The following is a 129,333-nucleotide window of genomic DNA, read 5'->3' as shown; positions in this document are numbered from 1 at the left end:
CGCGGGGGGGGGTGGGCTAGAGGGCTGGCCGGGGCGGCAGCGTACTGACGGTGGGGAGTTATTTCAGGGCGGCGAGGTGCCGGCGAACCGGCGGTGGGGAGTTATTTCGGAGCGGCGAGGCGGCGGTGGGTAGTTATTTTGGGGCGGCGAGGCGGCGTGCGGTTCGGCCGCTGGTGGCTGACGGCTCAGGGGATGGAGGTTGAAGACGAACTGCAGGCCCTCCCTAAACTATCCCATGTGAACTGCCTCTCTTCTACCATTGCGTTCAGTTTCGACAGTAACATTCAGATTTTTCCACAGTAAATTTCAGTTTCGACAGTTAAGTTCAGAGTCCACAGTAAATTTTACATCTATCAGTTTTTGGTAATGCATTTTACATCATCTATTGGAGATGCTATTAGAATCCCACTTGAGATTAATGATGTCTGTCTTGTGCTGCTTCAGTCTTGATGTCTTACGGCTCACTGGAGCTGCTCCAAGGATGGAACGATCCATCACAACAGAGCAGTGCCCTGGACGCCGTCTACAGATTCCTCAGATCTTCCTCCACACCTCCGATAGCCACCTCTGCCTCAACTTCTTAAGAGACCACCCCAATGATGCTAAGGTCGACACGGCTACGGCAAAGAGGTTGTACACTTGTCGCATCACTTATTACTCTACGTTCATGTCGATCCATTAGGCCTATTGTGGTTCAACGGAAAAATATAGCAATAGGAAATTTTCCTATGGCACTATACTATTCAATTATTCATGCATTTTGTTGAAAGGAATGGAGCAAAACATCCACCTGGACCTACTTTTCAAAATCATATGGATGAAAACAAGACCAAGTGCATTAGTGGCAGAATAACATTCTAACTGTACATGCTTTCATATGGTTTCACTTTATTTTGGCCATGTTTCTTTGCATTCCTCTACTCCTCCTTTTCCTGTGAACCAAACAACCAAGTTGACAAAAATACCGTGTTCACAAATGCTCTATTTCCCATGTGCATTCCTATCCTATTTCGATGTTTTTCCTCCTATCCATGTGTTTTTAGAATCATGCAAGCCAAATGAGCCCTTATAGAATTACTTCAGTTACAGGTAGGTGCCGAAGAAAACTTTGTGTGGTTTGTCCTGCTCCTGCTGCGACGTCGTCCACCTCACCTGAGCTGCTCCATCGGCAGAAGCATCCACCAAACCAGACATCATGACTCCTGACCGTCTTTCGCTGCCTCAGATCTCCTTCCCTGCCGCCGGCACCCACCGCAATGACATCACCATCATCGACTCAGCAGATGAACCTGAGGATTACACGAGTCCACAAGAGAGGTCGCACTCTTTTGTTTCTGCTTACGTTATGCATTGCTTAATATTACCTGCTACTTTATTGTCCTGTTCACCTCTTAGACTCCAAGTCTGGTCCAAATTGATGTTCAAACTTGAGTTCTAAATTAGTTGTGGGGTACATATCGAGGCAGCAATGAATAGTATCTCTTTCTAATATCTGGTTCACCTAGGGTATACCTATGTTGTTCATCTTGGGTGGGAAACAAATAGTAAAGCTATCATCATCATCTGTTTTTTACTAAATTAAAGTAATCATTAGCCTTCTATCATTATTTTTGGATCCATCCACTGGTTGTCACCATTACTCTAGATTTCTGCATGCTCTCCTTACATAATCTCACTATATTTTTTGTATGCATGTCAGATATTGTACAGAGTCATGCTGAACATGTAGAGAAAAAGAGAAGAGTTTTGCGCGGCAATACAACACTACTAAGGAAAACCTTATACGCAGAACTTTAGTAGTAGCACTTGCTAAAAAAGGGTGCTACTGCTAAATAGTAGTAACGCGTGCTAGATAAACGCGCTATAGACACAAATGTAGCAGTAGCGCGTCTCCTTTTAAAAGCTCTACTACTAAAATTCTCACTACTAAGCCGACAGGCTACATATAGTAGTAGCGGTCTTCTAGAAAGAGCACTACCGCTATGTTTATTTTAGCAGCGCGTTTACTATGAAATGCGCTATTGTTAATGAAAAGAAAATTAAATGAAAAACAAATAGAAAAGTAAATGAAAATGAAAGAAATAAAAAAAGAGAAAGGGAAAAAATGTAAAGAAAAATAAATGAAAAAATGAAAAAGGAGAAAGGAATAGCAGTAGCGTCTGTTCATCAGAGGCGCTATAGATAACTTAGCAGTAGAGCTTGTTTAGACCCCCGTTGTAGAAAGAGAAAAGGAAATAAGGAAAGGAAAATACATAGCTATAGCTATAGAGCGTTTACTGAAAAGCGCTATAGGTAACTTAGCTATAGCGCTTTTACAGAAACGCGCTACCGCTACCTTTGACTTAACCCAAAAGCGGTTTCCTCCCCGGCCACCACTTCTCCCCCAAATCTCTCGCCCCACTTCGTTGCCGTCTCCCCAATTCACTGTCGCCCTACTTCGCCGCCGTCTCCTGCCGACGTCAACGCCCCCGGAGCCACCAGAGCCGCGCGCCGTCGATGCCACCGGAGCCGCGCGGCCTCATCAACGCCACCGGAGCCGCCCTCAGCGCCAGCGGAGCCACAATCGACGCCCTGCCTCCCTCGCCATAACTGCCTCTCTCACCGTCACCGGAGACGCCCCTGCCTCCCTCGCCACCACTGCCTCCCTGACCACGACCGGAGCCATCCTCTGTAAGCCCCCACCCCTCCTCTCTCTCTCATGCATAGCACAAACATTGGACAGCTAGCTAGGTTAACGAGTTTAATTATGTTAATTATCTAGGTTAGTGCAAAAATTTAGTTAGGTCTTTGACAGAGAACTGGTTAGGTTAACTAGTTTAATTAGGTTAATTATCTAGGTAAACTAGGTTAACTAACTAGGTTAAATAGCTAGGCTAATTAGGTTCGTTAGGTTAACAAGCTAGGTTAACTAGGTTCGCTAGGTTAGAGGAAAAATTTATTTTAGAGCATTAGGTGGGAAGGGTTAGAGAAATGGAGTTCCTTTGCAACTTAATTGGGTTCTGTCCTAGGCAGAGAAGCGTTAGACAAAATAATGTGTGTGTGAGAGAGAGAGAGAGGAATAGCTAGAACAGAATTTGGGTTCTCTCCTAGGTAGAGAAGTGTTTAGTGAGGTCATTTTGCAAAGGTTTTTGATTTTTGAAAAGTCCACTATTTTCTAGGAAAAGAACTTAGGCAAGTTTTATTTTAAACATGATCCTTCCTAGACTTTTATTGTTGTTTCCAGGGAAGTGTGGTTCGATTGTGGCCCGGTTAGTCATGTTATATCTTTTCATTGAAGTGTGGTTCGATTGTGCCCATGTGGCCTTTTGTTGTTTCCAGGGAATGAAGCGCGGGTGGCCTATGTTTTGCCGGAATGTTGATTCATTTTTGTTCCGGCAAATTTTAGGTGCTCGATTTGTCCACTTTTTAGCAAGGTCATGCCAAAATTTTCCGTGAATTTTGGCATGACTTGTGCTACAAACTAGGACATATCGAGTGCCCGCGATTTGCTGCCCCGGGAAGGAGTCAAAATTCCTGCAAAGCATAGGCCTTTTTTATGTCATTATTCATTTTATTGGTCTAGAATTAATTAACAAGATTTAATCGTAGGAAACATGACTAGCAACGATGAAGGACAAGGTTCTGGTGACCGCGACAACGTGTACCTGGCGGCAGAGGAATTTTTGAGGGAAGGCGACGATCAACAGTTGATGTTGCTGGGTCCACCTGTCACATCGAAGACTGAGACCGACATCGAGACCGGCACTGAAACTGAGACCGGCATCGAGACCGGCGCTGAGACTGAGATCGGCATCGAGACCGGCGCTGAGACTGAGACCGGCGCCGAGACGAGAAGAGCTGATAAAGAAACGAAAGCAAAGAGGCGACTGCTTCCTAACAAGCTCATGACTACTAGACTGGTGGTCACGGAGGTGGACGACGAAAATTTTGAGCCAAACAGGCCCGAGGAAGTGCTCGCGTGCTACGACTATCAAATAGGCCGCATCATACGGACAACCGCCACCATCAACGATGAGAAACTAAACGAGATAGATAATATGAGGCCCTCCCTCCTAAAGAAGATGCACCAGATATTCTTGTTCCCGGGCCGGAATGAAAAGGATTATAAAGATCCAGATAAGGACCCGGCAATGAAGGAGATAAACAAACACGCCATGAGCAAGTTTACCGACACGTTGGCCGCTTGGAAAGCAAGGGTGAAATATCGGGTCGTCAACGAAAAGGAACCCTACTCTGAGATTGTAAAGGATAATCCGACAATCACAGCAGAGCACTTTGAAAAATTCAAGGCGGCTTGTGAGGCCGAAGCTACCAAAAAAAGTTGAAGTGCATGAAGGGGCTTCAATAGAAGAACATTGGGTGCCACCACCTCGGAAGCCGTGGTTACGGACAGAAGAGGTCCATATGGGCCAAGGAGGACACGGAAGCCGCGAGTCTGGGCATCCCAGACCCCTTGGCGGAGTTCACCGTCTCGCAGGAGCGTGACGTCCTCAGGGCCCGGCACCTATCGGACCCAGTGAAGAAGGTTTTCGAGAAGAACGCGGTCACGACGGTCATGAGACTACTGGTAATTTTAGTTTCTGATCAATTCGACTGCATGTTAGTCATATTTGTAAACGATCCTTGTGCCTTTTGCAGACAGAGCAACACAGGATTGCAGACGAAAGCGACTTGTTGTCTGAGGCATTGGCGAGGCCCAAGTGGGACACTCCATTCAACCGGGCGTTGAACATATTGAAAAGACTCCCGGTGGAGACTCGACCGTCGTATGGACGCGTGCACGGTGTTGGAGATGGCACCACGTGGAAGAAGTACTACTGTGAGACCACGGAGGAGAGAAAGGATAGACGGAGGTTAACTGAATAAAACATAGACAAGAAGGTTGAGATTGCGGTTGAAAAGAAATCATCTGAGACAGTCACAACAACGATTGCTGCCGCAAAACAGGTGCTTGTAGATATGTCTAATACCTTTGTTCCGGCCGTTTTCAATTGGCGCAGGCAAAATCTAGAAAAAAATGCAGCGGCCTTTCCCCTTGTTGACTTCCTCAGGAGCAGCTCGACTAGCATTGCACCAGCACCTGCAGCTGCACGTGCTCCCGCACCGGCTCCTGCACCGGCTCCTGCACCTGCTCCTGCACTAGCTCCGACACTAGAATTGCTCGGCGGTGCTTCGTGTTTGGCTGAGCTCGACGCCCTCACGGCATCTGTCACACCGCCCCCTTTAATAAATGTATAATCTCCCGTTTTCGTTGCCTTTCGGATGTCTCACGTCGCAGACTTTTCTTTGCAGGCTGACGAAACCCCGTGCACCATATTGTACACTATCGGCGACCAGAAGGTGGACGTGGGGAAGGCGACGGTAATGGAGCCAAAGGAACCATTGTTCCATAGCCGGCCGATCCCCCCGGAAGTCTTCAAGGTTTCCGTGGCCAGTGTCAAACCGGGCCACGAGAATTTGACTCCTCTGGTACCAGTGGGGGATGATGACGAGACCCCGCGGCGGCTTGGTGATTGTTGCAATGGGTGGGTCCTGTTGTGGCCAAAGAGTCTGCTTCGTCTGGAGGCGGCCGGGAGCACAGCCACGAGCATGCAGTTAGGTATGAACATCAACACCTCGCCTACTCCATTAGTCGCTGGTGACGTCGCCATAGATGAGGATGAGGATGAGGATGACACTCAACAATATGTCAATAGTGGCGCCTACTTTAGGGTTTGAGCGTCATGAGTCGGTGCCTGAATTGCCGCCTACGGAGTCTGAACGTATTATGGACAACCTTCCAGTAGTAAAGAAGTCTAGGAAGAGACCAAGGAAAGGCAAAAAAGCTGCTTCTATGATCCAACTGCCTCAGCAGCCCCGGGTTCAAGACCGTATAGATATCCTCAGTGCGGCAAAATGGCATATCCCCAGTCAACCAATCCCACCTGAAGCAGCGCTAGGGGCTAGGTTCGGCGATTTAAGGAGACTTCATGATGATGTGCTGCGGATAGAGAAAGGCCTCATCGCCTGAAAAAATCCAGGATACCCACTCTACGTGGTTAACGTGCCGCGGGGATTGTCGTACGTTGACACATTCCCCGCGGAGAAGTTCTTCCTTCATTCGATTACATCTTCGACATGTTTCACTAGAAGAAGCTGGATTTTGCATTTGTCCGCCTTTATGCTTTGCACGTGAACTACCTCATCGGGGTTGAGCAGATACCTCATATCCGTGTCGCTGGCCCGTACTTCATGCACGAGGCCTTCTTGGGAATCTACGCAAAGCACCGTGAATACGCGAGGGAATACATCATCAATTTCATGCTCGCCAATAAGGACAAGGAGGCGATTCTCATGCCTTATCATCCCATGTAAGTCATCCACACGGATATCCTTCCTTTGATTTCAATCATTCATTTGCACGGTGGAGGCTAATTAATTTGAGGTTTACTTATTTTGCGCAGTGGCGGGCGCGCCGTCCTCATCATCCTCTACCCCCGATACTCCCACGCTCTTTACTTGAACTCGTTGAAGAACATTAACAAAAAGGATTACACCCACATCAAGTCTGTTCTCGACAGTGCTATGTTTTACTACGGCGCACGGGGCGGTGAGGTCAAGGAGAAGAAGAAAAGGGACGTCAGGCCCGCCTTCGGCCGTAAGACCGACTTCTGCTGCATCTAGCAACCGAGTGATTCTCTTAATGATGGATTCTATGTCCTACACCACATGCTGGAGTACAGACGGGATCACCAGAACCTTCGCATGTCACCTACATCCGACGATGCCCATATTCTACAATGGGCAAAGAACTTAGGAGATATCGAGGATCATCGACTTCGAGATGAGTTCTATCACATCCAGCGTGAACTTACCCAAATCATCATGAAGGAGGTCGTCGGAAAAACAGGGACGTTCTACGAAGAAGGACAAATGTCGCGGGAAGACGTCCGAACACGCGTAGCCGCTCAACATCTCAACCTGAAGCCTTTCACTAAGCTCGGGGACTCTCTCCCTGACTTGGATGGATGGCACGACATGGAGTGATTGTCGATATATGACAATGTGTCCGTTTAGTCCATACTATCTGTATGAAGAAACTTTGAATTATGCACAAAGAAACTTTATTTGTGATGTAATTAAACCGTCCTTCTCGACTAGCGAAGATCACTCTCGTTAGGTTATTTTGGGTACGAAGAACTTTGTTATTTATGCTTATGATATGTTGCTTCTATTTTTTCCAAGTCTGTCTCTTTCTGTTGCTCAACTATATATGTTGCATATCATCGACTCATGTGACGATGCAGGTGTATAGATCATCAATGGCGAAGAAGTGCTATGCTAGGAGTATACGACGAGTGGCCGGAATGTCAGGCCTAGGTGTACCGGTTTCCGGTTTCCAAGCGACAGCCAGTAGTTAGTTTAGGTTCACACAAAGTGATAGCTCTTCTTGCGTATATCATTGTTTAGATGGATGATGATGTAGTTGCAAGTAATCGAGACTTGTATCGCTATTTTCGAGATGATGATGAGAGACCACTTTTGTGTTGGATGATGATTATGATGATGACATGATTTGATGAGACTATTTGTATGTATATGCTATGATTACATTTGTATGTGTATGATTTGCTAAAGATTATTGTATAACGCCTATTCAAATACAAAAAAAATATGCAGAAAAAACAGAAACTAATAAAACTAGCAGTAGCGAGCGGAAGAAAGTTAGCAGTAGCACTTCCTTACCAGTAGCGCTTCCCGCTAAAAAGCGCTGCAGATATTAGCAGCAGCGCTCTGCACTAAAGCGTGCTACTGCTAGCCATGTAGCAGTAGCGTGGGACGACAGGTGCTACTGCTACATGTTAGCTGTAGCGCCTTATCAGTAACGCGTCCACCCGCGCTACTGATAGGGAAAATACCCGTGCTACTGCTAGGGTTTTCCCTAGTAGTGCAATGTCATGCAGACATCGCTCCATGGTGGGTTCAATGGCAAACCCTCCCCCTCTCTAGATTGTAATCCAGAGGAAGATATCTATTCTGAGGCAGATTCAGACGCAGTTGACCACTCCTATCTACCCCGCAAGGTGTTTGCTCTAAGTTGGCACGATGATGTTATTCATATCATGCATATGTTGCCTTGCAGTGCCTACTTTCGACATCATATATGTCATCTGCTTAGTTTAGACATGTTTTGTAATGCCACCTGTTTAGTATCAATATCATATATGGGAATTATGCAGTCTCATGTCTTTTAGCCAGCCATAATATATGTGAAATGTGCAATGCCATCCTGTTTAACCAGGCATCATATATTTGAATGATATCTAGACCACCTTTTCTTCATTAAATTTCCATTTGTTGACAATGTTTGTACATTAAACTACTCTTCCTATGAATCAACCATTTGAGTGGGTGATGGAAAAATCTGGAGTGAAAACAAGGCCTTCAAAGCAGACAGTGCTACCTGTCGAAGCAGATCTCTTGCTGGGTCCCGATAGCTCCTCAGAGATGGATTCGGAGATAGATGACCAGTCCTATTCCCCCACCGAAGTGTATGCTCTAAATTGGCATGGTTCTACTACTCATATCATGCATATGGTGTCTTGCATTGCATAGCTTAGACATCATATACACAATATTCAACACCATGTTCTTAGTTCAGACATCATATATGCGAATGCCCTCCGCTTAGCATATAAATCACATATGTGAATTGTATCATGCGATCTTGGTTACTTAGATAACATGTATGTGAATTACGTCATGCGATCCTATTTAGTTAGTCATCATATCTTTGAATTATGTTATGCTATGCTATCCAGTTTAGATAGACATCATATATGTGAAATTATGTCATGCTATCCGTTTTAGTTAAACAATTTACATGTCAATTATTTAATGCCCTATTTTTTCCACACTATCTATTGCATCTGTCTCTCATACAATGTCTGTACATTCAATTATGTTTCCTGTTAATCAACCATTTGAATTGGAGCGGGTGATGTCAGTATCTAGCGGAGTAAAAACACGGTCTTCAAATAAAACACCCCCGTTGTACATGCACGAGAACCAGTCATACCACACATAACCCAGACTCTCGCAGATTTTACCCCTACTGCGATGGACAGAGAACCAACTTCACCCAATCTAACCCCAACCCAAGCAGATAGTAACCCAGTTCCTGTTGACACATCACCATCTCCACCACAGATATCCCAAACAAGAGCAGTTAGTATGGAAGCTCCAGTGCCCAAAGCACCAGTACTACCACGACGAACCCCAACTCCACTAGATAGTACACCTATTCCTATGGAGGAAGCACAACCAGCCATTCATAGTTTAGCATCTATTGCATTTGATGTTGTTAAATCCTATGTGCGTATCTTCCCATCATGGAAATATTATACTGAAGATGAAGGAAAATGCCAGTTGCAGTTGTTTGTCCAGGAGTTATGTGTAAGTAATGTTATTCATGGCAATTACTTTGCTTTGTCTCATCCATTCTACCTCCATGCTGGTTATAATACAGCAAATTTTCCCATTTTTCTCTATAGAGAAGGACCGATTTGGAAACTCAGGATGAGGTAACCTGGGCCAATACCTCTGCTCTATTCAAGAATGCTTGGTGGTAGTATCGGAATTACCTCAAGAAAACGTACTTCACTAGCAAAGAAACTCATCAAATTCCCTTATGTTCTCCTGAGACACATTTACTGGACGATGACTGGGAACGCCTTGTTCTTTACTGGTCCCAAACCAAGAATGTGGTAAGGTCTATGAGCTCATTTTATTTGAAGTACTATATGCTTGCGTCTTACTGTACTCTGTTCATGTAGAACAAGTGCTTAAACCTGAAGAACAATTGTTCTCATTTAAGATTCCATTGCTATCGTGCATACTGCTTTGCTCTTGTATCACTGTATTTACTCATACAAACTCATTTTTAAATTGAACTATCCAATGGAAACTCCAATGGCACAACAGGTATGTTTACGCATGTTTCTTTAACAGGTTTGCACTTATAAATAGCTCTATTGATTTCAATTTCAATTGTGTATACAATTGACTTATCATATCATGCGCATTACTAGCATCATAACAGGGCCAATAGTTTTGTTGTACATGTAGACCCGTGGTACCCATTTGAAATCTTGTTGTGCCATTTAGTTTCCCACGCTTTGTATTATTTTAGTGTTGCTTTCTCTTGAACTGATATCACTACTGAAAACAGGGAATTTGCCATCAGCCAGCTCTTTGCCATCTGCCAGCTGATGGCAAAGAACGTCTTTGCCATCTGCTTATAAAAAACAGATGGCAAAGAACTGACAGACGGCAAAGAACATGGTTGCCATCAGCCAATTCTTTGCCATCTACTAGTGGATGGCAAATAATCTTTGCCTTCTGCCAGCAGATGGCAAAAAGGTTGGCAAATCCTATGGCCGTCAAGCGTGTAACGGGGTACCAGCCCCACCTCTTTGCCATCTGCCAGCAGACGACAAAGATTCTTTGCCATCTGCTGGCAGATGGCAAAGAGATGGGGTTATTTTTTTCTAGGTAAAAAAAACTATGGGGTTACCCCCTCCCTCTCTCCCCACCCATCCAGGTAAAAAAAATGACGTTCGCATCTCATCCACACACCACCACCTACCTCCTCCCTCTCCGCCTCCTTCCCCTTCCTCCCACCCCATCCCCATCCCCCTTCACTTTCCCCAACCACCCCGACCTCCTCGACCTCTACCTCCCCGCCGACCCCTTCTTCGCCCCGCCCCCCATCCCCTCCCCGCACGCCTTCCTCCTGCACGACCTCACCGACCGCGTCGCCGCGCTCGAGCTCGCGGCCCGCGCGGCCACCCCGCAGCCGGCGCGCCGCAAGTACACCTACGCGGCCACGGAGCCCGGCGGCCGGAAGGTCAAGTGGACAGCAAAGGAGAAGCCGCGCGGTGGGGGCCAGGTGCTCAAGTGGGAGGCGGAGCTTGCCTCCCCCAACGACGACGGATTCGACCACAAGTAGAGGTGGGAGGCCAAGTCCAAGGGCGGCGCCGGAGGCAAGACCAAGACCAAGTGGGGCACCGAGATCAAGGGCAAAGGCTCGCTCGAGCCATGGTCGCATGCCTACACCTGGGAGGAGGACTTCACCGCCTCCGACGACGATGAGGATGAGCTGGAGGTCGAGGAGCGCAAGCCAGAGAAGCCCAAGAAGATCAAGGCCGCCGCCAAGGACAAGGAGGATGACAAGAAGAAGAAGAAACCGGCGAGGACGTGCGTCCAGATCAAGGAGATCCCCGAGGACAACACCTCCGGCTGCGACGCCATCCGCAAGGTACGGTACTCAGCACAAAAGATGAGATTTTTGCGGGGGTTTGGGTTCTGTGGCCCGATCCGAACGAAATGTGTGATTTCCAGTAGAATTTCCAATAGATCCAAGTTACCTCTCGCGGGATTTGAGAGAAAATTTGGAATTTTAGAGGATGCTAGTGTCGACACTCTAGATCTGTGCTTAGTACTGGCTACGGATTGACTGAACTCTGCTCTGAATGATATCAGCTTGAGGATTCTGCTCCATGCAATGCACTATTGTCATATGTGTAGTGACCGCCTGACATTTGTCTCTCTTTCTGATGATGCAGGCCTATGCCATGGGGAACGGCAAGGGGAAGGCCAAGGAGCTGTCGCCGCAGGATGCCGCGCTGCTCATCCAGATGAACTACAGGGCGCACCTCGCCCACCACTCCCAGGTGTTCAGCTGCCTGCGCGATCTCGCCGTCGCCATGGCCAAGCTCAAGGAGCTCCGGTCCCTCTTCTACAACCTCTCCTACAGGCGCCGCCTCCCGCACGACCACGAGGAGCGCCAGAGGTTCTCCAAGAAGATCATTGTCCTGCTCCTCACTGTCGACGCGCTCGAGGTGAGCTCCGTCACGGCCTATTTACGATTGCCGATTGCTGATTGCTGATTGCCATTGCTGTGTTGTGGATTTGAAATTCAGTTACTGCATACACTGGTTAACACTATTACTAGTGAGACAAAAAATAAATAATTGAAAGCACACAAGGATGATTACCATGCTATTTAGCTCAGCATCTGTCCAACATATGTATGCACTTGAGATGAGTATAGTGAAGGAGAATGTAGTCTGTTTCTTGTGATAACTGAATAATTTTCTGTCATTGCCTTTGCCCCTGTAGGATTACGCGTCTATTCATCAGTTACTGTGTTTATAGCTCTCATTGTTTTATGAACTCGAATAGCATGGGTTGCTTCCTGTTCTTGTGCTACCTTTCACTCTTTTATGAACTAACTAGCAAAGTGGCCCGCTCGATGCGCGGGCTAGACTTTATACAGTTTAATTAATAGAACATACTAAGTCAACTAATTTGCGACGGATGTAATATTATTTTATTAGTCTAAAGAAAAATTATGACCAAGTGTGATGACTTTTAAAAATTTAATTCTTTTGCGAACATAGTTGTGCGAGCAACACCTAAAGTACTTATTTACTTATATTAAAATTGCATTGTTAATCCAATAATAGATATATTTGACAATCATTGTAAATTTTGTACCTACTAAATTCTACTATTGAAATATGGAAAATTGATGAAGTTTTTAGTACAACATATTGGTTAAATAAGTAGCAATACACTGTGTTCATTTAGTAATAGTTGTTCATTTGGTAGTAGGTTCGGCCTGTATTCCATTTTATTGAGAAGAAAATATAAACATGTATGAATATAGCACAACAATCTTTTAGCTTATCAATTTTTTTATGTTCATTTGAAGTTGAAAAATAAAGCTCAAACTAAGACATGTTCCTATTTGTTTTACTTAAAGCCTAAACGTGTTATGTATCACATGTATATGTCAGGTGTCATGATGCTTAAGTAAAAATCTTAGATCAGACTGATTGTATTTTTTTAATTGAAAGTATGAAATTATGCATGCAAGTACGCATATACATGTCACTAGTTCAGTACATCTGGAATGTCTGCACATTATGGTCTACAAAGGCTATACCTATTTTGTACTTCTGTTCGGTGTTTGACAAATCATTTTGAGAAGCTACTATTTTATTGTAGTACGCGTGTTGGTCATCTGTGCCTAAAGAGATACCTGTAATCTTGAAAGACTTATGATGCCAATGTTTCGTGAAAAAGAGAAATTCATAATTTTAAGAAGTTTGAAATATAATCTTGTGGATCGTGCTAACTGAAGATAGGGCTACTGAACAGGTCATGTGGATTACTCTGTTGGTGTGTCCTATAGTCATGTGGTGCAGCCATTTTGATGAAAAAGTGATTATATATGAGTGTTACAAAATTCTCAAAACACGTTCACGAAATCATGATGGAGTATCAGTGGGATAAATCATTTATTCAGTTAATGTAGACATAAGCTGTAACCATGTTATTGCTCAGCAGACATATTTCTGATGGGTATGCTTATGGCATCTTGATTAATCACTCACGATGCTCCTCAATTCAATAGCACAATCATGTTCTTGTGGACCTCGTCCTTTTTTTCTAATCAAAACCTAAAGTCACAGAAACAATGTATCAGCTAGTTTGTACATGAACCACAACATCACTCATAAATTTATAATATCGATATACTATTTCGAGCGAGTACAAAATTCCATGTACATACATATATCCATCGGTACAGTAATCTAGCGAGCAATCCATGGTTTCATTTGTGATGCATATTCTCCTCTTATGTACCATGTGAAATAAAGGAAAAACGGTGATGCCATACTTTAGGGAATTAATTGCAGTTCCTAAACTTGTCTTCATGTATAAATGCTCTGAATAAGAGTTCCAAGTGATCAAACTCAGTTCCTAAACTTATCTAAAAACATCTCAAGCAAAAAAATCTTGTTAATAATGTCTCCTCAATGTACAAGTATGGATGTGTGTGAACGATACTGTTAAGGTTTTCAGACAATTTATCTCATGATGCTTACATTGAGGGTAGTGTCGAATTAAGGCCATCAGATGCTAATTTTGCTCACAGTATGTACCTTGAATTATCTAATTAATGTAGAATTTTCTAGACTAATTATCTTGCTTCTAATTAACCCATCAATTACTTTTTATATATAAATAGATATGACTGACTCGTCAAAACCAAATGTGCAGTCCATGTGCGAGAAGAACGGCCAGACCCCTCCGCCGATGCCAGTCATTGCTCCGGCGGGCATGGTGAGTTTTATTTGAACGGTCATTAGTTACTAGTCTTCACATTTGAGTTGCATCATGCTAACGATACATTGGAAATAATCTTTGGTGCAGCGTAACTCCCGACAAGCATCGACCGATCCTTCTCCGTCTGCCACTGGCGCGACCGGTCCTACACCTACACCTACACCTCCGTGATGACGGTAAGTTTCCCAAGTGTTTTGCTTAATAGAGTTTTGTTGTGATGCCATGTTGTATCTACACATATCGTTCATAATGTGTGTATGTTTGAAATGCATTGTATGTGTGGGATTGGACACCTAGTCGTGTGCCTTTGGTAGCCTTCCATACAAGGAAATGCCTCCTACTGCTTCCACTGAGCCATGGTAGTTCACTACTGCTCCGGAACACATGGATTGACCGGCATGTGTCCTTCTTTGCTTCTGTGTCTGTTCCTACGGGGAAATGTCACGCGGTGTATCACCGAAGTCCTTGTAGCTTGCTACGACTTGGTTGCACTCGCTGATGACCGACACGTGCATTGCTGGGTCATGTATGCCTGTCCCTGTACGTTTGTGCCACCTTGGTTCTATGACTAGTCATGTCGGCCCGGGTTCTCTGCCATATGGATACTAGCGACATAATCATATACTTAGCATTTTTTCCTCCAAAATGACTCAATATGTTTAGCTAGCTCAAAAATGACATAATAAGCTTAATTAGCTCCAAAATGACATATTTAACCTAGGATAGCTCTAAAATGACCTATACTTAGCGTTTTTCCTCCAAAATGACTTAATATGCTTAGCTAGCTTAAAAATGACATATTTAACCTAGGATAGCTCTAAAATGACCTATACTTAGCATCTTTTCCTCCAAAATGACTTAATATGCTTAGCTAGCTCTAAAATGATATAATATGCTTAAGAAATGACATATTTTAGGTCCTAAATGACTTCATATGCTTAGCTAGCTCCAAAATGACATAATAACCTTACTTAGCTCCAAAATGACCTATTTAACCTAGGCTAGCTTTAAAATGACCTATACTTAGCATTTTTTCCTCCAAAATGACTCAATATGCTTAGCTAGCTAAAAAATTACATAATAAGCTTAATTACCTCCAAAATGACCTATTTAACCTAGGATAGCTCTAAAATGACCTATACTTAGCATTTTTTTCTCCAAAATGACTTAATATGCTTAGCTAGCTTCAAAATGACCTATTTAACCTAGGATAGCTCTAAAATGACCTATACTTAGCATCTTTTCCTCCAAAATGACTTAATATGCTTAGCTAACTCTAAAATGACATAATATGCTTAAGAAATGACATATTTTAGCTCCTAAATGACTTCACATGCTTAGCTAGCTCCAAAATGACATAATAACCTTACTTAGCTCTAGAATGACCTTAGCATGGTTTACACCAAAATGACTTAGTATGCTTAGCTAGCTCAAAAATGACATAATAACCATACTTAGCTCCAAAATGACCTATTTTACAGATATAAGTTGCATCATAATAATCTTCACATTTTAGTTGCATCATAATAATCTTCTTCTTCTAACTTTTTTCTTTCCCATTTTACAGATTTGCTTAAGATCACGGAAGCTTGGGTTGATGAAGTGCTTGTATTTAGTTTTTGTTTTGACCTTGTGAAACTTGCTACCTATGGATGAAACTATGTATATGTATGGATGAAACTTGCTACTATTGGTGACATGTATTGGATATATGTGTTCATGACTATTGGTAATATGTGTTGAATATGCTATATTGGTCATATAAATATATTTGTGTTTGATTTTCTATGAAAATGAATTGATATAAGAAAAAACAAAATTAAATGGGGCAATATAGTCACTTTGCCATCAGCTGGCAAATGGCAAAGAGGCCACGTGTCATCTACATGTAAAATTTGGGCTGGCCTATTTGGGCTCTTTGCCATCTCCCAGCAGATGGCAATGCTCTTTGCCATGTGCTGGCAGACGGCAAAGCATGTAGCCTTTGCCATCTGCTGGCACACGGCAAAGAGCCTGCATACTTTGCCATCTGCTGGCAGACGGCATAGAGCCTGCAGCCTTTGCCATCTGCTGGCTGACGGCAAAGTATGCCGTTAGCCTTCTAACGGGGCTAACCCCGTTAAGAGGCTTTGCCATCAGCCAGCTGATGGCAAAGCCACAGGCTCTTTGCCATCAGCCAGCAGACGGCAAAGAAGCCTATGCCGGCAGGGTTTCAGACAAACTGTTTGCCATCTGCTGGCAGATGGCAAAGCCTTTGCCATCCGCCGACCATGCCTTTTCCATCTACCATGGCAGATGGCAAAGTGCCAGATTCCAGTAGTGTATGATTTGAACCGTGTCTCTATTTTGATTTGGCAAGACAATGCAGTGACCATAGGATATACATATATGCTTGCTTGATGCTTTTATTATGTACTAGTACTTGGCAATAGAAGACTTGGTAGTTTAATCATGTCCACCTTACTAATGAATTGGTTCACCGAAATGAGTTTCATATACTAGTACATGTGAAACCTGTTATGTGTCTGCTTGTTTCTTCTTTTAGAATGCTGACAGAATATTGGGGAAGAGTGCCTAATTAAGCAATGGAAAAGGAAGTAATGCAGATAAGGTTCGGGATAGTGAGATATGCTTGTTGGTCTCGAACAAAGCTAATAAAATAGCTAAGGAAGACTATCTTGAAGACAGTGAGACAACCCCAAAGTCCTGTCTTGGTTTAGTGTTCGAGTTACTGGCCACGACCGCTTGCACAAGCTATTCAAACTCACTGTCTGAATCAGTTCGGTTTCTTGAGTCTCAACTACAAGCTGAAAGACATCGATTAGTTGTGCTGCGATAAGAAGCGGAAGGACTGCGGAAGTCCCTGGAGCATTCAGATGCATACTTTCTGGTGCAACAGCAAGCATTGGAGGATTTTAGCGCCAAATAGGACAAAGCCTATAAGCTTGCTAAGCTTATTGCCAGCATGGTGGATACTCAGGATAACGTTTCTTGAGCTCTTATGAAGTTGTTTCAGTTATGCTCTTGTTTTGCTGCCGCGTTTTTTGCACTAGTGGCCAATTTGGATGGCCAGTGTATGTAATATGCTGCTTTGTTCCCTATATTTGCACTGGTGGCGAACTTTGATGCCCAGTGGATGTAATATGTGTAATAGCTGTAATATGCCAACGTTAGTTGCTTGCTTATTTATTTCCTTATTGTCTTGTTTAGTTGTTTGCTTGTAGTCACTGCAGTTCTTTTTCCGCGTTTTTTTAGTGGCCACAATAACCTAGTTTTGGTAACTAGGCCACAATAATCAAGGCAACACATAGACTGTTGTAACCATGGGCCTCTTGTGGGCCGTAGGATCCATGGACTTTCTACGGGCCGTATGATCCATGGGCCTTATATGGGCCGTATGATCCATTGGTCTTCTACGGGCCGTAGGTTCCATGGGCCTTCTACGGGGCGTGTAATCATTTCGCCAGACATGGGCCGTACTATTTGTGGACCATAACGGGCCATTAGTAGGCCGTATTTGATAACGCTATGAAAACAGCCCAATGGGTTAACGAGGCACAAATGGGCCAAATGTAACCATGGGCTGTATTTGGCCACAAGCGGAACAGGCCAGTAATAGACCGTATCTAATCGAATTCTAGAAATGAGCCCAAGAATAAATGGGCCCTGAGAAGCCAGAAAGATAACACGAGTTGGAAACGGCCCAATGGAATAATGGGCCGTTAATGGGTATAAAGGGGTACACTATTCATTGCGGGCCAGATTCACCACGGACCATTAAAGGGCCAAGAGTTACAAATGGTCTCGTATTGGCCGAAAGACATCATGGGCCATACATGGGCTGGAAGTTACAACGGGCTCGAATCATATTGGAAGGCCCAGATGAAGCTACTTGGCTTAATTCGGATAGGCCGTAACGGGCTGTGAGTTAGTGGGCCGTAAATGGGCTATATACGAACATGCTGTTAACACGCTTTCCGTGGGCTAGCCCGTTACCACTTGACCAAGTCAAACGGGCCGGCCTTTTCACCAGATTTGCCTCTATTGGGCCATGCCACATGTCGACATATCATAGGTGCCTCTTGTCCAATGAATGGATGACAACTGTCCCAATGGTGAGCCAACACGTGTTTCCTCCGGCCAATGAGAATTTTACACGTGGGAAATCCTCATTGGTCCGGGCTTTTAGCGGGTTATCAGATCCAAAAGCGGACCCGATAGCTTAACGGCGTTCCATTACGGTGGATGCCACATGTCGGTCACCCTTGACGAAAGCACTTCCATGACGCACGATTTACCGTCATGGAAGTGGACACTTCTGTGATGATATTTTTGGTAATGTCATGGAACACTTCTAAGACAGCACAGGTATGATTATCTTGATTCTGTCATAAATTTGTCATGGATGTACATGCATGACAGAAAATGTGACCTACTGTGACAAACACGTATCATCATGGAAGTGTCTTTTTTTGTAGTGTCAGTCATGACATAAGGAGGAGGATCTTCGTTGCATCGAAACCGAAGAATTAATGCTTTACATTGTCTATCACCCATACCGCTAACACCCTCACGTTTTCACCAGCGGATGCATTATTCCTGGATCATAAAGTAGATAACTGTTCATCCTCACTCCACTTATGCACTCAAAAAATTATAGGTCATTCCGACTGGTGCAAGATGGCTCGTCGGTGCGATCAACTTACCTTGAAAGTTGTGTTCACGGTTTCTCCCGGGATGCTGTATCCATAAAATGGCCATAATTTTGCCATAAAAACCCCATTGGAGCTCCATGACCCGCCAACACAATCACAACCAAAACTTGTATGCGCCCTTAACCCACTCACGGGCTTCGACAACTTTTCGGAGGCAAGATCCGACTTGTAAAATTGAATTCCGGACTATTTTATGCTTAAAGTCTACTCTACCCCCCTTCCATGAGCTCACCTATGGACTGGTATATGGACAATAACATATAGAACAATGCACCATCCTTCATTACAAACTAGAAAGACTACAGGTTCAGTCATGACTCAAGCAGGAGCCTCCTTGTTGCATCAAAACCCAAGAATTCATGCTTTACGTGGTCTATCACCCATCCCGCTACCACCCTCACGTTTTCACCAGCGTTTGCATTATTCTTGGACCATAAAGTACATAACAGTTCATCCTCACTCTGTTTATGGACTCGAAAAATCATTGGTCATCCAAATGGTGTAAGATGGCTTGTCGGTGCGATCAACTTACCTTGAAAGTAGTATTCATGGTTTGTCCTGCGATGTTGTATCCATAAAAGGGCCACAATATTGCCTTAAAATCTCCATTGGGGCTTCGATAACATTTCAGAGGCAAGATCCGGCTTGTAAAATTGAGTTCCGGACGCTTTATGCTTAAAGTATACTTTACCACCCTTCCGTGAGATCACCTACGGACTGATATATGGACAATAACATATAGAACAATGCACCATCCCTCCATTACAAACTAGAAATACTACAAGTTCAGTCACGACACAAGGCGGAGGCTCTTCGCTGAATCGAAACCCAAGAATTCATGCTTTACATGGTCTATCACCCATCCCGCTACCACCCTCATGTTTTTACCAGGGGATGCATTATTCTTGGATCATAAATTACATAACAGTTCATTCTCACTCCATTTATGCACTCGAAAAATTATAGGTCATTCCAAATGGTGCAAGATGACTCGCCGGTGCGATCAACTTACCTTTAAGTTGTATTGACGGTCTGTCCCGCGATGTTGTATCCACAAAACGGCCACAATTTTGCCATAAAACTCCATTGGATCTCCATGAACCACCAACACAATCACAACCAAAAGTTGTAGGCACCCTTAACTCACTCGCGGGCTTCGACAACATTTCAGAGGCAAGATCCGGCTTGTAAAATTGAGTTCCAAACGATTTTATGCTTAAAGTACACACTACCACCCTTCCGTGAGCTCACCTACGGACCTATATATGGACAATAACATATAGAACAATGGACCATCCTTCATTACAAACTAGAAAGATTACAGGTTCGGTCATGACACAAGGAGGAGGCTCTTCATTGCATTGAAACCCAAGAATTCATGCTTTACATGGTCTATCACCTATCCCGCTACCACCCTCACGTTTTCACGAGCGGATGCATTATTCTTGGATCATACATAACCGTTCATCCTCACTCCGTTTATTCACCCGAAAAATTATAGGTCATTCTGAATAGCGCAAGATGGCTTGTCGGTGCAATCAACTTACCTTGAAAGTTGTATTCATGGTCTGTCCCACGATGTTGTATCCATAAAACAGCCACAATTTTGCCATAAAAACTCCATTGGAGCTCCATGACCCACCAAAACAATCACAACCAAAAGTTGTATGCGCGTGTAACCCACTCGCGGGCTTCGACAACATTTCGGAGGCAAGATACGACTTGTAAAATTGAGTTTCGGACGATTTTATGCTTAAAGTATACTCTACCACCCTTTCGTGAGCTCAACTATGGACTAATATATGGACAATAACATATAGATCAATGCACCATCCTTCCAGTACAAACTAGAAAGACTACAGGTTCAGTCACGACACAAGGGGGGCTCTTCATTGCATCGAAACCCAAGAATTCATGCTTTACGTGGTCTATCACCCATCCCGCTACCGCCCTCTCATTTTCACCAGCGCATGCATTATTCTTGGATCATAAAGCACATAACAGTTCATCATCACTCCGTTTATGCACTCAAGAAAATTATAGGTCATTCCGAATGGTGCAAGATGGCCCGTTAGTGCTATCAACTTACCTTGAAAGTTGTATTCACTGCCTGTCCCATGATTTTGTATCCATAAAATGGCCACAATTTTGCCATAAATACGCCATCGGAGCTCCATGACCCGCGAACACAATCAAAACAAAAAGTTGTCTGCTCCCTTAACTTACTCGCGGGCTTCGACAACATTTTGGAGTAAATATCCGGCTTGTAAAATTGAGTTCCGCATGATTGTATGCTTAAAGTTAATCTACCACCCTTCCGTGAGCTCACCTACAGACTGATATATGGACAATATCATATAGAACAATGCACCATCCTTCCATTACAACCTAAAAAGACTACATGTTCAGTCACCACACAAGGAGGAGGCTCTTCGTTGCATCGAAACCCGGGAGCTAATACTTTACATGATATATCACCCATCCCGCTACCACCCTCGTGTTTTCACCAACGGATGCATTATTCTTGGATCATCAATTACATAATAGTTCATCCTCACTCCATCTATGCACTCGAAAAATTATTGGTCATTCCGAATGGTGCAAGATGGCTTGTTGGTGCGATCAACTTACCTTGAAAGTTCTATTCGCGGTCTGTCCCGCGATGTTGTATCGATAAAAGGGCCACAATTTTGCCATAAAAACTCCATTGGAACTCCATGACCTGCCACAACAATTACAACCAAAAGTTGTAAGCGCCCGTAACCCACTCGCGGGCTTCAATAACATTTCAGAGGCAAGATCCAGCTTGTAAAATTGAGTTCCGGACGATTTTATGCTTAAAGTATACTCTACCACCCATCCGTGAGCTCACCTACGGACTGATATATGGACAATAACATATATAACAATGCACCATCCATCCATTACAAACTAGAAAGACTACAGGTTCAGTCACGACACAAGGAGGAGGCTCTTCGTTGCATCGAAACCCAGGAGCTAATGCTTTACATGGTATATCAGCCATCCCACTACCACCCTCACATTTTCACCAGTGGATGCATTATTCTTGGATCATAAATTACATAATAGTTCATCCTCACTCCATTTATGCACTCGAAAACTTATTGGTCATTCCGAATGGTGCAAGATGGCTTGTTGGTGTGATCAACTTACCTTGAAAGTTGTATTCACGGTCTGTCCCGCGATGTTGTATCCATAAAAGGGCCACAATTTTGCCATAAAAACTCCGTTGGAGCTCCATGACCCGCCAAAACAATCACAACGAAAAGTTGTAAGCGCCCGTAACCCACTCGCGGGCTACGACACCATTTCGGAGGCAAGATCCGGCTTGTAAAATTGAGTTCCGGACGATTTTATGCTTAAAGTATACTCTACCACCCTTCCGTGAGCTCACCTACGGACTGATATACGAAGAATAACATATAGAATAATGCACCATCCTTCCATTACAAACTAGAAAGACTACAAGTTCAGTTATGACACAAGGAGGAGGCTCTTCTTTGCATCAAAACCCAAGAATTCGTGCTTTACATGGTCTATCACCCATACCGCTACCACCCTCAAATTTTCACCAGCGGATGCATTATTCTTGGATCATAAATTACATAACAGTTCATCCTCACTCCATTTATTCAGTTGGAAAATTATTGGCCATTCTGAATGGTGCAAGATGGCTCGTCGGTGCAATCAATTACCTTGAAAGTTGTATTCACGGTTTGTCCCGCGATGCTGTATCCATAAAATGGCCACAATTTTGCCATAAAAACTCCATTGGAGCTCCATGACCCGCCAACACAATCACAACCAGAAGTTGTATCCACCCTTAACCCACTCGCGGGCTTCCACAAATTTTCAGAGGAAAGATTCAACTTGTAAAATTGAGTTCCGAACGATTTTATGCTTAAAGTATACTCTACCACCTTCCATGAGCTCACCTACGGACTGATAGATGGACAATAACATATAGAACAATGAACCATCCTTCCATTACAAACTAGAAGGACTGCAAGTTCAGTCATGACACAAGGGGGATGCTCTACATGGTGTATCACCCATCCCGCTACCACGCTCATGTTTTCACCACCGGATGCATTATTATTGGATCATAAAGTACATAACAGTTCATCCTCGATCCATTTATGAACTCGAAAAATTATAGGTCATTCCGAATGGTGCAAGATGGCTAGTCGGTGCGATCAACTTACCTTGAAAGTTGTATTCACGGTCTGTACCGCGATGTTGTATCCATAAAACGGCCACAATTTTGCCATAAAAACTCCATTGGAGATCCATCACCCGCCAACACAATCACAACCAAAAGTTGTATGCACCCTTAACTCACTCATGGGATTCGTCAACATTTCGGAGGCATGATCCGGCTTGTAAAATTGAGTTCCAGACGATTTTATGCTTAAAGTATACTCTACCACCCTTCCGTGAGCTCACCTACGGACTGATATATGGATAATAAAATATAGAACAATGCACCATCCTTCCATCACAATCTAGAAAGACTACAAGTTTAATCACGACACAAGGAGGCGGCTCTTTATTGCATCAAACCCGAAGAATTCATGCTTTACATGGTCTATCACCCATCCCGCTACCACCCTCATGTTTTCACCAGCGGATGCATTATTCTTGGATGATAGAGTACATAACAGTTCATCCTCACTCCTTTTATGCACTTGAAAGATTATAGGTCATTCTGAATGGTGCAAGATGGCTCGTCGGTGCGATCAACTTACCTTCAAAGCTATATTCACGGTCCGTCCCACGATGTTGTATCCATAAAACGACCACAATTTGGCCATAAAAACTCCATTGGAGCTCCACGGCCCGCCAACACAATCGCAACCAAAAGCTGTATGCACCCTTAACACACTCGCGGGCTTCGACAACATTTCGGAGGCATGATCCGGCTTGTAGAATTGAGTTCCGGGCGATTTCATGCTTAATGTATACTCTACCACCATTCCGTGAGCTCACCTACAGACTGATATATGGAAAATAACATATCGAACAATGCACCATCCTTCCAGTACAAACTAGAAAGACTACATGTTCAGTCATGACACAAGGGGGATGTTCTTCGTTGCATCAAAACCCTAGAATTCATGCTTTACGTGTTCTGTCACCCATCCCGCTAATACCCTCACATTTTCAATAGCCGATGCATTATTGTTGGATCATGAAGTACATAAAAGTTCATCCTCACTCCGTTTATGCACTCAAAAAATTACAGGTCATTCTGAAAGGTGCAAGATGGCTCATCGGTGCGATCAGCTTACCTTGAAAGTTGTATTCACGGTCTCTCCCGCGATGTTGTATCCATAAAACGGCCACAATTTTCTCATAAAATGTCCATTGGAGCTCTACCACCCTCCAACACAATCACAACCAAAAGTTTTATGCGCCCTTAACTCACTCGCGGGCTTCGACAACATTTCGGAGGCAAGATTCGGCTTGTAAAATTGAGTTCCGGACGATTTTATGCTTAAACTATACTCTACCACCCTTTCGTGAGCTGACCTACGGACTGATATATGGAGAATAAAATATAGAACAATGCACCATCCTTCCATCACAAACTAGAAAGACTATAGGTTCAGTCACGACCGAATGGTGCAAGATGGCTCGTCGGTGCGATCAACTTACCTTGAAAAGTTGTATTACGGTCTTTACCGCGCGATGTTGTATCCATAAAACGGACCACAATTTTGCCATAAAACTCCATTGGAGCTCCATGACCCGCCATACAATCACAACCAAAAGTTTTATGCGCCCTTAACTCACTCGCAGGCTTCGACAACATTTCGGAGGCAAGATCCGGCTTGTAAAATTGAGTTCCGGATGATTTTATGCTTAAAGTATACTCTACCTCACCTTCCGTGAGCTCACCTACGGACTGATATATGGACAATAAATTATCAGAACAATGCACCATCCTTCCATCACAAACTAGAAAGACTACAGGTGGAGTCACGACACAAGGAGGAGGCAAGATCCGACTTGTAAAATTGTGTTTCGGACAATTTTATGCTTAAAGTATACTCTAGCACTCTTCCGTTAGCTCACCTCCGGACTGATATATGGACAATAACATATAGTAAAAATGCACCATCCTTCATTAAAAACTTGATAGACTACATGTTCATTCATGAACACATGGAGGAGGCTCTTCGTTGCATCGAACCCAAAGAATTCATGCTATACAAGGTCTATCACCCATCCCGCTACCACCCTCATGTTTTCACATGCGGATGCATTATTCTTGGATCATATAATACATAACAGTTCATCCTCACTCCATTTATGCACTCGAAAAATTATAGGTCATTCCAAATGGTGCAAGATGGCTCGTCGGTGATCAATTACCTTGAAAGTTGTATTCACGGTTTGTCCCGCGATGCTATATCCATAAAATGGCCACAATTTTGCCATAAAACTCCATTGGAGCTCCATGACCCGCCAACACAATCACAACCAAAAGTTGTATGCGCCCTTAACCCATCGCGGGCTTCGACAACATTTCGGAGGCAAGATCCGACTTGTAAAATTGAGTTCCGGACGATTTTGCTTAAAGCATACTCTACCACCCTTTTGTGAGCTCACATACGGACTGATATATGGACAATAACATATAGAACAATGCACCATCCTTCCAGTACAAACTAGAAAGACTACAGGTTGAGTCACGACACAAGGGGGATGCTCTTCGTTGCATCGAAACCCAAGAATTCATGCTTTAAATGTTTCATCACCCATCCCGCTACCACCCTCATGTTTTCACCAGAGGATTCATTATTCTTGGATCATAAAGTACATAACAGTTCATCCTCACTCCGTTTGTGCGCTCGAAAAATTATAGGTCATTCCGAATGGTGCAAGATGGCTCGTCAGTGCGATCAACTTACCATGAAAGTTGTATTCACGGTGTTTCTCACGATGTTATATCCATAAAACGGCCACAATTTAGCCATAAAAACTCCATTGGAGCTCCATCACCCGCCAACACAATCACAACAAAAATTTGTATGCGCCCTTAACTCACTCGCGGGCTTTGACAACATTTCGGAGGCAAGATCCGGCTTGTAAAATTGAGTTCCGGACGATTTTATGCTTAAAGTAAACTCAACCACCCTTCCATGAGCTCACCTACGGATTGAGATATGGACAATAAAATATATAACAATGCACCAACCTTCCATCACAAAATAGAAATACTACAGGTTTAGTCACGACACAAGGAGGAGGCTCTTCGTTGCATTAAAACCCAAGAATTCATGCTTTACGTGGTCTATATCCCGTCCCGCTACCACTCTCACATTGTCACCCGCGGATACATTATTCTTGGATCATAAAGTGCATAACATTCATCCTTACTCCATTTACGCACTTGAAAAATTATACATCATTCCGAATGGTGCAAGATGGCTCGTCGGTGCGATGAACTTACCTTGAAAGTTGTATTCGTGGTTTGTCCTGTGATGTTGTATCCATAAAATGGCCACAGTTTAGCCATAAAAACTCCATTGGAGCTCCATGACCCGCGAACACAATCACAACTAAAAGTTTTTTGCACCCTTAACCCACTCGGGGGCTTTGACAACTTTTCGGAGGCAAGATCCGACTTGTAAAATTGAGTTCCGGATGATTTTATGCTTAAAGTATACTCTACCACCCTTCTGTGAGCTTACATACGGACTGATATATGGACAATAACATATAGAACAATGCACCATCCTTCATTACAAACTAGAAATACTACAGGTTCAGTCACTACTGCAGGATGCTGCTAATGCGACACTATGATCGGAGACCCTTCGAGAAACTGTGTGTGATGTAATAATCGCAAACGGTGCTTTATGAAAACCGTCAAAAATGTGTAAAACGTTTGCGATGACGGATGCATCAAACAAGGTTCAAGTTTTAGTTGCGTGTGCGATGAAGGGCATACGGTTCTGTTCAATTAACTGTTTGCGATGAGGAGGAACAAAAGAAACGGGCAGCTAGATGAAGGCATGTGCGATACACAGCATACGGTTCACTCGGATGAACTGTTTGTGATTAGGCAACACAAAAGAAACGGGTAGCCAGATGAAGGTGTGTGCGATATACGGCATGCGGTTTCGTCGGATGAACTGTTTGCGTTCAGAGATGAGAACAGAAATGGTTCAACTTAACAAGATGTGTGTGTTACGTGGCAAACAGGTCTGTAATCAGAAATGTGTGTGAAGACCGATAATAACACAGCCGGTTGCTTCTAATAAGACATGTGTGGTGTGCGATGGGATTGCATACAGAACAACAAGATATATGTATGTATGTATGTATGTGTCTATATATATATATAAGGACATGCTTGCATAACCAAATTAAACATCCACTTACATAGGTGGCTACTACAACCATGGCATTTGCACACACCAAATTAAACTATTACATGCATAATTACATAGGTGGCTATTACACACATGACATATCCACACACACCAATAAAGTAAACTATATATTACATGCATGATTAACTAGCATAAACGATCATCTGATCATCATCTACTTCTTGTGACGCTTGCTCTGCTTGTGGCCCGATCAAGACTCGTCGATTTGGGTAACGAGGCACTTCCTCATGTCAACAATCTGCCTGTGCATCTCGTAGCATGTGTACACACTCTTGGCCGCGAACCTGAGGTGAGGTTCATCCAGTTGCCGCATCCAGCCCTAGTGCCAGGATACGGGACTTGTTCTCTAGGCATCTTGCTTCATCTTTTAGTAGTAGTGCTCGATGATGGCCGAGGCGAGTTCGACCAGGGAGTCCTGCTTCGTGCTGCCCCAGATCCTGTAGTGGTCACTGATTTCGACAAGGTTCTTGCAGGCCAAGCCCGTAACACTAGTGCTTTTACCTTGTCTTTGGTATCCATCGTGGCAAACTTGTAGTCGGTGCTGTTGACAAACCCGTTGAAACGGTCGCAAGGCTCTGTGGCCATGCAGTAGTGGTAGATGAGTACATGATGGCACACGCACAACTGGCCGATGGCAATCTTCTGATCTATGCCGGGACGACCGACGGTGTACTGGAGGTCGATGCAGACCACCTTGTACTTGTCTCCAGCAAGCAACTGCTCAACGCTGTTGATGTAGTCATCCACCACGGCCGGATCGATGGTGTACACCACTGAGATATCCGTCTCCCTCACGTGGGTCTCCACTCTATGCTCGCCGAACTCCATTGGAGCGCCGCCAGACATCCCCTCTCTATATGTCGTCGTGGGTGTGCTTGTTGTGTTGCGGGGCGCGATCGAAAGGTTGAAGAGACTAAGGTTATAATGGCGGCGGGAATTAAAGGGGAAGCCAGACGGCAAGGAATATCGGCAGGCCCTGATGGCAGTTCTAATTTGCAGCACGTAACTCCATTGTGTCGCACGTAATTGCATCGCGTGGCAACGCACGCAGCACAACCGCATGCATATGGGGCCCCCGACGTGATCGTGCGCACGCCCAAACGCTGGCAGAGCGCGCGCGGAGGGACGAGAGCAGAGCGCTCCACGGTCGCCTCAAGGAAAAGTTTTCCACAAGTCGAGCGCGTCGACGGACACGAGCAGAGCGCACCAACGGACGCAACAAAACATGGCGCGGCGCCTAACGGCAAGCACAGTGCACTGCGGCGCCTAACGGCGAGAAGAGCTTGCCGAGGGACACGAGCAGAGGACGACACAGTGATACGTGGCAAATAAGACGAAATGTGTGAGCGATGTCAGAGACATCAAGCACGAATCAGATTAGAGTTGCATGTGCGATACGTAGCAGACAGTTGATCCATCAGAGCTGTTTGTGATGGAATAAGCCATGTGTGTTGCTGGCAAACGCTTGCTGGTGTATAACCTTAAATTTAACCAAAAAAGTGTTAATGCATGTTACAAAAATTGTATAGCTAGAAACTATGTTCAAATACGACTCCAACGATCTAATCTATGGCGACATGCATTCGTATTTTATTAGTTAAATCCTACTTATAAACCAGGACGGGGGTATAGTAGGTAATTAAATCGCAAACGTTTTTTTATTAACTGTATGTGTATGTGTCATCTCGTCCTCCTCTCGCACGTCTTGTCACCCCGCTGCCGCAGACGGCTTACAGCGCATGCTTGCGCAGCGCGCGGGGGAGTTCTTTTGGCCAAACGGCATCGCCATTGAATCGTCGGTGAGCCCATTCCCACGCAACCTCGCAGGTTCCCGCGCAAGCTTCCAGCATGACTTAGTGAAATCCCCCAAAATCCCAATGCTTGCCGCCCTGCTATAAAAACCCTCACAGCCGGTGAGTCCTCCGTCGCATTTTCCCTTCCCTCCCTGTAGCTTATCTCGTCTGCTTCTCCCACAATCGCCAATGGCACCGGTCCATCGTCGTCGCTCAGCCACTCCCTCGTCATCAGAGGATAGCTCCAGCTAGGAGGCTACACTACGGCGGCGGCGTAGTGTAGTGTGCGTGGCGCCCCTGTTGGGCGTGCACGGAACACCCACCACACGCTCCGCCGCCGCTGCCCATTGGCAGCTATTGCCGGCCACTGTTGCCGGCACACCACCATCGAAATCCAGGGCCATCTCCCACTCTGTCGCTGCGGCCCGAAGGCGGGAGGTGGCCGTTGTGGCCGCCACCCCACTGCCGGCCACATTGGCCATCACCCGCTCTGCCACCGTGGCCTGAAGGCGGGAGGTGGTGGTCGTGGCCGCCACCCCATTGTCGACCACCGTGGCCGCTAGCCCACCGTCGACCGCCGGGATCATCACCCGCTCCGCCATCGCTGCCCGAAGGAGGGAGGCCGAGGTAGAGGCCCGCACGTGCGCCAGCGACCTTGCGCGCTACATCGAGTTCCTGCAGGAGGAGGAGGAGCGCCTCGTCAAGCACGCAAAGAACCTTACCGCACCCGTGGCCGCAGCACACACCGACGCAGAGGCGAGGAATCAGGAGATCTACGAGCAGTCCGGCCGCTTCGAGAGAGATCGTCTGGAGTGGCAGTGTGCGTTCGAGTTGGCGAGCGTCATTGAACATGCAGCAGCGGCAGACACCGTATTACATTTGTCCAGCTCGCCAGTAGGCTCCTCCTCCTCCTCTGCCTCTGACTGAGCGCGCTCGGCAAAGGAGAGGCTGCCGGAAGTAGCACAAAGCCCCTCCATTGTAGTAGTAGTATTTAGGGGCTATTTTGTTCAGTTCATTTGACTGTAGATGTGTGGTCGAACTTTACAACGTACTTGAAATTAGCTAGTATATATAGTTGAACTAGCTATTTCAGTACATGGTTGGCAACAATTGGGGAGAAGTTTGGTCAGTTCAGCTGTCGAGTTGAACTATTTGTATAAATTAAGAACGACTGCTTAATATATGATTGGAATCTATGCTTAATTACTGATTTGAGTTGCAAAAATTACATAGTGCTAATGATTTCTAGCTGCATATTTTGGCAAATCGCAGTGTTACAAGGATTGGCAAATGGCAACGTTACTAGATTAACAAATGTAAATCTTTCTAGTTTGATAAATGGCAACATACCCAATATGGCAGATGCAAATCATACTAAATTGTTTGTACGTGGTTGGACACGGGTCATCCAAAACAACCGTTTGCGTTGAAGGGATGAACAAATCCTGCGCTGCTCTCACTTTGCATACGAGTGTTCTATCTAAATCGTTTGCGATCAAGAGCTTCAGAAATCCTACCCGGCACATTTTCTCTTGGCTTCCTGGGGAAGCTGTGGGTTTGCATACAGGTGTTCTACCTAAAACGTTTGCGATGAGTGTTTTATATTTAAAAAGAGAATTAAACTACGGCTTGGGCGCCATTAATGGAGACGATGCGAGCAAGGTGGGCAGCCATGGAAGTCAAAGGGCTCGCTTCCCAATGAGCCTGCACAGCGTATAGCTCGCATGCTTCCCGGTGATCCCGCGCACTCGAGGACAGCTTGCACGCCTCTTGGCGAGGCTGCGCACAGGACGGTGCTCGCACGGCTCCCATTCAGTCAAGGTCAAGCAGTTGTCCGCATGGCACCTCCTACAGCCATTAAAACAAGACACGTGGCATCATGTGAATGGTTAACAGAATTTTGGATTTACTAGAATTTAAAAACGAGGCATCTCAATGTTTTGCCGGCAATCAACGGTGCCCTGGTGTTTGAAATTCATTCCCATTTCTTGCTTGGGACCTAGTCATGCACCCAAGGACACAGATTTGATTTTTCAGCCAATTTATATGCACTGGAGCATGTGCATGTAGTTCAAATTTGAATTATGCACATAAATGCATTGAAAACGCAGTTAATGCATAAAAATGTCCAAACGAACCATGAAAAATCATTGAAATTCACACAACACTCATGTTGTTCTATGTTGACACGACAAAAAAATTGAAAGCAATAGGAGGCATTGGATATCGTTTCGTCCCCAAAGGTGGGACGTTCCTTACTGAAAACCATCATGCTTGTTGTGAGCAGCTCCGGTTTGTGAGAACCATATACCCAAACCTGCCCAAATGGGACAAATTTTGTACCACGGCATATTGATGCCGCTCCATGATAGCATGCCAAGTTTCATGAATTTTACACGAGTTTTGGATTTACTAGAGTTTAAAAACCAGGGATGTCAATGTTTTGCCGGCAATCAACGGTGCCATGGTGTTTGAAATTGATTCCCATTTCTTGCATGGGACCTACGCATGCACCCAAGGACAAAGATTTGTTTTTTCAAAGAATTTATATGCGCTGGAGCATGTGCATGTAGTTCAAATTTGAATTATGCACATAAATGCATTAAAAACTTACTTAATGCATAAAAATGTCCAAACGAACCCTGAATAATTCCAATTCTTTTATGATCACTGCAGATAAAAGGTATAGCAATTTAAACACCGTCCATGGCCGCTATGACCCCATTATGTAATTCAAATCAAGATGAAAAATCAAGTAGATCCCACACAGTTTATTATAAGCGACCATGTGAGATGCAGCACAAAATATCTTCGGACCATGTCTGAATAAGGAACCGTGTCTGATGACACCTTGCGCGCCAGTTTTTTGGCTGAAGCGATTCCAAATTTTCGGCTTCCGCAGAAATATCTACGTCCCTGCCCCCTCCACCTTACCAAAAGCCACATTTCCCCTCTTTCCACCTTCCATTCCAAGTTGAAACCTTCACTCCTTGCTTGCAGCGCCGCCTCCTCCTCGCCGGCTGTAACACCCACGACGCGGCTATATCTCCCACGTGTCAGGGCACGACTTAGAGGCATAACCGCATGGTAGGCATGTCGCAAGAAGGGTAATCTTTACACATCCCATGTACTGAATAAGAAAGGGATAAGGAGTTGGCTTACAATCTCCACTTCACAAAAATACAAGTTAAACATACATCATCCAGAATACAATTAAGGTCCGGCTACGGAACCAAAATAAAAGAAGACAACCCCAAATGCTAGATCCCCAATCGTCCCAACTGGACTCCACTACTGAACAACATGAAACAAACAACACAACAAACACGATCTTCATCGAGCTCCCACTTGAGCTCGGTTGCGTCATCTACACTGGTATCATCGGCACCTACAACTGTTTGGAAGTATCTGTGAGCCACGAGGACTCAACAATCTCACACCCTCCCGATCAAAACTATTTAAGATTATAGGTAGGAAAGGGTAGTGAGGTGGAGCTGCAGCAAGCACTAGCATATATGGTGGCTAACTTACGTAGAAGAGAGCGAGAAGAGAAGCAAAGCACGGTTGAGAAGCTAAAAGTGATCAAGAAGTGATCCTGAAACTACTTATGTTCAAACATAACACAAGACCGTGTTCACTTCCCGGACTTTGCCGGAAAGATACCATCATGGCTACACACTCGGTTGATGCATTTTAATTAAGTTAAGTGTCAAGTTCTCTACAACCGGACATTAACAAATTCCCATCTGCCCATAACTGTGGGCACTGTCGTGGTTCTAAGTCTGACAGTAGAATGTGGGGTAGGGATGTAGAGGCAAGATCCTAGCTATGGAGGAGTTGTACATGCAAGTTTTACGAGTTCAGGCCCTTCTCGGAGGAAGTAATAACCCTACGTCTCGGAGCCATGAGGCGGTTGACTGGATTATATGCGTGTGTGTTACAAAGAGTGTGAACCCTTGTCTCAGAGGAGGGGTGGCTTATATAGAGTGCGCCAGGACCCCAGCTCCCCTCTGTTACACTGAGTTCAATACTCATAAAGAGAGAGCATTATAGGTAACGCCTGTAATAAAGTGCTACAAATGATCATTAAATATACGAGTAAATGCCCGACCGTTGCTGCGTAGAGCGACTTTAGGTCTTCTTGTGTGTAGAGTGGTCTTTTACATGGTCGAATGGTTGAGTAGTCGAGTGACTTAAAGAAGAAGACGTCTCCGAGTGAATGGTAGGTCGAGTGGATTGCACTCAACACCTTTATTGGGTCCTCCCTGCTCACTCTTGAACTTCTTTGCTTCTAAGACAAGGATCTTAGGTAGGACGTATAGGTCATGCCTATTACCCTACCCCGGGTCTATGTCCTCATCATTAGCCCCCGAATGGATTGAGGTCCGAGTGAAAAGAAGGTTGAAGTTGATCTTGCCTTGACTCTTGCCTTTCTCAAGAATTCATCTCTGAATGGAGGCCAGTGATGGAACTTTCGGCCTTGTTTCGGTCGCCTTGATCGATTCAGATATTACCGATTGGTTTTTATAGCGTCACCTGTCGAGTGTCATTGTTGATGTGAAATCTTTGGCATGATCAGTTGCAGAGGATCCCGGATTTCACGGGATTCGAAATTTCGGTAGAAGCGCTCCAGACGGAGCGCGCCGTGGTAAGCGGAGTGGACAGACATGACGTTTCGATTTCCACGCCACCTTTTTCGCCACGTATCCCATGTGTGACTGTTGAGGGATTTGACAGGATTGCCCGGACCCACGCGTCAGCCACTCGGAAGTGGGCCTTTAAAAGCAGCGAGGCTGAGGCGTCCGCACTGTGCGTGCCCATTCTCCTTCTTCTTCCTCTTGCTCCTTCACCCCATCCGGCTTCTCCACTCTCGACGCCACCGCTCCGCCGCCATGGGGAAGGAGAAAACGGTGGTGCTGGAACGCGCGAAGAAGGCGACGGGGGCGGCAAAAAGCAAGAAGATGAATCGGGGGTCTTGATCGCACTCGGGGCTGCCGTCGGATTGGATCCAGGGAGATTGGATCCGATCTTCGCTTCGACAGGAAGACTTGGACGATATGGCCGAGCTAGGGCTGATCGTCCATGAGTCTGTGCGGCTGCCGGAGGGGGAAACGGAACCATAGCCGCGACCGGGTGAGTGCGTTCTGCTTGCCACTCATGTCGACCGCGGCTTCTCGCTTCCTCCGCATCCCTTCTTTCGAGGTTTCCTGAATTTCCTTGGGGCCCAACTCCATCATTTTACTCCCAACACTATCACGTATCTTGCTGCGTTCGTATCCATGTGCGAGAATTTCCTGGGGTGTCGATCGCACTTGGGTCTTTTCAAGCACATCTTTACCATCCGCTCCCAAACAGTGAAGAAAGCGAACTCGAACGACGAGAAAACCCATGTTATCCAGATGTGTGGGGGTCTGGGTATTCAGAAGAGGAAGAGAAGTTCTTTTCCTTCGATGACTCTTCCGGAGTCGGTCAGGGGCTGGCAGTCGACCTGGTTCTACTGCCCGGATATCGTGACGCCATGCCAGCCGACTGGACTTCCCCCTTTCTCTTTTGATCATGTTCGAACTCCAACTTCGTTGAAAGTGACTTCCACGGAGAAGGCGGAGACAGGCAGGCTAGTCGAGAGAGTAGTTCAATTCATCAACCAAGGTGTCACTGGCATGGATCTGCTAGACGTGTTCCTCAGTCGGCGCATCCAACCACTCCAAGCTCGTGATCACTCCATGTGGATGTACTCGGGGCCTGGTGACACTGCTCGGGTTCATCCAGAGGAGGTGGCAGCCAAAACAGTGGCCCAGTGGCTGAGGGTATCACCGGGAACAAGGACAACCCTAGGGGAGCCAGGAGAGTCGACCCTTTCAGCGACAGCAATCAGCCAGACAAGGCTTGGCCATAACGACTCAGTTTTTGGACGTGTTTTCTGACTGTTTGTTGATCCGACTGACTTGTGTTCGGCTCCTTGTTTTGTAGATTTACACGGAGATGTACTCAATGCCCAATGGTGAACAAGCTCTGGAGCAAGACCAAGAAGGCGAGGACAGTGCGGAGGAGAGCGGCGAGTGGGAGTCACCAGCCAACGATGACGAAGATGAGAGCGATGAGTCGGGCGATGAGGAGGTAGCCGACTCACTGCCTCGTTCTGAACGTCGATCCAAGTAGCACCATGATCCCACGGGCAGGCGCGGCCAAACTGTGGCGCCGAGTGCTCCATCTCCAAAACGCGCTCGGTCTTCGACTCCAGAATTGGCTGAGAAGGTCACCAAGCAGCCCAAGATCAATCCTTCGAAGGCTCGGAAGACCTTGCCTAGAATCAAGATTGACGTTCCAGTTGCTTCTGGGTAAATGTTCTTCCCGTATTTTCTTGTTCCGACCGACTTTCTTGTTCTGACCGAGTGGTTGATGAACCTTTATAGCCTGGCCTCAGCTGCGACTGACATGGACATTGACAAGAACCTGGACGATGAGGAAACCGGCGACACAGCTACCTCAAAAACCAGTAAGTCTGCCCGATTCGAATTAATTTGGACGACTGGATTGTTTGTCAGCTATCCGTATGACTTTTTCTGTTTATTGCAGCTCCACGGGACGTTGTTGTGCTCCCGGACGATGAAGAAGAAGTACCGCTGAGGGGGAGGAAGAGGAAAGACGAGGAACTGGGCGGGAAAGCGCCTAAGGTCCAGGTTCCTCAGTCGACCATGACACCTGGGACGGCAGTCGAGCGATCGACAGATCTGGCTCGAACCAACGTCACCTTCGCTGTCCCGTTGTTGACTGATTGCCCATCTAGACCAGCTGCTCTGACTTCTGCTGCACCAATTCAACTCGACGCTTCAGATCTGACGGCTGCTTCAATTGCTCTGCCAGCCTCGCTTTTCACTGCGTATCAAACTCTGGATGACCCACCGACTGCTGCCAAGGAAGCTCTTCTTCAGCTGAATCTTGTGATGGGGCAAATGAAAGTGGTGCATGAGGCCAGTCAGGTGGCTTTCAACGCTGGAGCTGCTTTGCAAACCAATGTCCAGGTTAGTCGATTTCTGACTGATCATATTTCTCGTCCGATCACCCACTAGGGTGTGGCTGTTTTGAAATTGTTTGTCACTTTGTGTCAATTCGAGCTGAATCTTTAAACTAGTTGGGGCACTCGCGCTCGGCAGACCATGCCGAGTGGAACCAAAACCAGTGGGGGCACGCTAAGTGCACCCACTAGGTGTAGTCCCCGAGACCGTAGTTGGCTGCGGGTAGTCGACTGTGGTCTGAGAATCTGAAACCCTCTTTTTTTGAACCAGTGGGGGCACGCTAAGTGCACCCATTGGGTGTAGTCCCCGAGACTGTCGTTGAATGTTTGATTCGGTGGTAGTCTTAGAGTAACTGTTGCAGTGATGTCCTTCATTTCAGTCGACTGACAAGTCTTATGTGTTGGCCACAGAAATCTTGTGATCTCAGTGCTCAACTCTCTACACTGAACAAGCAACAAATCAGCCTCAACCTTGATCTGGAACTAGCCAGAAAGAATCTGAAGACTACTCGTGATGAACTAGCTGCCATGGGAGGTAACCAAACATCAACTGTTTATCTTACTGCCGTTGGCACTTTTCCTTTCCGTTTTTTACCGAGTGACTCCACTCGAGCAGATGTATGTAGTGAAAACTGTCAACTCCAAGCCCGTCTGAAGAATGTTATTTCTTTAGAGAAAATGAAGTAGGCTTTGCAGAAGAAGGATCTGGATCTTGCTGCTGCGCATAAGGAAGCGCGAGAGAAAACCGCGCTTGCCGACAAGAAGCTTGCTCCGGTCGGCAAGCTAGAAGAAGAAAATTCCAAACTGAAGACTGATGTTTCTGACGCCAATCGGGAGGTCGAGCGACTAAAGAAGGACAATGGCAAACTGACTGATGAGCTTGGCAGCCTCAAAGTTAAGAAGGGCGAGTTGGAGTCTTATCGGGCCAGCTTGCTGCAAAGCTGGTCTTAAACCTTGAAGGTACTGATGATTGACTGACTTATTTTTGTCGTGTGTCAAGTCTAATTATATCGTCGACTCACCATTTACTCGATTGTGCAGAGTTTTGCCAAGACTTTGAAGCGGAAACTGGGCGGGTCGAGACGGGTCTTGATCCCATCCACTGTCCAGTCAAGGATGATGTTGCGATGAATGTGCTGCGTTTGGAATCTCGCATGGACAGCGCAATTGCTTATCTTGCCCGCCTGAAAGCGGCGATGACTCGGGTTGACCCTGAACTCTGGCCTCAGGCGGAACTGTCTCAAGATCTCGAGTCCCTGATGGCTCGACTGAATCAAATCCCCGACCAAGTGCAAGAATGGAAGAAGTCATCCGCTCGCTGTGGCGCTGATGTCGCGTTGTCCCTGGTCCGAGTGCACTGCAAAGACATCAAAGAAGACAAGCTGGTGGAACTCAAGGTTGCTAACAGAAAGAAACACACTATCCCGTCCTTCATGGACACCTTCCTTGATGCTGCCACTCGTATTGCAGACATCATAGACCTTGACAGTTTCTGCGACCCAGCTAGTCCTTCTCCTGATGCGTGACCGAAAAACATTATGCTCCACCTTTATTTGCCTCGGAATGCCGAGTGATTGTGTAACCGTTAAACTTCTTCGGGCTTGATGCTCGAATACTTTTGATCAGTCATCCAGAACTTTAGGATCTATCTGAACTTGGTTTATTCCAGAATATGCTTGCATTTTCCTTCGAGTGGAATTTGCTCTTTACTCTGAATAATCTTCCGACCTGCATCTTGTTGTCCTTGCGGACATGGATGGAGCGTACATTGTATTTGTGGTGCAGCTCCGAAGGAGAAGGTTGCAGTCGACCTACACCTCATCGTCCTTTGGGATGGGGATGGAGCGCACGTTGTATTTGTGGCGCAGCTCCGAAGGAGAAGGTTGCAGTCAACCTACACCTCATCGTCCTTGCGGATGGGGATGGAGCACTCATTGTATTTGTGTCGCAGCTCCGAAGGAGAGGTTGCGGTTGACCCACACCTCGTCGTCCTTGCGGATAGGGATGGAGCGCACATTGTATTTGTGGCACAGCTCCGAAGGAGAAGGTTGCCGTCGACCTGCACCTCGTCATCCTTGCAGATGGGGATGGAGCGCATGTTGTATTTGTGGCGCAGCTCCGAAGGAGAAGGTTGCAGCTGACCTGCACCTCATCATCCTTGCAGATAAGGATTGTACTTTAAACCTTAGGCAAGTACTGGACTACAGCTAAGCCCCCGAGTGGTAGGGTTGCTCACCGCTCGGTAGGATTTTTTAACTTAGGCGAGTACTGGACTGCAGCTAAGCCGCCGAGTGGGAGGGTTGCTCATCACTCGGTAGGATTTTTTAAACTTAGGCGAGTACTGGACTGCATCTAAGCCCCTGAGTGGGAGGGTTGCTTACTACTCTGTAGGATTTTTTTAAACTTAGGCGAGTACTGGACTGCAGCTAAGCCCTCGAGTGGGAGGGTTGCTCACCACTCGGTAGGATTTTTAAACTTAGGCGAGTACTAGACTGCAGCTAAGCCCCCGAGTGGGAGCGTTGCTCACCACTCGGTAGGATTTTTTAAACTTAGGCGAGTACTGGACTGCAGCTAAGCCCCCGAGTGGGAGGGTTGCTCACCACTCGGTAGGATTTTTTAAACTTAGGCGAGTACTGGACTGCAGCTAAGCCGCCGAGTGGAAGGGTTGCTCACCACTCGGTAGGATTTTTTGAACTTAGGCAAGTACTGGACTGTAGCTAAGCTCCCGAGTGGGAGCGTTGCACACCACTCGGTAGGATTTTTTAAACTTAGGCAAGTACTGGACTGCAACTAAGCCCCGAGTGAGAGGCTAGCTCATCACACGGTAGCATTTTTTAAACTTAGGCGAGTACTCGACTGCAGCTAAGCCCCCGAGTGAGAGGCTTGCTCATCACTTGGTAGGATTTTTTAAACTTAGGCGAGTAGTGGACTGCAGCTAAGCCCCCGAGTGGGAGGGTTGCTCACCACTCGGTAGGATTTTTAAACTTAGGCAAGTACTGGACTGCAGCTAAGCCCCCGAGTGGGAGGGTTGCTCACCACTCGGTAGGATTTTTTAAACTTAGGTGAGTACTGGACTGCAGCTAAGCCCCCGAGTGAGAGGCTTGCTCATCACACGGTAGGACTTTTTAAACTTAGGCGAGTACTGGACTGCAGCTAAGCCCCCGAGTGAGAGGCTTGCTCATCACTCGGTAGGACTTTTTAAACTTAGGTGAGTACTGGACTGCAGCTAAGCCCCCGAGTGAGAGGCTTGCTCATCACTCGGTAGGATTTTTTAAACTTAGGCGAGTACTGGACTGCAGCTAAGCCCCCGAGTGAGAGGCTTGCTCATCACTTGGTAGGATTTTTTAAACTTAGGCGAAACGGATTCATGGCTAAGCCCCCGAGTGGGAGGCTTGCTCACCACTCGGTAGGATTTTTCGAACTTAGGCGAAACGGATTCGCAGCAAAGTCACCCACTGGGGGATTTCAGACACATACAAAAGCGACAACAATTGTTTAAGAAAATCTCTCGTCTTTGATAAACAAACTACAAAGGTATTTCTTATTACATCTCACCCGAATGAGTACTTAAGTATAAAAGGGGCGCAGAAGCTCCGCATTCCAAGCCCGTGGCTCGTCTTTCTTATGCTCGATATTGTAAAGATGATATGCTCCGTTATGGAGAACTCTGGTGACGATGAAGGGACCTTCCCAAGTAGGGGCGAGCCTGTGTGGTTTCTGTTGATCCACTCGAAGAACCAAGTCTCACTCTCGAAAGGCTCGACCCCTCACGTTTCTAGCATGGAATCGACGCGAGTCTTGCTGATAAATGGTCGATCGGATCAAGGACATCTCCCTTTCTTCTTCTAGGAGGTCGACTGCATCCTGTCGAGCTTGTTCTGCTTCATATTCAGAGAAGAGCTCAACTCGTGGTGCATTGTGAAGCAGGTCACTCGGTAGAACAACTTCAGCTCCATAGACCAAGAAGAAGGGAGTTCGGCCAGTCGACCGATTGGGAGTTGTCCTAAATCCCCAAAGAACTGATGGAAGTTCATCAACCCAGGCGCCCGCTGCGTGCTTGAGGTCTTGCATCAGTCGGGGTTTCAGTCCTTTGAGAATCAGGCCATTTGCTCTTTCTGCTTGTCCATTTGACTGGGGATGGGCGACTGAAGCATAGTCGACTCATGTGCCTTGGGAGGCGCAGAAGGTTCTGAACTCATCAGAATCGAAGTTCGATCCATTGTTAGTGATGATGCTATGCAGAACCCCATATCTGAATGTCAACTCTCTATGAAGTTGACGGCAGTACTGGCTTCAAGATTCTTAATAGGCTTGGCTTCAATCCATTTGGTAAACTTGTCGACTGCTACAAGCACATGAGTGAAGCCGCTCCTACCAGTCCTCAGTGGTCCAACCATGTCCAATCCCCAAACAGCAAAGGGCCAGACGAGTGGAATGGTCTTCAGGGCTAACGCAGGCTTGTGTGACATATTGGAGTAAAACTGGCAGCCCTCACATCTGTCGACTATATCTTTCGCCATTTCATTTGCTCGTGCCCAATAAAATCCAGCTCGGTATGCTTTAGCCACAATGGTCCGAGAGGACGCATGGTGACCATAGGTCCTCGAGTGGATGTCGTTGAGGATCACTCGACCTTCTTCTGGTGTTACGCATTATTGGCTGACTCCAGTCGCGCTTTCCCTGAACAGTTGTCCTCTTATCACAGTAAAGGCCTTGGATCGACGGACGATATGTCGAGCCTCCTATTCATCCTCTGGGAGTTCCTTCCTAAGGATATATGCAATGTATGGCACTGTCCAGTCGTGAGTGATGACCAAAACTTCCATGATCAGGTCGACCACTGCTGGGACCTCTACTTCAGTCGGATCTATGGCACTCTTAGGCTGCAGGAGCTCTTCAGTGAAAGGATCTTCTTGAACTATCGGTGTGTGAATGTGCTCCAAAAGCAAATTGCTGGGAATGGCTTCTCTCTTGGAACCTATCTTTGCTAAATCATCGGCTGCTTGATTTTTCAGTCAGGGTATATGATGGAGCTCTAACCCCTCAAACTTCTTTTCCAACTTCCTCACTGCGTTGCAGTAGCCAGTCATGGCTGGGCTTTTGTCGTCCCACTCCTTCATCACTTGATTGACTACCAAATGTGAGTCACCATTGAGGCGACGGACACCGTGTGAGATGGCCATACGCAACCCATACAAGAGTGCTTCATATTCTGCTTCGTTATTGGAGGAATCAAAGTGAATCTGGAGGACATATCTGAGCTTGTCTCCTCGGGGGGATACTAGTACCACCCCAGCACCGGAACCGTTCAGCATCTTGGAACCATCAAAGAACACGGTCCAATGCTCTGAGTTAACTTGAGTTGGCAGTTGCTGTTCGATCCTCTCGGCGAGAAAATCTGCTATTGCTAGACTTGATAGCTTTCTTTGCCTCGAACTTGATATCTAAGGGAAGGAGTTCAATCGCCCACTATGCCACTCGACCAGTTGCATCTCTGTTGTTCAGAATCTCTGATAATGCAGCATTGCTGACGACTGTAATGGAGTGGTCGGAGAAGTAGTGTGCAACCTTCTTCGTGGTCATTTAAATCCCGTAAACAAGCTTCTGATAATGTGGATATCTTTGCTTTGATGGAGTCAAAACTTCAGAGACATAATATACTGGGCGCTGAACTTTGTAAGCTTTTCCTTCTTCTTCCTGCTCGACCGTAAGTACTGTACTGACGACTTGTCTAGTGGCTGCAATGTAAAGCAGTAAAGGCTCTTTGCTGATTGGGGTAGCAAGCACCGGCTGGGTGGAAAGCAGGGCTTTAAGCTCTGCAAATGCTGCATCAGCTTCAGGAGTCCACTCAAACTTGTCTGACTTCTTCATCAGTCGGCAAAGAGGCAGTGCCTTTTAACCGAGGCGAGAAATGAATCGACTTAGAGCAACCAAACAACCAGTACGCTTCTGGACATCATGCACATGCACAGGGCGTTTCATCCGGAGTATGGCACCCACTTTCTCTGGGTTAGCGCCGATCCCTTGTTCGGAAACGAGAAAAACGAGTAATTTTCCACCTGGAACTCCGAACGTGCACTTTGATGGATTAAGCTTGATATCATACCTTCTGAGGTTGGCAAAAGTTTCAGCAAGGTCAGCTAGTAGGTCGGAACCTTTACGTGACTTGACCACAATGTCATCCATGTATGCTTCCACATTCCGACTGATCTGAGTGAGTAAACATTTCTGAATCATCCGCATGAATGTGGCTTCAGCGTTCTTCAAGTCGAATGGCATAGTGACATAACAGAAGCAACCAAATGGAGTGATGAAATATGTTTTTATCTCATCGGGTCCATATAGACGGATCTGATGATACCCGGAATAAGCGTCCAAAAAGGACAAAAGCTCACACCCCGCAGTCGAGTCGACTATTTGGTCGATGCGAGGGAGAGGGAACTGATCTTTCGGGCAGGCCCGATTGATATGTTTGAAGTCAATGCACATGTGAAGTGAGTCGTCCTTCTTTGGGACCATGACAACATTAGCTAACCACTCGGAGTGGTAAATCTCTTGGATAAAGTTAGCTGCTAGAAGCCGAGCCACTTCTTCATCGATTGCCTTTCTCTTCTGTACGGCGGACTGTCGAAGATGTTCTTTGACTGGTTTCACTTTTGGGTCGACTCGCAAACGATGCTCAGCCAGTCCCCTGGGAACACCTGTCATGTCATAAGTTTTCCATGCAAAGATGTCCCAGTTCTCACAGAAGAACTGGATGAGCACTTCTTCCTATTTGGAGTCAAGTGTTGTTTAAATGCGAGTCGGAGCAGCATTGGGATCCGTCGGGTGAATGAATCGGCTTTGTTTCACCAGACGACTGAAATGTTGAATCTGTGGCAGGCTTTTTAGCTCGCAATAAATCACTCAGATCTGCATTTTTTTGATACTCCTGAAATTCCACTGCTGCCATCTAGGTATCGGCGATCTTTGAGCCCTTCTGGAAGCACTCTTCTGCCTTCTTTCGATTGCCAGTGATAGTGATCACTCCCTTAGGACCAGGCATCTTCAATTTGAGGTACACGTAACATGGTCGAGCCATAAAACATGCATAAGCTAGCCTGCCCAGAATAGCATGATAAGCACTCTCGAAATCCACAACTTCAAATATCAACTTTTCTTTGCGGTAATTCTTGGAATCACCAAAAACTACATCAAGGGCGATCTGACCAAGTGACTCAGCCTTCTTGCCAGGAATAACTCCATGGAAACTCATATTGCTTTCACTGAGTCTGGACATCGGAATGCCCATTCCTTTCAACGTCTCTGCATACAGTATATTCAGGCCACTGCCACCATCCATCAGAACTTTAGTCAAACGAGTGCCTTCGACGACTGGGTCGACCACCAACACTTGCCTCCCAGGGATGGCTATGTGTGTCGGGTGATCAGACTGCTCGAATGTAATGGCAGTCTGAGACCATTTCAAATAACTGGGCATCGCCGGAGCGACCATGTTTACCTCTCTGTTGTTGACTTTCAGTCGACTTTTGCTCTCAACATCAGCAAAAATCATCAGAGTGGAATTGACGTGGGGGTAACCATCATCACTTTCCTTTTCCTCAACTCTGTCTGACTCTTTTTCCTTTTCTTTGGGTTGTTTCTCTCGGAACTGCTGGATCAGGAGTCGACACTGTCGAGTGGTATGCTTCGGGTAAATGAGATTACCCTCTTCACCAACACATCATTTCCATCTTGATCTTTTATTTTCTTGGGATTCCACGGTCCTTTGGGCTTCCCCTTGAATTTTCCCTGAGTCATGGCTAAGGTTTCTCCAGGAGCAGCTGGCTTGGCTTTGCGCTTCTGCTTCCGACTGGAGTTTCCTCCTCCGGTTTCGTGGGCGACTGTTTTGTGTTTGCCACTCCGGAGCCGATCCTCCTCTTCACCATTGGCATACTTAGTGGAAATCTCCATCATTCGGCTCAGAGACATATCTCCGGTCCGACCGAACTTCAGATTCAACTCTCAATATCTGACACCTTCTTTGAAGGCACAAACTGCTTGGTGATTGGACACATTCTCCACCGTGTGGTGTAACGTGATCCACCTCTGGATATAATCCCTCAAAGTTTCATTTGGCTTTTGCACACAAGATTGCAGCTCTGTTAAGCCTGCTGGCCATTTGCATGTTCCTTTGAATGTTCTGACAAACACTCGGGCAAGTTCTCTCCAGCTATAAATACTGCCGGGTGCTAACTGATTCAACCATGCTCTGGCCAATCCGTCCAACATCAGAGGAAGGTGCTTCATGGCCACTTCATCATTGCCGGCGCCAATATGAACAGCCACTCGGTAGTCCTCAAGCCAGGTGTCAGGTTTTGACTCACCAGTGAACATACTGACTCCAGTCGCCAACCTGAAGTTGGGAGGAATCACCGCAGCCCTGATGGGTCTGCTAAAGCACTCTAGACCCCAGACACGCACTCTGCTGCTGGTTGGAAAATCTCTGTCATGGCCCTCTTTGTGAGCTTTGCTTCTATCGGCCAGACCCTGAACGAGAATAGATCTCGCATCAAAGCCCGGTTTCCTGGGGTCGACTGGAATCCTTTGCCCACCACTCTGAGGGCGTCTGTCATCATGCTACCGAGGCATGTTTGAACCACTCCTTGGGGGAGGCGTGGGCAATCGACGCTGATCATCGTGATCGAGTCGGTGATCATACTGCTCACGATTTCTGTACTGATCTCGCCGGTCTCCACGTCCCTCACGCCTCGGGGGCGATCTTGGGCTGTGAGCCGACTGGACTGTATCCGCCACAACGGATCTGCTATGGATCCTATTCCGTGACTGTGACACGGCTGTATTCTATTCTCCTGCTGCCTGGAGTAAAGCCCTGATCTGCATCAAACCTCTGCCAGCTTCTGATTGGGAAGGCTGGATTGATTCTGCTATTCGGGCTGCAGCTGTAAGATTCTGGATCGGAGTTCGATATACCTGAGTTGGAGGCGGAAAAAGTTGTCGTCGACTGGATTCTGGAACTCGCTGTCGAGCACGCTCGTCGAGTGCGTGCTGGAGGTTCTCCAGTCGAGTGCGCTCAGCCAAGTTGGCCAGGCGCGCGTCCTCTAAGGCTCGGGCCTCAGGTGTCTCTCCAACGATAGGAGTGTGAAGTGCATCCATGTTCCGGCGGCAAAGTTCTTCCCTCTGCCGTGAAGAGAGAGGCTCGGGGAGGTACTCCTCGTGGACACGCGACGGATCGCCTCTGCCATCGCCACCGTCGCCGCGGGGGAAACCAGGTGGACTGCGAGGTCCATTAACCATCAGGACTTCTGCCGCGGGGTCACTGCTGTCGCACTCAGATGCAGTCTCTACGGAGCCAGTCGACAGGTCGAACAGGCCGTAGAGAGTTTCATCGGGCTCGATTGCCGCAACTTGAGGGGTGGCCGACTGGCGAGCCACCACGTGCCTCACCCACTGCTGAAGCCTCGATCGACCGGAACGCTTGCGCCGGCGGGCCGCAGCGAGGGAGGACAGCACAGAAGCCGACCGATACTGAGTCGACGGCTGCCGTAGGAGGACGCGACGGACGCACGCACGAAAGTGCGTTACCCCGCGGACTGGGAGCGCCTTGACGTCGAGTGGAGCTTCTTGGAGCCAAACGGAGTCGTCGGCGACGAACACAAGCGCGCCGAAACGGATCTCGCGGCCCTCGGCCAAACCTCCGCTTGAAACCATGTTGACGGGGATTGGAAAAATCACAACTTACCCAACAAGTCGCTAAGACACCTGCCCCAAGGTGGGCGCTAACTGTCGTGCTTCTATGTCTGACAGTAGAATGAGGGGTAGGGATGTAGAGGCAAGATCCTAGCTATGGAGGAGTTGTACACGCGAGTTTTACGAGTTCGGACCCTTCTCGAAGGAAGTAATAGCCCTACGTCTCGGAGCCCTGAGGCGATCGACTAGATTATATGCGTGTGTGTTACAAAGAGTGCGAACCCTTATCTCAGAGGAGGGGGTGGCTTATATAGAGTGCTCCAGGACCCCATCTCCCATCCCTTACACTCAGTTCAATACTCATAAAGAGAGAGCGTTACATGTAACACCTGTAATAAAGTGCTGCAAATGATCATTAAATATACGAGTAAATGCCCGACCGTTGCTGCACAGAGTGGCTTTAGGTCTTCTTGTACGTCGAGTGGTCTTTTACATGGTCGAATGGTTGAGTAGTCGAGTGACTTAAAGAAGAAGACGTCTCCGAGTGAATGGTAGGTCGGGTGGATTGCACTCGACACCTTTATTGGGTCCTCCCTGTTCACTCTTGAACTTCTTTGCTTCTAAGACAAGGACCTTATGTAGGACGTATAGGTCAGGCCTATTACCCTACCCTAGGTCTATGTCCTCGTTAGGCACGGCTTTCGAAAGTTCAAACCCTGCAGGGGTGTCCCAACTTAGCCCATCACAAGCTCTAATAGTCAACGAAGGATATTCCTTCTCCCAGGAAGACCCGATCAGACTCGGAATCCCGGTTACAAGACATTTCGACAATGGTAAAACAAGACCAGCAAAGCCACCCGAATGTGCCGACAAATCCCTATAGGAGCTGCACATATCTCGTTCTCAGGGAACACCAGATTGTCCAAACTTCCGTTAGGCCAGCCCAGAGTTGTCCCTGGTAGCCACCGACGGCTGACAAGTTGGACCAATACTCAGAGAGCACTGGCCCCGGGGTTTAAAATAAAGATGACACTCGGGCTCCAGAAACCCGAGGGAAAAAGGCTTATGTGGCAAATGGTAAAACCAAGGTTGGGCCTTGCTGGAGGAGTTTTATTCAAAGCGAACTGTCAAGGGGTTCCCACAACACCCAACCGCATAAGGAACACAAAATCAAGGAACATAACACAGGTATGACGGAAACTAGGGCGGCAAGAGTGGAACAAAACACCAGGCATAAGGCCGAGCCTTCCACCCTTTACCAAGTATATAGATGCATTAAATAAATAAGAGATATTGTGATATCCCAACATATCCATGTTCCAACATGGAACAAACTTCATCTTCACCTGCAACTAGCAATGCTATAAGAGGGGCTGAGAAAAAGCGGTAACATAGCCAAACAACGGTTTGCTAGGAAAGGAGGGTTAGAGGCTTGACATGGCAATATGGGAGGCATGATATAGCAAGTGGTAGGTATCGCGGCATAGCAATAGAGAGAACAACTAGCAAGCAAATATAGAAGTGATTGCGAGGGTATGGTCATCTTGCCTGAGATCCCGCAAGGAAGAAGAACGAGTCCAGGAAGAAGAAAAACGGACGTAGTCGAACGGATCCTCACAAACGCGACATTACCCGAACTAACAAGAAGAAGCAACATCGGAAAGGAGAAAACAACATAGTAAACAACCATCAGATAAACATGGCATGATGCACAACCAAATATGATGCATGTCCGATTTAATGAGGCATGGCATGGCAAAATGCACAAACAATCCTACAAATTAAGTGGAGCTCAATATGCAACTCCGTTGCATATTGATGATACACCACGTGACTTATTTAGTTCTCTCTCGTTTAGGTACCCATCAATATTAAATGTTGGTTAGCATGGCAAGAGGTGAAGCATACATAGACTAACTATCTAGTCAAGTTTGAATGAGGCCGGAAACAACAAACAACGATTTCGGTAAATCCCCATATGCATTTAGCAATTTGGTGCAACAACAATTTTAAACATTTAAATGTTATTATCAGGATGCGAATGACATGTGCAAGTTTATGCAATTTTACGAAAATGTTGATAAGAGCATTATGAAGCATTTGTCATCATGGAGGAAACGAAAGGGGTGCCACGGCAATGATAACGAAACGGTGCCACAGCAACGTTCCGGCTCCGACAACTCATTGAGACGTCGGTGCAAAAGAAAGTGACGGGAGCGTGTCATGCAAGGATGGTGGGGTGCTCCTAGTAACCGGGTTCCCATGGGTCGACGACGGTGCCAAGTGAGGGAAACAACTAACGTTCACGGGAGGATACAACATCCAAGCATACATCTCATACAACACGAGCATTCATTCTCGGCCGGTCGTCTCGGGGTTATACCTTCGAAGCGTGCGTTTTTCGGAGCGTATCGAGTTCGTGGAGGGAAGTAGTCGTTCACGGCTGTCATGGAAGTAGCGGTTCACTCGACGGTAGTTGAACTTGACACTTGCGTTACACGGGTCTTCGGCGATGGTCGTCGTACATGGTTCGGAGTGGTACTTGCATCTTCGAACTCGTCGGTCTTGATTCTTGCGACGGTAGTGGTATACGTTTCGTTTTCGGAGAGGTACTTAACGAATCCAACGTCCTCGGGGCAATGGTAGTTGTACACGGTACATGAGTCATTGATCGTTCGGGGTCCGACTTGCGGGTCTTGCCGACATGAGGGGTACTTGGCGTTTTTGTGTAGATGAACTTGCGCATCCGAAGGGTCACCGAGTACTAGTCTTTGGTGAAGTCCGGGTCTTTGGTGTCATGGTACTTGGCGTCCATGTAGTCGATCTTGCCGGTCTTTATGGTCCGAAATGAAGCAACACAAGGACCTCCGTGGGCAGCAGCAAGGAGGCAATGTCAGAGCAGCGGGTCTTGGTGGCCAGCGTCATCGGATCTCGCGGAAGGGAGGCTGATGCCTTGGGAGCTCACAGGATCGAAGGTAATCGATGCTGGAGTTGTTGCTGCTGTTCGAGGCGAAGCAGGGCACAGACGCGGACGAGGGCTTGAGGCGGCTGGCTCTGGGATGCAGGGTGCGGTGATAGAGGCTAAGGTGTCCCGATGTTTCGATGAGATGGTGGCTATCGTTTTCTGTGGGAGTCGACCTTGACGATCCGACTACGAACGTGCAAGACGTCGCGCCTTAGAAATCGCTAAACCAACTTCCGAGGATTATTGACCACGCCGGAGCACGATCAACCTGACCACGAGGGTCTGTTTCCTGCGAGCAAACGAAGAACAAGCAAGAAACTGAGATTGCAATCGGGATATTGCGAATATAAGATGAAAGCTTTTATTGATCAAGGTGGGGTTCTGTGACGTCTTGGTCTGGTCGTTGGACACAAACGAAGTACGCGAAGTTGCAGCTATGGCGAACTTTTAATCTAAATAAAACCCAAAGTCTAAACGACGCCCTAAGGGCTGTATATATGGAGGAAGAGGGGGGAATTTCGTGGCCCTTGAGGGTGGGGTCCGAAACCAACCCTAACTCTTGTTTCCCCACACATACGGACTCTAAAAATAGCCTATACTTAAGTATTTCAAAATTACATGGGCCTGGCCCATTAATAAGGTGACGCAGCACCTAGAATAGCCTATGGACGAATATTATGAAGTGGCATCTTGTATATTTCGTCCAAGGCTTCATGCACTCCTTATGGCGGCTTCAAAGTCCTGAAATCATCACTTGTAACTCCGTTCTTGATCCCTTTGCGCATGCCATCAACTCCATGCGTGTTCTTGCTCCAATGTTCATCCTTCTCCAAGCTAGGCCCTTCATTTGTAAGCAAAACAAATGTATCCAATTTAGGCAGCATCATAATCTCATGAACATTAGAATCATTACCAAGAAACGAAAGTACCTGGTAATTTAATTGGCGTGCGCGAGCTCTAGTAATTGGTCCAGTATATGTAACAGTAGGGGCTGTGGGTGTAACAATGGTATTGATGTCCTCATCACCCGCGCCTCTTTCGATTTGTATCCCAGCTTGTGCTAGCCTTCTTAAGGCAAACTTGTTTAACTTATGCCTGTATTCAGATATTGTTACTTCCGCTGACTCGTCTATGATTGAGCTCTTGTATTCGAGCCCTCGAGGCCCCTGACTTGTAATATGATGTTTGTATGACTTATTTTTATTTGTAGAATTGTGTTGTGATATCTTCCCGTGAGTACCTGACCTTGATCGTACACGTTTACGTGTATGATTAGTGTATGATTGAATCGGGGGCGTCACATCGGCTCACCTATTCTTTTTTCAACAACGAAATACAAGTATTAAGCAATAACTTAGTATACCCCCACTAACAAATATTAGACATGTCTATATATTAGCTAGCTATATATTACAGAATATTAATGAAGCAACTAATACTACCGGAGCAACTACAAATTTTTACACAACTAGTTAGTTAACATCTAAATATATTTACGTATACTACCGGAGCAACTAACAATAATCACACACCTAATTTATTTCACATCGAAACATATTAACAAATACTACCGGAGCACCTACGAAAAATAAAAATGTTGGTTGAAATATACCCTTGAAGCGTGCATGCGAACGACGAACAGCGGCCTTCAATCACCGGAATCGGAGCGGGAAACTCCACCAAACTGCCGGAGCTTCACCTCCACCGCCTTCACCACACTGCCCCAACTTCTCCACCACCACCTCCACCTCCACCGCCGCAACAAGCTCCACCAATGAGCTGGAAAAAAAACTCCACCTAAATGCTCACCACGACCGCCACGAGCTACCCCATCAGTAGATCGAGGTCTCTTTTGGTTGCCCTAACTGTTAGAATAAATGCGAGGCATACCTTCGATCATCCGAGGACCAAGCAATCACACGAGCACGACACCGAGATTTGTTAACGAGGTTCACCGATATGGCTACATCCCCGGGGCTTGACTACGGGCGCTCCTCCCCGTGACACCGTCACAATACCGCACACCGGCCACCCGGGCGCCGGCACACGCCGCCGGCTCCCCCTTGCGCACCTATGCTATTATGTTGGCATAGGTTACATCGTGTGTCTACCCCCACTATATAAGAGGCCTAGGGTACAAGTGTCCTATTAGGACACGACTCCACATCCTATGTAAACACAATACAACTCATAGTCCAACTGTAACCTACCTTGTACACAATATTCGACACAATTCTAACAAACTCCACCTTGGCGAATATTCTCCACCACCCTGAATTTGTCCATGCATCAAACTTCCATGTACATTGGACTTGAGCTTATCCCGTGAGCACCGCTGCTACTCCAAAGACTCCATGTGACTCCACCTGCAACTTGTAGTCCCTTCTTTTCTTGACCACAATCAACACTCTAGCAAAATTAAGTTCCTCTTTACTCTAGTGTATGCTCCCAACTTCCAGAGCTTCGTTCAACGCATCACACACTGATCACTGACCTGCGTGAAAATGAACATCTCACATATTGGGTGTCACACATAAGAGTTACCTGAACTCAACATCACCGCTCCTTTCTTGACCGCCTGTCTGAAACTTGAAGGAATTTCACCATTGCTTGTAATCATCCCGAGTCAAATTCGTAGTTGTCTCACCACATGTATGACCACCAGAGCCCTGGCCCGTCTCCATGTCCCGTGCGCGCCGCACGTCTCGCCGCTATTACCGCGTCGAGCCTCTGCTGTCCCGATCGAGTCTCAAGGGTCGTGAACCCACACCACTCAACCCCCACTGCAGAGTATCATCGATCATCACCGACCGATGACGAGTTTCACGCTTCCATCAGACCACTGGGCTCCAGTCCGAACTACATGTTCCTCGCTTTTTCCCGCCTGCTGAATAGGCTTCGACCTCGTCGACTTACGCCGTAGCCCCTCAATCCAGCTCCACCTTCAACATGACTCCATGGTAGATGATCAATCCACCCCTGCGCCTCATCGACTTCAAGCTCCATGTATACACCACCTTGAATCAATCCCGTGCCATAGTCTTGTCGAAGCCACACAAGCCCTCAGACCTGCGTCACGTGTTTCCACGCTCCAGAAGTCGGTCACCATCAGCATCACGCTCCTATGTCGCTGTCGCCGATCCCACCACCGTCTTCTGTATCAACCGACCTGCGTCGATCCGTCAGACTGTCTAGTCCGACTCAGCCCCACGGGCCTCCGCAACCTATCCACGTGTTTGAAACCATCTCAACAAACCGACCCAGAAAAAAAACTCCCATGCAAACTGCACAAAATTTTCCTTTTTTCCTGTCACTATTTGCTGTTGCTTCTCCGTGCACTTCATAGCAGAAAATTGATCGAACTTGATCCAACCAAAACTGCTCTTATACACACACGTGGTTCTGGTTGTGTTCTTTTTTTCAAACAAATCTTATCAGGTGCCTTCGCTACTTCGTATGCTCTTTCCATGACTCAGCTTCAAGCAACCGGCAGCGATAAACACGATTGATACACGACAATCATACAGTGCAACTCCAAGGCTTCCAGCGCACATGTCTGCCACCGCGTGGGCTTTAGTGTGCACACGCGCCAGCCCATAGCTGCTCCTCAGGCACCTCGGACTGGGCCGCCGTCCACGCTCCTTTGATCACCGTATCGATCTCGTCGAGACTGAGTCCGACCTGGAACACCACGACACGATGCCGATCTGACCTCGCCAGGAATTTCTCGTATGTACGCTCGCCCGATCGATCATCCGGATCGATCGCCGCACGTCTCGCGCCGCCACCGATGCTTTCGCCTGCCGCCAGCACACGCGTCTGTCTCTGATCTTGCCTTTTTCCAATTTTGCCGAGAACCACGCCGTAGCCGGCTGCATCCCAGACTCGATTCCCCCTTCTCTAGATCAATAATCCGTAGCCTCCTCACAACCTTGCTCATGATACCACTTGTTAGAATAAATCCGAGGCATACCGTCGATCATCCGAGGACCAAGCAATCACACAAGCACGACACCGAGATTTGTTAACGAGGTTCACCGATATGGCTACATCCCCGGGGCTTGATTACGGGCGCTCCTCCCCGTGACACCGTCACAATACCGCACACCGGCCACCCGGGCGCCGGCACACGCCGCCGGCTCCCCCTTGCGCACCTATGCTATTATGTTGGCATAGGTTATATCGTGTGTCTATCCCCACTATATAAGAGGCCTAGGATACAAGTGTCCTATTAGGACACGACTCCACATCCTATGTAAACACAATACAACTCATAGTCCAACTGTAACCTACCTTGTACACAATATTCGACACAATTCTAACACTAACTGAGTAGAATCCATTCACGGTGCCAAATCCGCAAATAAAATGTTCATTTAGGTGTAGAAATTGGGGGCATTTTGGTGTACAGAGAGGAGAAGGAAAGAACAGAAGAAGAACGCTCGCGTGGGAGGAGGAAGAAGACGCAGGGAGCCGGCCGTGCCGCGCGAGGTGGGTCCACACCCTGTCGGCCCGCAGCTGGCTGATCGGCCCGCGGTAAGCTGACAGGGGCTCGCCCCGTGACCGCTGCGCCGTCAGCTCCCTCTCTCCCCCCTCGCGACGTGGCCTGCCCAATCCGCGCGCGACATGTCGCAGGCTGGCCAGCTGTCGGCCTGCTACTGGCCGAGTGCACCCAATCGGCCTGCTGTGGGCTGACTAGGCCCAATCGGTCCGCAGCGGGCCGACGGTGTATTATTTCTGAAATTCTTTTTTTAAGCGTAATATTTGTGCAAATTGATAAAAAAATGTATTATTTAAAAAAATTAACCTGTATGGTGGTATCTCCGTCTCTCGTGCTTTTATAAGGGTAGTGGGTGCAATTTACACTATGCGAAGGATGTGAAGTGGATTTGATGCAGTCAAACAAAAGCTCAGGTGATTGTGGCAAAATTGCTTTGGGTGACATGTGGCCCCCCTCGAGAGGACATGTGGCCTCCCGGTCGTGGGGTTTCGACATCCTGGTCACCTCTCTCGCTCCACCGTAGCGGCGCATCCTCTGGCACCTTCGTCTAGGATTAGGTTAATGCAAAACCGCCTCCCCGGAGCTTCCAGAACCTTTCGGGAGGAGGGGTGCGATGTGGCATGAGGCGCGGCGGTCGGAGAGGAAGGTCCACGACCTCATGGACGGTGCGCGGCGCCGGGCCCAGCGGCGCTACGCCTACCTCGCCCGCCGACGCGGCGATCCGCACCAGTCCCTCGAGGTTTCCGGTGCCCGGTGCCGCGTCCACCGCGACGACTCACTATATCAGGCCACGGAGGACCAGCAGGGATTGTGCGTGCCGCCGCTCTCTCACGCACACTCCGTCTCTCCAGTTGATGTCATGTGATGGGCTGTGTTGTTTGTTATGACAGCAGCATGCTGGATTTGGTCGAGTTAGCTGTCCATCTGATGGATCGGCAGTGCCGTCTAATGGATGCAGATTATGTTTGATTATATCGTGCAACAAATAGATTCCTCTTGCAAGTGTTTGTAGTAAACCAGTATCTGTACACCGGTAATTCATCAATTGGCTAGATTGTATGTATCTATTACGTTTCTGTAACTCGTCTCTTCTATGAATAGTTAGGACGCTGGCTATCGGTGCATAGGATTTTGTTTCCATTTTCAAGGCGGCATATTTACTTGTTTGTGAATGTGCCAAATAAAGTGTGGTATTTTCTAGAGTTGATTAGGCCCATTTGATGGTGTGGGGAAGTTGACAAAATGTTTTTTTTTGTAATAGATTGGATTCTGCCATGTGCTGAGGCATAGATTGATCAGTTCCTAGCTGTGATTGGTTTAGTAGGTGCTCAGATTTTATATTGTGTAAATATTTAGTTTTGGCCATGTGTTGCAGGAAACCAGGAATTTGGTTTTGCACATGCTGATAATAATGTTGGAGCTTACAGAATTTTCATGCTTGCTCTAGAAAATTAGCTAAATTTATTCTTCTGGCATAGTTGTAGAAGCAAGCTCATTGATAGCAAAACTCTCGATTTTTCAGAGCATTTCATCTCGTTTGAACTGTAGCCGCTTTTATCTTATGACTGAAATGTGTTCATCCAAATGAGCTTAAATCTAGGCAGCATTAGTGCATACACAAAGAATTGTATCCTAAACATATTTAGGACAACATGTACATGAGCCAAACATAGCAGCTGTTTGTGTTTTAGATTTTTAAGTACGGCTGAAAGTGGACATGTTTGTGAGTTCTGATATATATGTCTAATGTATTACATGACCCTAAAAACTCATCTCACATGTGTTGGAGTACTACCAAAGTAGGTCCAGTTCGAATTTTGTTTAACATGACAATGACAGGGCTAACATATAGCTCCGATAGAAGTTTTGAATATATCAATTATATTATGTGTGTCTCTGTTTCTGGTTGAGTTTATCTAGAAAGAGAAAATCGCTACATGTCCGCTTCAATGCAACATCTGAACTACTGATTTACTGTACTCATTGTACTGCAGGATACAATGGAACGGGAAACAAGATATTCTGATTGACAGGTATGTATTATCTAAGTTGCTAAACCATGTTAAGAGCAAGAGAATTTATATCCATTCTCTTAATGTGCAGATTTGATGGCCGTGCACTACTTGACTTCATCCGTGACTCTAGCTTTCAGTCTTTTCAAACTCAGGAAAAATCTGAAGAAGAGGAGGAGCTAGAGGATTTTGTTAATTTTGAACGTTACCGGGACTTGATTAAGCATCGTCATAGAGGATGTCGGTACCTTTTTGGTTTCTCAATTTTGTTGCTGTTGTTGTATGATTTGCTGTCACTCTTCCATTTGCTTACTTATGGGTTCATCCTGATGTAAAGGATCTTACTTTTCCATCTGTCTGGTCTTTTTACTTTCTAATAATGCTACCTACCCAGACAGTTATTTGCCTTCCTCTGCAGTTTCTGATGAGGTGGGTTTACAACATGTTGCGCAAGAGTTGGAAGCAAAAGCTATTCTTCCTTTTAGCTTTGAGAAGTAAGTCTACTCATCAATTTTAGTTTATATGTGGTAGGAGCTAGGGTTCTACCGGGTCTAGGCCGGAGGTTGTAGGGGAAGGAGGGAGTTGGACGCGGGCGAGCACGCGGCTGGGCGTTGTCGTGCGCGTGGGAGGAGGCGGCGGCGGTGACAAGAGGTGGCTAGGGTTTAGGGTTTCCGGCTCCTTTGGGAGCCGGGCAATACAATTGTCTTATTGCTTAATCTCCAAAAGAGTCTTATAGCTTGTTTATATAACCACGATACTAATAAAAATAAGATAACTTGTGGGCTAAGCCCCTAACTAAACCTCCCCGGTGGGCCTCCTATGGGTATAAGTTACCCGGTCATAACATCTCTCCCCGCCTGCGCAAATAGCTTGTCCTCGAGCTGGAAGTTTGGGTAGTGTTGGCGGAACTCATCGCGCTGCTCCCAAGTAGCCTCCTCCGGAAGGCCAGTCCACTGGATCAACAAGTACCACACCCCGCGATGTAGCTGGGCCTGCAAGACCTTCTTGGGTCCCGGAAGGAGGCACCCGTCGGAGGTCGGAGGAAGCGCGGGGGTGGCCGTCGGTGGCTCCCCACGGAAGGGCTTCAGCAGCCCCACATGGAAGACGTCGTGGATGCGAGCACCGGCCAGAAGCTGAAGGCGGTAGGCCACCTTCCCGATGCGCTCCAAGACGGCAAAGGGCCGGCGTAGCGAGGACCCAGCTTGCGCTTGGCGCGTGGGTCCAGGGACTGCGTACAGCGGTGAAGAAGACACAACCACACCCAATCGCCCACCGCGAACTCCGCCTCGCGATGGTGGCCATCGTAGTAGTACTTGGCCAGTTGCTGGGCCTGGATGAGGTGCTGCTGTACCTCCGCAAGCATCTCGTCGCGGCTGCGAAGAAGATCGCCCACCGCCTCCGTCCGAGCTGTTGCCGGGTCAACTGGTAGGATGGGCGGGGGCGGTCGGCCGTAGACAACCTCGAATGGCGTGGCGCGCATTGCGGAGTGATAGGAGGTGTTGTAGCAGTACTCCGCCCATGCGAGCCAATCCACCCAAGCGCGAGGACGATCACCTGTGACACAACGCAAATACATGGCAATCACCTTGTTGACGACCTCGGATTGGCCGTCCGTCTGAGGATGGAAGGCCGTGCTCAGGCGGAGCTTCACGCCCGCCATTCGGAAGAGATCGCGCCAAACATGCCCCATGAACACCGGTCCCGATCACTGACGATCGAAGAGGGAAATCTATGGAGGCGGACGATGCCGTCGAAGAAGGCACGGGCCACGGACGCGGCAATGTAGGGATGGCCGAGCGCGATGAAGTGAGCATACTTGGAGAAGCGGTTGAGCACCGTGAGGATGACGGACTTATCGCCCACCTTGGGGAGGCCCTTGATGAAGTCCATGGAGATATCAGCCCAGACCTGAGACGGCACCTCTAAGGGCTGTAGCAGACCAGCCGGCCGTAGTGTCTCCGTCTTGTTGCGCTGGCACGTCACACAAGGCCGCACCCAGTCCTGGACCAGGGCCCGATCACTGGGGATATAGAAGTTGGCGCAGAGACGATGGAGGGTTTTCTGCACACCCTCGTGGCCGGCCGAGTGGGCCAGTAGCAGAACCTGGTGACGGAGGTCGTCGTGCTCCGGCACAAAGATACGACGCCCATGCAGGAGCAAGCCATCGGCTAGGCGCCACGGCTCCTCCAGGTCGCCCGCAGCAAGCCGCTGCTGAAGGAGCAGAGCGTCCGGCGCGGTCGCGGTGGCCCGACGGATGTCGGCGAAGAGGGCGAAAGAGGGCCCCGAGCGGATGCATAGCGCCGCCCCCTCGGAGTCCCCGACGGTGACGTCGTGGTCGGCGTCGCGGCGAGACAGGCGTCGGCCACAGTGTTAAGGCGGCCCGGACGATACTCGATGGTGAAGTCAAAGCCAAAGAGCTTGCTGATCCATTGATGCTGCGGCATGGTAGACAACCTCTGGTCCAATAAGAACTTAAAGCTGTAGTGATCCGTGCGAACCCGGAACGAGCGGCCCCAAAGATAGGGCCGCCAATGGTGCACAACCTGCACCAAGCCAATGAGCTCCCGCTCATAAGCCGCAGGCTTAAGATGGCGCACGGCGAAGGGCCTGCTGAAGAAGGCGAGAGGTCCATCGCCCTGATGAAGGACGGCACCTAACCCCGCACCGGAGGCGTCGCAGTCCACCACGAACGGGCGGTCGAAATCAGGCATCTGAAGAACGGGGCCCGTCGTGAGGGCCCCCTTGAAGGCCTCGAACGCCGCCGTCGCCTCCGCATCCCAGGCAAAGGCGTCACGGCGCAGCAGACGCGTGAGCGGTGACGTGATGAGGCCGAACTACCGGATAAATTTCCGGTAGTACCTCGCGAGGCCCAGGAAGCCGCGAAGAGCCCGTGGTGAGTGCGGTGTCGGCTAGGCCGCGACGACCGCCACCTTGTCGGCGTCCATAGCAACATCCTCGGCCGAGATGACGTGGCCGAGGTAGGCGACTGAAGGCGTCTCGAACAAGCACTTCGAGCGCTTAAGATGAAGATGGTGCGCCCGAAGCTTGTTGCAGACGATGGCGACGTGCTGAAGGTGCTCCGCCCACGAGGCGCTGTTGATAAGAATGTCATCAAAGAAAACGAGCACAAACCGACGCAAGTAGGGGCGGAGGACGTCGTTCATCAGAGCCTGGAAGGTCGCCGGAGCATTGGAGAGGCCAAAAGGCATCACCAAGAACTCTTAAGTGGCCGTGATGAGTCCGAAACGCCGTCTTGGCGACATCGTCCGGGTGCATCCGCACCTGGTGGTAGCCCGACCGGAGGTCGAGCTTGGTGAAGAAACGCGCCCCATGGAGCTCGTCCAGGAGCTTGTCGACCACCGGAATAGGAAACTTGTCCTTGAGCGTCAGGGCATTAAGGGCACGGTAGTCGATGCAGAAGCGCCACGTGACGTCCGACTTGCCGACGAGGAGGACCGTCGCCGAAAACGGCAACGTGGAGATCCGGATGATGCCCAAGGCGAGCATGAGCGCGCACTGCCGCTCTACCTCGTCCTTCTGTAGCTGGGGATAGCGGTAGGGGCGCACTGCAACCGGCGCCGTGCCCGACAGGAGATGAATGCGGTGATCATACACCCGGGCTGGTGGAAGGCCCTGAGGCTCGTCGAAGAGGTCGCGGTGTTGCTGCAGAAGGTGATCCAACAATGGGTGCTCGGGCTCGGAGGCGGCCGCGGCAGCTGAAGCTGCGGCGTCGCCGGAGAGGCGCCACCCACGCCCTCCCACCGGACGCGGCGACCTTGGCGCCAGAAAGTCATCGTCAGGGCGTCGAAGTCCCAGAGGATGGGACCATGGTTCCGCAAGAAGTCGACTCCGAGGATGAAGTTGATGCCCGCGCAAGGGATGGTGAAGTGCTCGTCGTCGATAGTGATGGGCACGTTCCGCGCGAGCCCATGACACTGGAGGCGGTCGCCGTTAGCCAACGTGACCCGAAGTTGCTCCTCGCCCGTCGGCTGAAGCGCTAAGCGGCGCATGGTAGCCTTGGGCAGGAAGTATGTGTGGAGCCCGTATCCAAGAGGGCCACCAGGCGCTCGCCGTGAATCATCACCGGCAAGAGCATAGTCCGCTCGTCGCGGATGCCGGCAAGCGCATGGAGTGAGACCACGAGCGCCGTCGTCGGGGCGGCCGCGGGAGCGGCCTCCGCAGCAACTGGGGCGACAACTCGGCGGGTGTGTCCTCCTCGACGTAGTCGGTCGTCTCCAAGTAGAAGAGGCGCGGGCAGACGTGGCTCGGCACGTAGAGCTCATCGCAGTTATAGCAAAGCCCCTGGCGCCGACGCTCGAGCTGCTCGGCCTGAGAGTCGACGGAAGGGCTGTGTCGCGGCCGGGATGGTAGTCGCAGGAGCGGCTGGCCCGACGCAAGTGCTGGGGGCTGCCTGGCGTGCTGTCGGCCGCCTTGAGCCGGTGCCGCCTGCTGCAAGGCCTGCGCGCGACACCCGAAGGCGCGGGCGTAGTACATGGCTGTCTGGAGGTCCTGGGGTCCCCGAAGCTCCACGTCAACACGGATGTGGTCCAGAAGACCGCTGACGAAGAGCTCGGCCTGCTGTTGCACCGTCACACCCGGCGCGTGGCATGCCAGGGCTTGGAAGCGGTCGGCGAAGTCCTGCACCATGGATGTGAAGGGGAGGCGGTCGAGCTCCGCTAGCCGGCTCCCGCGGATCGGCGGCCCGAAGCGAAGAAGGCATAGCTCGCGAAAACGCTCCCAAGGGGGCATGCCGCCCTCGTCCTGCTCGAGGGCGTAATACCACATCTGTGCGGTGCCCCGGAGGTGATAAGAGGTGAGCCAGGTGCGGTCCAACGCGAGTGTGCGTTGCCCCCGGAAGAACTGCTCACACTGGTTGAGCCAGTTGAGGGGGTCCTCAGTCCCGTCATAGGTGGCGAAGTCGAGCTTGGCGAATCGTGGCGACGTCTGGGTATGACCGCCGTGGCCGTATGGCTCGGTGGTGTGGAGCAGCGAGGGTGGCGCCCGGTCGGTGGGGACCGGGGGTCCCCTATGGAACGACGGGTCGGCGCGGCCCGCGTAGGGACTTGGGGAGCCGGACGGATCGCCGTACAGCAAGGTGGGTGCCGGCTGTTCCCCGGCCGTAGTGTAGATTGGCTGCGGCGACGACCCGGACAGCCAGGCCGGGAGCGGTGACGGCGACGGTGGAAAGCGGACCTGCTGGATCGGGACGCCTCCCGGCGTGGTCGGGCCTAGACCGGTGCTGAGTGGCGGCGGGGCCTACAGCGGCGGCGGTGGGCGCGGGAGGCGCTGCGAGAGCCGGCGCCGGCCACGGCGGCCACTGCGCGGTGGTGGCGGGCGGCGGCTGCAGTTGCATCGGCCCAGCGAACGCCGCTGCGTGCGGCGAGTACCACGGCAGGGCGGGCGGCCCGGTGGCGGCGGTCGGCGGCGGCCCGTAGGGGCTGGCCAGGTACAGCCGGATCCCCTGGACGGCTGTGACGAGGTCGTTGAGGACCCCGGTGACCTCCGGGGTGTAGGCGGCTGCTGGCGGCGCGGTGGAGGGCGCCGGAGGTGGAGAGCAGCGGCGCGGATGGGGAGGGTAGCGGCGCGGTGGTGGCAGTCGGCAGCGGAAGCGACGGGGTTGGCGGCGGCGAAGACATGATCGAAACTGAGCTAACTGATACCAAGGTTGTAGGAGCTAGGGTTCTACCGGGTCTAGGCCGGAGGTTGTAGGGGAAGGAGGGAGTTGGACGCGGGCGAGCACGCGGCCGGCGGCGGCTGGGCGCCGTCGTGCGCGTGGGAGGAGGCGGCGGCGGTGACAAGAGGCGGCTAGGGTTTAGGGTTTCCGGCTCCTCTGGGAGCCGGGCAATAGAATTGTCTTATTGCTTAATCTCCAAAAGAGTCTTACAGCTTGTTTATATAACCACGATACTAATAAAAATAAGATAACTTGTGGGCTAAGCCTCTGACTAAACCTGCCCAGTGGGCCTCCTACGGGTATAAGTTACCCCGGCCATAACAATATGTTAGCCTTATCTGCTTAAATGGATATCTTAAGTGCCACTCATAAGAGTTGAAGTGGAGTGCTTCTGTGCTTGACCAAATGAAACATGCATAAATAAATCATATGTTACTTATGTTTACTTTACTGGTTACTAATGGGTGATGCATATGACAAAGATTGTCCCCACTCCTGATTCTGTTAATATGTGCATTTATGTCTATCGAGCATAGGAGCACTTTCTAAAATTGAAATAAGTTAACCCATTTGGTCATATTGACTGGTCATATATTGACATAATGTAGAGTTTACTTCTTGGAAAGACCACATCAATATTGAAGGATTATATAATGTCTAGTCCTTACAAATGTTGTCAGAGGAAAAACCATATATGAATTTGAAGTTATTCATCTTGAGTGGATATGCCAATATGAGCATGGTACTTACGCGGATCATAGTTGCCAAGTTCTCGGGACGATGGGGTCGAGGGACGGGAACGAGGGTTGAGAATCGCCAGGTAGGAATAGCAGGGAACGATGGGGGTATACATCTTTCGAGCGAACCGATCGATAGGTGGAACGTGACCCGATCAATTTGGGAACGATGACCCGGGAACGATGCGGCGTGTCGAAGAACGGGGGAGGTGCATTAGTTAGGAATCTATAAATCACCGTGACAGAAAAATGGATGAAATTGATTGATTCCATTATACTGGTAGCAAATCGCTAATTACATGGCTTGATTGTAGGTAAGCCAGTTATCTATGTTACCTGTAGTTGGCTGTTTTTTCCATGATCGAGGAAAGTGTGGAACATCCAAATACAAGTGCAAGCGTCGTGAGCGTATGGAACACATGCGACATCCGCGGATGAACTTCGTAAACCGCGCGCCATAGCCCAGCATGACATCGGCCGGCGCGTCCCAGAGGTTGGTCCGCTCTGTGAGCAGCTCTAGCTCTACGACGACGCCGGCCCTCACCCTACCCGAGCGCGCCGCAGCAGCTTGTACAACGGCGCCGTGAGGAAGCACCACAACGCGTGGACGCCATGGACTCCTGGTAAATCTCAGCGTCTTGATGAATCAATACCTCTTGTTCCTGTTTGCGATGGTAAATTGGAATTGAGATGTTTTGATTTTTGGTGTCGCTGAAGTGGTCCGTATCCTAGCGTCCGGGGTCGCGTCCCCGACATCGACTCTAGTCGTTCCCCTCGTCGACCCCGACCCTCGATTCGGGACGACGAGCCCGGTTCGAGGGTCGCTGCCTCGTTCCCTGATCCCGGCAACTATGACGCGGATAAGCCAGCTCAGGGAAACACAGTTGCCTTTATTGCAAGTTTAATCAAATTAATTAGCTTAATTGTCCACAGGTCAAAAGTTTATTAAGCCAGCCTGTAAGACAAGCTAAAAACTAAACCCTTTGTTGGACCAGCCACTTGAAAGCAGAACAAGATTTACCAATGGAAGACCAGTTATAATGTTTTTCCATTGCACTGAAGTAAACCAGAGTTCTGTATCGAGGTCTATTACGTTGTTACTGAATATAACCCTCGGAGCTCGCGTTTGTCTGTTTCTAGAGTAAATTTCAAAAAACTACAATTCTTGGAAAAACTATCACAAAGCTACAGGTTGTATCTTGTATGCCAGGTTTTAGAAAATAATTGTGAGATGAAAATTTCAGTTTAAGTTTTATGACAATATTCTATTGTATGTTATTCTGCGGAAGTTACTCTTGTTTATTATTATTTGTTGTAATTAACATCGTTGCTATGATGAAAATATGACTATGTTAGTTAGACTTTACTTTTATTATTAGGTCTGCCAGTTCCTTTCAGTGGACCCAGTTTATGTTTCATTTATTTTCTTGTTTCCAACAGATCTCAATCATCACAGGCTCCAGTTAGCAAAGGTGCTTATTCGCAGGTTGGATACTCATATAAAGGGGATGGAAATGAACATTCTGATGATCTGCCCAGTGATGATGAAGATGAAGAGGAAGGAGAAGAGGATGCCAAGGACTTCAGTAGTGATGATAGCAGTGATGAGCAAATGGAAAACTTAGCAAAGGAATTTGGCATAAAAAGATATAACTGGCTTGTTTACATGGACAAAAAGGTCAAAGAAGAGGAGAAGCGGCAGAAAGAAATTATTAAAGGCGACCCATCCATTGTCAGTACTTGAATAGCTTCAGATAAGTGTCTTTATTTGCATTTTGTAGGAAATAACATGAGAAATTATACAGAAAAAATTGAGTCGGAGAGATAGAAGGAAGGCTTCTCAATCTGAGAGGGAGCGAGAGAGGGAGGCAGTACGTTCTGTTGGAAGGGTATCTTATCATGACCCTTATAGGTAACAGTGTCTGTCAGCTTTTGAATGGGTAAATCGAAATAACAGTGACAGTTTTACTGACTACCATGTCTGAATCTTTTAACATCATGTATATTATAATTAAGGGAACAAAGGAGAAGCCCATCATATGAAGCATATTCAAGAGGCAGAAGGTATGCTACTATCCTTGTTGGTTGGATCATTTCTACCATAAGCCCTTTGCTTTGCTTGACTGCATGATATTTTGTTTGGCAGATCAAGGTCGCGGTCAAGATCTCATTCACCTTCATCCAGACGTCATACCCGTGGTACACATGCTGAAAGTAATTACCGAAGAAAGGCTAAGACTCCAAGAGTTGAATACATCACTGAATTTGGAGGTTCAGAAGACGCCAGTGATCTGAAAGTTACAGGGATCTCTCCGCCTTTGTCTCCAATACGAACTGACATACCTAACCGGTCGGGGAACTTGACCTTTAATATTTGCAAAATGATTCAATTACTGTTGTTTATCCAGTGCAGCTTAGTGTCATGGTTTTATTATTATCTTGAAAGCCAAATATGTCAGGATTAGGATAGGTGAAGACAAGGTTAAGAGGGTACTACTTTTGGCATAAAACTATGCTCCCTCCATCCGAGTTATACAGGGTTGTTTGGTTAGGAAGGCCTGTCAATCTTGTCTTAAGTCAAACCATTTTAAATTTGACTGAGTTTATTGAAAAAAAGCAGCATCCATGCTATCAAGGTGGTGTTTGGTTAGGCTTAACTTGTGGCTTTTTGGCTTGAAAGCATGCTCTTTGGCTTTGGTTTTCAAATAGGTGTTTTTTGGCTTATAACTAAAGCCACATTAAGCCTAACTAAACAACTCCCTAGTCAATATCACAAGATCTAGCTATGTTTTCATAAATTTTTATTGAACATTATATATATAAAACTAAGCGTGAGAGTAGAATAGCTTATTCTACACCCCAGTAATGGTACATACAAAATATAGTAACACACTATGTAAAATATAGTAATTTTCGTAAAAATGTAGTAATAAATAGACTTAGGCAATAAAAAAATATTTTCCGAATTACTACATTTTATACACTGTTTTACTAGATTTTCTATATAGCATTACTAGGGGGTGTAGAATAAGTTATTTTACACTCATGCTTAAAATAGCATTACCCTATATATATATATGTATATATATATATGACAAATTTTATCTACCACCAGTGGTAGTTACCACCACTTGAGTATTGTATGTTGTATGTAGTATCTATCAAATCGAAGAGTATGTACGCGTAGTATGTAGTATATTACGATGTTTAGGTAGTATATATACTACTTTTTAGGTAGTATGCATCGTATTTTGAGTATGCTCTTTTTTAGTACAAATATATACGTATTTCGCAAATATAATAAAAATCATGGGCTAACTTGCAATTTTTTCATGTAACTCACTTTGAAATATGTTATATATTATTTATAATGATAAAGTAGTATATATAATACTATATGGTAGTATATGGGACATGTGGGGTAACTACCCCTAGGTGGTAGGATGGATTTTCCCTATATATATATATATAGTGTTACTATTCATCACCCAGGGTGCAGAATAAGTTATTCTTCACCCGAGGTAATCTTGCGACCACTTAAAATATTTTGTATAAAAAATGTAGAATATGTAAAATTTTGTATAAAAAAACAAAAATGTAGGTTATAGGACCAGAAAAATCATATTTTATGTATGTTTTACACTGTTTTTACATTCGTAATTTTACGTAACTTAAAATATTTTTTACGGCGAGTACATATTTTCTTACGTTCTCTTTTTATGTATGAAATAAGTCATAATTTACGAACCATAAAAATACGGTGCATTGATGTCAAAATAGAGAAGGGGTGAAGAATAACTATTCCTCACCCAGGGTGACGAATAGCGTGACCCATTAGTGTTACTATTCATCACCCAGGGTGCAGAGATAGACATGATATGTGATCCTGTTTTGGACAAATTTGGTCGAACTTAAACTACTTGGACTTGAGACAAGAATAATAGGTCTTATAAACCTGGATGGATGGAGTAACTGATTTGTAGATAGACATGATATGCGAAAGCCTGTATTATGTTGTTTACGCAGAAGATATAAGATCTAGCATGCATAAACCTACCATCAGTTGTGGAGCTTCTGACCTAAGTATCTCGGCTCCTACTTTTTTTTTGTTTGCCTATAACACTCCTTCATTTTTGCAGGTCATCTTTTTTTTTTGTTTGCCTATAACACTCCTTCATTTTTGCAGGTCATCAGGTGTCCATATTCTGGAGGCACTTCACAGTGATCCTGCATCTTCTTTATCCATGGAACAGGAAAAAAGTGCTAAAATTTTGAAACCACCTGCCAGGTTTGTCAACATGATTACATCCTTACAAACACAGCAGCTGTATGTGCAACCAAGCTGTTTGCAATTGGTATGCTATATTTGTCTATAAGAGTTTAAACTTATTTGCAGTCATGATATACTATGTACTTGAGCATTTATCTGTTGCCAGGATGTTATGTCTATTTTTGGTCTTAGAGCATCTACAACCGGACCCCTCAAACTCGCCCCATATGTCCGCCCGGACGGTCCGATCACTGCCCGGTCATGAATTTGCCACCCAACCGGATCCCCTATACCCAGCCCAAACGTCGTGGCCGTTCGGCACCCCCCAATCCCGTCCCATATGTGGGGCGGATTTGGGGAGGCCCGGACGCGTCCCCCACGTGACGGACGGGCGGGACCCATGCGGAAAGCCATGCGGTCAACAAAAGGTCACCGGTCCGCATTCATGCTGCTGCTTCGGCGGGCCGTTCGTGGGGCTAAGCCCGGCTATTAAGCTGGATGACGGAGCTCAAGCCTAGCCGTCCCCATCCCCCCCCTCCCTCCTGTTCGTGCCGCCACCTCGACCTCGCTTCCCTCTCCCTTTGCGCTCTGGCCTCGTTGTCCGCCAATCGCCATGGTTCGATGCAAGATTACATACTACAAAATGTGATAGAGGCAAAGGTGTCCCGTCTTTCGATGAGATGGTGGCTATCGTTTTGGAGGAAGTTGACTTTGATGATCCGAGCACGAACGTGCGAGGACGTCGCGCCTTAGCAATCGCTAAACCAACTCCGAGAGGTTATTAACCATGCCGGAGCTCGATCAACCTGACCATGAAGGTCTGTTTCCTGCAGGCAAACGAAGAACAAGCAAGAAACTAAGATTGCAATCTGGATATTGCGAATATAAGAGGAAAGAAGGTGGGGTTATGTGAAGTCTTTGTTTGGTCGTTGAACACAAACGAAGTACGCGAAGTTGTAGCTATGGCGAACTTTTAATCTAAACAAAACCCAAGGAAAAAGCTACTAGATGGATCTACTTATATAGGAGCAAGGGGTGGCGGCCAAGGAGGTGGGAGGACGTCCAAGGCAGCCTAAAACTAACCCTAGGTCGTACAAGGCTCATGGGCCCAAGTGGAGGTGAACCTTTGGGCTTGTAGTTTGACTCGGATTCTGCTGCAACGTCAGATTGTTTCGTCCATAACTCAACGCTCCGGGCGAATTTGAAGGTGAATCCAATTGTGCTGGAAAGAGCACGAAATCTACTTTCAAACAAAAAAAGAATCACCCAATTCGGAGTCCGTATGAAAAAGTTGTTGGCGTTTTGAGTCAGGTATGTCTGTGCAGTCCGAATCTGAATCCAGAACGTGAGAGACTTGGACTCTATCTTCTCTTGGCCCAAAAGTGACGTGAGAGGACTTTTTGAACAGCACCTAAACTTCTCTTTTTCCCTTATCTTCATATGTGGATTGTACAAATGTCCCATACACCTGCAATTAGACATGGCACAAAAGTCTCTGAAGTATTTTTGTCCTGAATGACATAAATAAATTATTGCATAGTTTGCATTAGAAATCATCTCACAAATATACATGTATGCAATATTTTTGGTCGTATCCAAGGTAGTCATGTCCTCATCAAAATGCTAACCCCGGAGATCCAGGCTGCTCGCATTGCGGCCTGCGTGCCTCTGAGCACACCGGAGTTTGAGGAGCAGGCGGTGTTGGCGCCGGAGCAGGAGATGTAGGAGGAGGCGCCGAAGTAGGAGATGTAGGAGGAGGCGCCGGACAAGGAGATAGAGGAAGAGGCGGGAGAGGAGGGTGAGCCGGAGGCGCTAGAGCAGGCCGGATTTGTCATGGAGGACGTGCATGCGCAGTTCAAGCTCGTCCAAGCGGAAGAGGCGGCAGAGTAGCAGGCCATCCTCGAGTCCATCCAGTCTGAGCTCGAGGTGGCGGCGAACACTGCTTTATCCGTGAGGCGAATGTGAAGCGTGAGGAGCTCTTCGCGGAGGAGGCGCTGGAGATTCGCCCCGCCGCCAATGACAATGAGGCCAGCGGCTGAGGCAAGCAGGTCATCGACCGACATATCCGATGACGAGTAGCTAGTTTGGCAGTTTGTTTATGTACGTAGATCAAATGGTCACTGTGAAAATGGGGAGTGTGGTTGCAATGTGTGAGAATGAGGGATGACTGGACACTGTCCCCGAACGCATCCGTGGACGTTTAGGGGCTCACTTTTGCTAGGTCTTGTTGTAGATGCTCTTTGTAGGCATGTACTAACCTGCGATGCATTTATGGTCAACAGCACATTATCAGCACTAGCGAAACTAAAGGGTGCTTCTGGAGGATTTGGTAAAACTCCCCAGGCTGAAAAGAAAGAAACACCACAGGAACGCCTTAAAAGGATAATGAGCAAACAGCTTAACAAACAAAGTATGTCTTTGTTACTTCTCTTTTTCATTCTTATCTGCGTTAGTGATCCTGGGAAATCCTAATCATTTATCTTCATATGCAATTTATACTAAGTTTTTGTTTGCGCTACAGTTCGTAAAGATACTGCTGCTGAGACCGCAAAGAAACGAGAACAGGAACGGCAAAGGCAGGAAAAACTTGCAGAAGTAGGTCGATACAGGCTCCGTAGCAGGAGTAGAAGTCTTAGCCGTTCTCCACCAAGGTACTTTGAATCAATCGCATTAATCGATGACTTTAATAGAAGTTGCTGCATTTTCTTTGCATTGCAAATGGTTCATTGAAGGCTATTTCCAGCCAAATATATATTCTTACCACGATACTATGATTTTGTTGATAGCGCCAGATGTTTACTGTTCCTGTGCAGAAAGCGGCATTATAGCAGAAGCCATAGTAGGAGCCAGAGCCCAAGAAGAAACCATTCACTTTCACTGTCTCGTTCAAGGTCACCCTCTCACTCTCCAAGGTAATTCATGGTGGATAGGTATGTTCCAGAGGATTTAAAGATGCATACCATCTGAAGAGCGGTAGTACTGCAGGTACAGAAGCAGATCAAGGCACTGAAAGTATCTCAGAGCTCATTGGTTGTCTATGGCACGTGGTGCTTCATTTTTATTTACTTAGGCTTCCTGGTGCCCTGTTACTTATGTACCGATCAGCGAAGTCCTGGATCCCATCATTGTTGATAGCGTAGAGTTAGTGTATTTGTGATTGTGATATTTATGAGCAGAATATCGTTCAAGAGGTGCGCGACTCTCTTCTTGATTTTTTTATTATGTGGGCTGTATTGTTGATAGATTAGGTATGTGCCAGTTGCTCTAGAGTATTAGTTGCTCTGGAGTATTAGGGCTCCTCCGATGCTGACCCCCAAATGGGACACCCTAGACTGGTGAGGACTAGTCTGTCACGAACTGGTGAGGACTTGTCTGTGAACAGTGACGTGAGAGCCTGCTATCCAAAGTTGTCCCCTAAACGTGCGCCATGGACTAGGACTAGTTTGTGGTGATGTGGGAGCCAGCTATTCATAATTGTCCTCTAAACTTTCGCCTTTTTCAAGTGCGCAAGCTCAAAATAACCACATATCAAATCATAAATGATTTAAAATGTTTAACGCGATGGTTGTTCTAATTCAAAAATTATAACCCAACAAAGTTTACAAATTAAAGTAGTTCAAACTTGAATTTAACTACATATGTTTAGTCGTCCCATCTAATCCATAGAAGCTCAAATCTTTCTTGAGTTGCTTGATGGTGAACTTGATGTATTTGAACAACCTCACTAAATGTGGCTGGATTTTGATATGGAAGTTTGACAGGATCATCCGTGTTTCTCAAATTCACAAGATGCGGCATCATCTTCACCCTCATTAACGACGATCATGTTGTGCATGATCACATGATATGTCATGACATTCCATAAGGTCTCCACATTCCAATGTTTAGTAGGTCAACAAACAACTGCAAAGTTGAGACCTTTTTTGGACAAAGATAGCTAACGGATGATAGATATTGTCAACGAGTAATCCATGTTGTATTCATGCCCATTGATACTATATTACAAGTTCTTTCCTGTCAGTTAGCCTAGCACACAATGGTGACCATTGCAACACGTTGAAATTCAGAGATCCTATCATAATGTGGTGTGCACTTCTGGTAATCAGAGAATCCAATCGTTCCATGGCATCCTTCTTTAAGATGAACTAGTCATCAAAGGACGAGACGCCATGCTAGAGGTGACCGAAGACATCTTTCACATTCAAAAGAGCTAACGAAAATTGTCAGCGAGCAGGGAATCCAGGGCAAAGTAGTCGTCCATCAGCGTCGAATAGCCCCATGCCCTGTCCTAATTGAGCATTCGATGACCCTTAATCAATCTCTTGATATTGAGAACATGCTCTTCTTCACGCTTCGCGTCTGCAAGGACCGCATGCATCATCGCGGTTTCATTCGTGTAGTCCTCGTTGGACGAATCAACTTAATGCTCGTATATATGCTGCATGTTCGAATCCATTGCTCCAAAGAATAGATAAGAAATTTAGCATGAGCATTTTTACCAAACACTTGTCGGGCGTGGTGACTACCGTTAGGGCGGATGGTAACTGCGCGACAGACATGCGAGAGGTGTGGACTGGCGATGGAGGACAAGCGACGGGGAGACCGGGTGTAACGGTGGAGGTCACGAAGTTTCGGGAAGGGCTTGGCGGGGAGCTAGAGTGGTAGAGCGGTGATGTCGGCGAGAGAGAAAGCGAATGTAAAGAAAGATGGAAGGATGGAGACACGAGATTCGGGTGAGGGCTTTTGGTTGCTAGGGGTGTCAAAGTCCTGCGTGGCCGGTGTTTGGACTCCCGCAAAAGCCCCTAGTTGCTTACGATTTGTGAGGAAATAGATGTCTGAACTGGTCCATGGACCGATGGTAGACACGGCTGGATGGGAAACTGCGTCCGGACAGCTCAAAGCTTGCAGGCGGTTTGAGGGCCCGCTTTGGTCTCTCGAGATGCCCTTAGACTCGGAGTAAAACAATTTTCTCTATGATGCCTTCAATGTTTGAAGTCTTCTGCACGTGAAGCCTAAAATGGCCTCCTGATGTGAATGTTGGCTCAACGTAGTCCCTGCACGTGTTCGACAATCTCATTTTTTGCAGTGAGTGACATGAAATCTGTTATTGGGTTTCATTATTTATGTGGAAACATTATAATATAGTAGCTCTTGAGAAGGAGAGGAAATATAACATTACAAAAATATCTGTGTGCAGGCAGGCTGGACATCTGGGTAATGTTGGGGCTACGATCCTGACAATGAGTACTAGGGGTACAAAAGAGGGGCAGAGCCTAACTACAACGCAGGTGTAACACTCGGTGTTTAACAAGTTCAGGCCCCTCTCGGTGGAGGTAATAGCTCCACGTCTCATGCCCTGAGACTTGTGAAAGTGCAACTAATCCCCGGGAGGTTTTGGTAATTCACAACAACATATATCTCATTAAACTAATGTCCATTCAAGTTAAAGATTTTAGGATGTTCAATGATTGGCATGGCAAGGACTAGTGATTGTGGACCCTCAAAATGCTAAGGGCATGGATAGGCAAAAGTTTAAGACTCTAAGTGATCCAAGATCACATTGAGTCTATAGAAAAACCAATACTATTAAAAGGGGATGAGATGTTGCTTAATGATCTTTTTGCTCAAGTGCTTAGTGATATTGCTCCAAAACCCTCAACCACTTTTCCGTCCAAATATGTCCAAATCATACAATCCAACTCGGCCCCACCGAAATTTCCTACCCGGAGTCACCGAGTTCATCTAGACTCAGCCACTGCCAAACCTTAACAAATTGGATCCACCAATATCGATATCGGTCTCACCGAGATCGCCTTGCCAACTCTCTGTTACTAGTTGCAATTCTTTCTGTCTCATCGAGTTTTCCAATCGGTACCACCAAGATGGCTTGCCAACTCTCTGTTGCCTTATTGCTTCACTTCGGTCCTACCGAATTGATGCAATCGGTGCCACCGAGACGAGGTTTTCCCTAGCCATGGCACATCGGTCCCTCCGAGTTGTTCCAGTTGGCCCCATCGAGATTCCTAACGTTCACATTTTTACACAGGTCGATGCCACCGAGATTTCTAACCGGTGCCACCGAGTTGGGTCAAAAGTGTGTAACGGTTGGATTTTGTGTGGAGGCTACATATACCCCTCCACCCACCTCTTAATTAGTAAGAGATCCATCAGAACGTGCCTACACATCCACCATTCATTTTCTGAGAGAGAATCACCTACTCATGTGTTGAGATCAAGAGATTTCATTTCTACCATTTGAACCTTGATTTCTATCCTTCCCCAAGTTACTTTCCACTTAAATCCTTCTTTCACCATAGCCAAATCCTTGAGAGAGTTGAGTGTTGGGGAGACTATCATTTGAAGCACAAGAGTAAGAAGTTCATCATCAACACGTCGTCTATTACCTTTTGAAGAGTGGTGTCTCCTAGATTGATTAGGTGTCGCTTAGGAGCCTTCGACATGATGTGGAGTTGAACTAAGAAGTTGGGCAAGGAGATTGCCTACCTCGTGAAGATCTACCCGAGTGAGGTAAGTCTTTCATGGACGATGCCCATGGTGGGATAGACAAGGTTGCTTCTTCATGGACCCTTCGTGGGTGGAGCCCTACGGGACTTGCGCATCCATTATCCTTCGTGGGTTGAAGTCTCCATCAACGTGGATGTATGATAGAACCACCTATCAGAACCATGCCAAAAATCTTTCTGTCCCCATTGCGTTTTCCTTCTCCAAACCCTTCCTTTAATTACATGTGCAATGTCTTACTTTCCGCTGTTATACTCTTAGACTTGCATGTGTAGGGTGTTGCTTGACTTGTCATAATTGCTAAAATCTGCCTACAACTAAATTAGGGAAAATGTTAGGTTTTATTTGGTCAAGTAGTCTAATCACCTCCTCTAGACATACTTTTGATCCTACAACTTGGTTTTCTTGAGGGGTATGATTATAGTGATTGCTTAACCCCAGCTCAGGAGGAGGAGTGCGGCTTATATAGAGTGCGCTGCAGCCTTTATTGCTTCCACGTCGCCAGGGCACTTAATGCTCATAACTATGGCAGTTACAGGAGTAAAGCGCCACAACTACAACAGTTACATGTAACGGTAGGTATGACTCTACTTTAAGATTGACTTAGAATTCCTCGACCGTTGTAGCTCCCACGTCGACTCTTCACCTCCCTAGTCCGAGTGATGGTGGTCATGCCGACTGAGGAATGGTCATCAAGTGACGTCGATGTGTTCGAGTGGACCTCCTGGTACATGCATCCGAATGCGAGCATGGTCTTGAGACCTACAAATGATGGTGTGGGGCCCTAGGTGGACCCCATATGACAGGTTCTTGACCCTACCTGCAGTAGGTGACCTCATCATTAGCCCCCGAATCGGTTGAGATTTTGTAGGGCGTACGGACCAAGCCTTCGGTTAGGTCCGAGTGCTTCAGGGGCACTCGGAATATGTTTCCGAATCGTGGTTTGTTTCTCCTTAGACAAAAACACAACGGATTCTGTACTATAGATTTTCCCGGATGACCGGGTGTCGTCGATCGCCAAGAAAAAACTGGTGGCATTCATTTGTCTCTCAGAGGAGATAGACTCGAGGCCTGAGTGAGGTCATTCTAATATAACTTGAGTGGCGACAACGACGCGTGGTTTGATTCTTTAGGGAGATGCCACTCCTTATTTCAGGGGAACACTAGCACATGCCATCTACAGTCCAGCTTTACGAGTCATGCGCCTTTGAGCCTAGTGAAAGGGCCAACTCAACCCGTGGAGGGGTGTCAAGCTCGTCTCATAGAAATCCTGAAAAAGACTTCGGGTGTTTAGCTTGGCCGAGTGCACGGGTCCCCTTGGAGGGTGGTCTGTCAGACTGATGGACGTCCCTTAGGAAAGGGATTGTGGGCAATCAATCGGATTGATTTGCTCCGGAAATCACAGGATTTGAATTTGTGTGTGCGCGCGCGAAGACGGTAACGACGTGAGTTAGCGGGTAAAGTGGGGGCGCGACGCCTTGATTTTCGCCCATGAAATCCGCCACGTGTCACAGTTACTCTGCGCGAAACCTTGCTGCGTGCACCGTCGATCCAGAGATCTGCGGCGAGAGATCCGACACGCGATTTTACTGGAGATAGAAAAGAATTGGGAGTTGGGGTTAGACCTCCAGACCCCCTTCTCTCTCCCTCTAATCTTCTGCGTCTCCTTTACACTCGAGCACGCAGTACACTCGAAGCCATGGCGAAGGACTCAGCGGCCAAGGCGGAGAAGGTGAAGAAGGCCGGGAAGGCCACCTCTTTGGGCTCTGGCGCATAGGCTGGGGGCGCGTCAGGGGATTGGATTCCCTCGCGCATCTCGGCCAAGCAGCTGGAAGACCTCGCCATGGAGGGGCTCATTCCGCAGGACGGGTGGTGCCGTCCGAAGGCGGGGGAGGTCGAGCCGGCGCCGCAGGAGGACGAGCGTGTCCTTCCGGTCACTCACATCGAGAGTGGTTTCTCGATGCCTCCCCATCCCTTCTTTCGGGCATTTCTTGATTATTTCGGGGCGCAGCTCCACCATCTTCCCCCAAGTGCTGTCATCTAACTTTCGGCTTTCATCTCTCTTTGTGAGAATTTCCTCAATTGCCACCCTCGCTTGGGCCTCTTCAAGCATATCTTCACTTATTGGTCCATGACCTTCAAGAAGGATTCACCGACTGGCGCCAAGACCAATGTCACCCAGCTGTGCGGAGGCCTAGGGATCTAGCTCAGGGGGCTAGCGCCTTCCCAAAGATAAGCTTCCCCAACTCCGTCAAGGGGTGGCAAGGGACTTGGTTCTATTGCAGGGACGTCCCCGGGGCCAATAGCCAGTCGGGCCCTCCACCGCACTCGACAGAGTGGGTGAGGGCTCCCGAGTCTATTTCAGTGATGAAGGATGAGAATACGAAGGTCGTGAATGTTGGTGTGAACGGAATGAATTTGCTAGAGACCTTCCTCACTCGGCGGATCCAACAGCTGCAAGCCAGGGCCCACCCCATGTGGATGTACAAGGGGCCAAGTGACCCCACTCGGGTGCATCCAGAGGAGCTCGATGAGAAGGACATGGGGGCCAAGATCATAGCAATCACTTGCACTTGAGATAACCCACGAGGGGCCAGGATGGTGCCTCCATAATCCAAGGACTTGTCGCTAGTCGAGGTAAGCTTCTTCTGCTCAGTCGGACCATCCATATGTTATTTCCTGTGCATCCGATTCTTGTGTTGTGGTATATTTGTTCCTTTAGAGTTTACAACATATGATCTTTGATATTCCAGTTTTCGCCCGAGGATGTGACGAGTGACACCGTGCGCCAGTATTCGAAGGAGGAGGAGGACGATGATGAGAGCGACAACGACGAGAGCTCCGAGGAGGGGGAGGAAGCCGAGTCCTCGCCGGCGTACAAGGTCCCCAAAGAGCCTCACTCCAAAGCGTTGCATGATCCGAGCGGCAAAGCGGGAGGAGCCTAGCAGCCGACTGCTTCGGGGCGGATGACTCGCAGCTCGAAGCGTGGGCGCACCGAGGCGGAGAGCTCTGCCGAGAAGCAACCTAAGTAGCCCAAGCAAATCGCCTCCAAGCCTCAAAAGGCCGCTGTGCCTCAAATTAAGGTGACAGTGCCGATGGCCTCGATGCATGTGCTCCTGCTAAGCCTTTGTTTATTGTTATCTTGACTCGGCTGACGACCGAGTGCTATTGAACTTCGTAGCAACGAGACCTCGATGACATCGCTGGATCCGAATGCTCCCAAGCAGGACCAGGGCAAGGCTGACGTAGCGGATGCTGCCACTTCCAAAGGTATTCTCGCGCTGACTGATTGGGACATCCAGATTTTCATCCGAGTGACTTTCATTGAAGCCTACAACTCATGTGTTTGTGTAGCGCGGTCTGAAATTATTCAGGTGGATGATGATGATAGACTGACCCGCCCAACCCAGAGGCTGACAAGGGAAGGGCGACTGGCGTTGACGTGGTCATGCAGGATGCCTCCCCTCGCTGAGTGGAGCATGTTCCGCCGACCAAAACCATCATGAGATCTATGGGGCTGAGTCCTCTGGCTCCAAGCAGCTTCGCGCCTACGACCATCATGATTCTGGCTCTAAGGCCTGCTCCCGTACCTTCGTCAACCCCCACAACCACCTTCCCCTTGTACGATGTCCCAGAAGATCAAGTGGAGGCGAGCAAGGAGGCCCTGATCCAGGTGGGGCTGATGTGCAGCCAGCTGAAGGACGCTTACGATGCCAGCAAGGCGCTGCAGACCAATGTCCGAGTAAGTACCATTGTGAGTAAGATTTTCGGTTGATGTTTCTGAAATTTCAGTTTCTTTTTCCACGGTAGGATTTCTATCAGTGAGTTTGCACACGGCACACCCTTGGGTGTATTCCCCGAGGCTCCCGTTGACTGGAAACAGCCGGTGGGAGTCTTGGAACTTATAGTTTTCATTGTTATCATCTCCACTCGGGTTTAGCTAGGGCGTATCCGAGTGTTTTCAATCCAGTGGGGGCACGTTGAGTGCACCTAGTGGGTGTAGTCCCCGAGGCTACCGCCGGCTGGAAGCAATCGGTGGTAGTCTTAGAGTCTCTGGCATATTTCCCCGGGGCTATTTGCCATTTTTAGCTCATCAACATGAGTCACTTTCCGGTTGGGGCACGCTGAGTGCACCCACTGGGTGTAATTCCCAAGACTGCTGCCGTTTGCGGGCAATCGGTGGCAGTCTTTAAAATGTTCCTGTCGTGCGGCACTCAGAGTGCCCGACCGTACTCGGCTGACCGAGTGGGTATTCTGATGAGACGAGGGATAGGATCTTCTTCATTGCTGACTCTGGGGTCAGCAGAATTATAGTAGATCAGGGTGTTGTTGTCCTTGATCTTCTTCATCGTTGACTCAGAGGTCAGCCAAATGACTGGAGATCAGGGTGCTGTTGTCCTCGATCTTCTTCATCGCTGACTCGGAGGTGAGCTGAATGACTGGAGATCAGGGTGTTGTTGTCCTCGATCTTCTTCATAGCCGACTTGGTGGTCAGCCGAACGATCTCGAATTTAATGTAATTGATGTTGATTTTATCCATGTCTTCCGACTGACTGATTCTTGTATGGTGCAGAGAGACTGCGAGCTGGGATCACATTACGCCGCCATGGAGAAGGAGGTGATATTGCTCCGAGTGGACCTGGATGCTGAGAAGCATAAGAGCGCTCGACTGGAAAAGGAGACGAAAACCCTGAGAGGTAAGTTGTTTCCTTCGGCTGGTCACCACATAACATTTTCTCCTTTGATCCGAGTCAATCCGCTCCGACAGATGTTCGTAGCAAGAACGCCCAACTCATAAAGAGGCTGAGTGCTTCTATTTCTTTAGACACCATGAAACAGGCCCTGGAAAACAAGGATAAGGAGTTGGCGCTAGCCCAGAAGGAGGCCAGAACTAAGAACAAGCTTGCTGAGGAGAAGCTGGCATCGGTCGGCAAGCTGGAGGAGGAGATCAAGACCCTCAAGGCCACTGCTGCCGCTGTGAAAGGCGAATCCTCCGAGTGGGAGAAGAAATGCAAGGATCAGGCCAGTGCCTTTGAGCAGCAGAAGAAAACCTTGGAGGAGAAGGTCGCACAACTCCTCGAGAAGAAGAATGCACTCGAGTAGTATATCGACGATTTTTGCTCGAAGATGAATGAGAAGCTTGCTGGTAAGTCTTTCAGCCGAGTGCAGTCCATTTGCTCTTGGCTTTGCTCAATCATTGATTTTTTGTGCTGTTTCCTTATGACAGAATACCGCCTTAACGAGGAGCTAAAGATGGAGAGGATCGAGCGGGACCTGAACCCCACCAGGCAGATCATCAATGACAAGGCTTCCCTTGCTGTCCTTCGACTGGATGAGCGCCTCGACAACACCTTGGGCTATATCACTTAGCTGCGCGGTGCCATGAGAAGGCTCGACAAGGAGCTGCGCCCGGGAGAGGAGGTTCAGGCGGATCTGGGGGCCATCATGATGCAACTGAATGAGATCCCTGCCCGAGTACGGGCATGGAAGAAGTCGACAACCCGCAGTGGTGCCGACGGCCTTGTCACTCGTCCACGTCCATTGTAAGGATGTGGATGAGGAGAAACTGAAGAGTCTCCGAGTGATCAACAAGAAGAAGTTCAAGTTCGAGGGCTTCATGGAGACGTTCACCAAGGCTGCCACGCGTATTGCCGACGGAATCGATCTGGAGACCTTTGTCGAGCCAACCAACCCTTAGCCCGATGCTTGAAAAACTTGCTTGACTTCTTCGAGCATGAAATTAACAGGTGGAGTAAACTCATGAAAGCATAACTAGGTTTAGTACAAAACCAAAAGGTAAGGCGGTTGCTGGGACTGGCCCTAAACAACTTGAGGATGATGCAGCCCACGGGGTGCCCTCAATTGAACAAACCAAAAAGTCACCTGGCAATGCTGATGCGGAAGCGTTGGGGTAGCTGGCAAAGCGCGCCACAAAGGTTCGCCCCTCAGGGGACGGTCGGCTCCTGAGGCTCTGGAGGCTCGCGAGGGGTTGGGGCTCTGTGAGATGCCAGCGCCGCACGCCGGGCCTCATGAGACACCAACATGAGCTATACGAACCGCTGGTACGTGGTGCCCATGTTCAGTAGGCCGAAGGGCATGCAAACGTAGTTGCAAGGGGCGCCCCCACTCCGGCCAATGCACGACGGCCAAAAGAGGTCCTGAGAAGCGGCCCTATTGACGCCCGGGATGTTGACGCATACGCGCAGCTTGCCGCTTGCATCGGGAGCGGCAGCTGAGCCGGTGGGGCGCACAGTGCGACGCTTGCCGCGCACGGCCTGCTCTTCCTGAAGCTCGTGGATCTCCTGGGTGATGAATTCTTGTGCTCCTGGCGCCTAGCGCCGTGTTTCTTGCTTCTGGGGGCGCGCGTCAAAGCACGCCTCCAACTGGTGCCCGAGCACCTCCCTTGTTAGTCTGGTCAGGTCAAAGGCTCTCTAGAAGGAAGCCCCCAAGCCTACCCCGAGGGAGGTGTCAGGTGCGCCTTCCTATGTGGGAGGAAGGCAGGCCTCGACGGCAGGCACAGTGCCCAGGTGTCGCAGGTCGGTGCCTTCTTTGCCTCAGGAGGACTGGCCGCTGCAGCCCGGTAAGCGTGCTCGAGGGAGCAGACTGCATCTTTCTCGTCACAGGCAACAGTGATGATGCCGCTGCACACTGGCATCTTGAGAACATTGTAGCCGTGATGGGTTGCCGCCATGAACTTGGTAAGGGCTAGATACCCAAAGATGGCATTGTACGAGAGGCCAATGTGGGCCACGTCGAGGTCGATGAGCTTGGTGTGGTAGTTGTCGCGGGTGCGGAAGGTGACGGGGAGGCGCACTTGCCCCAGAGGACTGGTGGAGCCATCGGTCATCCCCGAGAATGGCCTGGTGGGCATGAGCTGGTCATAAGGCACATGGAGCGTCTCAAAGGTCTCGACGGAGAGGACGTTGAGGCCGACGCTGCCGTCGATGAGGGTCTTTGTAACAGAGACGTTGCTAATAGTGGGCGTACACAGCATGGGGAGCACGCCGGCAGTGGCTGAGCACATGAGGTGGTCCTTGGAGTCGAAGGTGATGGCGTTCTAGGACCACTTGAGAGGACGCACAACCTCAGGCCTCGGGAGGGCAGCGTTCACCTCATGAGAGAACTGCTTAAAGAGGTGGTTGGACACAAGAGCATGAGCTCCTTCGAGGATGCAGGCTACTATGTGAGGCTCCTGGTAGCCCCTAGCCCCCTCGTCTTGCTGGTTGTTGTCGTTCCTCCTGGGCGATGGTAGCAGCGGCAGGAGGCCAGCGTTGGCCTGAGGACGGGCCTCGCGAGGCCAATCACGCCAAGTGCTGTCGCAAGACTGATCACGACAGCCACCCTCGCGAGGCTGGTCGCGCCAGCCCTGGCGAGGGTTGCGGTTGTCCCATCAGCCTCCACCAGGGCCGCCTCCATGGCCAAAACCACGGTCATTGTGGTCGGGGCGGCGGCCCAGGCGCTCGTCGCGGAACGCCCTGAGCTCCTGGCAGTCGTCGGTGTTGTGAGTGCGCATGTTGTGGTAGGCGCAAAAAAGGCGGCCATCCTTGACGGGCTCACCGTGGTCAGGATTGCGTTTCTACTCAGGCTCTGCCGCCAGCACGGTGGGGCCCTTGCTCTTCACTTCCTTGGCTTTGGCCTTCTTGTCGTAGGGCTTGACGTCGGGGTTGTTGAGGAGAGAGAGGCGTCCTTCTTCTGCCCCGACGCATTTGTCAGCCAGGTTGAACAGCTCCAGCGCCGTTCTCAAGTCGTCATTGATGGCGAGCTTTTCGCTCATCCTGACATCCGTGACACCATTGCTGAACGCCGAGATGATGGCTTCGTCTGAGGCTTTCGGAATCTTGTGGCGCACTTCGGTGAAGCGCTAAATGTATCTGCAGAGGGTCTTGTCAAGGTGCTACTTCACGTGCCACAGGTCGTTGATGCTGAGGGCACGGTCTCGAGTGCCTTGGATGTTGGCGATGAACTGCTGGCGGAGCTCATCCCATGAGGAGATTGACTCCTCAGGCAGGTTCATAAGCCAGGAGCGCACGCGATCCTCAAGGGCCATGAGGAACCAATTGGCCATGACCTTGTTGTCGCAGTTCGCCGCCTCGATGCTCAACGCGTAGAGCTGGAGGAATTCCGTGGGGTCGGGGATGCCGTCGTAGCGCGGGTGCAGCTCCGGCTTGAACTGACCAGCCAAACCACCCGACGCACCTCGCAAGTGAAGGCGCAATAGCCGGTGGTGCTCACGGGCACGCCTCATGTTGGAGCGACGCGGTCCTGGCGTCCAACCACCGTGGCTTATTGGACGGCCTGGTCTTGGTCCTGGCGTAGTGGCGTAGGATGTGCACGCGTGTCTGTCGGTGTCCTGGGAACCAGGGCATCCAGACTTGCCTGCCTGCGGCCCACGGCGTGGCTTCCTCGAGGGCCTGGTACGACCCATCCATGAGATAACCAAGACAAGACCCTCATGACGGGCCAAGCCCCGCGAGGCAGACGTCACCAAGACCTCCCGAGGGAGCGGCCACCCCAGACGGCCTTGATGACCCACAAGTGTAGGGGATCTATCGTAGCCTTTTCGATAAGTAAGAGTGTCGAACCCAACGAGGAGCAAAATGAAATGATAAGCAGTTTTCAGTAAGGTATTCTCTGCAAGCACTGAAATTATCGGTAAAAGATAGTTTTATGATAAGGTAATTTGTAACGAGTAGCAAGTAATAAAAGTAAATAAGGTGCAGCAAGATGGCCCAATCCTTTTTGTAGCAAAGGACAAGCCTGGACAAACTCTTATATGAAGGAAACCGCTCCCGAGGACACATAGGAATTATCGTCAAGCTAGTTTTCATCATGTTCATATGATTCACGTTCGGTACTTTGCTAATTTGATATGTGGGTGGACCGGTGCTTGGGTACTGCCCTTACTTGGACAAGGATCCCACTTATGATTAACCCCTATTGCAAGCATCCTCAACTACAACAAAAGTATTAAGGTAAACCTAACCATAGCATGAAACATATGGATACAAATCAGCCCCTTACGAAGCAACGCATAAACTAGGGTTTTAAGCTTATGTCACTCGAACAACCCATCATCTACTTATTACTTCCCAATGCCTCCTTCTAGGCCCAAACAATGGTGAAGTGTCATTTAGTCAACGTTCACATGACACCACTGAGGGATGGCAACATACATCTCATCAAAATATCAACGAAGAGCAGAAGGAAATGATAAACGGTTTTCAGCAAGGTATTCTCTGCAAGCACTGAAATTATCGGTAACAGGTAATTTTGTGATAAGGTAATTTGTAACGGGTAACAAGTAATAAAAGTAAATAAGGTGCAGCAATATGGCTCAAGCCTTTTTGTAGCAAAGGACAAGTCTGGACAAACTCTTATATAAAGAAAAGCGCTTTCGAGGACACATGGGAATTATCGTCAAGCTAGTTTTTATCACGTTCGTATGATTCACGTTCGGTACTTTGATAATTTGATATGTAGATGGACCGGTGCTTGGGTACTGCCATTACTTGGACAAGCATCTCACTTATGATTAACCCCTATTGCAAGCATCCGCAACTACAACAGAAGTATTAAGGTAAACCTAACCATAGCACGAAACATATGGATCCAAATCAGCCCCTTACGAAGCAGCGCATAAACTAGGGTTTAAGCTTATGTCACTCTAGCAACCCATCATCTACTTATGACTTCCCAATGCCTCCCTCTATTCCCAAACAATGGTGAAGTGTCATGTAGTCGACATTCACATGACACCACTAGAGGGATGACAACATACATCTCATCAAAATATCAAACGAATACCAAATTCACATGACTACTTATAGCAAGACTTCTCCCATGTCCTCAGGAACAAACGTAACTACTCACAAAGCATATTCATGTTCATAACCAGAGGGGTATTAATATGCATAATGGATCTGAACATATGATCTTCCACCAAATAAACCAACTAGCATCAACTACAAGGAGTAATCAACACTACTAGCAACCCACAAGTACCAACATGAGGTTTGGATACAAAGATTGGATACAAGGGATGAACTAGGGTTTGAGATGAGATGGTGCTGGTGAAGATGTTGATGGAGATTGACCCCCTCCCGATGAGAGGATCGTTGGTGATGATTTCCCCCTCCCAGAGGTAAGTTTCCCCGGCAGAATAGCTCTGCCAGAGCCCTAGATTGGTTCCGCCTCGTGGCAGCGGAGTTTCATCCCGTGAGCTTGCTTATGATTTTTTCTCGGATGAAAGACCTCATATAGCAGAAGATGGGCATCGGAGGGCCACCAGGGGGCCCACGAGGCAGGGGGCGCGCCCAGGGGGGTAGGGCGCGCCCCCACCCTCATGGACGGTGGGTGGCCCCCCTCTGGTACTTCTTTCGCCCAATATTTTTTATATATTCTAAAACATGCTCCCGTGAAATTTCAGGACTTTTGGAGATGTGCAGAATAGGTCTCTAATATTTGCTCCTTTTCCAGCCCAGAATTCCAGCTGCCGACATTCTCCCTCTTCATGTAAACCTTGTAAAATAAGAGAGAATAGGCATAAGTATTGTGACATAATGTGTAATAACAGCCCATAATGCAATAAATATCGATATAAAAGCATGATGCAAAATGGACGTATCAACTCCCCCAAGCTTAGACCTCGCTTGTCCTCAAGCGAAAGCCGAAATCGAAAAATATGTCCACATGTTTAGAGATAGAGGTGTCGATAAAATAAAATACGAACATGAGGGCATCATGATCATTCTTAGAACAGCAACATATATATGTATATATATTGTCATATGATCTCTTGTGCTAAAGTAACAATTCAATCACAATTTCAAGTATGAATCATAAAGTTTATTGAGAACCAACAAACTCTAATCTCAGTCATTGAGGCAATTGCAATTTATCATTACATAGGAAATAGTCAATATAAGAGCTTTTCAGCAAGTCCACATACTCAACTATCATTTAGTCTTTCACAATTGCTAACACTCATGCAATATTTATGGGTATGGAGCTTTAATCGGACACAGAGAAAGATAGGGGCTTATAGTTTTGCCTCCCAACGTTTTACCTCAAGGGTAATGTCAACAATAATAGTTCATGAAAACTCACATCCAATTAGCTATATATATGAGGATCTTTCCAACACATTGTTCTTGCCAAAGGATAAAATGTAAAAAGGAAAGGTGAAGATCACCATGATTCTTTGCATGAATTATAAGACAAGAATAAAAGATAGGCCCTTCGCAGAGGGAAGCAGAGGTTGTCATGCGCTTTTATGGTTGGATGCACGAAATCTTAATGCAAAAGAACATCACTTTATATTGCCACTTGTGATATGGACCTTTATTATGCAGTCTGTCGCTTTTATTTCTTCCATATCACAAGATCGTATAAAGCTTATTTTCTCCACACTAATAAGTCATTACATATTTAGAGAGCAATTTTTATTGCTTGCACCAATGACAACTTACTTGAAGGATCTTACTCAATCCATAGGTAGGTATGGTGGACTCTCATGGCAAAAACGGGTTTAGGGATATTTGAAAGCACAAGTAGTATCTCTACTTGGTGCAAAGAAATTGGCTAGCAAGAGAGGGAAAGTCAAGCTCAACATGTTGGATGATCCATGATAATATAATTTATCTCAGATGTAAGAAAACATAACCCATTACGTTGTCTTCCTTGTCCAACGTCAACTCTTTAGCATGTCATATTTTAATGAGTGCTCACAATTATAAAAGACCTCCAAGATAGTATATTTATATGTGAAAACCTCTCTTTCTTTATTACTTCCTATTAATTGCAACGATGACTAAAACTATGTTTGTCAACTCTCAACAACTTTTATTCATCGTACTCTTTATATGTGAAGTCATTACTCTCCATAAGATCCATATGATATCTTTATTTCTTTTTATTACTTCTCTTTTATTCTATTCCCTCAAGATCATAGCAAAATAATCAAGCCCTTGACTCAACACTGATCTTTTTTATTATATATAGCTCACGGACTCGATTACATAAGAAGATCATAAAGCAAAACTCACAACTAGATCATACTAAAACTTTATTCTACTAGATCAAGATATTATCAAAAGGATCGAACTAAGAAAAACGGTAAAGATAAAAGTGATGGTGATACGGTACCGGGGCACTCCCCCAAGCTTGGCAGTTGCCAAGGGGAGTGCCCATACCCGTGTGATTATATCTCTTGCCGGTGAAGGAGATGGAGTTGTTGATGATGTAGGCTTGTCGTCCCTCTTCCAAGGCATAGGCTCACTATCATAGAAGGATGATCGAGTCTCCAGAATCCTCAAATCTGCAGCCAAACTCATCCTCTTGAATCTATATTCATACTCACAGTTTTGGTTTTGCAGGTCATAGATCTGGGCTTGGAGGTGCTCGATTTTCTCAAGAAGCTTGAAGATGGCCTCCCCAATGTCCTTGGCGTCCAGCTTGTGGTTGTTAGTGAACTCCGCGATCATTATGTGATTGGAGTCGAGTCCACGCTCCACCATCTCCTGACACTTGAAAACTTGTTGCTCCATTGCCTCAAGCCTTGTCTCCACGCTTCCGGTCCTCCTTGGTCCCTCAACATCCCTGATGTGCAACAACCCTCACGCATCTCAATGGTTTGAGGGTGTTGCAGCACCTCCGCGAGGTAGGGGTTGATGACCTTCTCAAAGAACTTGTCCTTGGGGGCACTTGAAGACGACATGGCGACCTAGATCTGTCAGAAAAACAGCTCGAAACAAAGACAAGAGATATTTGCGTGATACAGTGGTCAAAACCTTCAGGAGATTATATAGTGAACTTTTACCGACCAAAAGAAGTATCATGCAAGAAAACGGAGTCCGGAGAGCACACGAGGCAGGGGGCGCGCCCAGGGGGGTAGGGCGCGCCCTCCACTCTCGTGGAAGCCTCGTGTCCTTTCCGGTCTGCTTCTTATTTTCCTATTTTCTTAAATATTCCAAAATGGAGAAAAATTGCCATTAGAACTGTTTTCTAGTCGATTTACTTACCGTACCACGTACCTATTCCTTTTCGGAGTCTGAAACGTTCTGGAAAGTGTCCCTTATGTATTCCTCCGGGATTACAGTTTCAATAATATTAGTTTCAACATTTATGGGATTACCTGAGATATAATGTTTGATTCTTTGACCGTTCACCACCCTCGGGTTTGTGCCTTTGAAGTTGTTGATTTTTATGGCACCGGAATGATAGACCTCCTCGATGACGTAAGGACCTTCCCATTTAGAGAGAAGTTTTTCTGCAAAAAGTCTTAAATGAGAGTTGTATAACAATACATAATCACCTACATTAAACTCACATTTTTGTATCCTTTTATCATGCCATCTTTTCACTTTTTCTTTAAACAGCCTGGGTTCTCCATTCATTAAGTGAGCTAATGTCAAATAACCTCTTCTCACCGGCAAGTTTGAAGTCATAGATGAGCTCTTTAATGTCCCAATATGCCTTATGTTCTAATTCGAGAGGTAAGTGACATGCTTTTTCATAAACCATTTTGTACGAAGACATACCCATAGGATTTTTATATGCAGTTCTATAAGCCCATAATGCATCATCAAGTTTCTTGGACCAATTCTTTCTAGATCTATTAACAGTCTTTTGCAAAATCAATTTAAGCTCTCTATTACTTAATTCTACTTGGCCACTAGACTATGGGTGATAAGGAGATGCAATTCTATGATTAACATCATACTTAGCAAGCATTTTACGAAAGGCACCATGAATAAAATGTGAACCACCATCAGTCATTAAATATCTAGGGACTCCAAACCTCGGAAAGATAACTTCTTTAAGCATCTTAATAGAGCTGTTATGATCAGCACTACTAGTTGGAATATCTTCTACCCACTTAGTAACGTAATCAACAGCAACTAAAATATGTGTATACCCATTAGAGGAAGGAAAAGGTCCCATATAATCAAAGCCCCGAGCATCAAATGGTTCAATAACAAGTGAATAATTCATAGGCATTTCTTGACGTCTACTAATATTACCAATTCTTTGACATTCATCACAAGACAAGACAAACTTACGGGCATCCTTGAAGAGAGTAGGCCAATAAAAACCGGATTGCAATACCTTGTGCGCAATTCTATCTCCAGCATGGTGTCCTCCATAAGCCTCGGAGTGACACTTGCATAAGATCTGTTCCTGTTCATGCTCAGGTACACAACGTCTAATAACACCATCTACTCCTTTATGAAGATGTGGGTCATCCCAGAAGTAATGTCTTAAATCATAGAAGAACTTTTTCTTTTGCTGGTATGTGAAACTAGGTGGTATAAATTTAGCAACAATGTAATTAGCATACCACGGAGCAGTACGAGAAGAATTTATGACATTTAATTGTTCATCAGGAAAGCTATCATCAATAGGTAGTGGGTTATCAAGAACATTCTCTAACCTAGACAAGTTGTCTGCAATGGGATTCTCAGCTCCATTTCTATCAATAATGTGCAAATCAAATTCTTGTAGTAAGAGAACCCATCTAATAAGTCTAGGTTTAGCATCTTTCTTTTCTATAAGATATTTAATAGCAGCATGATCAGTGTGAATAGTTACTTTAGAGTCAACAATAAAAGGTCTGAACTTATCACAAACAAATACAACTGCTAAGAATTCCTTTTAAGTAGTAGCATAATTTCTCTGGGCATTGTCTAGAGTTTTACTAGCATATTGAATAACATTTAATTTCTTATCAACTCTTTGTCCTAGAACAGCACCTACAGCATAATCACTAGCATCACACATAATTTCAAAAGGTAAATTCCAATCAGGTGGCTGAACAATAAGTGCAGAAATCAAAGCTTTCTTAAGTATTTCAAATGCTTCTACACAATCATCATCAAAGACAAAAGGAATATATTTTTGTAATAGGTTAGTCAGAGGCCGGGAAATTTTTGAGAAGTCCTTAATGAACCTCCTATAAAAACTGGCATGACCAAGGAAACTTCTTATACCTTTGATGTCCTTGGGACACATCATCTTTTGAATAGCATCAACTTTAGCTTTATCAACTTCAATACCTCTTTCAAAAATTTTATGCCCCAAGAAAATACCTTCATTAACCATAAAGTGGCACTTCTCCCAATTCAAGACAAGGTTAGTTTCTTCACATCTCTGCAAAACTCGATCAAGGTTGCTCAGGCAATCATCAAAAGAGGATCCATAAACAGAGAAATCATCCATGAAAACTTCACAAATCTTTTCACAAAAGTCAAAGAATATAGTTATCATGCATCTTTGAAAGGTAGCAGGTGCATTACATAAACCAAAAGGCATACATCTATAAGGAAAGGTACCGAAAGGGCAGGTAAAAGTAGTCTTTTCTTGATCGTCAGCTGACACAGGTATTTGAGAGAAACTAAAGTAACCATCTAGGAAGCAAAAATGTGTATGTTTGGATAATCTTTCTAGCATTTGATCAATAAAAGGCAAAGGGTAATGATCTTTTTTAGTAGCTTTATTTAATTTGCGGAAATCAATTACCATCCTATAACTTGTAATATTTCTCCGCAGAATCAATTCATCTTTATCATTAGGAACGACAGTAATACCTCCCTTCTTAGGGACACAATGGACAAGGCTTACCCACCGACTATCAGCAACGGGATAAATTATACCTGCTTCAAGGAGCTTTGATATTTCCTTTCTTACCACTTCTTTCATCTTAGGATTTAGCCGTCGTTGGTGATCAATAACTGGTTTGGCGTCTTTCTCCAAATTTATTTTATGTTGACATAGAGTGGGACTAATTCCCTTAAGATCATCAAGAGTATATCCAATAGCAGCACGGTGCTTCTTCAGAGTTTTCAATAATCTCTCTTCTTCGTGCTCTGAAAGGTTAGCACTAATAATAATAGGATATATCTTCTTTTCATCAAGATAAGCATATTTGAGAGTATCAGGCAATGGTTTAAGCTCAAACACAGGATCGCCCTTGGGTGGAGGAGGATCCCCTAGGATTTCAACAGGCAAGTTGTGTTTCAGAATAGGTCCCTGTTTAAAGAACACTTCATCTATTTCCCTTCTTTCATTCATGAACATATCATTTTCATGGTCTAGCAAATATTGTTCTAAAGGATCAGTAGGAGGCACGGCAATAGAAGTAAGACCAATAATTTCAACTTTACTAGGCAATTCCTCATCACGGGGTTGTCTACTAAATTTAGCAAAATTAAACTCATGAGACATATCCCCTAAACCAACAGAAACAATATCGTTATTGCAGTCTATCTTACCATTAACAATATTCAAGAAGGGTCTACCAAATATAATGGGACAAAAGCTATCTTGTGGGGAACCAAGAACAAGAAAATCAGTAGGATATTTAACCTTCCCACACAAGACTTCAACATCTCTAACAACCCCAATCGGTGAAATAGTATATCTATTGGCAAGTTTAATGGTAACATCGATATCTTCTATCTCAGCAGGTGCAATATCATGCATAATTTCTTCGTATAAGGAATGAGGTATTGCACTTGCACTAGCACCCATATCACATAAGCCATGATAACAATGATCTCCTATTTTAACAGAAACAACAGGCATGCCTACAACAGGTCTATGTTTATTTTTAGCATCAGGTCTAGCGATTCTAGCAGCTTCATTGCAGAAGTAAATAACATGCCCATCAATATTATCGGCCAAGAGATCTTTAACCATAGCAATCTTAGGTTCAACTTTAATTTTCTCAGGGGGTTTAGGTGTCTTAATATTACTTTTGTTAACCATAGTTGAAACTTTAGCATGATCCTTTATTCTAACAAGGAAAGGTGGCTTCTCAATATAAGCAGCAGGAACAACAAGATCATCATAAGTGCTAGTCTTTTCTTCAACTTTAATAGGTGCAACTAATTTTACTTCAATGGGAGGATTATATTTAAACCACTTCTCCTTAGGGAGATCAACATGAGTAGCAAAGGATTCACAGAAAGAAGCTACTATCTTAGAGTGAAGTCCATATTTAGTGCTAAATTCATGGAAAGCATCGGTATCCATTAAAGATTTAACACAATCAAACTTAGGTGTTATACCCGACTCCTTACCTTCGTCGAGGTCCCAATCTTCAGAGTTGCATTTAATTCTTTCCAATATATCCCATTTGAATTCAATAGTCTTCACCATAAAAGATCTAGTACAAGAAGTATCGAGCATGGAGCGATTACTGAGAGAAAACCGAGCATAAAAATTTTGAATGATCATTTCTCTTGAGAGCTCATGATTGGGGCATGAATATAACATTTACTTAAGCCTCCCCCAAGCTTGAGCGATGCTTTCTCGTTCGCGAGGCCAAAAATTATATATATAATTACGATCACGATGAACAAGATGCATAGGATAAAACTTCTGATGAAATTCCAATTTCAATCGCTTGTAGTCCCATGATCCCATATCATCACATAGCCTATACCATGTTAGTGCCTCTCCCTTCAAAGATAAAGGGAAGACCTTCTTCTTGATAACATCATCGGGCATACTTGCAAGCTTAAATAATCCACAAAATTCATCCACATAGATTAAGTGTAAATCGGGATGCAATGTTCCATCTCCTGCAAAAGGATTAGCTAGCAGTTTCTCTATCATACCTGAAGGAATTTCAAAGTAAACATTTTCAGTAGGTTCAGTAGGTTGAGGAGCAACTCTTTGCTCTACTGGTCGGGGTGAAGATACCCCGAACAAGCCCCTCAAAGGATTATGTTCCATAGTAACAAGTGATAGTAAATTTCAGCACACTATATAAATTTTTCCTTACCAAATTCCACCTACCAAAGGCGCTTCACTCCCCGGCAATGGTGCCAGAAAAGAGTCTTGATGACCCACAAGTGTAGGGGATCTATCATAGCCTTTTTGATAAGTAAGAGTGTCGAACCCAACGAGGAGCAGAAGGAAATGATAAGCAGTTTTCAGTAAGGTATTCTCTGCAAGCACTGAAATTATCGGTAACATATAGTTTTGTGATAAGGTAATTTGTAACGAGTAGCAAGTAATAAAAGTAAATAAGGTGCGGCAAGATGGACCAATCCTTTTTTGTAGCAAAGGACAAGCCTGGAAAAACTCTTATATGAAGGAAAGCTCTCCCGAGGACACATAGGAATTATCGTCAAGCTAGTTTTCATCACGTTCATATGATTCGCGTTCGGTACGTTGATAATTTGATATGTGGGTGGACCGGTGCTTGGGTACTACCCTTACTTGGACAAGCATACCACTTATGATTAACCCCTTTTGCAAGCATCCACAACTACAACAAAAGTATTAAGGTAAACCTAACCATAGCATGAAACATATGGATACAAATCAGCCCCTTACGAAGCAACGCATAAACTAGGGTTTTAAGCTTATGTCACTCGAACAACCCATCATCTACTTATTACTTCCCAATGCCTCCTTCTAGGCCCAAACAATGGTGAAGTGTCATTTAGTCAACGTTCACATGACACCACTGAGGGATGGCAACATACATCTCATCAAAATATCGGACGAATACCAAGTTCACATGACTACTTATAGCAAGACTTCTCCCATGTCCTTAGGAACAAACGTAACTACTCAAAAAGCATATTCATGTTCATAATTAGAGGGGTATTAATATGCATAATGGATCTGAACATATGATCTTCCACCAAATAAACCAACTAGCATCAACTACAAGGAGTAATCAACACTACTAGCAACCCACAGGTACCAATCTGAGGTTTGGATACAAAGATTGGATACAAGAGATGAACTAGGGTTTGAGATGAGATAGTGCTGGTGAAGATGTTGATGGAGATTGACCCCCTCCCAATGAGAGGATCGTTGGTGATGACGATGGTGATGATTTCCCCCTCCCGGAGGGAAGTTTCCCTGGCAGAACAGCTCTATCGGAGCCCTAGAATGGTTCCGCCTCGTGGCGGCGGAGTTTCGTCCCGTGAGCTTGCTTATGATTTTTTCTCGGATGAAAGACCTCATATAGCAGAAGATGGGCATCGGAGGGCCACCAGGGGGCCCACGAGGCAGGGGGCGTGCCCAGGGGGGTAGGGCGCGCCCCCACCCTCGTGGACGGTGGGTGGCCCCCCTCTGGTACTTCTTTCACCCAATATTTTTTATATATTCTGAAACATGCTCCCGTGAAGTTTTAGGACTTTTGGAGATGTGCATAATAGGTCTCAAATATTTGCTCCTTTTCCAGCCCAGAATTCCAGCTGGCATTCTCCCTCTTCATGTAAACCTTGTAAAATAAGAGAGAATAGGCATAAGTACTGTGACATAATGTGTAATAACAGCCCATAATGCAATAAATATCGATATAAAAGCATGATGCAAAATGGACGTATCAGGCCTCCCGAGGAGCGGAGATTTCTAGGCAGGTACCCATCCTCACGAGGCTGCGATGACGTGAGCCATGATGACCAAGGCTAGGCGGGCGCCAGCGGGCGCAGAGGAGGCAGTTTCCTCTTTGGTGCTAAGGAGACAAGGACAGATGTGGGTTCCCGAGGAATCTCCCAAAGGTTCCCATTCCGGTGCTACAAGACCAAGACCGCAGGATCAGCGGGACGGAGGTCATCACCGAGCCCACTGCCGCGTCACGACTGAAAGCTTTGCAGGCGGATCCCACCTTTCGTCAGGATTAGATGTACTACTTGTCCCCTTTCAAATTGGCCATTGTGGAATCCCTTCCCACCTAAGTTTTGGGGAGAGGACCAAGGCCACTATAAGTATAGGTTAGCCACCACCGTAGAGGGGGATCCGGATCCAATCCTTTCCACCCTCACCACCAGAGCCCTCACAAGGCTGTTCATCAACTGTACTAGTCCATCCTCAGCCCCTCATGAGGCCAATCGACCACAAAGCAAGAGTAGGGTTTTACACCGCAAGGTGGCCCGAACCTGGGTAAACTGCCATGTTCATCTTCTCCCTCACACTCACGAATCTGACTTGGCTAGGCTATGGGGCAGCGAGCTCTGGACTTGAGAGGTTGAGATCTTCGTACACGCCCCTGAGTTTGAACCTTCTCGGGTCCGCGGAGCCGTGAATCCGACATTTGGCACGCCAGGTAGGGGCGTGTTGAAGTTTGCTCCTCCGTCGACCGCGCTTCGCCCTCGCCCCGTGGCCCCCATGGCGGGCATGGCCCTGCAGGCGTGTCCACCCAAGGCATACGAGAGTGTCATCACTTCGCTCTCACCCCCGATCTGCATCAAATACAGTGGCCCACAAAGTTAAGGCCGACATTGGCCCCGCAATACGACGGCGTCGCGGACTGTAACACCCACAATGCGGCTATATCTCCCACGTGTCGGGGCACGACTTAGAGGCATAGCCGCATGGTAGGCATGTCGCAAGAGGGGTAATCTTTACACATCCCATGTACTGAATAAGAAAGGGATAAAGAGTCGGCTTACAATCGACACTTCACACAATACATAAATAGTTCATACATCATCCAAGGTACAAACAAAGGTCCGACTACGGAACCAAAAGAAAGAAAGACCACCCCAAATGCTAGATCCCCGATCGTCCCAACTGGGCTCCACTACTGATCATCAGGAAAGGAAACATAGTATCGTCCCGAATCCTCGTCGAACTCCCACTTGAGTTCGGTAGCGTCCCCTGCACTGGCATCATCGGCACCTGCATCTGTTTGGAAGTAACCGTGAGTCACGAGGACTCAGCAATCTCACACCCGCGAGATCAAGACTATTTAAGCTTAAGGGTAGGAAAGGGTAGTGAGGTGGAGCCGCAGCAAGGCACTAAGCATATATGGTGGCTAACTTACGCAAAAGAGAGCGAGAAGAGAAGAAACACACAATCGAGAAGCTAAAAGTGATCAAGAAGTGATCCTGAAGGTACTTACGCTCAAGCGTATCACAAGGCCGTGTTCTCTTCCTGGACTCCACCGAAAAGAGACCATCACGGCTACACACGCGGTTGATTCATTTTAGTTAAGTTAAGTGTCAAGTTCACTACAACCGGATATTAACAAATTCCCATCTGCCACATAACCACGGGCACGACTCTCAAAAGTTTATACCCTGCAGGGGTGTCCCAACTTAGCCCATCACAAGCTCTCACGGTCAACGAAGGATATTCCTTCTCGCGGGAAGACCCGACGAGTCTCGGAATCCCGGTTACAAGACATTTCGACAATGGTAAAACAAGACCAGCAAAGCCGCCCGATGTGCCGACAAATCCCAATAGGAGTCGCACGTATCTCGTTCTCAGGGCAACACCGGATGAGACAGGCTACGAGTAAAACCAACCCTCGAGTTTCCCCGAGGTGGCCCCGCAGGCGGCTCGGTTCGGACCAACACTCAGAGGAGCACTGGCCCCCCTGGGGGGGGGTTAAAATAAAGATGACCCTTGAGTCTGCAGAACCCAAGGGAAAGGTATATGGTGGTAGGTAGGCAAATGGTAAAACCAAGGTTGGGCCTTGCTGGAGGAGTTTTATTTAAAGCGAACTGTCAAGGGGTTCCCATAACACCCAACCGCGTTAGGAACGCAAAATCAAGGAACATAACACCGGTATGACAGAAACTAGGGCGGCAAGAGTGGAACAAAACACCAGGCAAAAGGCTGAGCCTTCCACCCTTTACCAAGTATATAGATGCATTAATTAAATAAGAGATATTGTGATATCCCAACAAAATAACCATGTTCCAAACATGGAACAAGCTCCAATCTTCACCTGCAACTAACAACGCTATAAGAGGGGCTGAGCAAAGCGGTAACATAGCCAAACAACGGTTTGCTAGGACAAGGTGGGTTAGAGGCTTGGCATGGCAATATGGGAGGCATGATATAGCAAGTGGTAGGTAGCGCGGCATAGCAAAAGAGCGAACAACTAGCAAGCAAAGATAGGAGTGATTTTGAGGGTATGGTCATCTTGCCTGCGATGTTCTCAGAGTTGTCGAAAGCTTGATCCTCGTTAGCGTACTCAACAGGTTCCTCGATCACGTACTCGTCTCCTGGCTCTACCCAAATCAAGAATACAAGCAAAGGAACAACAAATCAATCATGGTGCAATGCACAAGCAACATGATGCAAAACATGGCATGATATGCAAGACATGATATGCAATGCATATGCGTGCTTTGGAGCGAAAGAATGATCAAGGCATCAACTTGGCAAACCAAGTGTGATGCTAGAAAGATGAGATGATTTCAGGTGAAATCGATATAAAAATCACCGGAAACGGATGCACGGTTTGTAAATGGCAAGCAAAACAAGAATGGCACAATTCTGCGATTAACGGCACGATGCCATCTAGAATGCAACAAGAAACTAAGCTACTGCACTCCGACATAACAACAAAGCATATGGCCGTGATGTACTCAAGAAGCTTGACAAAACATGAACACTGAGATACGGCTAAATCACACTAGAATAGGTTCAAACAAGCATGGCAAAAGTGCAAAAGATATCAGCTTCACAGACTTGGTGAAAATACTAACATGCCAGAAATAACATCAGGAAGCCATGTTTAGAGCAAGCAAACAACATGCTACAGGAACATATCATAGCAATACAAGGCATGTCATGATTCTACTAAATGCATAGAACAAATGTCCCTTACTGATCATGAGCCAACAAGGCACATAAAATATGATGGCACCCAAGTAAACATAGCAAGTTTTATTAACAGTTTCATACTTCGCAGAAAACAGAGCATGCAATAAACAGAATTATGAAGGCAACTTTGTGAGCTCAAAACACTCACCACAAAGCATTGCATGACAAAACAAGCATAGAAACAACAATATGACATGTTCATGAAGCTAACCATGGCAAGAGAAACTTCATAGCTTGAATGGATCATTAGCAACAACCATGGAAAAATTGATTACCATGTAAACAATCTGCCAGGAACATTTTATAGCAAAAGTAGAGCAAGAACAAGACATGGTAGACAACTCCATAATTGCAAAAAGGGGCATGGATGGATAGAGCATAACAATATGTTCAAAACATCCTCACTTAGGCATCCCAAAATAAGCATGGATCTCACTGTAGCATCAAGTTTACATGGCATCAAAATAACAGCAGGAAAGTGACTTAGCAAAAACCTAAGTCCCTGAAAACAACAATACCACGAAGCCTAGTTTGCATGCTTGTGCTAGTCACCACATTGATCACAAAAATACAAGGCAAGCACCTCTGTAAAGATGGCATGATGTAGATCAAAACACATGTAGAGCTCATGTTCACATGAAGCACACATCAAATGTCAGGACCCCGATTCCAAGTCACATTGATCTAGCCGGTAACACCTCATATCACATTGCGGCCTCACGCACGGTATCCCCACGGGTGTCACCTTACCATGGCCCGGGACCGTTTGCGCCTTTTGGCTCACGTATATGATAGTGTCGCTAGCATCCATATGACAGAGAAACCGGGCCGACATGGCTAGTCGTGAACCCAAAGCAGCACAGACCTATGGAGACAGGCACACATGAATCACATCGAGCATGTCGGTCATCAACGTGTGAATCCGGGCTATAGCACTAGGCTAACAGGACCCCGGAAGTCACCGCGTGACATTTCCCCGAAGGGACAGACATAGGAACGAAGTGAAACACATGTCGACCAGTCAAGTGTCCTGAGCAGTAGTGCCGGGCTAGCAGGACTCCGATGAACCGGGCTGTAGCGGACTACTATGGCTCAAGGAGCACCGGACTACATTTCCCCATAAGAGAGGCTGCCAAGGATAAACAACTAGATTGTCGGATCCCACACATACCAAGCATTTCAATCATACACACAATATGCTCGATATGTGCAAATACAACATGGCATCACAACAAAACTCTACAACTCAAGTACTTTATTTAAAGGCTCCAGAGAGCCATACATAACATGTTCATACAGGTAGGGGTCACATGACCCGACACTCAAGTCATACAAGCACATGCGGAAGCAAATAGTCCGAGTACAGACACTAGAAAGCAAGAAGGCTTCTCGAAGCCTGTCTATCTACATAGGCCCCTCCATGGCCAGGATCACCACCTGGGTGGCAAGTCACTCACCGACGTCGAGATCTACATAAAATCCATCGGAGGGGGCGGTGTTGTTGTCTGAAAATAGTAATTAAGCAAACATGAGTACAAAGGTACTCAGCAAGTCTTACATCAGAACCTACTATACATGCTCATTCTCAAGAAGGTGGTGGAGTTATTGCAGCAAGCCATCTTTGACTCTTGGCTAAGCTATCCTATGGGACACCACTAGTAAAATAGTTTTCGCACACGAGTCCACTAATCACCAATACAATACTCCACCGGGGATCCTCCCTCGTCATCCTACGAGAGAGCCATCCTCGGTACTCACACTTATCTTGAGTCTTTTAGTAGTAACCATTAACTTGTCTATGAACTGTATAGGCAACCAAGTAGTCCTTTACCGCGGACGCGGCTATTCGAATAGTTTTATACCCTGCAGGGGTGTACTTCATCACACATGTTTCCACCACTTAGCATCTGCACACGACATGTGCTCGGCAGACTTCAAGCGAAAGCCGAAGTGGGTGTAGACCACGACCTGACTAACCGCACAAGTCTCTAGTCCAGGTTTATCGCCTATTCAGGTTCCATCCGCAAGGAGATCTGGCCGGGGTGTCCTCAACGGCCCCAAACGATGTGTGTAGGGTTCCCGAGACACCAAACGGGCGACTCGGTACACCGTGCCACGGTGTATCTACCGCATCATAGCCCACCCCTAGGGTCAGTGCTACACACGACCGCCAACACATAACCTACAAACACCAGAAACTAGTTGCAACTCCTGGACAGAGGACGAGAGGGGTCAGTAAGTCGAGCGGGGTCATATTTCAGGGCCAATGTGTGGTAGCAGTTGAATCTTAAATCACGCATACAGATCTCAGTTCTTATGGACGGCCTCAATGAAACAACCCACCATGTACTCCTACATGGCCTCTCATCGATACCTTTACCAAATCATGTTCAACGCACCACTCACATTACCATCAGAATCATTTCACTCTAGCCCATCACCCAGATGAACCAGACCTGACACAACTCTAAGCATAGCAGGCATAGCAAGGTAGGAAACACAAACATGGCTCAATCAACTCCTACACATGCTAGTGGGTTTCATCTAGTTACTGTGGCAATGACAGGTCTTGCAGAGGATAAGGGTTCAACTACTGCAGCACACAGCAGTTTGAAACGTTGTTGTCTTAATGCAGTAAATGAGAGCAGAGGCGAGAACATGGGATTGTATTGATATGATCAATGGGGCTGCTTGCCTGATGGAGTGGTAGTAGGGTACTGCCCTTCAGTTGGATACTCGGAGATATCCTCGGAGGCAGAACCTACCACGAAGGACACACAGAACATAATCAACACATGACAATATGCAACAATATGATGCATGCTATGACATGGCAAAATGATGTGTCCTGCCTAATGCAATGTGAAACAAGTTGAAATGGGTCCATTTGAATCAAAGATTCAAATGAAGGTTAAAGTTCTTATGCACAATAAGTGTATTAGCTTGTTTCACCTAAACAACAAGGTTAAAGTGGTTTGTCATGCATGAAACCATTACAGATGGATAGATTGAATTTTTCTGATCATTTTTCATATATAATTTGTTTGATTTGGAGCTATGGTTGATTTTCTATGATTTTTAGAAGTGTTGGCTATTTTCTGGAATTTCCTATATAAAAATAAATCCAAAAAATGAATAATTGCATCAGCACTGCGTCACTGTGACGTCAGCGAGTCAAAGGCGCCAGGGCCAGTCAAACCTGACTGGTGGGCCCTGTCTGTCAGTGTCTCAGCTAACTAATAGGATTAAGTTAATACTAACTAATTGTCAGTGGGGCCTGGGCCCACATGTCAGTGACCTAAGCTAACTAAAATTAGTTAGCACTAATCCTAAACTAATTAACAGGCCGGCCCCACCTGTCATAGGCTCAGGGGGGAGTCAACTTGGGCCCACATGGGTCAGACGTGGTCAACTCGCCGGTCAGCGGGTCAAAGCCTGCCGACGTTTAGCCGCCGGCGAGGCCAGACGCGGCGGCGTGCTGCGGGATTTGCCCATAAGGCACCATTTGTTGCGTGGAGAGCAGCTATGGGCAGCTGGTGCTCGCCCGCATCTAGCCATGGTGATGGCTTGGCCGGGGAGTGGCCGGAGCATCGCCGGCGACGAGCTTGGCGGAGGCCGAAGCTCGGGTCAGCTCGTGCACGTGGCTGCAGTGGCCTAGGCGGCGTGGCGCTAGCACCTACAGCCTCTACGCGGCGTGGGGAGTGTGATGGTCACAAGCCCGTGACCAAATGGTCACCGGAGCAGCGCCGGCGACGTGGTCAGGTGGCGGCGCGTTCGGGCATAAGAGACGCGGCGTCTACGGTATTCTAGGGGCGAAACGGAAAGCACGGGGAGGTTCAACAGCTCACAGGGAAGCCGCAGGGACGGTCAGCGTGCTCGGGGAAGGCTCGGTGCGATCGGAACGGCGACGGCGATCTGGGGCGGCCCGAGGTTGAAGACGACGGCGACAGGGACGATGCAGGGGCTCCGGCATCGTGCGGCTTGGCTAGTCGACATAGTCGATGACGGCGAACCGTCCGGACACGGTGAGAGGGCGCGGGGACGGCGTTGGACGCGGCTGTGGCGAGCGGCGGCGACGGTGACGTCTCGGGCGACGTCGGGGAGGGCGAGAGAGAGGAGCCAGAGGGGATAGCGAGTGTCTGCGAGGTCGGGGAGAGAGAGGGGGTTCGTCCCACGTCGACAGCTCGACGAGGGGAGCGGCGAGGCGGCGGGCAGCTGCATGGCACGCATGCTGTGCTCGCCGTCGAGCAGCTGCTTGCCTGCCTGGCCAAGCCAAGAAGCTCGCTGGAGCGGTGGCTGGGCCGGCAGGTGGGCCTGCTGGATGGGCGGCAGGTAAGCCTTTCTCTTTTTCTCTTTTCCTGTTTTTTTTACTTTTTCTATTTTTCTGTAACTTTAGGGCTTTATTAAAAATACTTAGGCACTTACTAAAATCCTGAAAATAATTGTGGGCTCTATTGGGATTATTCCTAACAACCCTCACTTAAATCCAAAATTATTTGGGCATTTAAAATATTTTATAGCATTTAAATGCCCAAATTCAAATACTTATGATTTAATTCAAAAAATCCAGAATGTCCTAGAAAAGAGTGCACCATTTTTGCCAGGGTTTTAACCCAATCCAGAAATGATGAACATTTTGTGAAGGGCATTTTGGGTTCATTGAAAATAATTTTAGTAAACCCTAGTTGTTTCCAGGGGGGTGCTGGGGGTTCTGTCATCCCCATTTCAAGTTTCTGTAAAAGTAGACATAATGCAACACTCTAATGCATGAACCAGCTAGGGTGTGACAACTCACCCCCACTCAAAAGAATCTCATCCCGAGATTTAGGATCCTCCGGGAAGAAGGTGGGGTACTTGAGTCGAAGACGATCCTCCCTTTCCCAAGTGGCTTCTTTCTCGGAATGGTGTGACCATTGAACCTTGAGAAACTTGATATTATGGCGTCGAGTGGTACGCTCGGCTTGATCAAGGATACGAACGGGATATTCCCGATATGAGAGGTTATCTTGTAGATCAAGCGTTTTGTGGTCCACTCAACGGATAGGATCCGCGAAGCAACGCCTGAGTTGAGAAACGTGGAAGACATCGTGAACTCTGGAAAGATGCGAAGGTAGTTCCAATTGGTAGGCAACTTCTCCTCGTTTGGGAAGAATGTGAAAGGGTCCATTGTAACGAGGAGCCAATTTGCCTTTGATACCAAAACGATGGGTTCCCTTTAACGGAGTAACCCGAAGGTAAGCCTTCTTGCCGACTTCATAAGTCATGAGCTTATGTTTACAATCATATTGGCTCTTTTGACGAGATTGGGCTGTTTTTAATTTCTCACGAATAACGTGAACCTGCTCTTCTGCTTCCTGAATCATATCCGGGCCAAAGAGTTGTCTTTCCCCGGTTTCTAACCAGTTAAGAGGCGTTCGACATTTTCGTCCATAGAGAACTTCGAAAGGAGCTTTGCCCAAGCTAGCTTGATAACTATTGTTATAAGCAAACTCCGCGAATGGAAGGCATTTCTCCCAACCCATTCCGAATGAGATGACAGAAGCTCGGAGCATATCTTCCAAAATTTGATTGACTCACTCTACTTGACCACTTGATTGAGGATGGAAGGCGGTGCTAAAAGAGAGACGAGTTCCCATAGCATTTTGGAAACTTTCCCAAAATCGAGAGGTGAAGAGACTCCCACGGTCCGAGTTAATTTCCAACGGGACACCATGAAGAGACACTATTCGGGAGATGTATAAATCAGCTAGCTGGCTAGCGGTGATACTCTCAAGAACAGGTAGGAAATGGGCTACTTTGGAAAGACGGTCGATCACGACGAAGATGGCATTATTCCCTCTCTTGGTCCTGGGAAACCCAATAATGAAATCCATACTGATTTTATCCCATTTCCACTCAGGAATAGCCAAAGGTTGAAGGGTGCCAGCAGGCCGTTGATGCTCTGCTTTAACACGATGACAGACGTCGCAACTAGCAATGTATTGAGCAATTTCTCTCTTCATCCTAGTCCACCAAAACCTCTAGCGTAGGTCTTGATACATTTTAGTACTACCGGGATGAATGGTGAGAGGGGATTCATGAGCTTCCTTAAGAATCAACTGGCATAAATGTTGTTTCTTGGGAACCACCAAGCGGTTCTCGAAGAAGACAACACCTCGCTCATCCATGGAAAAACATTTAGCAACTCCGCTAGCGATGTTTTCCTTAATCTGGGATATGCCCTTATCACGCTTCTGGGCAGCTATGATTTGATCCTTAAGGTTAGGCTTCGCCACCAGGGTGGATAGGAATCCTCGAGGAACAATGTGAAGATTAAGCTTATGACATTCCTCATGGAGAAGTGGTTGACTTTGTTGTAACATCAGGTTGTTACAATAAGATTTACGACTTAGTGCATCAGCCATGACATTGGCCTTGCCCGGGGTGTAAGTTATTCCTAAGTCATAATCCGAGATCAACTCGACCCAACGTCGTTGCCTGAGATTCAAATCCGGTTGGGTGAAGATATATTTCAAACTTTGGTGATCGGTGAAGATCTCGCAACGATTACCGAGAAGGTAATGTCGCCAAGTTTTGAGTGCATGGACTACAACTGCAAGCTCTAGATCATGTGTGGGATAGTTTTCCTCATGTGGGTGTAATTGCCGCAAGGCATAGGCAATTACCTGACGATCTTGCATGAGTATGCAACCTAGTCCTTGTCGCGAGGCGTCGCAATAGATAATAAAGTCCTTGGAAAAATCTGGTGGTGCCAGTACGGGAGCAGATGTCAGGCGTCTTTTCAGTTCCTGAAACCTGAACTCGCACTATGGGGTCCACTCAAACTTTTTATCTTTCTTGAGGAGTTCAGTTAGAGGTTTAGCAACCTTGGAGAAATTCTCGACGAAGCGGCGGCAGTAGCTCGCTAAGCCAAGGAAGCTCCGAACTTGCTTGACCGTCTCAGGTGGAGTCCAATCAAGGACGGCTTGAACTCGCTCGGAATTGACAGCAATACCCTTACCATAGATTACATGTCCTAGATAGGTCACTTCTGGCAACCAAAATTCACACTTGGAGAATTTGGCATAAAGGCGATGCTCTCGAAGTTTCGTCAATACCAGCCTTAGATGTTCGGCATGTTCCTCTTCATTCTTGGAGTAGATGAGTATGTCATCGAGGTATACTACGACGAATTTATCCAAATACTCCATGAAGACCGAGTTCATTAACCGAGAGAAGGCGGCTGGGGCATTGGTTAAACCAAAGGACATAACGGTGTACTCGTATTGGCCATAACGAGTAACAAAGGCCGTTTTGGGAATGTCCCTGTTTCTGACTTTGATTTGATGGTAGCCCAACCTCAAATCCATCTTGGAAAAACTTGAGGATCCAGCGAGCTGGTCATACAGATCATTGATCCTGGGAAGCGGATACTTGTTCTTGATGGTGACCAAGTTGTCAGGTCGGTAATCTACAACCATCCGATCCATTCCATCCTTCTTCTTGACGAAGAGGATGGGGCAAGCCCAAGGAGAGGAACTAGGACGGATGAAACCCTTTTTGAAGGACTCATCGAGTTGGTTCTTAAGCTCGGCTAGTTCTAAGGGTGCCATCTTATAGGGTCTTCTAAAAATTGGAACGGTTCCTGGAACAAGGTCTATCACAAACTCGACATCCCTGTCAGGTGGAACACCTGGCAGTTCTTCTGGAAAGACATCCGGAAAGTCCCGGACTACCGGAATATCTTCAAGGTCTGGAGGGGGGTTGGCATTTAGGGAGTAAAGCTGGCGCTTGGCCACTTGAGTTAAGACATTGACTGTCTTGCCCGATGGGTGAGTAAGTTGAACGGTTCTAGTGGCACAATCAATCTTAGCGTAATGAGCTGACATCCAGTCCATACCCAAGATGATGTTTATGTCCGAGGACTTGAGAGCTATTAAGGATGCAAGGAAGACAAGTCTATCGACAAGAATTTCGTTCCCATGGCTTACTCTAGAAGTTTGCCATTTGGAACCCGGAGTTTGAATTACCATGGAAGTGGGCATGTCACAGAATGTCGTGTTATGCAATCGAGCATATTTCTCAGATATGAATGAATGAGATGCTCCAGTATCGAAAAGAACAGATGCCGGATGGCAATTAACAAGGAGCGTACCAAGGACAACGTTAGGATCCTCATGAGCCTCCTCAGCTGAGACATAGTTGACATGACCACGTGCAGTGGTGACCGGCTTGGCGTAGAATGTCTTTCCCGCTGGCTTACCACGGCCAACGGACTTTCCAGACCGATTGGGGTTGTTGTTCTGGGGACACTCTCGACTATAGTGACTCGGCTATCCACACTTGAAACATGTCACAACATTGGGGAGTGGAGCAGCATTAGCAGCGGGGCCACCATAGGGCTTGGACGGTGCAAACTGCTGGTTGGGACAAGGCGCCTCAAAGGATGGCCTCGGAATGAACCTGGGTGGCAGTGCCATGCTTGGAATCCATACCCGGCGCTTCTGAGATCCCGAGCCGGATGAAGAACCAAAATCACGAGAGTGCTTGTGTGAAGCATCATAGTCAGACTGGCCTGTCTCAGCACTGATGGCTTTATTGACCAACTTCTGAAAGGAGGTGCACTCGTGCAGACGAAGATCGCGGTGAAGCTCAGGGCTAAGTCCCTTGCGGAACCTTGCCTGCTTCTTAGGATCGGTGGATACCTCTTTAGGAGCATATCGTGCCAGATTCCCAAATTCACGACTATATGCATCCACAGTCAGTCTTCCTTGGGTGAAATTGCAAAACTCTTCCCTCTTGCGATCTATGAGACCTTCGGGGATGTGATGCTCATGGGAAGCCTCACTGAATTCAGCCCAAGTAGTGATTTGGCCGACCGGGCGCATAGCTTCAAAGTTTTCCCACCAAAGGCTAGCAGGGCCTTCGAGGTGATAGGCAGCATAAGTAACCTTATCAGCTTCGGCTACGTTGGCAGAACGTAGCTTGTGGGTGATGCTGCGAAGCCAGTCATCCGCGTCGAGGGGATCGACGGAATGGTTAAACTTTGGTGGGTACAACTTGATAAAGTCATTGATTGACACCAAGTCATTTCGCTGATGGCGTGCAGTGTTCTGCTCAATCCGCTCCAGCAAGCGGTTAGTCTCACGCTTGTTTCTTTCCGCCTCCAGCATCACTTCGGCCAGAGAAGGCGGGTGAGGCAGATTTTCACCCCTAACTGCACTGGCTTCCCCCTGCTCTGGGGCAGCAGGGTTGCTGCGGGTGTTGACCATCCTAGAGAAAACAAAACAACGGTTTAGATAAGGATGGCACAAACTTAGCAAGGAAGTGCAGAATGTAATGGATAACATGGAATGCTAAGATGTCCGTTGCACGACATGGTAATATAGAAACTGCCATATATTTACCATTGGTCATACACACCGTACATACTTTAGTACAAGCCCAGGCTAGAGTACAACTACGATGAAAGACATTACATCTCATCGAAGGAATTCCAAGCTCCTATACATTATTTTTATACACCTCCGGAGCGTGATACACACCAAGTTGTATCCCACGGTCACGCAGGACTGTGGAGAATACAACTACTACAATACTAGAGAAACTACTACTAGCTCAGACGGCTCCGTAGTAATCCTCATAGAAGTCGCCACCAAAGCCTGGAAGTGGAACATGACCATCTGGGAACAGACGGTCCCGCGGAGCCTGCGGACCATAGGGACTCGGATGTGGCCTTGGTCCCACAGGTGGTGGCAGACGGGGACCACGAGGAGGGGTGATGCCTCCTACATCACGCCACTCCATACAATCTGGCAATCCAGACCGTACAGGGTACAGATCCCTCAGATCCATGTATCCTTCCTGTATCGCAGGTGCAAACCGAGTCAAAGTGGCCCAATGATCAGCACGAGAGTTGAAAAGCTCCATACGCAAGGCCCGATTTTCACGGTCCTTATCCTCGAGCATCTCGGCAGTGGTGCGGAGTAGTGACTCCTCATGTGTAGAGTTATAGTACAAGGCTTGATAGTACCCCTGTGCTCCAGGAAGTGAGGCTGGCATGAAACGGAAGTCAGTGTTCTGTAGCAAGGCAGTCCTGGCTTGAATGATAGTCATCATTGAATAGGCTGCATCCTGCACAAACATCTCAATAGTGACCCCAAGTCCATAGGAACAGTGAAGGGGCTCAGTGGCTCTAGGATAAGAGGGATATATCCTAACGGTACAGAGGTACTGGCTCTGGTTGAAGTCTCTGAACTGCTCCTCGACGGTATATTCCGGATACCACCGATAGCCTGACTCAACCATCACTCGAACCAACATGGCCGTGTGGCCGGGCACATCAAGGCACCGGGTCAGACGAACCACTTGGTTCTGCGAATGGGTGGCCATCTGAAAGCATAGAATAATGCAAAGGCATTAGAATTTTCTAGGGGAAATCGAACAGCATAACGACTGTAAATGCTCAGAAAAAGATTTGAGACATCCACAACAGTTTGCAATACCACTCAACAACATCATATCAAGGTTCTGATTCAACTGGCAACATACTAAAAGTAGTAGAAACTGTACTGAGGCTTGTAACAACAATCCTATAAGCTACTACGGATTAGTAACACGTGAACCTGATAGAAGAAGAGAGCCTAGTCCTCAACACACGTTGAATGAGAAGAGAATGACTCAGATCAGAGGGCATAAGGTAAAGGAGTAAAAGAGCCTTACGTTCCCTCCCACAATCAATTCCCCTACATATAACTAAAGCATTTCTAGACTCGACATCGACCAGTTTGGTTCAACGAACCTACAGGCAGTCCGGCTCTGATGCCAACGCTGTCAGAACCCCGATTCCAAGTCACATCGATCTAGCCGGTAACACCTCATATCACATTGGGGCCTCACGCACGGTATCCCCACGGGTGTCGCCTTACCGTGGCCCGGGACTGTTTGCGCCTTTTGGCTCACGTATATGATAGTGTCGCTAGCATCCATATGATAGAGAACCCGGGCTGACATGGCTAGTCGTGAACCCAAAGTGGCACAGACCTATGGAGACAGGCATACATGAATCACATCGAGCATGTCAGTTATCAGCGTGTGAATCCGGGCTGTAGCACTGGGCTAACAGGACTCCGGAAGTCACCGCGTGACATTTCCCCGAAGGGACAGACATAGGAACGAAGTGAAACACATGCCGGCCAGTCAAGTGTCCTGAGCAGTAGTGCTGGGCTAGCAGGACTCCGGTGAACCGGGCTGTAGCGGACTACTATGGCTCAAGGAGCACTAGACTACATTTCCCCATAAGAGAGGCTGCCAAGGATAAACAACTAGATTGTTGGATCCCACACATACCAAGCATTTCAATCATACACACAATATGCTCGATATGTGCAAATACAACATGGCATCACAACAAAACTCTACAACTCAAGTACTTTATTTAAAGGCTCTAGAGAGCCATACATAACATGTTCATACAGGTAGGGGTCACATGACCCGACACTCAAGTCATACAAGCATACAAGCACATGCGGAAGCAAATAGTCTGAGTACAGACACTAGAAAGCAAGAAGGCTTCTCGAAGCCTGTCTATCTACATAGGCCCCTCCATGTCCAGGATCACCACCTGGGTGGCAAGTCACTCATCGACTTCGAGATCTACATAAAACCCATCGGAGGGGGCGGTGTTGTCGTCTGAAAACAGTAATTAAGCAAACATGAGTACAAAGGTACTCAGCAAGTCTTACATCAGAACCTACTATACATGCTCATTCTCAAGAAGGTGGTGGAGTTATTGCAGCAAGCCAGCTTTGACTCTTGGCTAAGCTATCCTACGGGACACCACTAGTAAAATAGTTTTCGCACACGAGTCCGCTAATCACCAACACAATACTCCACCAGGGATCCTCCCTCGTCATCCTACGAGAGAGCCATCCTCGGTACTCACACTTATCTTGAGTCTTTTAGTAGTAACCATTAACTTGTCTATGAACTGTATAGGCAACCAAGTAGTCCTTTACCGCGAATGTGGCTATTCGAATAGTTTTATACCCTGCAGGGATGTACTTCGTCACACATGTTTCCACCACTTAGCGTCTGCACACGACATGTGCTCGGCAGACTTCAAGCGAAAGCCGACGTGGGTGTAGGCCACGACCTGACTAACCGCACAAGTCTCTAGTCCAGGTTTATCGCCTATTCAGGTTCCATCCGCAAGGAGATCCGGCCGGGGTGTCCTCAATGGCCCCAAACGATGTGTGCAGGGTTCCCGAGACACCAAACGGGCGACTCGGTACACCATGCCATGGTGTATCTACCGCATCATAGCCCACCCCTAGGGTCAGCGCTACGCATGGCCACCAACACATAACCTACAAACACCAGAAACTAGTTGCAACTCCTGGACAAAGGACGAGAGGGGTCAGTAAGTTGAGCGGGGTCATATTTCAGGGCCCAATGTGTGGTAGCAGCTGAATCTTAAATCACGCATACAGATCTCAGTTCTTATGGACGGCCTCAATGAAACAACCCACCATGTACTCCTACATGGCCTCTCATCGATATCTTTACCAAATCATGTTCAACGCACCACTCACATTACCGTCAGAATCATTTCACTCTAGCCCATCACCCAGATGAACCAGACCTGACACAACTCTAAGCATAGCAGGCATAGCAAGGTAGGAAACACAAACATGGCTCAATCAACTCCTACACATGCTAGTGGGTTTCATCTAGTTACTGTGGCAATGACAGGTCATGCTGAGGATAAGGGTTCAACTACCGCAGCACACAACAGTTTGAAACGTTGTTGTCTTAATGCAGTAAATGAGAGCAGAGGAGAGAACATGGGATTGTATCGATATGATCAATGGGGCTGCTTGCCTGATGGAGTGGTAGTAGGGTACTGCCCTTCAGTTGGATACTCGGAGATATCCTCGGAGGCAGAACCTACCACGAAGGACACACAGAACATAATCAACACATGACAATATGCAACAATATGATGCATGCTATGACATGGCAAAATGATGTGTCCTGCCTAATGCAATGTGAAACAAGTTGAAATGGGTCCATTTGAATCAAAGATTCAAATGAAGGTTAAAGTTCTTATGCATAATAAGTGTATTAGCTTGTTTCACCTAAACATCAAGGTTAAAGTGGTTTTCCATGCATGAAACCATTACAGATGGATAGATTGAATTTTTCTGATCATTTTTCATATATAAGTTGTTTGATTTGGAGCTATGGTTGATTTTCTATGATTTTTAGAAGTTTTGGCTATTTTCTGGAATTTCCTATATAAAAATAAATCCAGAAAATGAATAATTGTGTCAGCACTGCGTCACTGTGACGTCAGCGAGTCAAAGGCGCCAGGTCCAGTCAAACCTGACTGGTGGGCCCTGTCTGTCAGTGTCTCAGCTAACTAACATGATTAAGTTAATACTAACTAATTGTCAGTGGGGCCTGGGCCTACATGTCAGTGACCTAAGCTAACTAAAATTAGTTAGCACTAATCCTAAACTAATTAACAGGCCGGCCCCACCTGTCATAGGCTCAGGGGGGGAGTCAACTTGGGCCCACACGGGTCAGACGTGGTCAACTCGCCGGTCAGCGGGTCAAAGCCTGCCGGCTTTTAGCCGCCGGCGAGGCTAGACGCGGCGGCGTGCTGCGGGATTTGCCCACAGGGAACCATTTGCTGCGCGGAGAGCAGCTACGGGCAGCTGGTGCTCGCCCGCATCCAGCCGTGGTGATGGCTTGGCCGGGGAGTGGCCGGAGCATCGCCGGTGACGAGCTTGGCGGAGGCCGAAGCTCGGGTCAGCTCGTGCGCGTGGCTGCAGTGGCCTAGGCGGCATGGCGCTAGCACCTACAGCCTCTACGCGGCGCGGGGAGTGTGATGGTCACAAGCTCGTGACCAAATGGTCACCGGAGCAGCGCCGGCGACGTGGTCAGGTGGCGGCGCGTTCGGGCATAAGAGACGCCGCGTCTACGGTATTCTAGGGGCGAAACGGAAAGCACGGGGAGGTTCAGCAGCTCACAGGGAAGCCGCAGGGACGGCCAGCATGCTCGGGGAAGGCTCGGTGCGATCGGAACGACGACGGCGATCTGGGGCGGCCCGAGGTTGAAGACGACGGCGACAGGGACGATGCAGGGGCTCCGACGTCGTGCGGCTTGGCTAGTCGACGTAGTCGACGACGGCGAACCATCCGGACACGGTGAGAGGGCGCGGGGACGGCGTTGGACGCGGCTGTGGCGAGCGGCGGCGACGGTGACGTCTCGGGCGACGTCGGGGAGGGCGAGAGAGAGGAGCCAGAGGGGAGAGCGAGTGTCTGCGAGGTCGGGGAGAGAGAGGGGGTTCGTCCCACGTCGACAGCTCGACGAGGGGAGCGGCGAGGCGGCGGGCAGCTGCATGGCACGCATGCTGTGCTCGCCGTTGAGCAGCTGCTTGCCTGCCTGGCCAAGCCAAGCAGCTCGCTGGAGCGGTGGCTGGGCTGGGCCGACAGGTGGGCCTGCTGGATGGGCGCCAGGTAAGCCTTTCTCTTTTTCTCTTTTCCTGTTTTTTTACTTTTTCTATTTTTCTGTAACTTTAGGGCTTTATTAAAAATACTTAGGCACTTACTAAAATCCTGAAAATAATATTGGGCTCTGTTGGGATTATTCCTAATAGCCCTCACTTAAATCCAGAATTATTTGGGCATTTAAAATATTTTATAGCATTTAAATGCCCAAGTTCAAATACTTATGATTTAATTCAAAAAATCCAGAATGTCCTAGAAAAGAGTGCACCATTTTTGCCAGGGGTTTTAACCCAATCCAGAAATGATGAACATTTTGTGAAGGGCATTTTGGGTTCATTGAAAATAATTTTAGTAAACCCTAGTTGTTTCCAGGGAGGGGGGGGGGGTGCTGGGGGTTCTGTCATCCCCATTTCAAGTTTCTGTAAAAGTAGACATGATGCAACACTCTAATGCATGAACCAGCTAGGGTGTGACATCAAATATGATAAAAATGACAAAACATCATAATCTGATAAGTTACAGAAGTAAACATTTTATAGCACTCTTGCATCAATGATTAGGGCATCAAGATGAACTCAAACAAGCATGCCACAATGGAATGAAATGCAGAGCATCTCACAATGAACATTTTGATATATCATATGCATGAAACGGATCTATGGTCACTGAGATATGAGGCGATGAAGGAGGCATAAAAATGTCACAGACTTGAGGACTTAGTGAAATATCAGGACCGAGAAGTGAGCGTTGGATAATTGTCATGCGCACAAGACAGTGAATAGGGGGGATGCTCACCTTGGGACCGTGGGCCGTTAGCGAGATAAGGCGGGCCAAGGAAGATGGGCTGGTGCTGGGCCGGCGGGAGGCCGTGGCCCACGCGGACGGCGTGGTCGACGGGGACGAGGCTGGAGGTCAACGGCGGCAGGAGCGAGTCGTGGATCCGGCGAGCGGCGGCGCACCGGCGACGGAGCTAGCTAGGAATGGGGTGCGGGGGCGGATCCGGCTGCTCCCCGACCAGATCCGGCTAGAGGGACCCGTGATGGAGACGGGAACAACGGGATCCGGCGGTTGGCGCTCGCCGGAGTTCCAAGGCGGCGGCGGGGCACGGTGGTGAAGGCAGCGGCGCATGCGAGGCATGGAGGCGGCGGTTGCGACTCGGGCGAGCGGGTGGCGCTCGGCATGGAGGCGGGCGAGGGGCACGACGGAGGTGCAGCGAGCAGCGGGTCGCCGGCGAGCGGCACGGGGAATCCGACGTGGTGGCGGTGAGATCCGGTGAGACGGCGAGACGCGAGCTGCGCGGGAGCTCGCGAGCCGCGGCGGTGGAGATCCGGGCCCGTGCGGGCTCCGGATGGGCCCGGCGGGCTGTCACGGTTGTGGGACGGCGGCGGGGTGATGTGGCGTGCTGTGGTTGGACGAGAGGCGACTGCGGACATGTCTGGGCGGTGGGAGGATTTTGTCTGGCGGCGCGAAGTGGAAGGAGGCTTGGGTTTCATCCGCAATTTCGGGGGGAGAGGTGCATATTATATATAGTAGAGGGAGGTAGGAGTGTCCAAATGAGGTGAAGTTTGCGCCCACACGATCGTGATCCCACGACGGAGGAGATGGAAGAGGTTTAGATGAGTTATTGGGCCGTTTTGGAGGGGTGTTGGGCTGCAACACACGAGAGGCCTTTGCGTTACCCGGTTAACCATTGGAGCATCAAACAGACTCCAAATGGAACAAAATTTGAGAGGCGGTCTACCGGTAGTCTACCAAGGCCACTTGACAAATCTCAGTCCATTCCGAGAACGTTTAACACCCGCTCACGAAAAGATACAAGAGGGGTGCGCTGGTGCACATGGGAGTGTCGGATTGCGAAACGGACAACGGAGAAAATGCTCGGATGCATGAGACGAACACGAATGCAAATGCGATGCACATGATGACATGATATGAAATGCATGACATGAACAAAATGCAAAGCGAAGACAAAACCCAACCATGAAGGGAATATCATATCGCATCTCCGGAAAAGGCAAGAGTTGGAGTTACGGATATGGAAAGTTGTATTCGGGGTGTTACACGGACCCCGAAGGGTTTCTCCAGTCATACGCGCAGGCCATCGAGGCAGCGGGCAGCGGCGACAAGGCCATGGAAAACTGGTTTCCCCTCACCCTCATGGAGACTCCTCGATCCTGGCTCCGCGGCCTCCCATGTGCCTCGATCTCCTCTTGGGAGGAACTCTGCGACCGGTTCTTCACATGCTTCGCGGCTCCAACACCCCACACGGTCGCGTGCATCATCGGCGGATTGCAGGCGCTTGCGTCTGGCCGCCACATCAAGCAGCTTCTCCGCCAGCAAGGTACTGCTCGGCCATAATGCAGGGTGACGCAAGGCCGCGCCAGGCCTGAGACTGCCATCATCGTCGATTCCAGAGATCACCCCAAGGCCACGACCACGGTGGGTGCCCTCCCCTTGCTGTGCACTCCCACCATCAGCAACGACGCGGTGACCAAGACCTCATCGACGGAGGTGCCGACCTGAACATCCTCTTGGTGGAAACCTTCGATTTGCTTCAAGTACCGTATGATCAGCTACTCCCCACTCGTCCTTTCTCGGAGGTGGTCAAGGGCTCGGCCACTCCCCTGGGTCAGATACGCCTCCCCGTCACCTTCGGCACACGCGACAACTACCACACCGAGCTCATCGACTTCAATGTCGCCCACATTGGCCTCCCGTACAATGCCATCCTGGGGTATCCGACCCTCGCCAAGTTCATGGCAGCTACCGATCCGAGCTACAACATCGTCAAGATGCTGGGCAGTAGCAGCATCATCATGGTGGTCGGAGATGTGAAGGATCCAGTCCGGGCCCTCAAGCTTGTCTACAAGGCCGCAACCGGTTCATTGCCTGCCACCTGGGTGCCGTGGTGGCTCAGGAGGCCACACCCACGAAGAATAAGCAGTTGTTCTCTCAGGACCAGGCCGAGACAAAGAAGGTGCCTGTCGATGCCGGGGGTTCGGGCCCCACCTTCACCATTGGCGCGGGCTTTCCTCTGGACCAAAAGGAGGCGCTGGTTGCCTTCCGAAGGGCCAACAAAGATGTATTTGTGTGGGAAGTGTCAGACTTGGTCGGTGTCGTGAGGGAGGTTATTGAGCATCACCTGGTGGTGTGCCCTGGCGCACACCCGGTAAAGCAAAAAGCGCGGCGTCAGGCGCAAGAGAAGCAGGCGTTCATCATCCAGGAGGTCGGTAAGCTCCAAGAGGCCGACACCATCCAAGAGGTGTGGCACCAGATTGGTTGGCGAATCCTGTGATCGTCCCCAAGAAAGGCGGGAAGGAGCGCATGTGCATCGACTTCACCAGCTGAGGGAGTCCTGGATTAGGGGGTCTCCGGACAGCCAAATTATATCCTTTAGCCGGACTGTTGGACTATGAAGATACAAGATTGAAGACTTCATCTCGTGTCCAGATGGGACTCTACTTGGCGTGGAAGGAAAGCTAGGCAATACGGATATGTATATCTCCTCCTTTGTAACCGACCTTGTGTAACCCTATCCCCCTCCGGTGTCTATATAAACCGGAGGGTTTTAGTCTGTAGGACAACATACAATCATACCATAGGCTAGCTTCTAGGGTTTAGCCTCTCCGATCTCGTGGTAGATCAACTCTTGTGCTACCCATATCATCAAGAATAAATCAAGCAGGACGTAGGGTTTTACCTCCATCAAGAGGGCCCGAACCTGGGTAAAACATCGTGTCCCCTGCCTCCTGTTACCATCCTCCTTAGACGCACAGTTCGGGACCCCCTACCCGAGATCCGCCAGTTTTGACACCGACATTGGTGTTTTCATTGAGAGTTCCTCTGTGTCGTCGCCGTTAGGCTTGATGGCTCCTACAATCATCAATAGCGATGCAGTCCAGGGTGAGACTTTTCTCCCCGGACAGATCTTTGTGTTCGGCGGCTTCGCACTGCGGGCCAACTCGCTTGGCCATCTGGAGCAGATCGAAATTTACGCCCCTGGACACCAGGTCAGATTTGGAAGCTTAAACTACACGGCCGATATCCGCGGAGACTTGATCTTCGACGGATTCGAGCCTCTGCCTTGTGCGCCACGCGGTCACGATGAGTACGATTTAGCTCTACCATCAGACAGTGTTCAAGAGATCGCACCGGCAGCCGCTCTGACCCACAATTCGGAGCCAGTTGCGCCGTCCATGGACGGGTGGATGTACTCCGCCACGGAGGCCTTACCCTCAGCGGCGATCGAGCCGAACATCGACCTTACCCTGCACAAGAGCCGTGTTGTCAGACTGCTGGATCCTTCTCCGGCCACGGACTCCGAGCCGCCTGCGCCCATTCCTAGCGAATCCGATTGGGTGCCGATCATGGAGTTTACCTCCGCGGATATTTTTCAGCACTCGCCCTTTGGCGACATACTGAACTCATTAAGGTCTCTCTCCTTGTCAGGAGGATCCTGGCTGAACTATGTCCGGCAGGATTGGGATGCGGATGACGAAGAAATTCGCTGCCCACCCACCACCCACATAGTAGCCACTGTCGACGACTTAACCGACATGCTCGACTTCAATTCCGAAGACATCGACGGTATGGACGACGATGCGGGAGACGAAGAGGAACCACTGCCCACAGGGCACTGGACAGCCACCTCATCATACGATATATACATGGTGGACACACCCAAAGAAGGCAATAGCGACGAGACAGCGGAGGATGACCCCTCCAAGAAGCAACCCAAGCGCCGATGTCAGCGGCGCCGCTCTAAGTCCCGCCAAAGCAAAAGTGGTGATACCGGCACAGGAGATAATAACACTCCGGATAGTGCCGAAGATGGCAACAATCCCCTCCAACACGATCTAGGACAGTAGGATGGAAAGGCCAGCCCTCCAGAGAGAGCGGCAGATGGAGAGGCAGAGGATGATAATTACATGCCCCCCTCCGAAGATGAGGCAAGCCTCGACGAAGCCGAATTCGTCGTGCCAGAGGATCCCGTCGAACAAGAGCGCTTCAAGCGCCGGCTTATAGCCACGACAAATAGCCTTAAGAAAAAGCAACAACAGCTTCAAGCTGATCAAGATCTGCTAGCTGACAGATGGACTGAAGTCCTCGCGGCCGAGGAATATAAACTCGAGCGCCCCGCCAAGAGTTACCCAAAATGCAGGTTGCTACCCCGACTGGAGGAAGAAGCGTATGAAGCGGCTGATCGGCCACCTCGTGGCCGCGATAGAGAGGCATTCCACCCAAAAACTCAGCCTGCACCCCGACACCATTCAAATAAAAAGGCATGGGGAAATATGCCAGACCTGGGAGACGTATTGGAGGACAAAGCAAAACATGCAAGATCGATCTACGGATCACGAGGGCGCGCCACTATGCAAGACGATAAACGTCACGCCGGATACAGTAAAAGTAAGTCCGGCCGGGCCGACCACAGTGGACATGACTCATTCGAGCTGCGTCGCGACATAGCCCAGTACAGAGGCACCGCACACCCCCTATGCTTCATAGACGAAGTAATGGATTATCAAATCCCAGAGGGTTTCAAACCCGTAAATATTGAATCATATGATGGCACAACAGATCCTGCGGTATGGATCGAGGATTTCCTCCTCCACATCCACATGGCCTGTGGTGATGACTTACACGCCATCAAATACCTCCCACTAAAGCTCAAAGGACCAGCGCGCCATTGGCTTAACAGCTTGCCAGCAGAGTCCATTAGATGTTGGGAAGATCTGGAGGCCGCATTCCTCGACAACTTTCAGGGCACTTATGTGCGACCACCAGATGCCGATGACTTGAGCCACATAATTCAGCAGCCAGAAGAATCGGCCAGGCAATTCTGGACCCGGTTCCTAACAAAGAAAAATCAAATCATCGACTGTCCGGATGCAGAGGCCTTAGCAGCTTTTAAACACAACATCCGTGACGACTGGCTAGCCCGACACCTTGGTCAGGAAATGCCGAAATCTATGGTAGCCCTCATGACATTCATGACCCGCTTTTGTGCGGGAGAAGACAGCTGGCTGGCTCACAGTAATAACATATCAAAGAACCATGGTACTTCGGACACCATGGACGGCAATAGCAGGTCACGTCGCAACAAACATACGCGCCGCATTAATAGCGACAATACTGAGGATACGACAGTCAATGCCGGATTCAAAGGCTCTAAACCCGGTCAGCGGAAAAAGCCATTTAAAAGAAGCACTCCGGGCCTGTCCAGTTTGGACCGTATACTCGATCGCTCGTGTCAAATACACGGCACCCCCGACAAGCCAGCCAACCACACCAATAGGGATTGTTGGGTATTCAAGCAGGCTGGCAAGTTAATTGCCGAAAACCAAGATAAGGGGCCACATAGCGATGATGAGGAAGAGCCCCGGCAGCCGAACATCGGAGGACAGAAGAGGTTCCGCCCACAAGTGCGGACGGTGAACATGATATACGCAACCCACATCCCCAAGAGGGAGCGGAAGCATGTGCTCAGGGACGTATATGCGTTGGAGCCAGTCGCCCCAAAGTTCAACCCATGGTCCTCCTGTCCGATCACCTTCGATCGCAGGGACCATCCCACTAGTATCCGTCATGGCGGATTCACCGCACTGGTCCTAGACCCAATCATTGACGGATTTCACCTCACTCGAGTCGTTATGGATGGCGGTAGCAGCCTGAACCTGCTTTACCAGGACACAGTGCGCAAAATGGGTATAGACCCCTCAAGGATCAAACCCACAAAAACGACCTTTAAAGGCGTCATTCCAGGCGTAGAGGCCCATTGCACAGGCTCAATTACACTGGAAGTGGTCTTCGGATCCCCGGATAACTTCTGAAGCAAAGAATTAATCTTCGATATAGTCCCGTTCCGCAGTGGCTATCATGCACTGCTCGGGCGAACCGCATTTGCAAGATTCAATGCGGTACCGCATTATGCATACCTCAAGCTCAAGATGCCAGGACGTCGGGGGGTCATTACAGTTAATGGAAACATAGAGCGCTCTCTCCGCACGGAGGAGCACACTGCAGCCCTCGCAGCAGAAGCGCAAAGCAGCCTCTCAAGGCAATCCACCAGTTCGGCGTTTCAAGACCCGGACACCTTCAAGCGCGCTCGGAGTAATCGGCAACTAGACCGCCAGCATGATCTGAGCTCGTGTAGCAATGCGGCCCCCACCCCGGCCCAAGCCAAATGGTGAAATTCGTGCCACGCGTACATAATTACGCATTAAAAATACCATAGGCACAGGCGGGGAGGGGGGCACAACTACGACACGCCCCAATACGCGGCTTAAACCGCACTAGGGGCTTCCCACTTTGTTATTTTTCTCTTTCAGGACTTTAATCTCTGGAAACCCTGTCCGACATCATGATTGCCGAACACATGATGCAACAACCAAGGAGGCAGAAAGCTACATCACACCACGGAACTCCCAGGTGGATTACGATAACGAGTGAAATATTTGCTTTAATACTATTCCTCAGCTTGCCCTTGGAAGGGACATAGTCCTACTTTTTGCTTATCGCACTATCTGTATCATTCTGCTTTAACGCACCTTTTTGAATAAACAATGCATAACATTACGACTATTATTGCATTCTTGTTTTATATATATGTGTTCATTAATGACGCCTTGCAACCGTACACTTTGGTATGGCCAATACACCAGGGGCTTAAGTACCCCACATTATGGTGTGAGAAGTCCGAACACTTTCACAAGTGCGGCACCCCGAACTTATAGCATTATATGCATCAGCTTCGAATCATGTCTTTGGTCAAATGTTGGGTTTGCTCGGCTCCTATGTTTTGGTACCTTACGTTCCGCTCTATCGGCTAAGGTAGCACTAGGAGAACTACTGCGATTGTGCCCCAGTTCTGCTGGGCTAAGCACCTCAGTAGAGAAAGCTAAAACTGACTGTCATGATAAGGCGAGAGACTGGTCGCTGTTCGGCGAGGTTTCGAGTCCCTAAAGACTTATGCCGCTTAGAGAGAGGAGTCGGTCCTGTCCGGCTTAAAGGCGTGTATCGCGCCCCGAATTCGGCCTTCTGAATACCAGGGGCTTCGCCGAAATTTAAAATTATAGAATTATATGGCTAATTGAGAGTGATAAAGCATTATTAGTCCGGTTGCCTTGTTCGCTGTGCTGAGCACCTCCCTCGAAGGACCCAAAAATGGGAACAAGAGTGCTCAGGTTTATCCCGAACACCCCAGCACTCGCGGCATGGGGGCAGAAGCCGAGGACTAGCCATCTCTCAGATTGGATAAACAGCCAAACAAAAGGTAATATTTTAAATTCAAACAAGTGTTGCATAGCGCATATGAAACAAGTTTTCATCATACAAGATCACATGAGCAAGTTTACTCAAATATTACATCCTTTGGACATTCGTCCGCTACTAGACGGGCACCCTTCAGGACACCCTCATAATAAATTTCGGGGGTGCGATGCTCCTTGCCCTGCGGCGGTCCTTCCTTGATCAGCTTCACGGCGTCTAGCTTGGCCCATTGCACCTTCACACGAGCGAAAGCCCGACGTGCACCTTCAATGCAGACGGACCGCTTGACGACTTCCAGCAGTGGGCAGGCATCCACAAGCCGCCTCACCAGGCCGAAGTAGCTATTCGGAAGGGCGTCGCCAGGCCACAGCCGGACTATAAAGCCCTTCATGGCCTGTTCGGCCGCCTTGTGTAGCTCGACCAGCTGCTTCAGCTGGTCGCTCATAGGCACCGGGTGTTCGATCCCAGTATACTGAGACCAGAACAACTTCTCCGTTGAGCTTCCCTCCTCGGCCTGGTAAAACTGTGCGGCATCCGACACGCTACGGGGCAAATCTGCGAATGCTCCTGGAGAGCTCCGGATTCGGGTAAGTAATAGGTAATTTACTTTCACATGCTTGCTTTGCATATAGAATGCCTTACCCGCCGCTATTTTCTTCATCGCGTCAATCTCCTGGAGGGCCTTTTGGGCTTCGGCCTTGGCACTCTTTGCGCTCTCGAGGGCCGCGGCAAGCTCAGACTCTCGCGTCTTCGAGTCAAGCTCCAATGCCTCGTGCTTCGTCACAAGAGCCTGGAGCTCTTGCTGCACCTCGCCCACCCGAGCCTCTTGCCTTTCCCGCTCGGTGCGCTCCTTGGCCACTTTATCTTCGGCCTCGGACAGCGCTTGCTTTAGGGTCGCCACTTCGGTCGTGGCCCTGGCAAATTCATGATGATCCTGTCATTTTGCAATCGCATTCTTTTTATACATATCCATAGACTAGGTACTACTTACCTTTGTTCTCCTTGAGCTGCCTCTTGGCAAGGCCGAGCTCGTCCTTGGACCCTTTAAGGTCCTGCTTCAGCGCGGCGACCTCCGCAGTCAGTGCGGCAGATGCCAGCAGCGAAGCCTGCATACACATATTGACATACTTATATTAGATTCCTGCGATATTGTTTGATCCTCTGTTCGGCTTTTCTTTGTGAACACCGAACAAAGCATCAGGGGCTACTGTCTATGCGGTAATATTTTTCCTATATTTTAAATACTTACCTCAAAGCCTGTTAGAAGGCTGGCACAGGCTTCAGTCAATCCGCTCTTGGCGGACTGAACCTTCTGGACCACCGCACTCATAATAGTACGGTGCTCCTCGTCAATGGAAGCGCTGTGAAGCGCTCCCAGCAGATTGTCCGGCGCCTCTGGATGGACAGAGGTCACTGGCACAGGCGTCTTGCCCCTCTTGGAAGGAGGCCGCCTGCTCGAGTCCGGAACCACTGGAGGTTCCGGCGCGGTGTTCGGCTGAGGACCGAACTCGGAGCCCTCAGGGGCCTTGTTCCCTCTGCTCCCGGAGTCTGAAAGGTCGCCTTGAGGCACCTCCAGGACTGTTTCCCCTCGACACGGTGCCTCTTGAGACAATACCTCGGCGTCGTCTGCAGGGCAAGGGGAGGTGGCAGTCAAAAGTGGATCGCTATCCATATCCGACGAGCCCAGGGAGCCGTCCGACGATACATCGATACGGGCTCGCGGCGGCCTGCATAATCATATTTGGCGCAGTGCGACAAAGGAATGCTATGAGTTACTCTGGTATCCGAATACTTACGACTTCGCCAGGGGCTTGGCCCTGAGCAGCCACTCGTCTTCGCCTTCAGCGGCGGTGGTGGAACTGTCCGGAATGGGAGTCCTTCCCTTCTTGGACCCTTCGGCCTCCCCAGTTGGGGCGGCCTTCCTTTTCTTGTCTCCCCAACTGAAGGGGGAGCATCTTCTTCTCCCTCCTCGTCTTTGGGGGAGGAGTGTGTCGCAGAGTTACCGGATGATGAGTCCGATGACGCCTGGCGTCGGGAACTCTTTTGGGTTCCCTTGGCCTTCTTGGTCTTCTCCGGCACCTTGTAAGGAGCCGGAGTCAGCATCTTCGTCAGGAGCGTCTGCTGGGCCTTCGGGCAATGGAGCCGGACAGTCGATCTGTCCGGCCGTCTCCTACCAGTCCTGTCAAAGGTACGGGAGCTTAGATCCCACATAGAGTCAAACTATGAAAAACAAGTATCCTGTGAGAGGTAAAACAGCTTACCGCGCTGGCTTGGCGCTTCACGCAGAATCCGCGATCCTCGATAGTGGGAGGGGGAACCTCGGCCCCCTTGAATAGCACCTTCCAGGCATCCTCGTGAGTTGTGTCGAAGAGCCTGTTCAGAGTTCGGTGCTGGGCCGGGTCGAACTCCCACAAGTTGAAAGCCCGTTGTTAGCATGGGAGGATCCGGCGAATGATCATGACCTGGACTACGTTGACGGGTTTGAGCTTCTTGTTCACCATGTTTTGAATACATGTTTGGAGTCCGGTCAGCTCTCCCGAACTACCCCAGGACAGGCCCTTCTCTTGCCAGGAGGTGAGCGCGTGGGGATGCCAGATCGGAACTCGGGGGCCGCTGCCCATTTAGGGTCACGCGGCTCGGTGATGTAGAACCACCCCAATTGCCACCCCTTTACGGTCTCCACGAAGGAGCCCTCGAGCCATGTGACATTGGGAATCTTGCCCACCATGGCACCTCCGCACTCCGCCTGGCGGCCGCTCACTACCTTCGGCTTGACATTAAAGGTCTTCAGCCATAAGCCGAAGTGGGGCTTGATGCGGAGGAAGGCCTCACACACGACGATAAATGCCGAGATGTTGAGGATGAAGTTCGGGGCCAGATCGTGGAAATCCAGGCCGTAGTAGAACATGAGCCCCCAGACGAATGGGTGGAGAGGGAATCCCAGTCCGCGGAGGAAATGGGTAAGGAACACTACCCTCTCATGGGGCCTGGGGGTGGGGATGAGCTGCCCCTCATCTGGGAGCCGGTGCGCGATGTCGTCGGGCAGGTATCCGGCTCTCCTCAGCTTCTTGATGTGTCCCTCCGTGACGGAGGAGACCATCCACCTGCCTCCCGCTCCGGACATGGTTGGAGAAGGTCGAGGTGGGAAATGCGGAATTGGGCGCTGGAGCTCGAGTGTGCGAAAATGGATGAGCAAAGGAGGAAGAAGGCGTGGATGAAAAGGTGAATCCTTATCCCTTTATATGGGCGGCCGAAACTATGCTCCCCCACAAGCCTGGTAAAACTCGCTTATCCCCCAAGCACCGTAATCGATGGCGCGGTTGGGTTACCCACGCCCGTATTGATGAGAATCCCTTGATAAGGGGACACGATCTCTGCTTTGACAAGACGTGTCAAAAAACTGCCTCGCGTTATGTGTGGGGCTAGTTAAAGGAAACGATTCGAATAATCACCGGGCCATGGCATAATGTCGTGTTGCCAAAACAAGTCAGCAAATTGGATTTGTGGAAATATTATTCTCTCTACGATGGAATGTGGAACTTATTTTGCAGGGTCGGACACTATCCTTTTATTCAAATTCTTCCGTGGTGTATTCAGAGGAGGAACCCGCCTTGCAATGCCGAAGACAATACTGCGCGCCGGACTCATCGTCATTGAAGCCTGGTTCAGGGGCTACTGAGGGAGTCCTGGATTAGGGGGTCTCCGGATAGCCGGATTATATCCTTTGGCCGGACTGTTGGACTATGAAGATACAAGATTGAAGACTTTGTCTCGTGTCTGGATGGGACTCTACTTGGCATGGAAGGCAAGCTAGGCAATACGGATATGTATATCTCCTCTATAACCGACCTTGTGTAACCCTAGCCCCCTCCGGTGTCTATATAGACCGGAGGGTTTTAGTCCATAGGACAACATACAATCATACCATAGCCTAGCTTCTAGGGTTTAACCTCTTCGATCTCGTGGTAGATCAACTCTTGTACTACCCATATCATCAAGAATAAATCAAGCAGGACGTAGGGTTTTACCTCCATCAAGAGGGCCCGAACCTGGGTAAAACATCGTGTCCCCTGCCTCCTGTTACCATCCGCCTTAGACGCACAGTTCGGGACCCCCTACCCGAGATCCGCCAGTTTTGACACCGACACCAGCCTTAACAAGGCCCGCCCTCAGGATCCTTTCCCGCTCCCGCGTATCGACCAGATCGTGGACTCCACCGCCGAGTGCGATTTGCTATGCTTCTTGGATGTTTTCTCTGGATATCATCAAATCAAAATGGCGACAGAGGACATAGAGAAGGCAACTTTCATCTCCCCGTGTGGTGTTTACTGCTACACTTGCATGCCCTTCGGGCTGCGGAATGCTGGCACCACTTTCCAGTGACTTATGCACATAGCGCTCGGGCCGCAGTTGGGGAGGAATGCGGAGTTATACATCGACGACATCATGGTCAAGTCGAGGGATGTGAGGATCCTGATCAAAGACCTGGAAGAAACATTCGCTAACCTGCATAACATTAAGCTGAAGATCAATCCGGAGAAGTGTGTGTTCGGGGTCCCGTCCGACAAGCTGCTGGGTTTCCTGGTGTCGCACAGGGGGATCGAAGCCAACCCCGAGAAGGTCAAGCCAATAGAGCGGATGAGCCCGCCTCAGACCCTCAAGGAGATGCAGAAGGTCGCGGGGTGCGTGACCTCCTTGGGGCACTTCATTTCCAAGCTTGGTGAGGGCGCCCTCCCTTTCTTTAAGCTGATGAAGAAGAAGGGACCGTTCGAGTGGACCCCGGAAGCTGAGGCGGTCTTCGAAGACCTCAAGCGATACCTCATGATCCCGCCTACCATGGTGGCACCTCGTCCGCGCGAGCCCCTGGTGCTGTACCTGGCGGCCACCCCCCACTCGGCCAGCGCGACACTCGTGGCGGCCAGGGAAGGACCCGCCGGCGCGGGTTCGAAGTGAGGCGGCACGCGAGAAGCCGCACAACCTTCACTGCCCTAGGGCGGCGCTTACGAGGGTCTCGTCGCTTCACCGACCCCCAAGGCTCAGAAGCCCCTCGAGCCCCTCGCGAAGCAAGACATCTCCAACACCTCACCCCTCGCCGAGCATCTGGTGTACTTCGTCAGCACGGTGTTACGCGCCGCACGCGTGCACTACCCCATGCAGCAGAAGCTTCTGCTCGTGCTCCTCGTCGCCTCTAGGAAGCCGCGTCACTACTTCTAGGGCCACCCCATCAAGGTCGTATCGGAGTATCCCCTAGAGAAGATATTGCGCAGCCCCAACACCGTGGTAAGGGTTGTGGAATGGAACATCGAGCTGCATGCCTTCCATCTGGAGTTCAGCACGACCAGGGTCATCAAGGGGGTGGCCCTGGATGATTTCGTGGCGGAATGGACCGACGCTCCAGAGCATGAGCTGGACTAGGGCCAATCCCTCACGGCTGGCGACGAGGCACTCGACGAATGGGTCATGCACTTCAATGGCGCCTTCGCGTGGCAGGGCACGGGGGCTGGAGTTATGCTCATCTCGCCAACCGAGGACATGCTCTACTATGCTGTGCAACTTTGCTTCCAACACGACGAGAAGGTCTCCAACAACATCGCAGAGTATGAGAACTCAATTGCTGGCCTCAGGGCCGCGGCCGCTTTGGGGATCAAGCGCCTCACCATCAAGGGAGACTCCCAACTCCTCGTCCACTTCTCCAACAAAGAGTACAAGCGGAAGGATGAGCACATGGAGGCTTACCTAGAAGAGGTACGTAAAATTGAAAAGCGCTTCCTAGGCTTGGAATTGCAGCACATCCCGCGAGGCGCGAACAAGGAAGCAGATGACATCGCTAAGAGGGCATCCCGACGTGAGCCCCAGAGGCCCGACGTCTTCGAGGAAAGGCTCCACAAGCCGTCAGCGGCCCCCCAACCACGGGCTTGGCGTTGCTCAGGGAGGAGCTGCCACCGGCCCCGACCTCGGGAGCCCCGACTTGTGGCCCGACCTCGGGAGCCCGCTTACTCTCTGGTGCTGGAGCCTCAGGCCGGCTACTGGACTGAGGAGTTCAAGGCATACCTACTTCGTGACACCTTGCCAGAGAAAGAGGAGGACGCGGAGCAGGTGGTCCGCTAGGCCACTGCCTATTGCTTGCAGGACGGTGAGCTATACCGGTGACGCCCCAACGACGTCTCACTGCGGTGCATATCCGAAGAACAAGGGCACGAGTTGTTGGCCGATATCCACAACGGGGACTGCGGGCATCACTCCTTGTCACGCACCATCGTGAGCAAGGTGTTCCGTAGCGGCTTCTACTGGCCAACGGTGCTCAGCGCCGCCACCGAGCTGGTGCGATCCTGCGAGGTCTGCCAGTTCCATGTCAAGCAGATTCACTAGCCAACGCAAGGCCTCCAGACCATCCGGCTCTCATGGACGTTCGCGGTCTGGGGGTTGGATATCCTGGGCCCCTTCCCTCGAGCTACCAGCGGATACCGCTACCTCTACGTCGCCGTCGACAAGTTCACCAAGTGGGCAGAGGTGGGACCCGTACATGCCATCCCCCCTGGCTGGGCCGTCAAGTTCATCAAGGGCCTCATGAAACGTTTCGGTGTCCCCAATCGTATCATTACTGACAATGGTTCCTAGTTCACATGCAACCTCTTCAGGATGTATTTCGCTAACCTTGGAATGCAGGTATGCTATGCTTCGGTGGTGCAATGGCCAGGCCAAGCGCGCTAATGCGGAGGTCCTGAGGGGCCTCAAAACAAGGAGCTTCAAGAAGAATCTCGAGGCCTATGGCAGGGGTTGGCTCGGTGAGCTTCAGTTTGTGTTGTGATTTTTGCACCATCACGGCTCAGCCCACCTGCGAGACCCCCTTCTTCCTCATCTACGGAGCCGAGGTGGTCCTCCCTCACGAGGTCAGGCATCGCTCCCCGCGGGTCCTGGCATTCAACAAGGCACATCAGGATGCCTCGCGGGGGACATACCTCGTGCTCGGGGAGGAATCCCATTGCTAGGCCTCGCTCCGCACAGCGAGGTAGCAGTAGGCGCTGCGGCGTTACCATTGCCGCAATGTCCGCTCCCGGACCCTCGAGGTGGTGACCTCGTCCTGAGGTGGGTCCTTTCCAGGGAGGGCGTTCACAAGCTCTCACCCATGTGGGAGGGCCCGTTCAGGGTCGCCCGCATCTGCAGGCCTGGTGTCGTACGCTTGGAGACGCAGGACGGGGTCTCCATCCAGAATGCTTGGAACATCCAGCACGTCTGGAGATTCTACCCATGACACTCTCATGTAATAATGAGTGGGGCTGTACACACCCCGGAGTCTCCTGAGTGCCACCCCTGGGCCTCACGGGGCTCCCACCCACGCCCAAGTGAAAGCCCCATGCTCCGCGCTGGCGGACGACATGGTCAATCAGCGACTATGCCCACGCCTAGTGGAAGCCCCATGCTCCGCGCTGGCGGGAAGACTAGAAGACTAGCATAGGTGCCAGACACGGCTGTTCTCTTGCTTTGCTCTTGTAACCCATTTGCTACTTTTTGGAATGAAACTTGCAGTTCTTGCATTTTTGTTCAAAAAAGGGGGGAGTTGCCTGGTCTTTCTTCTTTCAGCGGTGTTTTATCTCTTGAGTTTCGTCTTTAGGCAGTGCGGTGGCTGCCCGTGGCTCCCTCTATCGCGTCCCGCGAGCGGGGGCTAGGCACGGTGTATACGCCTGAACCGACCTGCCAGCAGGCCTGCTTGCGCGAACACCTCGCCAAGGCCTTGGCAAAATCCTCACACGGTGCTCTCGAGCGAGCCATCGACCTCAGGAGCGCAAACCTCCTGGTCTCGCTGGGGGTCACGCCTAGGGGCTATAGGGACCTATACAAGCGACACTCCAGAGGCTTTGGACCCTCGTGGGTTCTCCGGAGGCCCGCGGGTGGCTTACCATTCAAGAGTCCAGAGCGCGACAAGGGGCCTCCCTAGGCCGCTCTGGCACTTTAACCGCGCCGCCACCAGGAGAAGCTCCGGAGGAGCCGGGGCACGCCCCCACGACAAGGGGACCCGCCAAGGGCCGCGACTGCACCAAGCTAAGTTATCCTAATCATGCCAGGGAGGAACCTTTCGATTAACAATAATGTAATGTTGAGGTGCGAGCAAGAAACACTAACATAAAGGTGCAAGTGCCGCAGTTCATTACATGCCCCCACGGGGCCCTTCGCTAACTCTTGATGCAGGAATTTCAAAAAAAGGGTGAAGCAAAAGAAGCAGCCTCCCAATGGTCGCTGCTCCTGAGGGATGGCTCCGTCACCACCCACGCTTAGTCGGAGTCCTCCTCCTGCTTAATGGGGGTGTGTTGATGAGGTGGCTTGACATCCCCCTGAGCGGGAGCAAGACGACATGGCGGCCTGCCTCCCTCTTGGGTCTAGGTGCGGTGGCTCGGCGGCTCATCGTAGTCGTCATTGCTCGAACTCCCCCCAGAGGGGACGTCATCGCTGCTGCTGGAGGTGCGGCGACCAAGGGCAAGTTCACCGCCGAGGATGCCGCCGCCGCGTCGGCCGTCGTCGTTCGAAGGGTGGTCGCCGTCGTCGTCGCCCTCCATGTAGAACCCCAGGCGGCTGCCATCCTCCCCGAAGACCCTGACGAAGAGCGTTGCTGCCCCATCGTACTTAAAGTGGAGGGTGCACCTCCCCTTCAGACCGTGGGCGTGGGCAAATGGCTGCCATCCATGGGTTAGGAACACATGGCCGATGGAGTTGACGTCCACCTCCACCCATCAGGACCCATTGCAGCAGCCGCTGGGCTGCAGCCGTAGCCCAATGGGTCTTGCCGCTGGCAGCTCCTCTGTGAAGGAGTTTGGAAGTAGAAGCCAAGCACGTGGAGGGACCTCCACCCACACGATGAACTCAAGCGCCGAGTCGCTTGAGCGGGCGCGCGGGCGCGGCGGTCGGCTGGCCACAACACGCCCCCCCCTTGGCCATGGCTGCTAGCGCCCCCGTGACCACCCCCGCGGGGGAGTCTGCTACTTCTTGAGCTTGCGTTGGTTTTTCCCTTGAAGAGGAAAGGATGATGCAGCAAAGTAGACATAAGTATTTCCCTCAGTTTGAGAACCAAGGTATCAATCCAGTAGGAGACAACGTGCAAATCACCTAATACCTGCACAAACAATCAAACAACTTGCACCCAAGGCGATAAAGGGGTTGTTAATCCCTTCACGGTTACATGCAAAAGTGAGATCTGATGGAGATAAATGAAACTAAACAAACAATAAAGTAAATATTTTTGGTATTTTTGGTTTATAGATCAGAAAGTAAAAGATTGCAAAAGTAGTAGATCAGAAACTAATATTGTAGACCGAAAACTTGTATGATGGAAAATAGACCCGGGAACCATAGGTTTCACTAGAGGCTTCTCTCAAGATAGCAAATAATACGGTGGGTGAACAAATTACTGCCGATCAATTGATAGAAAAGCGCAAAGTTCTGACGATATCTAAGGCAATGATTATGAAATATAGGCATCACGTCTGTGTCAAGTAGACCGAAACGATTCTGTATCTACTACTATTACTCCACACATCGACCGACTCCTGCCTGCATCTAGAGTATTAAGTTCATGAAGAACATAGTAACACATTAAGTAAGATGACATGATGTAGAGGAATCAACTCAAGCAATATGATGAAGCCCCCATCTTTCTAACCTCGATGGCAACAATACAATACGTGCCTTGCTGCCCCTACTGTCACTGGGAAAGGACACCGCAAGATTGAACCCAAAGCTAAGCACTTCTCCCATTGCAAGAAAAACTAATCTAGTTGGCCAAACCAAACCGATAGTTCGAAGAGAATTACAAAGATATCAAATCATGCATATAAGAATTCAGAGAAAATTCAAATAATATTCATAGATAAGCTGATCATAAATCCACAATTCATCGAATCTCGACAAACACACCGCAAAAGAATATTACATCAGATAGATCTCCAAGAACATCGAGGAGAACATGCTATTGAGAATCAAAGAGAGGGAAGAAGCCATCTAGCTACTAGCTATGGACCCGTAGGTCTGAGATAAACTACTCACGCTTCATCGGAAGGGCAATAGAGTTGATGTAGAAGCCCTCCGTGATCGAACCCCCTCTGGCAGGGTGCTGAAAAAGGTCCCTAGATGGGATCTCACGGGTATAGAAGGTTACAACGATGGAACAGTGTTTTCGTGCATGCCTCTGGAGCTTTGGGAATATATGTGAATATATAGAACGAAGAATTAGGTTAGGAGGTTTTGGAGTAGGCCACAAGGCAGGGGGCACCCCTCTAGGGTGCGCCCCTATGGTTTTTCGTCTACTCCAAGGTCTTTTGACTTGGAGTCCAAGTCCAACAGGTGTCTTCTGGTCCAAGAAAAATCATCGCTAAGGTTTCATTCCGTTTGGACTCCGTTTGGTATTCCTTTTTTGTGAAACTTAAAAACAAGGAAAAAAAATTGAAACTGGCATTGGGCTCTAGGTTAATAGGTTAGTACCAAAAATAGTATAAAATAGCATATTAATGCATATAAAACACCCAAAACAGATAATATAATAGCATGGAACAATCAAAAATTATAGATACGTTGGAGACGTATCAGAGTCCCATCTCCCGGCTGTTGAAGTCATTGCGAGCCGCCAGAGGTGGACGCCCGCGCCCTCGTGAAGACGTCGCCGGTGCAGCCGCGGATTTGCGGGGACGGCCGCGCCCTCTCTTAGGGGCCATCCTCAGCCCCTCGTGAAGCCAATCGACCACAAAGCAGGAGTAGGGTTTTACATCGTAAGGTGGCCCGAACCTGGGTAAACTGTCGTGTTCATCTTCTCCCTCACCCTCACGAATCCGGCTAGGCTACGGGGCAGCGAGCTCTAGATTTGAGAGGTTGAGATCTTCGTACACGCCCCTGAGTTTGAACCTTCTCGGGTCTGCGGAGCCCTGGATCCAACAACATCAAGCGGGGGCTGATGCACAATATGGCAGCTGGCCTCATCTTGAGCCAGTAGGGGTGCTCCGCACGGCGGGTCACGCGACTGTGCGTCATGCGGGGGCTCAGCATTGTCGCCACGCACGGGAGGAGGCAGAGGCGCACCATGCGCCACGTCACCTGCGTGAGACGGTGGAGGAGTAGCGAGTGAGAGGGCACCGGGGCCTCACCCGCGGCATTGACGAACTCGGTGATGCGGCCAAGCCAGGCGTCGTAGCCTTCGTTGGCGGGGCGGTAGCGCAGCAGCTCGCTGCGCCATGAGGAGCGCAGCCTACATGTTTGCCGGCCCGCGGTGAGCATATGAGGACGAAGCCGTGGCCGGGGTGAGCGCAGGCGTAGCGGTGCGGCCATCGTGCTACACGGAGGGTGACAGGGAGGAGTCCCGCTGCTAGTGAGCGGCAGGGTTGGTGGCGGCGTTGGCCACGACCGAGGTGGAGTGGCGACGGCCGCCGCGGCCCTTAGGCTCCGTTTGGGCGACACGAGCTACGCAGCACTGGACACAAACACGACGAGCGTCAACCATGGGGACGGT

At 48.5% G+C, this 129,333-nt stretch overlaps 1 protein-coding gene and 1 pseudogene across 3 annotated transcripts; both read left to right on the top strand.

Moving 5' to 3' along the window:
- Positions 1–10,616: 10,616 nt before the first annotated feature.
- Positions 10,617–35,271, top strand: LOC125554721 (annotated as a pseudogene).
- An 18,475-nt stretch (positions 35,272–53,746) lies between these two features.
- LOC125551471 (CLK4-associating serine/arginine rich protein) lies at positions 53,747–69,166 on the top strand. 3 transcript variants are annotated; one of them, XM_048714732.1, is made up of 13 exons: positions 53,747–54,093; positions 55,278–55,316; positions 55,387–55,535; positions 55,714–55,789; positions 63,147–63,438; positions 63,512–63,618; positions 63,723–63,770; positions 63,853–64,056; positions 65,893–65,994; positions 68,259–68,386; positions 68,498–68,627; positions 68,763–68,888; positions 68,962–69,166. In XM_048714732.1, the coding sequence occupies exons 1-13, from the start codon at positions 53,897–53,899 to the stop codon at positions 68,984–68,986; spliced, it is 1,623 nt and encodes a 540-aa protein (XP_048570689.1). In that variant the 5' UTR covers positions 53,747–53,896; the 3' UTR covers positions 68,987–69,166. The 3 variants fall into 3 exon arrangements, 2 of the variants coding, with proteins under 2 accessions (XP_048570689.1, XP_048570690.1); XM_048714733.1 differs by having other exon boundaries at positions 53,750–54,093; positions 68,790–68,888; XR_007302697.1 differs by lacking the exon at positions 68,962–69,166 and having other exon boundaries at positions 65,893–66,061; positions 68,790–68,888.
- The last annotated feature ends 60,167 nt before the right edge of the window (positions 69,167–129,333 follow it).

This window comes from Triticum urartu, chromosome 4 (assembly GCF_003073215.2).
Source record: "Triticum urartu cultivar G1812 chromosome 4, Tu2.1, whole genome shotgun sequence".
Lineage (NCBI taxonomy): Eukaryota > Viridiplantae > Streptophyta > Magnoliopsida > Poales > Poaceae > Triticum > Triticum urartu.
This window is presented reverse-complemented; position numbering and strand designations above follow the sequence as displayed.

Excerpts from the sequence above, each read along its gene's own strand:
- LOC125551471 (XM_048714732.1), top strand. The coding sequence starts at position 53,897 with ATGTGGCATGAGGCGCGGCGGTCGGAGAGGAAGGTCCACGACCTCATG. Across the intron at positions 55,536-55,713 it reads TAAGCATCGTCATAGAGGAT|TTTCTGATGAGGTGGGTTTA; the intron begins GTCGGTACCTTT and ends CTTCCTCTGCAG. Across the intron at positions 68,889-68,961 it reads TCACCCTCTCACTCTCCAAG|GTACAGAAGCAGATCAAGGC; the intron begins GTAATTCATGGT and ends GTAGTACTGCAG.